General features: G+C 39.5%; 1 protein-coding gene across 2 annotated transcripts; it reads left to right on the forward strand.

Annotated features, from left to right (window-relative positions):
• The first annotated feature begins 10250 nt into the window (after nt 1-10250).
• Nucleotides 10251-99590, forward strand: SNCAIP (synuclein alpha interacting protein). Of its 2 annotated transcripts, XM_056514346.1 has the most exons (12): nt 10251-10451; nt 45838-45940; nt 55321-55393; nt 66346-67205; nt 68875-69054; nt 70610-70723; nt 77397-77522; nt 82832-83001; nt 89458-89550; nt 91952-93020; nt 94795-94862; nt 99018-99590. In XM_056514346.1, the coding sequence occupies exons 2-12, from the start codon at nt 45884-45886 to the stop codon at nt 99100-99102; spliced, it is 2895 nt and encodes a 964-aa protein (XP_056370321.1). In that variant the 5' UTR covers nt 10251-10451; nt 45838-45883; the 3' UTR covers nt 99103-99590. The 2 variants fall into 2 exon arrangements, with proteins under 2 accessions (XP_056370321.1, XP_056370322.1); XM_056514347.1 differs by lacking the exon at nt 94795-94862.
• The last annotated feature ends 44589 nt before the right edge of the window (nt 99591-144179 follow it).

Below are 144179 nucleotides of genomic sequence, written 5' to 3' on the forward strand. Positions count from 1 at the left end.
TCTTTTTTTTAACCTGTGTTTGGAAAAAAATTGTGAAGTCAGTGTGTAATCTTGACAGATTCTGAGACTGCAAATTCCACAGCTTTTATTAAATTGTGTGGCTTCAAATGGAGATGCAGGATTTTGGGACACATCAGTGTCAGATCACAATTACTCTTGTTTTGTCTGTTTTATCCTTGAAGTTCACAAATCCTTTTTAACTAAGGCACAGCTACCTCCATGATCTCCATGCTCAAACTTCCACTTACATTTTATTTTTAGCTGATACCATCCTTAAGTGGAAGAACTTACCTCAGACCCTTAGATCATGTTCTAAACTTTACTTTTTCTTGCTCTACTATCTAAAATAGACATCCAAAAAGCAATAGCTGCCAAAAAAAAAAAAAAAAAAACCAAAAAAAAAAAAAAAAAAAAAAAACCTTGGGATTTTTGGCTGGCCAGGAGACAGCCTGTTTTGGCTAATGGAGGATGACCCATGATCCTGTGACCCTTCAGGCTTCATAACTGCAAAGTACCATGCCTGGCTCAGGATAATCTCCCAAAGAGTGAGTGATGTGGTAGCCTTTGGCTGTACAAATTCTGACAGTACAGATAGAGCGTCTGACTGCGTAGGTTTTTGGGTTAAACTCTAATTTTTGGCACAGATTGCCTGAGGTGTTCAATGTGGGCTTGTCAGTCTCACAAAGGGGTGTGAGGGAAGGAAGGCTGGATAGCTTGGTCCTCATGTTGATCCAAGACCAGCTCCCAAACCATTCCAAGTGACAAAAAGGCCTTTCTAAACTATACCAGCTGGAGGGAACATCTACCAGGTTTGCAAATCCCAGTGCTGTCATGCCAGCTTCCAGTTCATGGACTGGGAGGACAAATTGTGTGTAAGAAACCACCTAGGTGCTAATACAAGGCTTCCTTGGAAATCAGGAAATTCTGTTCTGGTAGATGATGTTTCAAACCTCCTGTGATCCTCTCTTATTGCTAAGAATGTAGAAGAAGGAGATGATGTAATTTCACATCTTCATTTTCCAAGCTCCCAAGAGGGTAAGTATTCTGGATTTTTTCTCATTATGCAGGCACACCACAACAACAACCAGTATCTAGAACAATGGAGCTGCCACAAAACGCAGAGTCTGGTACTTGCATGGTGGCCTGTGAGTGCAAAACATGCTGCCAAAAGAGACTCAAATAAATCTCTCTTCTTCTGGTAAAAAAAAGAAAGAAACCTGTTTCTTTGCCATTTCAAATAACAATAATATATCAAGAGAAAAGACAAAAAAGAAAGAGAAGGAGAAACAGAAACAGCTGGAGAAAAGAGAAAAATAACTCTAGTGTAGTACACAATACTAGTAGGATAAATATAAAGAGAATAGGAATACTATGCAAGATGTGTTATCATTGGCTACTATTATCCTCCTTATGACATACTGGAGGAAGAAAATAAAAGATCAGAGTTGGAATCTTCATGGGTGTAAATCAACATCATTCTTCTTTGATTGGAATAGCTATGACAATTTAGAACAGCTGTTATTTGGCCCATATTGTTTTTCAACTTTTTTCTGGACTTATTTTTGTAAAGCACAGCAATGATCACGGGACAGAGGATGGACTGACAATAGGAACTGTGAATCCCATGGGACATGACTGCTGTTTCGAGTTTTCAAAGTCTTTTGAATGCTTAATACAATACTATTTGAATAACTAACAAAGTTTTCTTTGGCAGAAACCCTATTTGGTATCAGAACAACTAAATGATGACTTCAAATGATAATTAGCAAATTGTGTTATTGCTGGTTCATAATCGCATGTGTTGGGAAAAGTTGATTCTGTGTTATTGACTATGTGGGGAGAACTTGTATTTCAGGTTCAGAGGGTGTCCTGAGTTTAGAGGGATTTAATTTAGACTTCAGCTTGTGATTTGAAAATATGCCTTCTTCCTCATGAAGAACAGTATGTTGTTACTTAATTAGGTTTAGGTATATTTTGCCCACAGTCTTTCTCTTTTTACCAAGGGTATTTACAAAAGGTACCACAGTCTAATATGCCTTTACAATTGTGATTCTTTTATGAATTATTTGTTACAGACAAATACAATGCAATACAATAGCAACAATGGCAGAGTAGTTCAGAAAAAAAGAACATAAATTGTTTCTTCTTTAGTTCCCAATACTTTAAATAGGTATTTGTTAGATATCAAAGATGACAAAGAGGTAGGTAGTTACAACAGTGGAAGAAAACAACAGTGGAATAGAACAGAGGAGAGCTATAGGAAAATGTTCTCTGAGATAAGCCTGTTTGTAACTGCCTCAGCAGATGGTAAGAAAAGCAGGTTTTCCTGTGTTTTCCTGTGGTTCTGCTCTGCTCTGTGAGACCCTCTGGTGTTCTGCATTCTGCTCTGGGGTCCTCAGCACATCGACCTGTTGGAGTGAGTCTAGAGCAAGGCCACCAGAGTGTGGGAGTCCGGGGTGTTCCCCTGGCTTCCCTGGAGGCCTTGAGACCCCCCTGGCCAGGCTCTCAAAGACCCTGGAATGAGACCCAGCAGTCTCTGGGGCTGGATTTATGCCCCTGGAAAAATTGAGGGAAGAAATGCAAGCCACCAAAATAAGTAGAGTATAAATTAGACTGTTAGAATGTAGAAATGATAGATTTTTAGGAATGTTTCTATTAGAGGGTTTTAGCTGAGATGGAGGATTTGGGGCATGGTGTGCCTCTTCCTTCTTCTTCTTCTTCTTCTTCTTCTTCTTCTTCATGCCTTCCATATTGGAGTGCCACTTTGGCATCCTTTGATTGGACGGGGGCAAAGTTGTACAGTGTAACAAAATTGTAGTGTATTGGAAAATAATTGTAAATATTAAGTACGTAATTTAGAGTACAAAAGATAAGACTTGCCTCTGCCAGGGATGTCTGTATGTCCGGCTGAACAGATCGCTGTTAGCTGGACAAAGAACTTTTAAGATAAGAAACAATAAACGACCTTGAAACCTCTGAGAACAGCCTCCTCCAGTCTCTCCTCGGCAGCCATCGGAAAAACCCGAATCCCAGACCACCTTTATGTCCTCCGGGGGTGATCTCAAGTCTAAGGAGACACTGTGACACCAGAGGGATGATTGCAGCTGATCACAGGGATGCAGCACCTCTCCCACATGGAAAGGCTGAGAGAATTCTGTTTGTTCAGCCTGAAGGAGAGAAAGCCTCAGACCCAACTGCAGCCTTCCCTTACCTGAAGAGAGCCTGGAGGAGAGGAATGTTTTCCAAGAGCATGTATTGACAGGAGAAGGGAGAATGGTTTTAGATTGAAAGACAGCAGGTTTAGTTTAGGTTTTAGAAAGAAACTCTTTGCTCTGAGGGTGGTGAGGCATTGGTTCAGGTTGCTCAAAGCAGCTGTGGATGCCCTGTCCCTGGAAATGCTCAAGACCAGGCTGGGCAGCATGGTGGGAGTCTAGTGGGAGATGTCCCTGCCCATGGCAGAAACTAGAGGATCTTTGAGGACCCTTCAAACCCAGTCTGTTCTATGATTCTGTGATTTCACAGAAATCAGCCCAAAACCTGATTTCTTTACCTTAAGAAAAGCAGTCAGGTTAAGTCAGCTTGAAGATTCATAAGACATTTCCCCTCTTCCCAGTAGAAATGTATAGTAATATGTAAAAATCTTTAATTCTAAATGTTAATTATGGTAAAGGAAAGCAGAATTCTCATGTTTTTCCTTTGTCCACAGAACTATTTCCGTGAACAGTCTTACAGATGGAAGCTCAGGCAGACAGGTGGTTTTAGTAAGCTCTGGTAAACATAGATTTACCAAACAAGAAGTAATGTGAATGGGAATTTTTATTCCTTATGTGAATGTTCAGAAGCATCTTGTCAGCAACTGGGAAGGTGGAAACTCTCAATATCTGACCACAGTAATGATCAGATGCTACAGGTGAGCTGGCTTTCTTCCAGGTCAGAGCAGCACCTTTACTAAAGGTAGCTGTAGCCTTGTCTTGATGCTGTACACAAACTTCTGTGTAAATGCCACATTTGTTTGCTGTCATCTTGCTCCATATATTGAAACTCTGTTAATATTTTTTACCCAAAATAGTGCCTTTGATCATGACAGAAGTCTTCTGAGAGGTTGTTTAAGAAGGCATCACAATGACAGTGGTCTGTAATGGGAGTAGTGAGGCTAAAGCAGCAAATGAACCCTAAGTAAACTAAGAGGGATAAAGAACTTAGGTTTACTTTCCAATGAGTGATTTCAGGGCTAGTTTTAGTAGTCATTGTGTCAAGTTCTTTTCAGATAGATATGCAGATAGAAGTGTGTGTCTGTGTTGCCTGAGATTCAGTAAGACAAGAAAGCAGGGAGCAGCCACCTCTCTATCTGCTGAGAAACACGTTGTTTTTTTTTCTCTGTGTCCTTCAAGTTCCCTCCACAGACAGTTATTGTAGAACTCTTCAATTCAGCAGAGAGGTAACAGGCCCCAATACACTGATCAACCCCCAAAGCTGAAGCTTTTCTGCCCTAACTTTTTAATGGGAATTTGCCTTCCTTTTAGACCTTTATTAGAGTCAGCTGGTTTACAAAGTGTTTTCTCTAGAGTATTTTTTAAATCATTATTTTAGCAATTACTTAAAGACTGTTTGAAATGTCTTGCTTTGATCTAATTCAGGAAATAGAGTCTGCTGCCAAGGGATTGACAGTAAGCATGGATTTAAACTTTTTCAAAATAATGTTATTAATTGGGGCATCTTCAAAACAGTCAAATCAGTAGTGGTGTACTGGTTAAAGCTATAAAGTTTTTTATTAATTCACAGGGTTGCTGTGACCGGAATTCACTTCTGGTTCTTACAATAAGTTTATGGCAGTACAGATTTTGCTGGAGGCTCAAGTGAAACATAATATTTGGTCTTAATCCAAGTTAATGTGTTCCCCAGTCAGGATTTCCTCTAATGACTCATTCATACCCCTAATGAATTGAAAAGGATATGTGTAAATTGACATTGAACCTAAACTCCAAGGCTTTTGACTTTTTATCTTATCTCTGAATTGGCACCATACAACATCTTTATATTCTAATCACATTAAAAAAAACAACTCTTTTTCCTTGTTTTTCTTGCCTAATGAGGTCATATCAGAGAATGCATGTCATATATATAGGATGGGAGAAAAGTGGAGCATAGTTCTGGACAGCCAACCACATGTATTCCCAGCATAAAACAGTAGCTAAGTAATCCCACAAAGCTCTAATGCTGTAAGATAATGCAGAAACCAGTCAGGTTCAGCTGCTTTATGCTTCTGTGTATGCTCTCATCCTCTGAAGAGTGCAAATTCCCTCGCCCCTTAAACAGGAGCATTCCCCTAGCAAGTGATCTGGCTTCAGCATGGGAGGGAGAAGGAGCTACACCAGGACAGTTATGGAGCAGACATGAAATCCATTGCTTCAAGTTCTGTCTTGCCTTCTGGCAACTTGCTAATGTGCCCATATTCAAAGGTGGTCTTGGTATATAAAGCAGAGGAATAATGGATAGGAAAAAAGAAAAAAAAAAAAAAAAAAAAAGAAAGAGAAAAATTTAATACGATCTGTAATCTGCTGTGAGGATCACACTTGGAAGATTTCCAATTTGCCAAAATTAATTTCAGAATGAAAATCTGTCATGTCAAAGATTCACAAATTCAAAGTTGTGGGCCTGTATTACTATCAAAATATGAAGTTTTAAAAAATCCTTTATAATCTATCCAAAAAACTTTTGGAAGGGGGCTTGAAAATACATGGATGATAAGAAAACCTATAAGAATGGACAGCTTCCTATTTACATTAGGCAAAGTCAGAATCTCAAAACTCAAGCTGAATGAGAAGACGGACAAAGCATACATAATTTAACAGGGAAGCTAATGATCTATTACAATAACGTTGTTAGGAGTGTAGTAATCAAGATTAGATCACTTTCTAAAAAACATTGCCTAGTTCAACCAGGAATTGTGGGGCTTTATGCCAGAAATCAGAGTAGCTGATTATGGTAATTGTCCCTGACCTTTTGATGCAGTAATGCCATGTACTCACTTTCCAACCATACATACTGTGTTCAGTTCTTCTGCACAGCTGCGCCAAATGTGAGCAGAACCTTGGATGCCACATTGTGAAATTCTCTGTGTGATTTATCCAGCAGAATAGATCAAATAAATAAGCATTTAATAAAGCCCAGGCTTGAGTCTTCTTTCCACCCACGATGCTGCCAACTAAATGGCCTCATTGCAGAAAATATTTTTCTGCCCAATCCAGAAACAAAGCTATATGGACTGAAAGATGGTTTTGAACTAATTATTTGTGTTTTTGTATGCCTCTCTTTTCTTATGGATGAGGAACTGATCTGCATTCTTTGCAAGGCAAACTCCTGCTTTCTGAATTCTGCTGATGTCAGATCGGCCCACTGTGGGCTAACAGATCAGGTTCAGGCATTACAAGCACTGAAAACAATGCAAAAACACAGCAGAAAACCAATTGTTTTATTGCAGTCCTAGCTATGTCATCTCAATCTTCCTTCAGATGTAGCAGTTCCATGAATCTAAGATGGTCAGCTTACTCATCAGTATATGTGTGGTGCTGTTTGTCATAATCAAGGTGAAACAGTAAGTCTTTACTTCTAGCAGTCCATGAAATATTGTCATTTTCTCAATCTAACAAAATTGTGCCCATACCATTATTTGCTATAGTCTTAAGTGCTTCTAAGAATTAATTTTTTTTTCTAAATTGAGCAAAATATTTTATATATTTATTGCAGGGTAGACTGAATGTGGGAAAAATTGGGAATGACGCTTTTCGAAAGTTAGATGCATAGTTGATCTGTGATCTGTGTCCTGTTTACCTCAACTCAGAATCTGAGAGTGAAGACAGGAACAATTCACCTGATTTGGACTCATTTGAAATCAGTGCATTAATTCTGTCATGCTTTAAAAATGGTAGCTGCTTTTACTGATTCTCGAAGCTAAATGTGTTTTTAATATTTTTTTTTTTAATCTAAGCGAACATCTACATGACCCAATGAGTGCCTTGAATGACTGTGAGTCATCATGATTCATCATTTGACCGAACTAAAGGTTGTTCTTTGTTACTTCAGGAGATACCCTTATATTGTAGTTGCTAGGTTTTGCTTAATATGATCCTGTTGGTAATGTTCCTTGGTGGACATATTATACATCAGCAGTCCTGGTTACTATCTGGAAGTTCACAGGCTGCCTGTATGTACTAATTACATAAAGTCCCTAAGGTTACCAACTGTTAGAGTAACCTGTACAACACTGATTCCCAGCCTTAACACTCTGGAAAAAAAATGGCAAGGTAGTGTATGTTGCTGGGCTCATCTCTTCCAGGCTTCTGCTGCCTCCTTTCTGTTCCTGTCTACTTTTTGCTTCACAAGACAGCTGCACATATCCAGGAAAAAATACAGAGACGCCAGCATTGGTCCTGCACAGGAGTAGAAAATCTCCTGCAGGAAATGTCTCGATGGGCTTTGTGCCTTAAAATAATTTGGTCATGTCTTTATGGGCAGTGTCATCAAGCACCAAACTTTGAAATGTGTCTCAAGCTCAGATCCTAGAAGAATTTAAAAAGTAATGGAGGGTTTTGTCTTGTGTTCATTAGAGTCAATGTATGAGATCACTGATAGATGCTGTGATTGCTGCTGACTGCCACAGGCCTTTGATGTGGCCACAGATCAGTCTGCTCTCATGTGCACCCAGCCATACCCTGCAGTTGACACAAATACTGGCCTTGGCTTCACCACGTAGGAATACCGAGCCACTAAATGATCCTGGACGGACATACTAGAAAAACAACAGGCAACACATTTTTGAATCACTTTACTCCACTGGGAATATGATTATCAATTACAAGCTTTTTGCTATTCCAGCAAATGTTTGTATCAGCACGCATAGCAAGAAGAGAGCGAACGTTCTGTGATTTTATTTTAGACAAAAAAATAACCATGAGGCCATATAACTGGCAGTAAAAATCCATCCTGAAGTTCTATCAAAAACTGAAGTTGTATATTGTAATTTAAAGGTTTTTTTACAGTCATACAGCCTAATCAGCACTTCTTATTTAAACAAGATTTCAGCAGTGATTTGAGAAGTACATACACAAACAGGGTTATCAGTACTAATTGAGATGCTATTATATGTAACACATACAAAGACACTTGGCAAGCTTTTCTCTTACAAATTCTATTTGCATATGAATGGTGTTTATAGACTCTAAATTAAAATAAGATTTTTTTGGTTTTGTTTGTTTTTTTTCATCAACACTGTTTGTCAGGCTATGCTCCTGTATGACATTGTGCTCCGGAGCTGACCTGCATTCCTTTCAAACCATTTAATCACACACAGCTGACCAACATTCCTGGATAAAACCACCTAATCAAGTGTATTACAAATACCCCAAATGGTTACTAATCTCCATATATGTACAAGTGTGAAATGTGCAGTATCCAAATATCCTTTTCCTAAAAGTGAATGACATAAAAGCAGATGACCTGTCAAAGTACTCCTTTCTCCACATTCGATAGGCACAGGTGGTTAAGATAGTACTGCACCACATAGTTGGCCTTGCAAATAAATATTAGAATCCATCACTGCAATTCATATTCAAGTTTGTTTTCTACACATCTTAAAAATTTAATTTAAAAATTTAAGAAATACTGCAGCTTTCCACTTCTGGGCAAATGTATTAAATAAGCTGAAATACATGATGCTGCAGCTCCTAGATAGCTCAAGTAATGTATCACAGAGGATTGTATTTCCTTTCACATCCAAGTGGCTGGGTTCAGATGACAAGGTTCCCAAGGTTGTTACTGTCTGATGACTGTGTCTCAGGACTTAAGCAGAATTAAAATGGGGGGAGTTTAGGCACTTTCACTGGAAATCCCTACAGGAGGAACAGAGACCTACTTAGCTGGAGACTACAGTGTTTTCCCCATTTCCAGAGCAGTGCTGTCTGATGTGGGCATGCTTGTGGTACTGCTGAGTGTGCTCTGTGTGATCTGCGGGCAGTACTTTTCCAAAATGCCAAATCAGCATAAATTCACCTAAATTTCCTGTCTCTCAGGCTTTTACAGCTCTCACTCGTGAGAGTAAATGGACTTTAAGATGTGTTGTGTTGGAAAGGTAAAAGCACACAGAAGCAGGGGAAGGTGGAAAAGGATACTTTAAGAGACAAGATGGAAAATGTTCCTATGAAAAGTAAGGGGGAGACAAACCAGGCTAAATCACAAAGAGGCAAACCCAGCCAAAGGCTGGCTTTTGTGCTGTCCTCCTGCTACCGCCAGGTGCTGGCTGGCGGGGCCGTCCTGGGCTCCTCTCTGCGCCCGCAGTGTCCGGGCGCTTCTGCAGCGCTGCTCCGCCGGGAATGCGGGCCGGAGCCGAGCAGCGAGGCGTTCCAGCTTTTACAGCAGACCTAAGTGAGGAACAACAAAAAACCTACCCCCAAACCCGCCGAGTTTTATTTCAAACAGATGTGAGCGTTTCCAGGTTCGAGCGCTGCATTTCCATTATCCTGAGCGCAGCGGGAGCCGCGCGCTCGGGCTGTCCCTGTGTCCCGGTCCCGGGTCCCTGTCCCTCGGTCCTTGTGTCCCTGTCCCTGTGTCCCTGTCCGGGTTCCTCGGTCCCTGTCCCTCGGTCCTTGTGTCCCTGTCCCTGTCCCTCGGTCCTTGTGTCCCTGTCCCTCGGTCCCTGTGTCCCTATGTCCCTGTCCCTATGTCCCTGTGTCCCTATGTCCCGGTCCCGGTCCCTGTCCCTGTGTCCCTGTGTCCCGGTCCCTGTGTCCCTGTCCCTGTGTCCCTATGTCCCGGTCCCGGTGTCCCTGTGTCCCTGTCCCTATGTCCCTGTGTCCCTGTCCCTGTGTCCCTATGTCCCGGTCCCTGTCCCTGTGTCCCTATGTCCCTGTCCCTCTGTCCCTGTCCCTGTGTCCCTGTCCCTGTGTCCCTATGTCCCGGTCCCTGTGTCCCTGTCCCTGTGTCCCTGTCCCTGTGTCCCTGTGTCCCTGTCCCTGTGTCCCTGTGTCCCTGTGTCCCTGTCCCTATGTCCCAGTGTCCCTGTGTCCCTATGTGTCCCTGTGTCCCTGTCCCTGTCCCTGTCCGTGTCCGTGTCCCGCCGCGGCCGCCCCGGCCCCAGCGCGGGGTCGCGCGCAGCCCCCGCCCCGCGCCGCCGGTCACGTGGCAGCGCCCCCCGCATTGTGACGCAGCAGGGCCGGGCGGGGCCGCCCCCTCCCTCCTCTCCTTCCCTCCTTCCCTCCTTCCCTCCTTCCCTCTCCTCCTCCCGCTCCTGCCGGCCGCTGCCCGGTGGCAGGGCAGGGGCGGAGGGCGGAGCGCCGCCTGCACCCGCGGGGAGTGGCGGGGGGCGGCAGCCGAGAGGCGGCACCTGGTCCTTCCCCCGTCTCCATCCCTCGCGGCTGCCGTGGAGCGGCCGCGGCCGAGCGGAGCGCAGGGGTGAGGTGAGGAGAGCGGAGCGCAGCGGGGGCTTTGTTGCCGCCGGGGCGGCGGGAGAGGGGGCGCGGCGCCGGGCCCGGGTGCCCCGCGGTGCGGGTGGCGCTGGAGCCGCTTCCCCCCCGCCCCTGAGCGGGGCTGGCTGCGGCGGCAGCGGGAGCGGCGGCGGGGGCGAGCCCCGGCCCCGGCAGCCCGCCCCGGGGAAGCGCTTTCCGCGTGAAGTCGGGGCTGAGCGCGGCGGGTTTCGCGGGGCTGAGCCCGCCGCGGTGTCAGCCGTGCGCGGTGCGAGCCGCTGGCGCTGGCGGCCGCTGCGGAGCCCGGCGGGCACCCCCCGCAGCAGCCTCCTGTCCCGCCGGGCCAGCCGGCATCTGGAAGGAAATCAAGTAGGAGTTGCATGCTTGTAACTGTGGGGAAGCAAATGCCAAGTTGTCTGGTAGAAGCGTGCTCCAAGGCTTATGCTTGGGTCAATCCGAAATCGTGTTGTTGCAGCGGCAGGGATCAAGCCTTTTTCATTCCCGCATCAGTGCGTGCTTTATGTGAGCACATGTAATTTATGTACAGGGGAGCTCGAGGATGGGGTTCTGATGGTACCGGATACAAACCAGCGCCTAAACAGTCTCGGTCTTCATTGTCAGTGTTATCACTTCGGAGCTCTTTCAATCGCTGGCTTAAAGCCACATCTCTTACAGAGATATTAATCAGTCACAACTGTTCCTCAAAACGTCCCCTCACCCCAAAACCCACCAAAAAACTGCTAGTGCCTGTGTTTTCCATGGAAAATCTTAGCATCTAAGCCTCATTTTATGCTTCAGCATTCCAACAGCAAAAGGTAACTGAAAAGTTTAAAAAAAATTATTCTCAAGTAAATCGCTTGACTAGACTCTTTTCTGTTATTTAAATGGCTAAAGAATCATACGTTCATACAATCATAGCACTGGGAAATCAAATAATTTTATATTTTGTGCAAGTAGCACTGATCCTACAGCCAGAAATTGTGTTGAATGATGAGCATGCATTTAGCCTTGTGCAGCATGCTGTAGCAGACTTTTAATGGTGTCCTGCCCTTGCTGAATTTAGGAGTTATGTACTTCCCAGTAACCCATAAAAAACATGACCTATTGCCTTACTACCACCCATAAACATGAGTTTCTTCACCCTAAAATCCTCTGCAGCTAGCTCATGTGTGAGCTCATGGTTGGTGAACTTGGTAAGACACTTCTGTCTTCATACTGCTAAGTCTGCAAATATTCCTCATGCAATACTGGAACCATATTTTGAAGATTTAGCAGGTAAGCTGAAAAACTGGTTTCAAGAGCAGGGTTGGAGGGTCGCTCAAGAGATAGTTCAAACAGTGAAAAGCACTTTTCATCTGATCAAGACAAATAGAGTTTGACCTGTTCAGTTGTCAAAGTGAAGCTTGCCTCATCACTATAGTTACAGTATACAAAAATTGTAAATTTTCCTTCGAGTATGCCTTCATGTAAGCACAGTTAGCCCATGTGTGAAAAGGCTCCCTTTGTAAGGTGTGGTATGCTTAATTTCTGCATGATTTATGTGTCCAAGACCGACTTATGCAGACTGACCATTGTGCTTAATACAGCACTCTACCCTTGCCTTAAACTGGCAGTTCACTTATTTTTGAGGTGTTTGTGATTTCTGTCTGTGTTATTGATTCAGTGTGCTGCAGAATGCATGTGTAGCTTGTTGAAAAAGTGCGTACAGTAGGACTGCATCAGAGTACTGGCCCAGTGTAAAGTTACATCCGAATTCAAGGAGCCTCTTTAAAACAATCCTTCTTTTTCGAGCTAGCAGTGCAGTGCAGGCTACTCAAAATTCTTTTAAGTGTCAAAGTGTCATTTTGGTGTAAGCAGATAGGCAGTCTTTCAGGTAAGGAAGTTCTGTAGAAGATAGTGTCTTATATTAGGTAGAACCTGCTTGTCTTAATATTTTTTTTCTCTAATGACAGCAACATGGAAAATAAGTATGTCATGAGTTCTTTGGGGCCACCTTCTGAGTTTAGAAAGAGCTGCATGTAAAATTAGACTGCTTGGACAAGGTGACTGAAGGTACCCTTGAAGATTCAGTCCCTTCACGGAATACTGTGAATAAGAGACAGGTCATTTTTTTCATAATTTCAGAAGAACCGTGATCCCAAATATTACATTAATTACATAATTACAAATATTTTGTAACTGTTTCTTGACTGGGCATCAGCGGAGCTTGAAAAACTAGGAACTGTCCCACTTGTGCAGTTTTTCTGGCAGCTGAAATCTGTTCCCATGTGGACTCAATAGGTGCAAGAAGTCTTCATCTCACATACACTTGAGGTGGAATAACATCTGCATTGGCACAGCTCTCTTTCTCACAGTCCTCTTCCCGGATGTCTCAGACTAGACCTACTTCCACAGCAGCTCTGTCCTTGGGCACTTGTCTGATTAGAAGCAGGAAGGGGAAAGCATGATGGCCCTGCTGCAGCTGTTATAGCTTCTGTCCTCTGAAATAGAGAGCTGCCTGCCTGTGCAGGGAGATGCCAGCAGGAAAGGGGGAGCAGACAGCCAGAGGCAGCCCCATGGGGTGACTCATCTGTCACAGGAGTGACAGCAGCACAGAAGTCCTCTTGGCAGAGTGCAGGGATGGTGGCACTTGTGACACCGTTTGGTGTCATGGAGCAGTGATGCTGCACATCATGAGCACAAAGACCAGTACTTCAGCAGCCTTCGTGGGATGCAGCAAGTTATCTCTCCCATCTGATGTTTAAACATTTCAGCTGACTAGATGAGGTGTGTAGCAGAGCTTTATCTGCATCCGTATCTGTCTCTTGTGGTGTACATGAAGCTCCAGAGGCAGCCTGTGAATCATAACCAAGGAGGCAGGGAACAATTTTTTTTAAAATTTCAATTTTACTAGAATCAGTCTGCATCTCTTTTCAGGTAGATGTCAAGAGGAGAATATTGTGATCCTTCCTTACCTCAGTCAATTAAAATTAATGCCAAGTAAAATAAGGAAAGGTTTATATTTTTCATGTACAAGTCTGTAAGTAATCTATTTGCCAGTGCCTTACTGTGTGTTGCTTAGCAAATACAGTGGTTTTTTTTACAGTTGAAATGTATATGTTAATTGTCAAGATGAAAAATGTGTTAGAAAAAGCTGAGAAACATTGGATTTTGGAAGGGCAGATAGTAATTCTTTTCAACTCTTGTCCAAATAGGACCATAACTAAACTAAACTGAAGGAAATTGTGCTTAGATAATTGGCAAGAGGTCTTGGAGTAGCATTGTGTCTGTGCTCCCTCTTTTTCTGGCAGATCTGTTGTTTCTTGAAGGAGGTAGAGAAGATAGGCTTACATGGAGCAGGTGCATAGTAAACACAAGGGAATTTCTCTTTAAATGCAAATGTGGTTCTGCAATAGATTTATATGCACAGTGGAACCATTTGGAAACAAGAAGATAGAACATATGCATCAGATACTTTATTGATTTAAGACCCTGAGAGAGTTTTAAACTGAGGAGGGAAAATAATTAATTAATTTTTGTGGTCGAAATATTGTCTGCTATTTACTTGTCAAAGGTGGAACTGTGATTTCATCTTCTACAATAAAGCTCCAAGTGATTTCAGAGGTCTGGAGGTCTTAGAGTTACCAAAGAAAAGTACAGTTCAGCCATCACAGTTTGACAATTGGGGCAATCCTTCATTAGGTATGTTTCATTGTATATTAAGGAGTGTTTACAAAAGCATGTTTCCAATATGGATATGGTTGGTTTTCATTCTGTAGGGAATTACAAAGCAGCACTTGAAAGTGTATTTTTTCTTGTAAGCCGTTCCTTTTTGCTTCAATTTCCTCCTCAGTTCTTGTTTGCAGTCAAACTGCTGGCATTATTTTTGTTTATACCAGATAAAAAAGCATTGTGTTACTTATCTTTTAAACTCAATACAGTGTACTACATGACCTCTTCTTATATATAAATCCTCCCCCTTCTCCCCCCTTGTGTTTTATTGTTACAGACTCAATCTGGAGCTTTCCATTTAAAATGAAATCCTAATCAGGAACTTAGCACTTCCCTTCAACCACCCCCATTTTAACCAACTTGTTTACATCTATGACTAAAAGTCAGGCTGTGCTGCATAGCTTTCTTGGAACAGGCTGCCCAGAGAAGTTGTCTCCTTTGTGGACATGATCCTGAGTAGCCTGCTCTGGGTGAGCCTGCATTATCAGGTGATTGAATTCAGTGATCTCCAGAGGTCGCTTCCAACCCCAGCCGTTGTGAATCTGTGCATGACAGGGGCATGCATGTGATTGTGATTTGGAGCTACAGTTCTCTGTGGGTTGTTCATACATGTAGTTCTTTTGCAGGATCACACCATATGACTAGCCTCTTTTTTTTAATTTTTTTTTTTTAATTAGGAAATGCCTTTAAATTTTATGTGTATGTACATATCTCATGTTCTTTTTTTACTAAAATTTGAATGTAAATATTCTTCCTTTTGTATGCTATGCTGTCAGTTCCTGTTGAGTCACAGTAGTAAATTTATGAAGATCTCATGAGCTGCTTTTGAATGGGCTCAAGATTTTAGATATTGAAGTTGTCAGCCTGTTAAGACACTTATTTGATTATTTGTAAAAGCTGTCTCCAAGATGTTTTTAAAGGAAAACAAAAAAAAGGCGCCAAACAGAATGAAACAAAATATATCTGGGAAATACATTGCACACAGAAGCAGAAGAGTTCTAGTAAGGTAAATAAGCTGTGTCATATTCTCTGACATATTCTACTGTGCTAAGTGTAAGTGTACTCATTTCTTCTCTTGTTACATGGAAAGAGTCTTAGGGTATGTGTCCGAATTATGTTAATGTCTAGGATATTACCATTTTGCAAACTCATATGCTGAGCTCTGGATAAAGTGCAATATTTGTGCTTGTTGCTAGGACATGGCCAAAGTTATCTTGTATCTTGAGTTACAGAATGGAATCACCAGGAAAATGAGTTATACTTATATCATTAATTATTTGCTTTTCGTTAGCATTGAAACTCTGACAGGCTTGGTGCTGTGACCACTTCCCTGGGGCAGGAACCTTCATGCTCTATGTGAAGAACCTTTTCTATATCCAGTCTATACTCCTCTGACACAACTTCAGGCCATTCCCCAGGCCCTGTCCCTGTCCCCACAGAGCAGGCCTGCCCCTCCTGTTCCCTCACAAGAAGCTGTGACTGCAGTGAGGTCTCCCCTCAGTCTCCTCCAGGCTGAACAGACCAAGTGCCCTCAGCCCCTCCTCACACGGCTTCCCCTCCAAACCCTTCACACCCTCACGGCTCCTTTGGACACTCTCTGACAGCTCAGTGTCTTTGTGTTGTGGCACCCAGAGCTGCCCCAGCACTGGAGGTGAGGCTGCCCCAGCTCAGAGCAGAGCAGGACAATCCCCTCCCTTCCACATCAGGTGATGCTGTGCCTGATGCTCCTCAGGATGTGGAGTATTGTTCTTTTGTTGACAAGAACTGAGTGTAGTGCTCATGTAGGTATCAAATTGACATTTATGAGGTGGAGGAATTCTTCTGTGTGCTGGATGCACCTCAGGGTATGGTTGGGCCTTTTGACTGCCAGGGGATACTGTTGGCCCACAGTCAACTTGCTAACGATCAGAACCATCACATCCTGTTCCATGGGACCTTTCATTCCTTCTCCAGCTTTGAGTCTGCCCTTACAGCCAGGAATATCCTGTCCCTGGTGCAGAATACGACTCTTGCCCTTGTTAAGCTTCCTATGGTTGGTAATTGCCCAGCCTTATAATTTGTCAAGGTGTCTGCGGGGCATCTCTTCAATGGAGTCAGTGACTCCTCCCAGTTTAGTGGAATTTGCTGGAGTGGCTCTGTGTGATGACTGGAGGTTTTGCAGTGTTTGAGTGCTGAGATGCTCAGGTCCAGACAACTGATTGGAACACAACTGTTCATGTGTTTAGGGTTTTCACAAAGAGACAGACAGCAGCACAGAATGTTGATCCCTGCACCCAAAACTTTATGCATTTCACTAGCTTGCTTCTTCCTGTAGTAAATTAGCCTGTATGTATTCCCTGCTGCTGTGATCCAATTCCTACCAGATCTTTAATTGTCTGAGTCAACACTAGCTCTTGTGTGTCTGTATACTCTCTTGGTAAGGCAGCAAGGTATGCTGAATAGCTGCATTCCTTCTTAACTTGTCTTCTGGTTGTGATTTACCAAAATGCACACAAAATCTCCTCAGAGTGAATCATTCACTATGCAGTCAGTTTAAGAGCATGTGTGGATCCCTTTGGTCACTTGCTGGACAAATCCATCCTTAAGAGGATGTAGTGTCTGTTGTGGTTTGTAGTCACTAGAGGCTAGAGCCAGGAGAGCAGTTGTAGTGTTGCTGCCATGCAGTTGGAGGAGAGGACGTCCTGAATTCAAAGGATTTTGTCAGCTCTGGGTTTCTGCATCACAGTGAGTTCTGCCCCTGTTAGCAGCACTAATAGATAAAGGCGTTGATGTCTTGATGTTCTGAAATGACTGGCCTTGAATTAGTAGGTAACTAGTATGCCTGCTTGGGTTAGGAGTTCAGAGCCCAGTGTTGGTATGGCGTTGGAATGGAGAGGAGTGAGTGCTGTTTATGTGTCATGAAGTTGCCCCCAGCTGCCTGTGGAGTGTACAGTGTCTCTTCACTATCAGACAGTAAAGCTGGGTGAATTGCTGTCCTTGAAGGTTCAGGTTAATCTGGCCTGACTGTGAAATCCCCACAGGAAAGGCCAACAAACACATGGTACAGGAATATAAAGGAAACTCTGTAGGAGTACATAGGGAGCAGGTTGCATAGAAGGAAGAATTAGCACAATTCCAGCTAATGGAATTTAGCAAAATGGACACTCTCTCCAGCATATGTTTCTCATCAGGACCCATATGCTTTACAGTATGCTTCCAGGCTTTGCTTTTTGCAAATGCATTTTTTAGATGAACATATCTACAGTAGCACTATTTCTGGATGTGTCTACACTGCAATCAAGTAGTGTGATTGCAGGACATGCAGACAGCTCTGTAATTGCTTTGATCTGTATGTGATGTGAAGACATGCCAGCCTAGACTTAAGAGAGGGCTTTCCAAGCCTTCTGGACAGATTATTAAACCATGCTGAAGTCTGCTTTCATGTGTCTCTACTGCTATTTTTAACTGTCCTCTCTAGATTTGCCCTGTTGTGGATATGCCTACACATTCTGACATAAATTCACGACTGTGTGCCCACTTCATGCCTTCTTCAGCATTGTTGGTGGATATTCTGCATTTGGGTGTGTATCCCTTATTCTTTGTACTGAGATAGTCTGCTTTTCCATGGAGTTTAACTGACTGTTTCACTATTTAATTCTGCTCTGTAAGGAACTATAGAAAGGGCAGTAGAGTGTCAGAGAGACTTCTGGCAAATTTCCACTCCAAAAATAAATTTTTATAGTCACTGTTCCAAATTTGATTGTTAAGTTAAAAGAACCATCACATCCAGGCCATACATTTTTGCAAGTGTTAAAATTCAGATGAGAGACCAGGTTAAAGGAGGAATGTTAGAAATGAGCATTTTAAAATGTTCTGTATCAAAACATTGAATCTAGAGTACAATTATGGGGGAAGTGAGATTATATGAATGATAAGAAATATCAGCAATAGCAGTAAGGTCACTATAATATATAAAATGCAATCCAACTCTGTTAAAAGGAATTGAAATTATTTTTAAGAGAATGTGTATGTTTTTTTTCAACATTTCAAGGAAGATCTTTGTACTTCTAAGAGTTTCTTCTTTTGGATTATGGGGATTTTTTTGTTGGTTGAGGATTTTTTTTTTAACTTTATGTAATAAGAGTTATTTTTGGTTTGTCAGATAAGTTTTAAGTTACTCCATATTATTGAAAATTAAGTTATTGAACCTTCTTATTAAGGTGCTACATTGTATGAATGAATTTGGCAGCAGGTATACTTGCACATCAGATTTTAGTAATTTTTTTTAACACAGAAATTTATTTTATTTCCTCATTAAAAAACAATCAACCAACCAAAAAAAAAACCCCAAAAGCCTGCAGAAAACAGTAAAACCGATCTGTATCTAAGAATATAGTCTGAAAACATCTGTCAAGTATCTAATTCTTTTACTGTGCAATTTCCATGCTATTTAACAAAGACAAGGGAGAAAACATGGCTTAGAAGTTAGAACATAAAAGGATTAATTAGTCCAATTTTTTTTTTCATGCTACAGAAATGTTTCACATAAAAGCAGTACTGTCAGACAAAGAAGAATGCAAAATAGACTCTAACAAAGCATATGTTACTGTGACATGAGATATGCTGTAGAGGATTAAGGTGAAGCTGAGCTTTTCAGCCTGGTAGAATGCTACATCTTATTTGTCTGCCAAGAAAATATTTTGTTTCTAGATAAACGATTAAACTGAAAGAAATAAAACATTCTCTCATCTTTCATCAAACAGTTCTTTAAAAGAACTGTTTCTTAGTCCTGTCCTTGACACCTTTCTGAGGAAAAAGAACAGCCTTAGTTCACTGGATACTACACAAGAATGCAAGCTAAGCCTGGTTTCAGCCACATGTGGTCTTGAATAAATTATCTAATTCTTTTCACTTGTAAAATGAGAAGAAAATACAGTAGAGAATTGCAAATTGACATTAGCAACATCTTTTTGTAATGTGGCAGTCAAATAGTGCCTGATATTTTTATTATGAAAAGGATTAATTCTTTATGTTGAACAGCTCCAGCGCCTTCAAAATGTGAGTGTGGGACAGAGAGTGGGACATCCACCACTTCTCTGGGCAACCTGTTCCAATGCCTTACCAGTCCCACAAATTAGGATTTGTTCCTAATACCCAAACTAAACTGGCTGTTTTTTAGTTAGAAACTATTGTGCCGGTTTTATTTCCACAAGTTATGGTATAAAATGCCTCTCCAGCTTTGTTGTAGGCCTTCTTCAGGTACCAAAGGCCACAAAGAGGTCTCCTCAGAGCCTTCTCCAGGCTGAACCATCCCAATTCTCTTAGGAGACATATTCTATCCCTTTTAGCATCCTTGTGGTCCCCTTCTGGGCTTTATACAACAGGTCCTTGTCTTTCCTGTGCTGGGACCCCCGAGCTGGATGCAGGGTTCCAGGTGGGGTTTCACCAGAGCAGAGCAGAGGGACAGAATCCCCTCCCTCCCCTGCCCACACTGCTCTGGATGCAGCCCAGGACACGTTTGTCTTTCTGTCCTGTGAGTGCTCATGGCTGGGTCATGTCCAGCCTCTCACCCACCAGCACCCCCCAGTCCTTCCAGCAGGGCTGCTCTCAATGCCCTCATCCCCCAGCCTGGGCTGATGACAGGGGCTGTCCCAACACAGGTGGGCAGCACCTTGCACTTGGCCTTGTTAAACCTCATCTTGAGACTGTCTAGATTCCTTTGGATGGCTTCCCACTCTTCAGGACTGCCAGCTCCCCTATCCGCTTCATGTCATCAGTAGCCTTGCTGTGGAAATAGTTTATCATGGTGGCCAAGAACTGGCACAGGTTTCTCAGATTCTCAGAGGTGGTGGAGCATCTCTCCATCCTTGGAGGTACTCAAAGGCCACCTGGATGCAACAGGCAACAGACTCTGACTGAGGCATGGGCAAGGGATTGGACTAGATCTCCAGAACTCTTTTCCAACCTCCACTGTTTTGTGATTCTGTGAAACACTGAAAAGAAAAAAAATACAGTTATAATTCATACACACAAGGCTACAGGGAATAGCTTGTGTCTCCGGCTCTGTGATGGTAGCCTTGCACGCTGCTAAGCGCAGCCCAAAACATGGCATGGCTATCTATAGCCATGAAATATATGTGCTTTCATATTTGGGTTGTCTTCATGGAGCATTTTGGTGTTGGGTGTATGTGGTAAGTGAACTGCAGTGAGAGCCACCTCCCACTTCTGACAGTGATCTATGTAGTCTGGAGATGCGGACAGACACACAGAAGCACCTGTGTGCTCCCATGCTTCTCATTCTGGCCCTTCTGCTGTGGTTTTCTGTGGCTTCCTGCAAGCCCCTTTTTCCAGCTTCTGGATGGGGATAATAATGCTTTCTCATCCTGTAAGGCTGTGAGTGAATTGAGGAATGCTTGTAAAACACTTGGACGTTACTGATGAGCATCCATGAGAAAAGCTGCAAGGATGTCTTCCACTTGCTATAGGGCTTTGGCTGTCTAAAATTTATGCTAGTTAAATGCTGCATGGAGAAACGCAAGAAATGAAAATGCACACTTGATATTAATGAGTAGTTTGGGTGTGCTGTCTGTAAGACAGATCACCTTTTGTAAAGCATTGAAGTGCCATCCTTCAGTTAGTCTCTGCATCAAAATCAGTACATTCAAAAAAATGTGCTCACGTGTAAATTTTCTAATATAATGGTTTCTGATCTAGCGAGGTTCATTTCTTTAACATAGTTTCAATTTTTTTTTTTTTTTTTTTTTTTTTGTGATGGATTTCAGGAATCTCTGAATATTCTACCAAATTTCAGCTTAAAATAATAGTACTACTTCTGTAATTGGCATTTCTGCCACATCATCCCACACTTTATTACGGCACTAATAGCTGCACAACTGAACACTAATGATGTGTCTGCTGCCCATAACATTTTGAACAAATAATGTTGGATAGCAGTTCTCTATATAGGATAGCAGCAGAGGTGCAGATGCAGTCTGTTTCTCAAATGAGAAAATAATGACAGTTTCAGAAGACAGCATGTCTCTCAGGAATAATTTAGCTGTTTTTCACTGAATATTCCAGTTTCCATCAAACTGCAACTGAAATAAAAGGTTCTTTTTTGACAGTGGTTAAATTTACAGTAGTTTACACTGTTTAACTTTTAAGAATTTTTGCAAACATCGTAGTATATGTCTACAGAATAAGATATGAAAAATAGTGGAATTTCTCTACTGTCTTAATTTTAATTTTATCAAAAATGAAAATATTTGCATAGATGTTAGTGGTCAAGTGTCATTGCTAAGTCAGAGAAAAGCTAATGTTTACAGTAGAAATGATGAATTTTTTTTTAGTATTTTCAATATTTTTTGCTTTAAAAGTAAATACCTGTAATACATATGCATATCATATTTGTCAAGTAATCTCAAAGGAAAGTGGCTTTGTCTGAGTGACAAGGAGTGTGAGTTCAGGAGTGAGATTTTTGAATTCAAAGTTTGGTTTTTTGAGTTCAAGGTTTGGTTTTTTGAGTTTGAGGTTTGGTTCTTTTGGTCCATGGGCACCGTGTGCACAGATAGGTGCTCTGTGTGATGTGCCCTTTGTGAGGCTGGCTCACATCCCAAATTGAAGAGTAGTTCTAGTTACCCACTGCTTCCCCCCAATCCTCACTGTTAGTGGAATTCACCTTGTGTCAATGGGAGATTTGGCTTTGAAATTTGGAGTATAAGAATTTGCTAGAGGGTAGCTCTTGGGTATTCTAATCAGTTTCAGGGCACAAAAGATGGGACAGTGGAATTGACAGCCCAAAAATTTAAAAGTAGAGAATAAAAAAGGGTGTAGTTGGAAGACATAATAGGAAAGTGGTTTGAACCTTGTTGCAGGCCTCCCACAAGAGAGCAGGACAGTGCATAGACTTCACACAGATGCTGGATACACTTGGCATATTGTGACCCTTGAAGCAGAGAATCTACTTACATTGGTGTTTTCCCTTGAATTTATAATTAAAGCTCACAGGAAGCAAAAAATCATAATGGGACTGAATGCAGGACTTTGGCAGGAAAATATAAATAAGGCAGGTTCTGAATTTCTAACTTCAAATACAGCATTTGAATATTGCAAACTTAAGAGCACTGTTTGTCATTAATTCTTTGTCATTAATTCTTTTCAGGATATTTCTAGAAATAATTGAGCAGGCCACTGTGGGACTACAAGGTGCTGAAATTATACTGGACTGTTACTGAATTTAGGTTGAGTAATTCAAATGGGAAAAGGAAAGATGCAAGGAAGTGTTTGAAAAATTGCTTTTACTCATCCATGTAAAAATAATAATAATTAAAAAAGACCTCAGACCCTAACATGACCTAACAGATGCTTTCATCGTTAAAAGTATGTTAAGCAAAGATATTTTAGATTACTTGGTTTTATTGAAACAATACTTATAAATGAAATGTGTTCTTCAGTGAAAAAAAATGTGCAGCTTAGGAAGGTTTATAGGGATGATATACTGATCAAATTGTTTCCACATTTTTCTATGATCAGTACCTGCAGAAGATAAGGTGAATAAGGATGCAAGGTATTAAGAAGAGAATATGAAGTTGGGATTTGTGTAACAAAACTGCAGTATCAAATAATATAATTTAATTTAAATTATTGTACTGAGCAAAAACTTTTGAAGGATTGCTACCCCAGTTATACTGCCCCGAGTGCTGCTGCCACTAATTCAGAGAAAGAAGAGAAACCTCAGTTCATGATTTGAAACGAGAGTGCAATGAGTCACATCTGCTTTATTAGAGACGTTGACACAGAATCCTCCACCTCCCCCCAAACCAATGCATGATTTGGAAAGGCTGAGCTCTGCTATGCTTGATTTCATCCTAACGTAAGTGCTGGAGCCTACATTAGCAGTGGTAGTTGCCATAAGCCCTGTGTTGCTCTGTCTTACTTTGGGGCCAAGTATCTGGTTCCTTGTGGATGTGGTTACTAGGGTGTATTATTTTTGGATTTTTACATAAGAATGAGGCTACCAAAAGAAGGCATATTTTTTATTTCTGTAGTTCATGAACTCACAACAGCCCTGCAGATGTTCATTACTCATTACCTTTGCCAAAAGACTAGAAGTTGTGAGTGCTTTGACAGCATAGTACTTTTGAAATTGTACCTGGAATAAAAAGTTTGTAAATCAAAATATCATGCATATTTTTATGTTCCTTCTCAAGTTTATTGGGAACCATATCAAGCCATTAATTTATTTAATGTTCTGCTTATTTCTCCTAAAATGCACATTTCCAAAGTCTTGCTGAAGTAAATATGATGGCAGTGTACACACACATTTTCTTCTGTGCTGTTTCTTTACTTCAGTAAAGTTTTGTGCTGCTTTGAGGTGGTTCTAGGTGATACATGGGCTTTACACTTTCAGCCACCATTTAGGATATAGTGGTGAAATTTTCATTTTTTCTGTGTATTTCCATACAGAACATGTAGTGGTTGATGTCTTGAGAAGTGGCTTATGGTATGTGTTAAAAAAACCCTGATAGGGAATGTAGACATGCAAAGCAAGACATTATCATTATTCAAGTAGCTAATTCCTTCTTATTTGACAATGTTACTGAAAGTTAGTTACACATCTGTGTTTTCTGCGAGTACATTAGCAGTGTACTGGTTGTGCAAAATACCTCAGGACTTGGGTCTGTTGATTTCCCAGTCCTTGTTTAGCAATTCCTTCCTGAATATAAGGATATAAGCACTGGCTTTATAGTGGAATGCACTTATTTGTCACTAATAGTCTTTGAAATAATGAAGAGAGCTGAAAATAATCTTGATGTGAAATAAGACAGCATTTTATGTCTCTCAGTGTTCTAAGTAACCATGACTTGATCCATGTAAGTGTTTGGTTTGGTCTCAAATCTAGATTTAATGGAGGATTTACAGAAATGCTGAACAGCACTTGTACTTTCACATGATTGATGCAGTGTTCTATATATATTTTACAGTTCTGCATTATGAATTATTTGATGTTTAAGTATAAAAAACAGATGAAAACCTATAGCTTTAGTATTATATATGCAGAGAAGATGGATATATACCCATTCATACTCTCTGTACTTTTGATTGTTGAACCTCTACATATTAAAATGTATTATTCATTTCTGCCAACAGTCATTAGTCAGTGGAAAATAATGGGTGCAATCATTTGAAAAATGCGCATTCACAATTTGCTTGTATTCGTCTCAAAGTTCAGGCTGCAGATGTGTAACCATTCATTTTACTGTTCTTAGTGATGCGTGTAAGCCTCCTGAGGAGTCACATTTATGAACTTCCTGCATTGGCATTGGTAGAACAGATAGGTAGCATGAAATAAAATTTATTTTTGCCATAGAATTCACTGATATAAGAGGCAGTTATTAAAAAGAATCAACACTCAACTTGATTTTGTTAGTTCAGCTGCTCAATTTCCACTAGTAAAGTAATAAATTCAATTTGCAGTGGACTTTTCCTAGTAATTGCAAAGATTGTATGTATATTTTCTCCAGGGAGTCACACTGTGGAATAGCAGTGGGATTTTTTTCCTGAAATTTTGCAGGAAGTAGAGAAAAGAGTTGAGTGTCTTTTAAGATTAGTTTGTAAAGAAGGTTTTTCTGGTTAGATTTCACACTTCTAAAATGACTGAAGAACAGATTTGTTAAATTTCTGATGTTCTGCTCAGTCATAATTTTCCATGGAAAATTATGTCATACACAATCTGCAGGTCTATATGTGAATGTATTATTTTAACCTGGGTTTGGTGTTAGCATTGAATTACCAGTACTCAAAACAAATGTGTTTGAAGACTCTTTGGCTAGTTCTGCTTAAGAAAATATTTTTAAAGCTCAGAGGAAGTACAATGAACTAGTTACTAGCTGCACAATTTAAACTTGAGCTTTTGTGCATTCAGTGCTACAAAATGTATCAATGGCAGGTTTCCCACTGTTGTGCATGTTCTGTTTTATTACTGGTTGTTCCAGATTCTGCTTTTGGTCTAATTTAATGTTATTCATGGCTTGATAGGACTCTTAATTTTTTTCCCCTCTGGTTCAGTTTCTTTTCTTTTGGTTCAGTCCACTCACTGATACAATATTCTTTATGGTTTTTCACCATTCAAAAGCAAAGAAAAAAGCCCTTTCATAGACCCTGACAGAACTGCCTTTTACATGTTGCTGAGATCTTGCAGTTTCAGAGGTTGTGTTGGTTATTGGGTAGTGCAGTATGGTAACTCATAAATTCTATCCTACTAGAACCTCCATAAGAAAATATTGCACTATCAATTCATTGTTATAATTTTGACTCTTGAAACAGTTTGAAATCCAATTTTATTTTTTTTAAAGGAGGTATTTTTTCTTACTTTATTAATACTTTAAAACATGTTAAGGCTCATGGCTGTGATGGGGAAGAAAGCAAAACCCATATTTTAATTACAGGTATAGGGTAATATAGTGTTCCCTAGGGGTATTTTAGATCTCGGACTGCAACATGGAAAATACAAATTTTACCAGGACCAAGAAAAATAAGTATGCTCTTCCCATAAATGGAGAGGTTTAAACTGATTGTGATGCTTGAAAAATTACAGCACTTGGAAAATATTTTTTAAATATTTACAGATTACAGTTTTTCTTGACATCGACCTGCAGAATGGCAACATAATAAATAAACTGCTTTGAGGGAGATAGCTTCCATAAAATTCAGAAAGTGAAAAAATCTCCAATGCTGATGTTTATATCACTGTAATTCTGCAGAGTGAGCAAGGTCATTCTCTTCCTTGCTTTGTAAACTAAATTCAGTGTACATTAAAAAAGAGATAGTAATAATAGTTTTGCATCCGTCAGTCAAACCCTGGGGTGTACTTTAAGGTGCCCTGTCCTGGGTGATGGAAGTGGTGGTGGTTTGGAGTCAGCACAGCTGCTTCCAGAACTTCTACATCATTCACTACTGAAAGTGGAAAGGTAATCAGTGCTTGCTCTTTTCTAGACTCAAAGGGAGCTTTTCAAATATCTGAATTGAAAAGTAGTTACAACTTCACTTAAGTTCGTTTTTGGAGACTGATGTAGCAACTCTGGATTTCAGGTGGGTAGGTGAATCTTCTACATTAGGAGCAAATCCTGTCTTCTTCAGTGTAAATCTGAATTTTAAGTTCTAGGTGGTTGAGTGGGTATTTTATAGAATTGCTTATTATATTCAGTCCTGGTTTCTATTATATTCAGTCCTGGTTTCTATATGTAGAGAAGTATACAACAGCATATTTTCTGTCCTAGTGAGACTGCCAGCTGATTCTAAAAGATGCTACTTAGACCTGGCTTTCGTTAAGGAAAGAGACACTCTTCTCAGCATCAAAGGGTTATGCATTCCATGTTTAAAAGGTCCTGCTAGGGCTTTAAAGCATTTGTACAAGCATTAACTAACTTACAGGCAAAAGGAACGTTGCTGTGATCTTTCGGGAAAGAATGTAACTTCCTAAGTATTTTGATGGTGGGCTCTTTCGATCTATCAGTTGAGAGAGAGATTAGTGTCTTTATCACTTACAGTTCTACAGATGTGCCGATCTCTTGTGGAAACTCTTTTGTAAGCCGCTTAGTAGTTTCTTTGTGTAGCTGTCCAGCACTTTAAGGCTCTGCATACTTTTCTACAAATCCTCGAAGAATAGTACCCTACAAAATCCAAGTTTTGCTGGTCTGCACTTGTGACTCTGCTGGATCTGTGACTGTTTGAACAGCCAAAGAGGGTGAAATTCTTCATTAATGGTCAGAACTTTGAGAACTTGGCTTTGAGGGCTGGAAATAGTTTATCCAGGGTTTCAGACAGATTGGACTTTGACAGCTGCAGACAGTACACTCTTTTTTTTGTCCAGGATGGTTCTGCTGGAATTGTAAGACATTGGCTCTTATCTCCTAAGAGCATTTGTGAGAGTAACAACTGACTTTTGAATAGCAAGACTATATTTTTTCAAAGACAGATTTGCTAGATAACAGGCAACCTAAGATCATATTCATCAGTAGCAGCTAACTGCTTAACTGACATAGCAATCCGAAGTTCCTTTTCAGAATGTGGACTATGATAAATATCAGTGAATCATCTGTGTAACTGAAACACCATATGAACATCCTGGACCACATAAGGTTCATAACTTTGTCAGTATTCCAAAATTCAGTTTCTGGGATTGGCAACGCTTCTTCTGTGTAGTAGGATACACAAAGCAGGAAATCCTTGTTCCTCTTTCTCACCAGATGTAATGCCCCTTTACCTTGCAACAAGTGAATGGAAAAGATTGGAGCTTGTTTAAAAGGAATAATCTTTTAAACAGTTGCAACTGGCGCTGGTTTGCTCTAAGTAGTATTAAAGCTGTCTTCTCTTCCTGAAACTTGGAGAGATCCTGCTGGTGGCTTATTTCAGTGTATATGTGTGTGAAAAAGCGACAGTAGAAGAAGTACTCCTTTGTTGGAAAAAATGGAATAACACTTTACAATACTGCCTAGTATATATAAATTGCATTTATTCCCAGTGAAGCGACTACACTTGTACCTTGGTCACATGCCAAGACTGATGATTTGTTTTATAGATGCTGAAAATTATGTTAATAAAACTACAGATTATCATGCTACTATCCAGGAGCTCAAGTTTTCCTATGACACTATTGTTTACTGGAAAACTAAACATTCTGACGTTGATTCTAAGTTGCTTGTGTAGATTTTTGAACCAAGTCTAGCCAGTTTGTGTTTCTGCTTACTTCTCAGTTGGGATAACTAAATGCTTACTTGTAGTGGTAAGCTGCTGTTTGCCAAATACTGTCAGTTTGGGGGGTTTTTTTCCTCTATTCCCAGTTTTTACTTTTTTTCTTTTGCATCCTTCTAGAACTAGGAGTAGAAATGTTGGTTGGCATAATTTTTGAGTAAAAAAACAAGACAGTGTGGTATTTGACCCTACATTCTTTCAAATCCCTATCAATAGATAGTGCTAAAAGTAGCAGCTATTCTTGGTGGGCCCAAAAGTCATCAATAGAAAAGAGTTTGTGAGTGTAGTTCAGGTCATCCCAGTGAAGGTGGAGGACTTGAGGGGGTCTGGAAATGAAGATGATAGCTCAGTAGTGAAAGATCAGTTCTTCTCTTTATATGATAAGCAGTTTGGGCATATAACTTACATATTTTAAATTGCAGTCCTTCTCAGAGGTAATCCTAAGGTACATGTCTGTATTGTTTCTCTTGTGAAGGCTAGCAGCTAGAAACCAGCATGGGGTCTTGGTTAGGTATTAGTTAATAGTAACCAGAAATTGGAATAATCTGTTTCTGGCATGCTTTTGGCATGCTTTTTTTGTTGCTGTGACCAGAAATGGATTTGGTGTGGAGCAAAAAATGAGGGTACCACAGAGTAAAAAACTTAATTTCAAATCAGTCAATAAGTAAGTGTATCTTTGTTGCTCCCTACTGGTTTACTGCCAGGGCCTATCTGACCATCTTAGCTATTAAACATCCTAATTCACTCTGTCTGGATGACTGCGTGGTTTGGTAGGTTTGCAAATTACTACAGGTTTAGTGACGTTTGAGTAGGACATATAAAAGAAAATAAAGATGTTCTAATTTGCAAAAGTAAAATTTGCTTTAACAGTTGTGATAGGCTCATCATTATACTGTCTTGAGCGGTTTTGAATCTTTGAGGTCATTGCCCCAATTTTCGGTTATTTTGAGGCTGAATTTTGTTCATTCAGTTTTATATGCTTTAAAAGAAGGCTCTAATTAAACTGTTTCACTAAGCTGCAAACATTTCCTGTTATCCAGCTCTGATTTTTCCTACTGTTGTCACCCATGTCCGTGTATTCTGAGGTTTTTCCAGACAACAAGGCTGCTTTTTGGCTCCTTCATTTCCTTTCCATGTGTCCTTGATTAACAATGACACCCACAGAAGTAACTAGAGTCCTTTAGGCAGAGCACTTAAAAATTTGGGCTTTAAAAGAGTAACATGTAACACAGAGAAGGAAGGTCTCAATAGTTTCTGGAGAGTAGAGTCCCGGATGGAAAATAGCAGAAGTGCAAATGAAAAGTTTTTCTGTGTATTTTAGTAATTTATAGTGTGGAGTCAAAACCAAGAGATAGATTTAAACGTTAGTGGTAGAACATTTGTGGTCTGGTTTCCATGTGTAGTAGCAAGTCATAGTGGCCAACTGACATCCAGAAAGTTAAAAATACTGCTGCAGTATTTTGCATGTACTGAAGGAATGCACAGTCGTTTAAAAATTAATCTTACCATCTGTGATATTTCAGCATGGAGGACATTGGTTATAAGTTTCTGTATGTTCATTAAAGGGCTGACTTTTTTCTTTCCCTCCTGCATTTTCTGCAGCTATGTTTACAAATGTAGTCTAAGTGTGAGCATAATGCTGGTAAATCAGAACAGAGGAGCTCTAAATCAATTTAGTAAATTACATAGGTCAGAAGTGTACCACCCCCTTTCTTATCCATGCTGTCTTTTAAATGCAATTTCAAGTTGCACAAATTGTAAAGGTCAGTTTTGTTCCAGTAAGTAGAAGAGAATGAGGCTGTTCATCTGTCTGGTAAACAATTCTGGAGCAAACAACAGTTGAAAAAGAAGATGAGATGTGAGACAACATGCACAGTAGTCGTGGTAGACTTCTCATTGCTACTGATTCTGGTTTTGATAAAAATAGATAATTACAGTAGGTGATACTGTGTCACAGAGCTTTTCAGAAAGACTAATTGCTAGGTTTCTCATTTGGAATATCACTATAATTAAAAAAAAAAAAAATAAAAAAAAAGCTCAAGATACTTCTTGAATTTTTCTCTGGTTGCATTGAGAATTTTTTCCATGTCTATAATGTGGTATAATTTTCTTTAACTGAATTGCCCAGTTTGATGCAAGAGGGCAAAAACTCTGTTAAGAAGTACTGAAGAAAAAATAGTTGAGAAAACCATTCTGTCCATTTTAGATTGTGAAGAGTGAGTTACGTTTTTCAAATGGTCAAGTTTTGTAAAATTTTCATCAATGTTAGTGTTTCCCATCCAGAAATCTGTGACTTCTATATGTCCCTAATGGCTTATAGATATTTAGCTGAATGACAATTAGTAAGGGAGCTGTGTTGATCTGTTTGTGTTCTTTTTGACATATCAGTCAATAGTAATAAAAAAAAAGAAAAAAGAAGAAAGTGAGATCAATTTCAAAACCTCTTAGCAACCATGTAAAAAATAACTACTGTATTGATTTTCAAAACCTCTTAGCAACCACATACAAAATAACAACTGTATTGATTTCTCTGATAATTGCTCTGGAAGAATGGTAGGAGCTTAGTGGTACAAACGTAATGAAATGCATTTATCAATAGACTGTGTGTTGGATAGGCTTCATTAAAAGCCTGCAGTAAGACTCTGTCAATAGGGGGTCTAGTTGTAAACTTCTACAGATTCATGGTAGTGCAGAAACCATGAAAATAAGAGAGAAAACAAATATTACAGAATACCTGTTGCAAGGGGCAGACATTTGGAAGGAAAAGCAAGAGTAATGTCCTCTTCATTAATCTTGCAAGTTCCTTAAAAGGATGTGAAGCACAGTCTGCTGTACATATGTTGTAGATTTTATGTAAGAGACTCTGTGAGAAATATTTTCAGAGCCTGCTGGGATATAGTCAGGATTATGGCAATTTCCCATAAGAACATGTGTTTACCAGCTACAGCTTCCTTCTGAAGCACTATTAAAGAATTGCTTTCATGAAGGGTTGTTTTTTTTTCTATTTGAACAGGCAGAACAAACAGGATATCTTGGTCATAATGAACAGCATAATGAAATGATAAGTACAGTCTAATTGCAGCTGGTTTATGCCATGATTATGCAAACAATTGTTTTGACAGGTATTTCTGTTTCTACATATGCTAAAAAGCCTTTCAACAGCATTTGCTCTTTTTTGTTCTTATCTCTGCTAAACACTCCAATATATAAAAAGGACACTAGAATCAAAAAGCATTGAAACCCTGCCAATCTGGAAAAATGCAAAATTAGTCCTCATCTCTGCCTTGGATTTAGTTCTCAGTGTTGGATATCCTATATTGCTAGCATTATGATATCCTGTGTTTGAAATATAAATTTCCTATTATTGAGTTTCACACACATTTACAAACTAGGAAAATAATTGAAAAATAAATGCTTAGAGGAAGAAGTCATTGTTAGTATAAAATGGTCCATGCATATCTTCAGAGACCTGCTTGAAAGAATCCCATGAGTAGAGCCCTGGAAAGAAGAGCTGGAAAGCACTTTTTGATTGTAGAATTGTAGAGCGGCCTGGGTTGGGAGGGACCTTAAGGATCATGGGCTGTGGTGGGATACACCCCAGAATAATGAGGGAACTGGCAAAAGGACTTGCCAAACCACTCTCGGTCATTTAACAGCAGTCCTGTTTTAGTGGAGAAGTTCCAGCTGACTGGAAATTAGCAAATATAGTGCCCATTTACAAGAAGGGTTGGAAGGATAATCCAGGGAGCTACAGGCCTGTCAGCCTGTCACGGGTGGGAGTGGAAGCTTCAGACAAAGTTTATTAGAGAAGCTGTCCTGTTGAGTCATGAGGTGCAGAAAGGACTTCCTTGCTTTCTAAACTCCTTGTAAGAGGAGCTTGGGTGCAGCTGAATCCAGTCTTGGACCCAGACTTTCGTCTACAGTTTAAATAACTTTGTCGCACAGAATTAAAGGTGGCACATAGATGCATATATATGTGTGTGTATATATATATATATATATATATATATATATATATATATATATATGTAAAATGTATTATTTATAATGACCAATGATCAGACAAAATGTCTTAATCAGAATCAGTACACAGTATAAAAACTAAAAATACTAGTAGCATATAGTATAAGATGGTGCACAATATCAAAGGAATTATATTAAAACTAGCAAAAATAAACAAACAATTACTAAGTAGAAATTGATCTAATTCACCATACCAGTGCTTGTGCTCAGATCTGTTTCTCTCAGCCTCGAGGAGTATCTTTGAAGGGGCATTCCTGCTTTAGGGGAGAAAACTTCATATACACTGCAAGAAGGAATATGTTAGAAGAACCTAACCACAAGAGAGTGGACCGGACTTTTATAGTATAAAGTGATTGATTGCCTGTCACATGTCTCCAGTTACCTCAGTAATCAGGATATTAATTCAGGCTTTAGCATAACTCAACACCAAAAGCAGTACATGACTCCCCCTCACAATCCACTACTGATAGCCATGCAAATGGGATATTGTCCAATGGCTGAACCACATTCCAGGGCAGAGCATCCTGCGAAGCATCATAACCTTGGTCCTGGGGAAGGTTATGGAAGAGATCATCCTGAGTGCCATTGCATTGCACATGCAGGACAACCAGGGAAACAAAGCTCCTTCTGGGCCAGCTTGATTCACCTTATATGACAAAGTGACCTGCTTAGTAGGTGATGGGAAAGCTGTGGATGTCATCTATCTAGACTTCATTAAAGTGATTGTAACACTCTTCCACAGTATCCTCCTAGAAAAACTGGCTGCTCGTGGCTCAGATGGGTTTATTATTCACTGGGTAAAATCGGGCTGGATGGCTGGGCCCAGAGAGCTGGTGGCAAATGGAGCAAACCCAGTTGTCCGTTGGTCCCTAGAAGCGTTCCCCAAGGTTCAGTTTTGGGGCCAGTCCTGTTCAACATCTTTTTTGATGATCTGGACGTGGAGAGTGAGGGTAGCCTCAGTGAATTTGCAGATGGCACCAAGTTGTGTGGGCGTGTTGGTCTGCTGGAGGCTTTGTAGAGAGACCTGAACAGACTTGGTCATTGGGGTGAGGATACTGCAGGATGTTCAGCTGCAACCCCAGTACCAGATCCTGCTCTGGGATTGCAGTAACCCTGCAGAACCACAGGCTTGGGCAGAAGAGTCTTGAAAGCTGCTCATCAGAAAGGGACCTTGGGTGCTGGTTGAAGCTGGCTCAGTATGAGCCCATGAGTGCTTGTCCCCTGTACTCAGCAGTGGTGGGGCCACATCTGGAACTCAGTTCTGGGCCCCTCACTTTAAAGAGGACATGGAGGTGCTGGAGCACATCCAGTGATGGCTAAGAAGGATCTTGGAAGGTCTAGAAACGTCTTATGAACAACTCCTGAGGGAGAGGGGTTTGTTCAGCCTCAAGAAGAGGAGGAGAGAGGGGAACCTCATGGGTCAGGTAGGAGATTTTGGTAAGGTGGGGCTTGTCTCTTCTGCCATGCCTGAAGTGAGAGTATTAGAGGAAATGTCCTTAAACTGACTGGAGATTGAGCTTAGATATTAGAAATGTGTTTCCCTGTTAGCATGGCCAGGGATAGATTGCCTGGGAAGGTGGTGGACTCATCATCCCTGGAGGTGTTCAAGGGGGATCTGGATCAGGCACTGGATCATGTGGTTTAGAAATTACAGTGGCAGTGCTGGGTTGATGGTTGTACTTAATGATATTAAAGGTTTCTTCCCACCTTGCTGGTTCTATGCCCCCAGTAGGGACGGACAACTTTCGCTACCTCAGGTTCCTCACATCCAGCTAGGCCTTTGAATATTCCAGGGATGGGCATCCACCAGTTCTTTTCACAGCCTGTTCTAGTGCCTCATCAGGTTCACATTGAAGGCTTAATGTCCAGTGTAAGCCTCCTCTCTTTCAGTTTACAATCATTGCTCTTCTCCTGTCCCTAACTTATAAATAGTTCCTCTCCATTGTTCTTGTAGGCTCTCTTGAGGAGCTAGAAGGCCAGAGTAAGGTAATCCCTAAGACCTTTCTTTTCCAGGCTGAGATAGAGTGAAGAAGAGTGAGGCTCTTCTCCGTGAAGATTTTTCCAGTGTACGCTGACAGAGCAAAAGGCCATTGGCACAAAGTGAAACACATGAAATTCCATCTAACACAAGGAAATGCTTTTTTTGCTGTGAGGCTGATCAAACACTGGCCAAGGTGCCCAGGGACATTTTGGAGTGTCCATTCTTAGAGATAATCAGAAACCAGCTGGCTACAGTCCTGGATTAAAACTGCTCTACCTGACCTTGTGTGAGCAGAGGGGTTGACCTAAATTAACTCAGGCAAACTCTTTCAGCCTACGACATTTTGTGCTTTAACTTCAGCCACTCTGTTCTTCTATTTTGGGTGATAATGTTGGTCTATCTGCTAGTTATTTTTAAGGATGCATAAAGTGATTAAAAATGTCTTTTCTCACTTTTAGATTTTTTGATTTGAGAAAATGAATTTTCTCTTTTCTTAAAATTGATTTTTGTTGATGGAAAATAAATTTTTAATTGACCTTTTGCTGTTTCAGTTTCTTCATATAAATGGAGTGTATACCTCAAGTGTCCTTTCTGAAACTGTGGGAACATTTCAGTTGAGAAAATAAATTATATTTCACAGAGATGATGCTGGTCTTTTTTTGTGGGAAGTGGCCATTTCATACATGAATGACAAGAATTTCACACTTTAAATAAATTTATTTGCGACTATTTCTTATGCCTCTAGATGACAGGTTTTAAAGCTTATGTGTAGGTAATTTCAAATGGACATTATTATTTCTCTTGTAATAGAGATCTGAGAATTATTATTCTCTGCACTAAGCAGAAACACTTTGTTTTTTTAGAGTCATGCTGTCACAACAGTGTTTAATGGGAACACTGAACATCCACCCTGAGAACATACAGTAACTGAAGATAACATGACAATAAATACATATTCACAGAGCAGTATAAAGGAAGGAGCAGAAGTTCATTACCATTTAAAGACCATTTTTAAACAAGTGAGAGGAGCAGCCTCATGCTCAAGTAGGGTCAGTGGCTGACAGGAAGTAGTACTCCACAGCTTAGATACGTGTCATGAAAGCAGCAGTAGAAATAAGTAGAATTACAGGCAATTTTCCATGCTTGTCTAGTTTAATGGCCATTAACAAAAAAATGGCTGAGAATGAATAGTGCGTTGTTTCATTTAATCTCCCCTCACAGGTAGAGCCTCTTTTTTTAATATGGAAAATAACTAAATAAGGAATGAGCTTATAGACATTAATGGCTGAAGTTACTCTGTGGTGCCCCTGTGCAAATATAAAAGCATGTCACAGTGAAGAGAAGAGGATGCTGCTGCAGCATGCTCAGCAGAAGTTTACGTCTGTGTGTGGTACCTGGATAAAGCGGTGCTTTTGTTACTGGCATGGTAGGTGGCAAAGCTAGACCTGATTCCATTTTTAGTGCAAAAGTTAAAACGTTCGAAGTTGAGGTAAATCCCACCACCTGCTTTTCTTACAGTTTGTCTGGGACTACATGTGGGACAGCAGCTGTGTGTTTTACTCCAAACATAGTGTCCAGTGTGGCCACCAACCCACTCCAGCCTCTTGTCAGCAGGTCACTACCAATAGTCGAAATAAGTTGTGATAATGGAGTAGTGTTTATTCTTGCTCTGTCTTCTAGTGAAATTTTTGCCTAGTCTTTCCCTGCTTTTACACCTATATGTACATACATTATTTACAAAGGGAGGTTGTTTGATCTGATTTTGTTCTGCATATCAATAAGTCCTAAAGCATATAGAAAGAGTTAGCTGGTCTGAATTAACTGAAACAGTTGCTGTATAAGCAAGATTCCAATGAGATAAGTGTATTAATTTTGTATGACTGTGGGATATTTCATATTAAGTACAAATAACCATGTAGCACTTCAAAGGGAATAATACCATAAATTAATCAAATATAGCCAATTAAGTATTCTTGAACAGATAAGTTGACCTCTTACTTGTTTTGATCCTGTCATCAAAGTTAAGCAGACAGTGTATTAGCTTTTTTACAGTGCTTGAATCATACGCTGTGGCAGTTTTGAAATAACAGCTAATAATTTCCGACTCCTAAGGTTTCTCTTTCAAGGCTAATTGAAACAAACAACTTTCTTTTTCTAGGCCTCAGTCCAAAATACTCAAGTGCGTATTTCTGGCTGAATGGTTGGAGTCCATGTTTCTTTATGCTTGAATATTGAAGGTATATAAAACTACTGGGTGGAAAGGATGGAGTTTTTTTATAAGAAATCTGAGATGGTTTGCAGTGAGCAGATGCCTTTTCAGTTATGTTACAGTAAAAACAACTCTTCAGTTAGTCAGATCACCTGGTAGCCTGAATATTAGTTTTCTCTTGTTAGGTTGCTGTGTTATTGTGGAACTGAAAAAGTAGAATGACTTTTTTTAATATGAGGTGTAATGGTTGTTCATGAGATAGCTAAATGGACCAGAATTTTAAAAAGCAAGAAGGAGATGCTTCCAACAGCCAAACAGACACTCTTTGTGCTAAGGTGAGTGATATCTTAGTCACACAGATATCATGGCAAAACTTACTTGTATATTACTGCAGCTGCGTTGTCATCCTTAGGGTAACACTTGCAGGAAGTTATCTGAAGTGTTATTCAGCATGCTAAAAAACCCCCAACAAGCTGAGGAATTATGTCTTAATAAGCATGCTTTATCTTAAGTCTGTGAATGCTGACACACATCTTACAGATTATATAGTGTCAGTCTTTGTAGAAGTTAAATATATTGATGTTAAAATGCCTGAGGTTGTGATGAATTTTCCATTCATTTCATGGAAGTAGAAGATAGGTGAACCATACATTGTTACCTACTTCCTACTTTTGACTTCTTCAAAATCATTGAATCATGGGGATTTTGAAAGGTCATCTAGTCTAAATCCCTTGCAATGAGCAGGGAAATCTTCAACCAGATCAGGTTGCTGAGAGCCCAGTCTAACCTGACCTTGAATGTTGCAGGTATAGTTGGCAGATGACAAGTTGCCAACTTGTTCCAGTGTTTCACCACCCACATTGCAAAAAAAATTATTTTTTTATGTCCAGTTTAAACTAGCTATCTATCAATCACAATTTGTTCTATCACTACAGTCCCTACTAAAAACTTTCACATTCCCATCTTTCTTGTAAGTGTCCTCTGAAGTATTGAAAAACTGCAGTAAGGTCTCCTTGGACCCTTTTCTTCTTCAGATGGAACATCCCTGACTCTCTCGGCCTTTCCTTTTAAGAAAGTTGTTCCCTCCCTCTAGTTATTTTCATGGCCCTTGTGTAGACCCACTCCAACAGGTCCTTTCCTGTGCTGAGGACCCAGAACTCATCACACTACTTGAGCTGAAATCTCATGAGAGCAGAGTAGAGGGGCAGAATACTTTCCCTTGACCTGGTGGTCATAATGCTTTTGGTTTGGCTTTCTGGGCTGCAGAAATTGTGCACATTGTGCATTTCTCTTAAGACTCCATGGGATTGAATAATGGCATCATGGAAGTGTAAAAAATCCCAAGTCAGTAGATAACCACAAGAATCATTAAAATCCAGCTCCAGGCCCTGCACAGGACAGCCCCAAGAATCACAACAAGTGTCTGAAAGCATTGTCCAAACACCTCTTGAGCTCTTTCAGGCTTGGTGCTGTGACCACTGCCCAGGGGAGCCAGTGCCCAGCCATCCTCTGGGTGATGAACATTTTCCTGATATCCAACCTGAACCTCCCTGACAGTTTCAGGCCATTCTCCTGCATCCTGTCACTGGTCACCACAGAGGGGAGATCAGTGCCTGCCTCTCCCACTCACAACGAAACTGCAGAACTGCAGTGAGGTCTCTCCTCAGTCTCCTCCATGCTGAACAGACCAAGCAACCTCAGCCCTGCATCTCCTATGGCTTCCTTTCAAGCCCCTTCACCATCTTCATACTTCTCCTTGGACACTTTCTAATAGCTTTAGATCCTTTTTACGCTCTGGTGCCCAAAGCAGTACGCTGGTTTCAAGGTGAGGTTGCCCCAGTGCAGAGCAGAGCGGGACAGTGCCTCCCTTTATATGCACCCAGTATGGATGAACACATGTTCTCAAGGTCTGGGTATATAACCAGGAGAAGTTCAGCTATGTTTGGCCAGGAATAAAGACATTTGTTCTTATCTTAAACCAGTCCTCTATCTACATTGGCTTCATTAGGAGCAGGACTGGGCTCCGTATTTGGGACTATTCTGGGCTGTAGGTGGATTGTTTCTGTATGTCTGGAATGCAGAGTTTTTCTGGAGTCAGATTTTACAAACAGCATCTTTTGGTCTTGGAAAATTGTTCCTTGCTGAGTTCTGTCTTCCTGTCCTATCAGTGTAGCTTGTGCACTGATAGTACTTGAGTAGTGATTAAAAGCAGTGCTTTTATTTTTACTTGCCTTAGAAGTATCATGCTATTATGAATTGCTGTTGTGAACTTTTAAACTCAGGAGTATTCCTGAATAAATGCAATAAGAGATTAGGTAATCCTGGTTGCGGAATACATTCCTTTACTGAAATAAGTCACATAATTTTTCAGCTTCACTGTAACTTTTTTTTTTTTTTTTTTCTCCAATTGTTATTTAAAATTCATCTTAACTCTTTAATATGTCCTACTACTCCTATTGAGCCTTCCCTTAATTTTTTTATGTTTAAGATCTGACTTGATAGGTAATTTCAATGACAAGTTGTAGAAAAAATGTTATATTGCATAATTACTTTGGGAGATCTAGAGGGTAACAAAAATCGATTACACAGTGCAGTTTAGTGTACATTATATTATCACAAACCCTTATATGACTTAAAGATACCAACATAGTCTAACCATGTATCATGTTGCTATCTTATTTGAGTGCACAAAGTTAAGGTAGTGTGCTTGAAAAGGAAATCAGCCTCCATTTGATTTTCACTGTCGCTCTTTATATTCCTGAAATCATGTTGCTTAAAAATTTATTGATTATATCCAAGTAATTTCCCTTTAGAGATGATGAAGATAATATAAACATGAGTTAGAAGCTGGGGTCTTCTAAGAGTGCATATATGTGTGGTTTTAAATTTAAACAGTTACTCATACCTAGATGATCATGGTCCCTTCCAACTCAGCTATTCTATTCTAATGTAACTGTATGCTTCCCATGTCTTTGATGCTTTCTCCTTGACTTTCATCACCTGCAAAGGCACCATCTTTATTTAGTAAATAAAGATGTTATCTTGGGATCTTCCACAAAGTTTACGGTGTGTCCTCTTCCAGGGCCTACTCTAGCATATTTGCATTGTGTTTATATTTAATTGGATTAATCTTGCACCACAAAGCTGTGTTAATAGACAAGGATGCCAGCTATAGGAGAAGTTAGACAACTGTGGAGTGACCATGCAATCCCTGTCGCAAAGAGCGTGTAATCTTTTATAGGAAACAACACACAGCCAGGTACCAGGGAGCATAAGAAGTGATGGAATAGCTGGAGAGGTGGTAGTTTTAGCCCAGAGTATCTCTGCTAGGACCCAGCAGCTAAGATTTCTTGCCTTCTTTCAGCAGTCCAGTTCACACATCCCCTGGTTGGCAGTGCTCATGGACATACTGTACTGCTTTCTGCACATTCTGTATGAAATAGAGGTGAAAGGCCAATTTAATTTTTGGTAGAACTTAGGTGTTACAGTAGAATATAAGAATGGAAGAACTGAATTCACTTTTAGGCATTTCCTAGCTCTGACATCGCTTCCTCAACAGTAGATTTTAATTGTGTAGTGGGCTTTTCATTGCATGCTGAATAGCTTTAACGTAATGTTACACTGTTCTATTTGTTTGAAAGTGAAGAAATTTGGGGTTATGATCTTGGTATTTCTTAATGGTAGGGAATAAAAGTCAGATGCTTTCCAGATTTCAGGCATTAGCTGAAACACATACTGTGTGCTTAAATTAAAGATGTAAAGTCTTTCATTTCTGCCCACAGATCTTGTTCATCTTGAGCTACTATAGCTCCTGATGCTTAGGAAAGGACCATATGTTTATTTTGTTATCTTAGACCTATAATTGAAAAATGTAACCTTATCCCCTAATTAAAAAGCAACTGTCATAGCATTCTGGCATTTAAAGCCTAAATCTTTAATATTAACTGTGCTAAAGGAAACTTAGAAATATTTTACATCTGATTCACTTTATATTTGATTGAAAGTTTAAGTAAATCCCCAAATATTTTGTTAAAGTAGTTCTGACATGTGGAAAATAAAATCCCATGTGGCATTTAGCAGGATTTCTTAGAGTTACAACTGAAATAAAGATTTAATTGACAGCAGACCTTTTATTGTTATTTGTTCTTGGTTTTTATGTATCCATAAATAATTAAAATTTTGCATTTTCAATTATTCGTTTTATTTTGGCTCAGTAAAGGACATATTCCCTTTGCTGCCTCTTGAATTTAGCCTTTCTCATGCTACACTGAGACCGTTTTTGTCTGAGATACTGGATCAGTTTGCTTTTGAAGCTACTGAATTCACTACAGCCTTGTGGCAAAGGCATTGTTAAAAATCAGTTATGCTTTGTTGTTCCACAGTTTTGCATTAAGCAGTCAGAGCAAGAGCCTGAACCTGGTGTTTGCACACATCCTTCCTCCTGTATCACTTTCCTTATTCACTCAGTTAATTGCCTGATAGCAAATGCTCACCTGTAGGGCCTTGTTCTTGCCTATGAGCAAGGTAGTAGGGGTTATGTGATAGAGCTGATCTGACTTTTAAAGCATTCCTGCATATGGTCTACTTCATTCTCAAAAGGCACACCAGCCCCTAGGGATTGCTGATGGTGTGACTCATTGTGACTGTGTGGAAAGAAAAATCTAAGGCTTGATCTACCTTAGAAAGTAAATCTGTGAACAACTATAAGCATTACATCTGTTGGTAATATGTGCCATCAATCCAGAGTGGGTTTTTAGTGTTTGCAGAAGTTGATGGATTTTTTTCTCTGCATCTAATACTTCATTGCTACTATTATTAGAAATATTAGTATTATTCTGGAAATTACTTTTTTTGTCCCTTTTTTCCCTAACTCATCTGATTGTATGTATTGAATGTTAGCAAGAGGATTTGAGCTCAGGTGTCTAATTTTAGCTGAGAAGGAAAACAGAGGAAATCTGTTTTGAAAAAACAGTGACTGTGTTTGAAAAGGAGAAGGATGAGTTTGGTTGTAAATACTACTATCCATTGCAGTGCAATATACACAATATGTTATTATACCGATAATCCTATTTCCTATTTCCTTTTCTGTGTAGTAGTTTTTAGCTTGATTTCTCCTGGTTCACAAAATTGTAAAAAGCCACTTTTTTCCCTGAGTACATATGCGTGATGTTTATGTGGTTTTCTTCTTTTAGTTGTGAATTCTTAGAGCTGACCAGATTTATTTAACCTGTATAAAATATATATGTGTGTGCCTATGTCTCTCTGCAAGTCAAATTGCCAGACAGAAAATGCTCTTTTGGGGGTTAAAATTTTGTGGAATATTAAATTACTAGCTTCCAAAATACAGTTAGGAACATTTGTAGGTTAAATGTCAGACATTTCTGCTGACAAGCTAGAGACAGTCATCTCTATTGCTTTGATGTTGGTTCTGGAAACACATTATTCATCTCATGTCAGCCGCTGCTGAAAGTTGCAATTTTGGTTGCAATTATTTCTACCTTGAATTTGACCAATTGTGCTTATGATCCTCCTGTTCATCCTATTCAGATTGTTTCTGCTTTTGGTGGTGTGCTGGATTCAGCCATCACAAAGCTCTCAAAATAGACACAGCTCTGAGTACCAGCTTTACCATATGGTTTGGATTATGCATGGTGGAGTTCTGCTGTGTTAAATTGTACCCAAAAAGTACACCTTTTGCATAAAACTCCAAGTATAGTAATGAGAAATCTTACTTGGTCGTAATAATTGAATTGAGATGTTAAATTTTACTTTGTTAAGAAAAGAATTAAAATCTTGTAACTGAGTGAATACATTAATCTCTTGCCCTTTCTTTTCATATAACTGAACACTATTTTCAGAAGGCTTTCCATAGAGAAAATGTCTTTGTTTTAGTTATTGACTTCCTCTTCAGTCTTTGTGCATTTCATAGTCTTTAAGTTTTGAAAAGACAGAAGATAACATTTTGGGGAAGTAATGATGCAGGACTGTGGACTGACTTCATGGGTTTTGTACATCACTAGGTAGAATGAAGTCCTTTTGTCAGCTGTACATGGGTACAGCAAATTTCTTTTGCTTCAATGGCTTCTTCCAATTTGGAGTGAAACGTAAGTTTGAACAGCTGAAATCTTTCTGTTCTAAATCTTGAGATATGTGGTAACCAGGAATAATAGTTATTTTAGTAAAGTTGTGGAGGTTTTTTTTTATGGGAGTTTTTATTAATGGAGTCATTTCTTAAGTGACTAATTTAACTTTACTTTTAAAAATTATTTCAAAATTTTATTTTAAAAAATTTTAATTTAATTTTAACTGAATAAATTCAGCTTTTAGTTGAAAATAAAATCTCTATGTCACTTCTTGATTCTTCTTTACATGACATGTTTAAAGCAGCTTTATTTATCTCTTCTGTCAACTTTTAAAAATAGTGGGTGGGCAGCTTTTAATCCATTTCATTCCAGTGAAAAACTGAAACTCCTTGAAGCTTTGGTTTGTTTTCAGACTATTTCTATGTTGTGTGGTCCATATATATTGTTAATCTTTAAACTTATATTTTAATACTCATTCCTACTTCATCCATTTATCATAGTCCTTTAATTTGTGTAGGACAGTACATACAGAATCATACAATCATACAAAAATATTCTGAATTCGAAGGGGACCACAAGTATCACAGAATCCAGGTTTCTACACAGCAAGACCCAAGAGGCACACCATGTATCTGAGCGCGTTGTTCAAATAAACCTTGATCTCTGTGAGTCTTGGTGCTGTGACCATTTCCCTGGGAAACCTATGCCAGTGCCCAACCACCGTCTGGCAGCTGGCATATACAGTCAGAATCTGTCAAATACATTTGGCATAGACATTCAGCCTTCGTCATATTTCAGAAACTGATAATAATTTGGTTTGAGTTGGTCTCAGCAGTCACAGTGATAAGCTGACAGCTAGGTTCTACTTCTCTGGAGGGAGGTCACAACTCCTGCCTGCAAAACTGCTTGTTCATGGTCTCCATTCTCCACATGGTCACAGGTCCTGCAAAGACCCCGCTCTTTGGACAGCATGGACTTTCCATGGGATCACAGCCTCCTCTGGGCTTCCAGCTGCTTTGACTTGGGGTCCTCCACAGCCTCCTCCAAGAGCTGCAGGGACACAGCTGCTCAACCATGGCACCATGGGCTGCAGAGAACTTGCAGCTCTGGCACCTGGACCAGCTTGTCCCACTCTTTCACTGACCTTGGTGTCTGCACGGCTGTTGCTCTCATGTTCTCACTCTTCTGTCCTGGCTGCTGTTGCACACTAACATTTTACCTTTCCTAAATTTTTTATCCCAGACATGTCACCACCATCATTGAGGGGCTCAGCTCTGATCAGAGTGCTCTCTCTGGATCTGGCTCCATCAGACACAGCAGAAATTTCTAGCATCTTCTCTCAGAACCCAATCCTGTAACTCTCCCGCTCCCAAAACCTTGCCTTGCCAATCACTTGAACCCATGACCAGTGCACTTCACCACAATTAAGCTGTAATGTCTACCAAATAAATAAATCTTAAAAAAATATACTGACATTTTATGTTTCTGTTAAGAAAATCTGCAGTGCAGAAATTCCTAGCCTTGAATGTGTTGTGCTTTTCACAACAGCTATTTCCTTTCACTATCAGGCTTTTGTCTGATTTTAGTGGGTCCTGCCGAGAATAAACTTACCATTTGGGAATGTGCAAAATTAAAAGCTTCTGATGAGTTTCACAATAAAGACACTTCTGGTTTTACCTTTCTGTAGCCTTCTCTCTTCCCACTGCTTCACTCAAGTCTAACAGTAACAGTGAGAGAAAATTGTAGGTAGCTGAGGTTTTTCTTACATGCTACTGTCCTCCACAGTATTCCCACACAATTGCTTGGAGAGTAGAAGTAAGAAAACCCTTGGGGTGATTGAGATCAGGACAGTTTAGTAGGGAAGACAAAAGCTGTGCATGCAAGCAGAGCAAAACAAGGAATTAAGTCACCATTTCACATGGGCAGGCAAGTGTTTGGCCATCTCCAGGAGAGCAGGGCTCTATTAGTGTAACACTGACCTGGGAAGACACAAACTCCATCACTCCAAACACCCTCCTTTTCCTTTCCTCCAGCTTTCTGGGGAGATCATGATGTCATCTGCTGTGGAATATCTCATTGAGTTAGTTGGGATCATCTGTCCTGGCTGTCCCAACTCCTTTTGCACCCCCAGCCTGCTCACAGATGGGGAGGATAAGGAGCAGAAAAGTCTTTGTCCCTGTGTAATCCCTGCTCAGCAGTAATGAAAGCATCCCTGAATTATCAACTCTGTTCCAGCACAAAACCCAATCCCAGCCCCATACTATCTACTGTAAAGAAAATTAACTCCACCCCAGCCAAAACTGGATCATTCATTTAATGAGAAAATGATGCTGATAGTGTTTCAGTAGCTTGATGAGAAACAAATAATTTGCTTTTCTGTTCTATGTCAGCATAATACTGGAGTTTTGCCTACTGGTTCTCTTTAATAGCTCTAATGAATGTTCTCTCTAATAGCTTCTCAAGAACAGGTATATTAAGGTCAACGTTGTCCGTGGATAGTGTATTATTAGGGAGAATAATTATTGAGGTTTTGCTTTGTCTGACACTTACAGTAAAGCATTCTTTTCTGACCCCATATCCTACGACATTTTTAAATGCATGTGAAAGTTTCAAGGAGTGAATTTATTTAGGCCTATGCAGCTGATTTCATTAGTCATAAACATATTTCTTTGTAGTTGTTATATGAATGAATTGAGTTTGTGTCATTTTTTTCCTTAAGGTGTTTCCTTTGTTATGTAAAAGTACTGGAGGATTTAATTTTCTTCTATAATAACACCTGTCATTATCTAATGACTCACATTATTTAAAAATGCATTGTGCTTTTGTTTTTCAGCTTCTTTTAAAACACCTTCCCTTCTTACTTCTGTTTTATTTGTAGTGATGACACACACCTCCATTGTAGTTAGGATTGACAATGAGGGGTTTGTTGTCTTTGATCTTCTAATTGTTGAAGCTTAAATTTATTCAGATCTAATATTGACTTTGCCAACCATATTTCTTGCTTTGCAGGAGAATTTGCTCTTTTTTTCCTCTTGATGTAAGAAAATGGTTAATGCCCCTGATAATTAGTGCATGTGATATAATTCTGGTATTGAATTTGTTGCTGTTCTGGGGGATATGCCCTCAGAGCCTGAGGGGTGGTGTACCATTAATCTGTAAAGCACTGGCTGCATTGTGTGTTAGTCTGCTTGTAAGCAGAGATAAGGTGTGATTGTCTGTGCACAGCAGGATTCTCCGTTCTTTTCTGCCATACTGGGCAGAGGAAATCTGTGGTGACAGGAGTTGCTGTAAATGTCTCATGAGAGGGCACATGATCAACATAGCTATCGTTGCAAGGTCACAAGGGTGCTGAGCAGCTTAGGTCTTTATACCTGTGTTGAACTTCCTGAGCATCTGAGTGATGCTGAACCAAGTATTTTCTACGTCTACTTTAAGTAGCACTTAGCTGCTGTCCCAAAAAATTGAAATGTCTGCTTCACAATATACAGAGTAGAGGTGGCAAATTGTATTTATCATCTGAGATTAAGTTATGAAACACTTTAATGTTCAAGTTCGAGGTTTCAGTAATGTAGTAGCTATATGAAAACTCCTCTGTGTGATTTTGGGTCTCTAAAGACAACACATTTCTCTTTTCTTAATTAGGTTTTTATTAATGTGCTGACTCACCCAAAATGTCCATAAGAGAATAATGGAAGCCCCTGAATACCTTGATTTGGATGAAATAGATTTTAGCGATGATATATCGGTAAGTAGAACTCTTATTTTATTTGAAAAATAAATTGTTCAAATTGACATACCCTTAGATATCTAAGTCCTGATGTAAAAAGCAACACTGTTGTTAGAAGCCACACTTCTTTTTACTTCAGATAAAAGAATGTTTAGATAGGTTGAATCTAGAATAAAAATCAGATGTTTTGTAAAGAAAATCTCTCTAAAAAACTTGAAATGAAAACTTGATTCCTTCAGGTAGTAAAAATTACTTACAAAATAAATTAGCTTCATTTCTGGGTTTCTTCTGTATCATTGTGAACGAGCTATTTGTTCTGTAGTGCTAGCCTTAGACACAAAAATTTTAAGCTTACTTTTTTTTAATCTAATGTATTTCAGTTGTAAAAACACTTCTCTCACCTTTGCCCTTTTCACCAGTAGCCATTTCCTAGTACAACTCGATTTTATCAATAGGTGTGATGTGGTAGTGTACAGAAAGAGACAGACTTCAAGAGATGCATGGGCAGCAGTTATCCTTAGTGTCCCAAATAAAACAGCCCTAATTGCAAGAAAAATACTGTGTTACTGTGTTACTTTCTACATTTTTAGTGTTTTTATAGGAGGCACTGGTACTGCATATTTTTCTATTACTCATAATACTGCTTCAATTGCCAGTGTTTCTGCTTTTTGTGCAATAGAGTTGTTGATATGTTCAATGTTTGATAAAAAACAAACTTGAATACATAAATTAAATCTCGTGTAAGAGAATTTGTTAATTCAGATTTCAGATTAAAGTATGCCACCATCTCCTTCTACATGTTTCATAGTTTCATAGTTTGGGGCTTTTTTATTTTTTTATTTTTTTTTTTACAAAGGGCCTGATTTTCCCGTTAGCATTTGGGACTCTTGATTCGTTTTAAAACATTCCAGATGCTTTATTCACTGACAAATTCTTTTTGAAGAGATTTTTTTTGTACCTATTGTACTGTTGAATTTTTATTAAAGCAGAATATGGCAAATGCCCAAAATATTACACGACAATCTTGAGTGAATATGTTATTATGGGCAACTTTCTTTATATTACTGTTATATGCCAGATTATGGCCTGGTATCTGTTTCTATACTCAGTTTTGTAAAACTGTAAAACATAATAGATGTAACCTTTCCATGTCCCTCCCATTGTGGCTGTTGCTGCATACTGGTGGGTTAGGTTACACACTTTTCTGCTGAACAGCTCAGGCTGCCTGCATTAATAGGCTGTTCTTTCAGTGGATACTGAACATTAAATAAAAAATCATCACAAATGATTGAGGTAGCAGTTTTACTCCCTGGTTTAGCAGGTAAGAGGACAAAGGATTTGTTGCCAGAATGCAGATCAACAAGAGAATTCATGGTTACTCTATTCCCTACTCATATCTCATCATACACAGTTTAGAAATACCTGACCTTCATATTTTATCATTAGCCTGCTCTGGTACAAGCAGCTGCATAGCATCTCTATTCATGTTAGCCCTCTAGTTCTAATCCAGTGCAGAAAAGTGCCCAATAATAATGGTGGCAAGAAGGCTGGCAATAATGCACTTCCAAATGTTCCTCATTTAGAAAGCCACTGTATATAGTCCAGACCCTTGTCATCCATTTCAGCAAAACTGACCAAAATGTGATAATCAAAAATATAAACAGAAAGGCAGGAACTTTTTTAAAAAGGCAAATATATATGTAAGTAAGGGAAAGGTGGCGTGAGTTAGGGTTTTTATTTTATTTTCCTTTGGGCTTTTTTTGGTTGTTTTTTTTTTATGCTACATTGTACACAAGAAAAGAAAATTTCTCCAGTATCAATCCTAGAATGGTTTTGGTCAGAAGGGACCTTCAAAGACTGTTCAGTTCCAATCTCCCTGTGATAGGTAGGGATACCTTCCACTAGATCAGGTTGCTCCAAGGCTCCTTGTTATGGATTGACATTGACTGGTTACCAGGTGCCCACCAAGGCACTCTGTCACTCCTACTCCATCAAGAAGCTTGTGCTTTAAGGGGAGGGACACCACTCACCAATTAGTTTCATGGGAAAAAAAGACTCCTCTTGGCAATATTTAATCTATTGCCAATCAAACAGCACAGGATGATGACAAACAAGGACAAATCTAGAAGGACCTCTTCCCCACCCTTCCCTTTTTGCAGTCCCAATTTCACTCCTGAGTGGTTTGCCTTGCTGCCTCGATAAGCACAGGGGGATGGGGGAGGGTGGGGTTTGTATTCAGGTTAAGTACTAGTTTGAAAGCAAACCAGTGAGAGATCCCAAGTTAGGAAATTTAAGTCATAGAAAATTAAAATAAATGCCATAATACAGAAACAGTGACAGAGTCAGAATACAACCTGACACCTCGTCAGTCAGGGTAGCAGTCTAATTAAATGGTGGCTGCAGTCCTCCTGGAGTGACAGATGTGGATCTGTTGAAGCAGTAGAAGGGCTTGATCTTTCTCTGAAGATCCAGTGGTGGTTATGGAGCTCTTGTCCTCTCTGAATTCAGTGGATAAGGCTGCTGGTTGTATTCTAAACCTCAAATTATATCCAGGTAGGAATGTTTGTCTCCTTCTCCCGGGTGGAGCGTCTCACAATGGGATGATGTAATTTTATCAGTCATGCAGAGGGACTCAATGGCCCATTGACAGAAGATATCTCCCTAGAGTTATCAGGGATGAGTCATGAAGGAGATAAGGAACACTGCCCTACCTGGTTTTAACAGCTTATGAAGATGGAGATAGAATACATACTTTTGGGTCCATCTTACATTGTAACCTAAGACAGATTATCACAGTGTTCTGTTCACTCCTCATCCTCTTCATATCTGCACTAGCATGGGGTCCCACCCACTGAAGGCAGTCCTCTGAACTTCTACAGTGCGAATGCTTCCCAAATATGACAGTTCTTCATGGACTGCACCAGCAGTGCATCCTTTCCATGAGATACAATCCTTTGGGAACAGACTGCTCCAGCAATAGTCTCACACGGGGTCACAGTTCCTTCTAGAAAACCTGCTCCTATGTGATCTTCTGTCCACAGGAATTGGCTCCTGCCCGGAGCCTGCTCCAGCACTGTCTTTCCACAGGCTGCAGGTTTCTTCAGTGCACATCTACACACTCCAGTGTGAGCTCTTCTATGGGCTAAGGCTGGATACCTGCTCTACCATGGTATTCTCCTGTGACTGCAGGGAAATCTCTGCTGCAGCACCTGGAACACTGCTTTCCCCTATTTTTTATATAAGCCTCCTTTATATATTGGAATGTCATAAGAAAGTCTCCCTGCAACCTCCTGTTCTCCAGGATGAAGAATCCAGGATCTCTTCACAGAAAGGTGGTCCAGCTCCCTGGCTATTTTTATGATCTTCTTCTGGACGTAGTGAACAAGTCCATGTCTTTTTTGTCCCAACAACCCCTGAGCTGAAGGCAGTACTTCAGGGGGATTCTCCCAAGAATGAAGTCTGCAGAAGGATCACCTCCCTTACTCTGCTGGCCAGACTTTTCATGCAGCCCAGGATATGACTGACTTTTTGGTCTGCAAGCGAGCATTGATAGTTTATGTCAAATTGTTCATCCTCCACTATATCAAGTCCTTCTCTGCAGGGTTTCTCTCAGTATCATAGTCTGTATGGATAACTGGGCATTGCTCTGATAAATGGACACTTGGACACATGGATACAGGATCTTAACTTCTTGAACTTACTGATGTTCACATGGGCCCACACCACAACCCATCCCAAGCTCGCTCTGGATGGCATTCCATCCCTGCAGCAAATCAATCACTCAGCTTGGTGTCATGTGAAAACTTGCTTAGAGTGCTCCTGATCCCATCATCTGTATCCTTAACAATGATATTAAATGCTGTTTGTTGCACTATGCATCCTTGAGGGATACCTCTCGTTGAGTTTCACTTGGTGATTGAGCTGTTGATTGGAACTCATTGGACATGGACAGTTCCTTGTCCATCTATCCATCAAACCCAGTCTCTCCAAATTAGAGGCAAGGAGGTTATACTTGGATACAGTGTGCCAACGGTGTTACAGAAGCTGATGCAGAGGACGTCTGTAGCTCTCTTACTTGATTGTAGGAGGCCACTGTGTTAGTCAAGCACAATTTTCCCTTTGTGAAGCTATGCTGGCTATCTCTAATCACCTCTCTGCCATCCGTATGAATCAGCATAACTTCCAGGAGGATCTCTCCCATGCTCTTACTGGGTACTGAGGCATGGCTGACCTACTAGGAGTTCCTGGGGCCCTTCTTTTCATCTTTGTTAAAGGAGAATGTGATACTCACTTTTATCCAGTCATTTGAGACTGACTGCGATCACTGTTAAAATATTACTGAGAGTGGCTTAGCAGCTGCATCTACCAGCTCCATCAGGGTTCTGGAATGCAGATATGGTGCTTATTTTATCAACTAAGATGGTTCCATTCCTGGTCTAAATGGTATGGTATATCTGACTGCAGTTTAGACAGCAGAATGGGTTTTTGTTCACATTAAACAAAAGTAATATTCTGTCTGCAGTGACATTAAGCAACCCAGCTGAATATTTTAATTTATTTCTTCATTAATAACTGCTCACAGAAAGGAAGGAGAGAAAAAAACCTCAGGTTACGTTAAATGATAGATACATTATCAAATGTATGTTTTATGCTTTCACCTTTTTCCTATTTATCCTGATTTTGACTATAAATTTATTCCTGCTCTTAAGTTTTATGCTGTTGATATGGTTACCTGAAGGTTTCCTACCCCTTTGATTGAAATGTAGGATTTACATTGCACTGGCAAATTGAGAAAATTAAAACAATTTTATTTTTCAGTCTACAGAAATAATACAAGATAACCTCATCATAACCAGAGTTCTTCATGCTAAGATACTTGTAAACTCTTACAGATTGACTGTATAGATAATTTCCCTGATCATTCTCTTAGCTCTGTATGAATGAAAGCCAGGCTCAGTGGTGCCAGTGTGAGACTGTGCCTAATTTAAAGGTTTGTGCAATGCAAGTGCAGTAATTGAGTTCAGGTCTAAGTAAACAGCTGCTCATTCACCAGGTATTTGGAACAGCTTTAAAAATACCTTGTGAATGCTTGCCTGGCAGGGAAAACATAGACTATGCATGGTCAGGAGTATGCCCAAGCTGCTTGCCTTCCTTTTACTCAATGTAGGGCTCCTCCTGAGCCTGCTGCACCCTTCCTTGGCCACAGGAAGAGCTGGGTCACCCCCCAGGCTTACACACAGCTGGACTCTGCCTACCCAGCCACCAGTCCTGCTGGGCTCAGCATGCAGGGTCCTACATTGCTCTGCAGGCACAATCATTAGCAGCAGCTGATTGATTTATTTGCCATCCAGCTGAAGCTCGCTCTTACATCTCTGTCTTTTCTTCCTTTCTCTCATTTCAGAATGAAGCAAAATGCAGATGTCCACTAAGTTGTTCCTGGAAGTGTTAGTTTCAGACAGACATTTTGTACCCCTAACAGTACTAGTGGTGTCTGTATAAGTCCCCTTTGAAGCTAAAGGGAAGAATAACAGATCAAGTGTCTATATAAGACGCACAACACATAGCACAAGTAATCAGTGCTCCAAAGATGCTCATCACAGCTGTAAGAAGGATATTTAGTCTGGGGAGATGATATTTCCTGCATGCATCATACCAGTCTAATCTCTTTCCTTGTCTGTTTTTTTGTTTTGAAGCTGCTTAAATTGACACTACTATTGAGAAAAATCTTCCTGCCACATCAGGCCAAGTATTGTTCCCTTACTCTTTCTCAGTATAACCTGCTATTCCCAAATAAATGTCTCAGAAATATGGTGGCATTGCACAGTTAATAAGTTATTAAGAAAATGCATTGTGAAATTAATTAATAGGCTTTTAATATCAATGGAGGGTTATGTTTTCCACTATCACAAATAAACGGAAATGACACTATTTACTTGGAAACACTTGGAAAAAAATTAGCTGTAATATGGAGGAAGGTGCTTGTTTTCAGTATCAAAATGAAAACAAAGAGCTGTGCATTTAGGATCAGGACAGAGTCATTGGTGTCTTTATTTAGTCAAGATCATTGGTGGTAGTAAATGATTTGAGTTCTAATCTGCATGGGCATGGTCCTTCATGCTTTTAGGAGTGTCATGGTCATGACAACGTGTTCTGAGAGTCTCACTATACATAAATACATACAGTTTAGCACTTTGCATTTAGGATACAACAGAATGTATCCTAATTCCTAAGAATGTTGTAAAGTAATTCTTGTTTCTTAATTTACTTGGATTTTTTACTGTTTTGTATAATATTTCTCTGCTACTACTCATGATCAGTTGTTTCTTCTTCCTGATACTTTGAGAACCCAAGTGCATCTGCAAGTGGTGGACCAGTGGCACAGAGCAGAACAGCACTATTAAAGATATTTTTCCTCATGTGTGTAATTTAAAATTCATTGCATTAAAATTTTTAAACCATGTGGAATTTAAAAAGTCAGCATTGGCATTAATTCAGATTCTGTAGCACAGTGTTACATAATGAACAAATGTATTGTATTATATGGGAAATCCCATTTTTCCCTGAATTAGCAATGTCTGTTGGAAAAAGCTGGGAATATCTTGCATTTGCATGGAATACTTCCTACTGCCTCTTCACTCATTTGCTGCTGATACTGCTCTTCCATCTTACAAAGTTCTTTAGGGGCTTATTAGAATTCATTATTTCAGGTTGGACATAGGCAGGCCTTAAATGTAGAAAAGGAACCCAGACATCAAACAGTAATCAAATATTCCATTGCATGTGATATCTTAGGAACAAGCTCTTCATTTGTTATTGAATGTCACCATCAACCACAACAGACTTTAATTAAATACCCAAGATCACAGTAAGCATGGACTAACAAAGTCACATGATGTGCTGAGCTCTTTCATTGACAGTTATGCCCTTGGACATGGTCCTCAGCTCTGGCTGACGTGGTTACTCCAATGGTGAAATGTGAGAAGTGGAGTTTAATTTTGTATGGAAAAAAATTTGAAATTATTGAATGAAGAGTTGGAAGTAATTAATTTTAAGTGCTGTTGAATAAGCATTAAGTTTTAAATTCTGTTCCAAGGAAGAGTTGCAGTTTCAACTTCTTTTGATGTCCTGTGTAACCTTGAAATTTACAGTGAAAGAAAAGCTGGAAAACATTACTGTTGATTAGAACTGGAGCTAGATATGTGAGAAATCAGTTATAGTGGGAAGAGCTAGAAATTGATTGTTTTTTATGGTTGGAAAAGGTCCACTTGAAAAAGTAATTTTAGTTGCTTTCTGGACCAAAAGTTGGTTCTTTACATTTTAACCACAAAATACAGAAGGCAGAAATGTAAATTTGCAGAAGTCATTGAGAACAGAGGTAAGTGGAAGGAAATCTGTTAGTGAACTCAAATCAATATTACTAAAATGCATAACAAATTTATAAACATTCAGTAGATTTTTTGTGGTGAGATGACTAACTGAATACGTTTTAGAGCAATGTTGAAACAGAAAAAAATCTGTTGTTCCAAGAACAGAAAAAAGACAAAAAGAAAGACAGCTTTCTGGTTTTGAAGTTGCCTGACAAAACACATAGCAATAGAATGCAAAAGGCCTCTTTCTAATTGAATTACAAACTGTGTAATAGTTTAAACTGCAACAGCTGGTCCTATGAAACTACCATATTCCTTGGAGACATGCTCCTTGGATTCTTTTAAGATCCTTACTAGACCAGTTCAAGATTGCATTCTAAGTCTTTGTGCTGAAATAGCAAGATGTATAGCTTAACAGCTCAGGCTTTATTAAACAATAACTAAAGTGAGGCCCAGCACATGGGTTTGTCCATGTCTGTTTAAGTTGTATTAATTTGTCTTTAGTAGCATCCTTCTCCCTGTCTTGGCTCTGTTCTTTCTTGCTTTAGGCTGTCACATTGCAAAGCAGTCACAGCCTTATAGACAACCCCTTGTTTAATGGGGATTGGAACCACTGGGTACTTCTGGAGTGCTGCTACGCATTTTAATTAATAAGTTCAGTGTTGATCCTGGGAATACTTACGAGGGTTTCTTCTTGTGGTTTAGGTTTCTCAATACATATCTTAATTAGGTCAGCGAGGGAAAAAGGAGGGCCTGGGAGGTTTTCTATCTAGGCTTAATGAAGTAACTATAATCACTTGAGTAAAAGTCTTAAACTTGCACCAGAAAAGTTCATTACTCTGCAATTGGTCATATGAGCTTGAATTCAGATTATTTTGAAGGAGATTGCCAGCTGTGCTTTAGAAACATGTCAAACACTGAATGACAAACTGTCAGCAAAACTCAAGACAATGTATCACCATTTCTTTTTTGTGTGCAAAGTTCATATGGTTTTATATGTAGTTGTTTTGCTTCACTGGTCAACAGCACACCAACGAAAAATACCTCTTTCTTTGAAAACATATGGTGTTTATGTATTCTTAGAAAAATTTCAGTTGTGCTAATCCTAAATGCTTTTTTTCTACGTAAGTTTCCAAAATACTGTTTTTATTAGGGTCTTTTTTGTATAAGCCAATGTAATTGATATTTCATTCATAGACATAATGATTTTCATTTGTTTAAGTGGAGATTCCTGTAACATTTAAACATTTAATTAAGGAAGACTTGCTATAAAGCAACTGCATATCAGAATGTATGGTTTTATAACACTGGATCCCATGTCTTTCCAAAGGTATTCCATAGGTATATAAACTAAAAAATTTGGTTTAGTAAAGTGCCTGTGGTACCTCTGGGGATTTTTTTCCCATTTTTGAATGGTTAATGCAGTGAATAACATTCTGATTCATATCAGATGAGTTTTGTCACATCAAAATAATAATTAAAGTTTGCTTTAATGAAGACCAGGTTAGAGAAAAGAGCCTGACGTCTGATATGTGTGGGTACACACACCCCTCTCTGAAATCATACCTCTACAGTGCAGATATTCTGCATCCCTTTTACATATTGATTTGTGACAGCTTGAATTCTAATTTTTAAACATGGTAATTGTTGACGTGCAGCACCATAATCATAAGAGGTGGGCAAAGTGGGACCCGTGAAGTTTATGATGAAGCCTGAATGTAGTCTGAACTCTGATATGTCTCTCATTGTGTTGCATTGTATTTGTGCCTTTAATAATAATAACCTGCAGGAAGGAGAAATCTGAGGTTAGGAGGTGCTTTACTCCAGCTTTGAAAATCTGTTTCGTTTGTCTCAGGGTGGGAAAATAAAGCAGCGCCATCTGCTTTTCTCATGCAACATAAGAACTCCATCAGGCTGCCAGAAGCAGCCTTGTAGATTTTCATAGTGTCCATGACGCTTGAACTCCTTGAAAACCTTACTTTTTATATTTTTTAATTATTACCTCTATACATTTTTTCTCCTTTTTTGCAGTATTCTGTAACTTCTCTCAAGACCATCCCAGAATTATGTAGAAGGTGTGATTCACAAAATGAAGACAGATCAGGTATGATGCCCATTTCTGTCCACCCATTATATTCTAGCCTTTTTTTAAAATCATGTACAATTTGGCAACAATAGCTTCTTGGCAGTGTCCTGTTGTTTTGTTTTTTCTCATTTATGTACAGTGTTCTGGAAACATGAATTTCTTTTTTTCTCAACAGATGTTAGTTCATTAGAAGGAAAGAAAGTTCCAAAAAAGGATTTGGCTATATACAGATAAATGTAGGGCTTCATCTCAGCAGCTCCAAACCACAGTATGCGCAACAATTTACTTGAAAACCCGAGAAACCATTGGTGACAAGACGTAATAATGTAGGCGCCAATGAAAAAATGTTGGATACATTTACTGCCCATATGGCCACGACCAGTCTGAGGGATGATGTTTTGCCAGAGTCTGAAACTGTATCAAGGATGCTACATGATAGAAGCTACTCTAAGGCATGCTGTAATAGTTAAGATTAAAGCTGAGTTTTTTAGTTTAATAGTGTAAACTAAATGAAGAATCATGGCATATAGATGAGAAACAGCTGGAGACCTTCCCCCTGCCCCCTGACAAAAAGTGCATTCAGCATTGTTTTTCACTCTGTAAATCAGATTAATCCTCTTTTATTTTTCTCTTCCTGATGGAGGAGAAATGTATTGGTAAGAGAAGCATTTTTGTTGAGCTATGAAAAGTTTATTGTGCTTTTTGATCCCTTAATTGAACTTTTGTTAATGTTGTTTCATCAAGTAATTTTATAACAGAAATGGGAGATCTGGAATTCATGGGATGATACAAGGACAAGAACCATGCTATACTTCAGCAGCTTTTATTTCTGTATTTCCTTTCAGACTTTTAAAAATTTCTATTGTGTTTAACTTAAGTGGAAACTTTCTGATTGCTATTTCTTCTAACAGATTTATTAAAGGCCAGGTCACCACATGCCACTGTCTTTGGCATATAAGGAGAAGCAAAGCTCTCCTTAAAATGCTTTACTGCCCACACAGGGCAAAGCAGTGATTGCACAGTGTTACTTGTTACAAGCAAAAGCAGGGAAGTGTAAAGGGTGAAGACTCCTGATCCACCCCCCTCAAACTGCCCTATCTCCTTCTACCCTAGTGTCCCCCCATCCTCCCTCCCCCACCCTCCCCTCCATCCTCCCCTCCATATTCTCCTCTTCCTTCCTATCCTCCCCTATTACACCCTTCTATCCTTCCCCTGCCTCATCCCTATCCCTTTTCTTTTCTCTTCTTCCTTCCTTCTTGCTGGTTCTTCCCCCCTTCCTCATCCCTTGCATCTTGCCATCTTCCCCCTTTGTTCCATTTCCTTCCCTCTTTCTTCCTGTCTCCTTCCCTTCTTTCCCATTCTTACTCCCACTCTCCCTGATCTCTCCCTGTTTTCCTATTGTCACACCATTCCACACTATTCTTCTCCCAGTCTTCTCTCATTCCTCCTGCCTCCTTCTCTCCTTCTTTCCTCTTCTTCACCCACTTCCTCATCCTTCTGCTCCTCCTTCTTCCCTGTCATTCTCCATAGCATTGAATCCCCCGTTGCTCCCCACATGCTTCCACCAATCTCTCCCACATTCCTCCTCCCATTCTTCTTTCTTCATTTAAAATAGTAAGGATGAAATACTGGTTATGAGCTCTTGCTTTGTATTGTAGAATGCTGACAAATTACTGTGTATCTCTCTTGTTCCATGGTTGCCTCTGCAGACAGATGTTTTTTGATTACGATTTTAATTACATCAGTACTCATCTATTCCCTTGAAAAGGGGTTGACAGAAGCAAGTACAGGGATTGCTGGAAGACAATAGTAGCTCTGGGGAGTGTGCCATTGGAAGTCAATTGCAGATTTGTTAAAAGTCTTGAGTAAAAAAGAGGTCTTTACACTGATAGTATTATTAGCAAAGTGGAAACAGTCCTAAGAGCTGGGTTTTCTTGCTACTTACCGCTTACTTTTGTCAATAGGAGATAGTACTGAAATATTTTTATTTTTACTCTATTTAATCACTGAGTACTAATATAGTGTTGAACAGGAGTGTATCATTTTACATGTCTGTACAGACTTCAGTATCTCCAGTCTTGAAATATCAACAGAGCTGGATTCGTCAACATTGTGTAAGGCCCTATTTGGTAACTTTTCATAGTTGCTTTTGACAAAGTCTTTTGCCTTCACTATACAACGCATCATTAAAATAATGTTGTCAAAGTATTGATGATGTGTGCTTTTTTTTATGAAAATAGATTATAAATCTTTCATACCATAGCATAAAGCATTCATACTATTTAATTTTTGCATTCCACTGTTAATTCAAGTAGTTACAAATAAAAGAACTCAGAGATTTTACAAAGAGCTGATCCAGCTTTCTATCTCATATTGCCTTCTGCTTAGTTAGAAGTTGCATTTCTCCTTTAAAACTGAGTGTACTGTGAAAGTAGAACTATCCAAGAATTATTTTTTTAGAACTAAAAGATAAGCAAATGTTGACAATAGATAAAACATGTCATAGTCTAAAAAGCAGTTGTCTGTCAACTTCGTCTCAGGAAAATACTTAGTTCACTAAGACAATTAAGACAAAATTATGAAGAAAGTAAGATTCAACTTTACACTTGAGAAAATAATGATATAGACATAGACACAGACATACACATACACATACACATACACATACACATACACATACACATACACATACACATACACATACACATACACATACATATATATAAGCATATATATATGTATATATAAATGTATATATATGTATATATACATATATATATAGATTTACATACACACAACTGTGTTCACCAACAGGATTGCTAGAACAGATGTAAACCAAACCAGTTCCTCATTATTGGATTACTTAACTATATGGCTAATAATGTGGAAGTGCTACTATTCATTTTTTGCAGATAAGTTTGGTAAGTAGCCTTGTCCTTCCAATTTTCTTTCCCCCTTTCATGTAAACATTGAATAATAAGTTAGTATCATAAGAAAGTATTTGCTTACATTGTTTTCAAATTACTCCAAGCACTTTTAATCCTAGGCAGATACTGGTGTTTAGAAGTCAGTGAGTCTTCTCAAGCATTTCACATAATTCCTTCAGCAGATTTATTTTATTTATTTTTTTTTAAACTATTTCTGACTGTCTGTAACTTTTGCTCAAATTACTTGTTCTTTTGAAAAGGGAGATATTAGAAAGTCTGACAAATGTTTTCCCAGTTTGTAATTTTTCCTCATTGAAATGCCACTACCATCTACCTCCCTTTATTGGACAGCACTGGCTGATGGTGTGTATTGTTGGCAGGGTCCTGTTCCTGCCTCTCTCTTTTGCAAGATGTGCATGGCAGTCATGCAGCAGCACAGTCTCAGTTCTGACTCAGAATCAAAGAATCACAGAATAGATTGAGTTGGAAGGGACCCACAAGGATCATCACAGTCCAGCTCCTGGCTCTGCACAGGAGGACACCCCGAGAGCATTGTCCAAACACTTCCTGAGCTCTGTCAGGCTGATGCTGTGACAGCTTCCCTGGGAGCCTCTTCAGTGCCCAAACACCCTCTGGGTGAAGAACATTTTCCTGATATCAAACTGTCCAAGTTTAGGACAAAACTGGGGAAAAGCCTCCAAAGGAGCCCCCCAGAATAAACCCCCTCACAATTCCTCCCCCCCACTGGGCTCGGAGAGAATTTTACTCGGGGGGAAAAGTGAAAAAAACTTGTTTATTAACAAACACAAGAAAAAACACTTCCCAGCAACAGGAAAGTACAATCCCAGATGACAAAAGAAATGTTTTCACCGAAGTGAGAGACGGTCGCTGCTGGGAAGGGCGAGAAGCTTCTTGGGCAGGCTCCGGAGGCAGTCTCTGGTGTCCAGGTCCCGTCCGGAGCCGGTACAGATCTTGGAGCTGAAGGAGAGAAGGGGGAGGGGAAGGCAGCAGCCGGAGCAGAGCCGGGGCAGCAGCAGCGGGGCAGAAGCAGTGGCCGGGGTAGCTAGCAAGCGCGCAGCAAGCAGCAGCAGCAGCAGCAGCAGCAGCAGCAGCAGCAGGGCAAGCCAAGCAGCCCAGCTCCCGGGGCACCACCCCCCCGGGGGGAAAGGGCACCGGCGGCAGCTCCATGCAGACAGAGAGGTGTGGGGGCGGGAGAGGAGCAGACACAACACCAACCCAGGACACAAACTCAACCTCTCCTGACAGAGTTTCATGCCATTCTCTTGAGTCCTGTCCCTGCCCCACAGAGCAGGGATCAGTGCCTGCCCCTCCTGCTCCCTCACAAGAAGCTGTGACTGCAGTGAGGTCTCCCCTCAGTCTCCTCCAGGCTGAACAGACCAAGTGCCCTCAGCCCCTCCTCACACGGCTTCCCCTCCAAACCCTTCACACCCTCACGGCTCCTTTGGACACTCTCTGACAGCTCAGTGTCTTTGTGTTGTGGCACCCAGAGCTGCCCCAGCACTGGAGGTGAGGCTGCCCCAGCTCAGAGCAGAGCAGGACAATCCCCTCCCTTGCCCGGCTGTGATGCTGTGCCTGATGCCACCAGGACAGGCTTGTTCCTCCTGGCTGCCAGGGCACTGCTGGCTCATGTTCACCTTGTCATCAACCAGGAACCCTAGGGCACTTTCCATGGCTCTGCTCTCCAGCCTCTCATTCCCCAGTCTGTCTGCACATCCAGGGTTTCCCCACCCTAGGTGCAGAATTTGGCATATCCCCTTGTCGAATTTCATACAGTTGGTAACTGCCCAAACCTCTAATTTGTTGAAGTCTCTCTGCAGGGCTTCTCTGTCTTCAGATGGAGTAACCAGCTCTTCCTAATTCTGTATCATCTGCATCTTACTTAGTTTTCCTTCAAGTTCTGCATCCAGGTCCCTTATGACTTCTCTGAGTCCCTAGATTTAGGGAATTCTGACTCAGGAAAATTCCAAGAGATCCTTGGAGCCAAAGTGTATGTGCCAGTACCCCCAGACTACTAGAGGAAAGATACATGGTATTGGCAAAAAAACTGCAGGGAAAAGGAAAATTGTGGTTTATCCACAATAAAGCGTGATTAAGGGAAATTGTTTTTTCAACAATCATTCATGAAGATAATGATCTTTTAGGTAGCATAATAACCACTAAAGTGGACATTATTTCAGTTCTTTAGAGCAAGGTGCTAATTAACGCTAAGACTGGGTTTAAGCTCTGTACAGGCCATTTACTTAAGAGCTGTACTCAATGATCTGTGTGGATCCCTTCCAGCTCAGAATATATTCTGTGATTCTGTAATTTTTTTATCTTCAAAAATAGAAAATTAAAGAGTGTGGTTTAGAAATGGACCTAGCTAGCACATTTTTCCTGAAATGAGGTGTTCGCCAGAATGTCCACTGGTTTCCAGCACTGTTTAATACAGACTGATGAGCTGAAACAGATATCAGTCCTTTATGCTTTCATTATTAAGCATGAAATTGGTTACATCCTTTCTGGGCAAATTTTCTAAGGACACTTGAACAAATGGTTCAAGACAACTGTGTTCAGCTGAAGTGTATTCTGTTATCTGTGACAACTTTCGCTTGTCATTAAATGAATGTTTCAAGTGAAGGCAATATACTTCTCTATATCTTTATTCAAAGATTGGTAAAAACAAATTCACTTTTAATGTCCAGCTATATGTTATCCTTCTGCACTGCTTTATTCATTCCCAAAGAAATTGCCATTTGAAAAATTATTCAAAATACTAGTTTCCTAATTGAGAAAAATAAATAAATTAATGAACATAAAGTTACAGAAAATTTCCATCTCAAGATCTTGGTAGTTTTTAGTTGTATGGGAAAATAAAGTAAAATTTGATTTAGAATCAATGTTAAAAGGCATCTATTTCAAGACTTTTTCTCCAAATATCTCACAGGTAAATATGTATGGAACAGTACAATATTGATTGGATCATTCCTTGGTAGAATACTGAAGAATTTTCTTAGTAAAAAACCATTTGTGCTAGCTACATACTAGTTCTTTTCCTACCCAATTTTTGCAATCTCCCTTTTCCTTTTTGTGCCAGAATGACCTCTTCTGTTTTTTTATTAGAACTTTGATTGCTACCTTCCTTTTAAGTCCATAGGTCTGTCTATACAAGAGTAAACCAAATTTATTGATTTCAAAGTTTTCTTTGCCTTTCCTATATTCTCTACTTGAGAATAACAGCTTTTGTATTATTCTTCCTCAAGCCAAGATAAGAAAAAAAAATTCATTCACTGAGACACATAATGTTTGAATTACCTGGGAAAGGTGCACTGTTGTTTAAAAGCATTAATTATTACTTATCCTGTATACACTTTCTTTCTTCTTTATAGTGACTTGAGATTCCACTTAAATGGGAACAAAACTTCTCCATTCTTATCTGTGCAGGATTGTTTTTTAATTCAGGTTCTCATGTTTACATTAAAAAACTCTAATATGTATTCCTGGTATAGGTTATTGATACGTTAAAACTGTAAAACAGTGCCACCTTCAGTCAGAATGAATTCAGTTAAATACGAGTTTTGTGATATTAATAAAGGAGTAAATGGATATTCAGATCTGTCTCTGATTATCAGTTGATTTGCAAGAGACAACCCTTCCTCTATCATATAGAGCCCACATACTTCTGTAAGTGTTGGAGATACATTGGTGATAACAACCATGAATTTTTGGAAAGTTTCTCTAGTGTAGTCAACACCTCAGCACCTGTATACAGAGTCAGAATCACAGTGCCTTAAATGGACCTGGAATTAATGTGGGTCTTAGTTGATTCGAGTCTCTGCTGAAGGCATATCACTAGGAAGAAGCCCAGGCATTTCTTTCAGAGGACAGTAGAACTCCAAACATTTTGTATAGATTTGCTGCAGGTCCCTTCCCAATATTATATGAGCAATATGTTGAAATACTGCATTTAAAAAAATATGGGCAGTCGTCAACGCTATTCACAGACTTTCTTAAAGTAAAACATGGTATTTTCATTGTACTCAGGACAATTTAGAGGCATTTTGATGTTTGGCATTAGACTGTAAGTATAACAGAAACTACCTGTCACAACTGTCAAATTCTGTGTGTGAGGTTGTCTTGATGAGTGGAGAAAACTCAGTTTCCCTGTAGTACTATATGATGCTTCTATACCAGGTAAAACTCCACCATGCTCTAGAAATGGAAATAGTTGAAAAATACTTCAAAGTCAAAAAATGCTTCCAGCTGGTTATAGGGATCAATTTTGATTCCTGAAAATAGTATCAGATGGGGATTAAATTGAAAGAGAAGTTGCCTCCTAGTTGCCCATTTTTTGTGCTTATTTGCCCCCAGTAATTCTAGGACATCTGTCAGTAGATAAATAGATAAGAAAATCTGTAAATAAGCTTGCAGGCCTCTGGACTCATTTACATTTTGTCTTCCTCAAAAAAATACACAGAGCACAATACATTGTAAAGAACTACATCTGCAAATTTGACCCTTGCAGGTTTTCGTCAGATAAAGGGTTTTTTGTGCCAAAGAAATACTTTGACACCTCAGGTCTATCGGGCAGCTAACACTTCTTTACCGATGTGAATGAAGTCTGCAGTGTTTGTGTTCCTCGCTCTTCTTGCCTCAGTAATACAATAGTAGTCTCTTATATTAATGAATAAAAGTTTGTGAGATAATTTTGATACATACCTGGGGGAAAAAAATTTTGTCACCTTTTAGGAGTGTACCAGAATTATTAGTCAGATTGTGGAATCAAACTAGCTGCTCCACATTCTAGCCCCCTGCCTTAAACGCAGGCCATCTTTTACTGTTGTTTATAAAATAATCAAACAGTATTTATTTGACCCAGACTTTTAATGGCCCCTGTCTGAGTTCATAAGTATGGAGAGATGAGCAAGAGGCTTTTCCTCTGGAGCAACTGTTTAAGACTACTCAGTGTAACTCCTGCTGTGCTGGTGCTTTGGAGGCTCTAGGCAAGACTTGCTTTTGCTTCTAGGGGAACAAGCATCTGAAAGCAGAATGAAGGAGATTGTAGCCACGTCCTGGTCCACTCCAGGCTAGGCTTCGGTGTCATGTAGAGGGAAACTGTGCTGTAGCTGCCTAGGGACTGATGCAGCTCCCAGGGACTAAATGGCACAAAGAAGTACTATGTCTGCTAGTCTGGCTTGCTTTCGTCCCTTCAGCTGTATGGTTAAATGCTATATTCTAATCCTTTATTAAAAGCAGTGGAAATTCATCATCTTAGTTAAGTGAAGAGGGTGTTTTAAGTCAGTAAACATATCCAGTTTGGTTTTTTTTTTTCCCCTGGAAAAACAGTGTTGCAAAAAAAAAACCAAATCAATGAAAAAAACAATGAAAAAATAATGAAAAATTGAAGTACCTTACTTGGCTCTAACTTTAATGAAAGGGGAAATACATGACTTCACAATTATCCAAGGCATATTTGCAATAAACATCATTGCTTCTTCTCAGTGCCTGATTTTACAGTTTGGTCACCAGTGGTTTATGTAAATACATGTTATTAAAGTTAAAAAGTGGAGAAAGTGAAGCAACAAAATAAATGTAAGCTTAAATAAAGTGATGACAAACAAAATGTTGATGCCTTTCCCTCTGCCTAGACCCCTGTGTTGAAAGCAGTGTTTTCATAAAACTCAGACAGAATTCATTTCCATACTGAGTGCTTAATAGTTCCTGTCAGAACAAAACAGCTGGGAAACATATGGTATCCATTTCCCTGTATCACTTGGAAAAAATTTCACATGTAAATAAAACCAACATAAAAGTATAGGCCTTTGAACCTAGAATCTTATACAATACATAAATAAGTCAGTACAGTGCGTTCTTTGTATTGGCCCACTAAGTTACATGCTTTTTGATTATTATTATTTTTATTTCTTCTTCGGAAATGTTTTCTTAAGCACTTCCAAAAGTATTAATGTAATTTTCAGACATCCATAACTACTAAACCATACTAATCTTTTGCTTGGGATATCAATGTTGCACTGAAAGTGTATATATCTGTTTCCTTAGGAAGGTGTTCATGGCAAATTGTGTGTTTTGACCACAAATTAGATCCCACTGATATGCAGTTAGCACATGTTATAAATCTCCTTTGTTTAAACAGTATTCTTGACTTTTAGAGTGCATTAACTCTTAGTGTACATTGAAAGGGGCATAGTAACTGCCTAAATGCTTTTTTGGTTTTAGTGCTGTCCCTCAGCTGAAAATAGCAAAAAAGAAAATTCTTTGCCAGAATTCTGCTAATTATGAAGATCATCAATATCACCAGTTGGGACTATAGAGGAATGCGAATTAAGTGGGATTGAGTTAAAATTCAGTAGGATTAAGAGTTTGATTAACGTGAGCTCCTTCTCTCAAGTCAGATTCATTGGCCAAAGTATCCTGCAGTGCAGTGAAATAATCGTCTGTAAGGCCAGAGCTATAGGTGTGTATGTGGGTGTGGGTGTACACACGTTATACATATAAGGGATGGAAAGTTTGACAGAGAAGCCTAGCATAGAGAGGAGAAGTTCAGAAGGAACATCACACCTCAATAAGCAGGGTCAATTTTTAGATCAGAGAATCACAAAATTGTTTAGATTGGGAGTGTCCATCTAGTTCAATGACTGTGCTTACGCAGGGGCTGCTAGAGCTGGTTAATCCAGGTCTGTGTCCAGCTGAATTCTGAGTATCTTTAATGATGGATATTTCAAAAAGTCTCTGGGCAACTATGCCAGTATTTGACCAGCCACACCATTTAAAAAGTGTTATGTTCAGACAGAATTTAATGTATTTTACTTTGTGCTGGTTGCCTCTTGTCCTGTCATAGAGAAGAACATTTTTACCCCTCCTTAATGATAAGGTTCCTCCTGACCCTTTCCTTCCCCAAGCTGAGCAGTCCCAGCTCTCAGTTGATAATCATGAATTTCTAGTTCTTATAAGACAAATACGTCTTCCAGAGGAAACAGGACTTAAAAATTGAGTTGTTGTTATCGGTGCTAAATCCACTAAAAAGTTTTGACTGACTCTTTTGTTGCCCTCCCAGAAAATCATCCTACTTTTACAATGCCTCTCAGTGCAGAGCAGAGTACAAACTAACATCATTAGACAGGACGCCTATAAATGGCACTAGGCCATTATTCACAGAATGGGTCAGGTTGGGAGGGACCACAGCGGGTTATGTGGCCCAACCTCCCTGCTCAAGCAGGGCTATCCCAGGGCAATGGCACGGGATTGTGTACAAGTACAGTGAGGGAGACTCCACAGCCTCTTTGGACAATCTGTTCCAGTGCTCAGTCACCTGCACAGTGAAGAAATTCTTCCTTGTCTTCAGGTGGAACTTCCTGTGTGTCAGTTCTGCCTGTTGCCTGTCCTGCTATTGCTGAGCACTGCTGAGCAGAGCCTGGTCCATCCTCATGACACTCTCTCAAATACTCATAGATGTTGACGAGGTCCTGCCTCCATTGTCTCTTCTTAAGGCTGAGAAGGCTCAGCTCCTTCAGCCTTTCCTGGTAAGAGAGGTGGTCCTGTTCCTTAACAGTAACAGCCCTCTGGTGGGCCCACCCCCGGAGCTCCCATGTCTCTCTTGTACTGAGGAGCCCAGACCTGGACACAGCACTCCAGACGTGGCCTCATCCGGGCCAGGCAAAGGGTGAGGATCACCTCTAGATCATTGCTAGAAATGCTTTTCTTGATGCACCCAACGATACCATTGGCTTTCTTGGGTACAAGCACACATTATTGGCTCATTGACAACTTGTGTTCATGGTTAGAATTTGATTAGAACTAATTATTTGTCATCATTACATTATACATCCTTGAAGAAAGTTTATTTTAGGAATGCAAAATTCTTCTCTTGATAGACGTGCCATTAAATCTGTTTCAATATGGGTCCAGCATGTTATCATATAATTCTTGTTTCCAGTGTCTGGCTGGGTGTATCTTTAAAGCATGCTATCATGTCACATGTCAGGTAGCACTAAGTGCTAAATCAAATTCCTCTATTTTGTCTAGTTTCCAGTAGCAGCTGGAACTGTGGGGTCTCAACTCTTCTTGGAAATGCACAGAAACCAACAGGAATTGCAGATGTGTGCAATAAATTCAGACCAGTGAAGAGGGTTTCTCCATTAAAGCATCAGCCAGAAAGCTCTGAGAACAATGAAAGTGATGACCAGAAGAACCAGAAGGGAGAATACCAGAAAGGCAATGATTCTCAGTCTGCACCTCCAAATGATGACCAGAGTCCAGGAGAAGGAGAGAGCCTTAAAAGCAAAAGCACTGAGCCTGCCGTTCTGCTTGGGGAGCTGGAGCACTATGACCTGGATATGGATGAAATTTTGGACGTGCCTTATATTAAATCAAGTCAGCAACCTGTTTCTTTTACAAAGGTAGCTCCTGAGAAAAAACTTTTAAGTGTGTGTTCAAGCATGAATGGTCTGAGTGTCAAGAGCTGTCCTGCAGGGAGCACAGAGAGCTCGCCCACTGGCGGAACACAATTCTGTGTGCTCTCTCCTGTGAAAGGCGCTCAGCTGAGAAAAACGCAACCCATTGTCCTTGATCAGCACAAGCATTCAGCAGAAGAATTAGAGCTCTCCCAGCCAGTTAAGTGTAGCTCAGCCCATGAATCTGAAGCCCAAGGCAAGGGCTTCCTCAGCAGGACACTTGCTGATGCTCACGCTCACAAAGCTGAGAAGACGATGCCGAACTGCCACCGGAGGACTTTCCACCTGCAGACAGCAGTGGCAGAGAGCAAGCAGCTGGAGGAGCTGGGTATGAGCTGGAGCAGTGCAGGGGGCCCAGAAGACAGGAACGAAGAGGTGAAAAAAATGAAGAGCATCTTAAACATTGTAAAGGAAGGCCAAATATCTTTACTGGTAAGTATAATCTTTTTCGTAAGAAACATAGAATAAAAGTGATCTATGATTTGGTTTATTAAGCCAGCAAGCTGGTGAAGTTCATATTTTGGACCACTGCCCTTTTTATCTTGTAGGCTCCTTAGAAATTAGGCTTATGGACTTCCACATGGAAAGTATTAATATTTAAATAAAATATGTTGCAAAATCAGGACACTAGTTTTATGTATGCATAGCCAAAATTGCTGTTTTATGCAGTACACTGAAATGATGAAGGCAGACATTTTAACTTACAGGATCACTTAAATATCAAGTTTAAATCCTAACTGAGTTTTGCCTTTCACATTTGTAAGTCACTTTACTCAATTATTGCTGGTTTGCCACTGTTGTTGTGTAGAGGTTGATAATGAGAACAGAGGGGCTTCTGTTGTATTCTGATTATTATTCAGGAGTGTTTATGCTGTGTTGTTGCAGCAGCATTCTCAGGCAGGAGCTTTCTGTAAAGCCTCATTGGCCTCTGACCCATATGAAGGTTTTTTCAGTAAATTCTAGCACTGTGATCAGGCACTGTCAGTGATGGTTTCCAAAGTAACTGGCTGCAAGTTAGCAGCACAATGATGCAGAGCATGTGATCTCCACACAGAACAGCTGGTGAAGGCACAGTGTATGTATAAAAACTGTTTTTGTTAGATTTTTTTTTAGCTTCTCTGTTTACCAGTCTAGCTCAAGCACAAAGGCACACCATTTTAACATGGAAGCAAGAACAAAGGAAGATATTCACAACTAGACAGAGGCAGAAGAGAATATTAGATTACTCATTAAGATATTAAAGCAAGTTAAATTCATTTCAATAGAAACTGGGTGGGGGGGGAGGTGGTGGGAAGGTGGGAAGAGGACATCTTAGGTAAGAAAATGCATATTTTTTCCAAACTGGTTGAAACCCCTTCTACACTAATAGATAAATACTCTGGCAAGACTGCATAACTCTAGGAACATTGTTATTGCTACTCCTTGACTCTGTCTTCAATATTCTGTTTTTCTTTTGGAGTTTCTCAATCCAGTTGTTTTGTCTTTAGGTTAGGATTGGGCAGAAATAATGTATTACATCATGCTGGTGTAGAACTTTGAGTAAATATCCCAACAGTTTTTTTCACGTAAACAAGCTATCACATAAAAGTCTTCTGTCATTTTAAACTGTTTAAACTGCATTTTAAACGGTGCTTTATGTAAGCTACCACTTTTGTGATATGAGCAAAATTAATCTGCAATGTCTTTCAGAAGTCATGAATGTTTTCTCTTCAATTACTCATCAGTATAATGCCAAAGGGGGAAAAGAAAAAAGGAGAGAAAACTCGAAACAGAAATTATTAAAATGTGGGTATTTTTGCAGCTACCTTGTTATCAGACTAGTGCAAAGACTGAAAGGCACTTAAGATCTTGCACTGCTGCATGACAATTACATGAGAAGGAGAGAAACTTGACAATTAATCAAGCCAGTGAACATCACACTTCTGTCCTTATGCTAATAGTACCCAGATTCTATACAGTGAAGTTAAAAGCTCTGGATTTTGACTTGTAAAAGAACATGCCTATTGGGAAACCTCCTTGTGTTTGGCTTGTGTCTGGGGCTGTGAGGATAAATGTATCTTTTTATCCTGAGTTGTAGCTAACATACGCTTGTTTTTAACAGCCACATTTAGCAGCAGATAATCTGGATAAGATCCACGATGAATGTGACAACAATCTGTTGCATGTAGCAGCATCAAAGGGACATGCAGAATGCCTGCAGCATCTCACTTCTTTGATGGGTGAAGACTGTTTGAACGAACGAAACATTGAGCAGCTAACTCCAGCTGGATTAGCAATAAAGGTAACAGGCCCTTTCCCTACTGTAACCTGACATAAAGGTCATTTAGTTTCCTCCTGTGATGGCAGTAAGAAATGCATCCACCAGGATGTTATTTTTCAAGCTTTGAAAGTGAGGGGAAAAATGCCCTATGTACTACATAAACAAAGTAAAATGGATACTACACAAGATGTAATATCGACTGTATAACAATGACAATTTTTACATTGTTGTCAATGTATATGCATTAATTTTTAAATCAGTCTACTGAATCTAAAGACAGTTTGTTACATTTCAAGCAGCTTTCACTTAACTAGGATTCACTTGTTTCTTTGAGAAGCATAATTTCTAATTTTTACAAATAGCTTGTATACTCTTGTAAGATAAGTGTGATAACAAGTTTACAAAGCATAAAAGCACCTTGAGGTGAAAATTCCCGATTGTCTGAAGCAGTTAATCAAAGTTAAAATGTACATGTTGCAGAACAGCTTGTGAAAATCTGAAAAAAATTATTGTCCAAGTTTACAGGAAAGCTTATTATGTAGGAAAATATGGAAATTCAGGATGTTGCTACACTAAAATAAAAGATAGTGCAGGAAGGCTGATGATTTAACCATAGTGATTCTGGTTCTTTAGTGAGAGTAAATGTCACTCCTTTATCCTCCAAATACCTTAAGAACAAAGAAGGAAAGGGGTGAAACATTGTGCCAGAGTTTCTGTTTCTTTTGTGGTGGTTTATTGTTACTTGCTTCCTGGATAAAGTTTGGAAACTGAGAAGACTTGTAGATTCCAACCTGCAGTTTTCCGTGTTTGAAGCATCATTTCAATGACCTAGGGCCCTAGTGCAGGTGTCAGAGTTGGGTTCTTTTATTTTTCTGGGCCAAGGCGTATGATTAGAAAATTAAACTGATACCTAGTTGTACTAATGAAATACTCCAAATTCTTGGTTACAGTCTGCCAGTTTAAGGTCTTACAAAATTTTAGCAATTTTTCTTTATTGTTTTTTCAGGGTAGGTATATAATGTGTTTGTAAGCCAATAAATTCTGATACTTACCCCTTTTCTGGAAAACAGGTGCACATCCCACACATATTATACTATGGGTGCACCCTAAAGTACAATATTATGGGAGTTACAGTGATACAAAGGAAGAACAAGAAAAATAAATGTCATTGTGTCAGTGGTGAAAACCACTCTGGAAGTAAGGACCAAAAGCCAGAAGATTTAGTTAAGCCAGATCACTTAAAGGCTCTTGCAGAACTTTGCAATGGCTCAGGTCAGGTTCATCATCATTAAAAATAATGTGCTGGGGCACCCTCACTTGCAGGAGGAACTCCAGCATATTTACACACCCTTCTGTGAATGACAAAGTATTCTCAAGTATTATTGGAGGTAAAGGAGGTAATTGTTAAATAAGCTAGTCTTTCTGCAGAAAAAGACAAAAGGTGCTATTGGCTTATTCTTTAAATTCTTTATCAAACTGGAAATTTTTAATAACTCTGATAAGCTTCTTGCTCTCTAGTAGATGTGTTTAGAATGGAAACAGCTGGAATTTAGTGGATTTTTTTTTGTTTATTTAGAATGGTCAGCTGGAATGTGTTCGGTGGATGGTGAGCGAAACAGAGGCTATTGCAGAACTCAGTTGCTCAAAAGACCACCCAAGCCTTATTCATTATGCAGGTTGCTATGGCCAGGTATGACTTTCTCTTACTTTTTCAAATAGCTTACTTAGATGCTTATACAAGAATTTAAATTAAAGTATGTGCATATTTTTATGCCTTTTAGTTACAGGTGTTCTGAATTAATTGAAATATAGCAAAATCTTTCCCAACTTAATCTGTATAATTTTTTCAGCATTTTTGCTCTAAAGTTGTTTGTTTGTTCGTTTGTTTGTTTTTTGACTGATTTGGTTTTGTTTTATAAGGTTTGAATAATGGCAAGGAGAAGATTAGGCCATATTCACCATATTAGCATATTAGACCAGCCAGTATATCCCAAGAATGTCTACAGAGATCAGCTGTCATCTAGATGACTCACAGGACACATCAGAAGAGCAACAGAATTTTGCAATTTAAGAATTCATTGTATTGGCAGTGAAGTATGGTGGAACTTGAACATCATCTGTCTAGCTTTAGCCACTTTCACTGAAACCTACATACAAAAATAAGTTGTAGATTCACAGAATATTCTGGTTTGGAAAGGACCGCAAGGATCATTTAGTCCAGCTCTTAATTAAATGGCCCATATGGGGTTTGATCCCATAAGCTTGGTGTTATTAATGTCATGCTCTAGCTAATTGTAAATCAATCCTGTTTCATACCTAACGTGTCTATTGGTATAACAGTGAGACACCACTGAAGTACTGAATCTAGAGGAACATATATGCCACTTAATTACACTACATTCTCTTCCCACAATGTCCGTTTTTTCCTAAGTAGACCTTGCAGTAACCCCTCTTCAAGGGACCTTATCCAGGATCTACTGTGAAAGGAATTGTGATCAGTTATTGTTCTCTAATCTCTTTGGCAGATGGACCATTTTATCCCACAGTTTCTTCAAGAGGCAAAGATAAATCATGGAATCACAGAATCATAGACTGGTTGGGGTTGGAAGGGACCTTAAATATAATCTAGTTCCAATCCCCCAGACATTGGCAGGGACACCCCACTGATTTTGTGCTAATGGTTTTTACTCTTCTTAAGAAAATATAACCACTAAGAAAATAACTCTTTGCTGGTGTGGTTGTCTCGTTAAATGCCATACAATTATTGTGGCATATTTCTGCTGCTGACTGATTCTGTCCAAGCATGAATTTACTTGTAGGGATAGGGAAGGAGAGGAGGCAGGTTTGGAAGGCTATGGAGCTGGGAGTCTCCCTTTTCTCCTGCTGTTTCCATAGGCATACAGATGCCCTTGTTTTCATGCTGTGCAAAGACCTTCTTTTCCTACACTTTCCTTTTTTATGTAGACATTACTGGCGTGAGGTAGGACCCTGCTGGATCTACAGATTGCTGGTGTTAGCAAGTTTGCTGTAAACCCAGCACTGAGGATACAGAATATGTGAGCCAGATCAGAACAGGATTAGAGAAAAAAGTGCTTGCTACTGGGAAGAAAAAGTTTGGAAGAGAAAGTTGCATGTGAACTTGAATTCATATCTTCACTTGATTAACCTAATTTTGTCCTCATCTCTAAAGATATTTATACAAACTAAAGCCAGTGAAGTTTTGGAGTTTTTTCAGTGAGCTATGCTGTCTACTGCCAGAAACAGATCTGGCACACTTTATCTAAATTCTTTTCAAAGCAGAACGGAAGCTCTGCCACTTAAGAAACACCAGCTACAATCAGCCACCCATGAAATTTGAAAAGGTGATATATAAATTGCTGAGTTATCTGAATGCCAAAGAAAGTTCATATGTAATACCAATTATCTTTTTTTTAATAATCCATAAACAACCTTCAAACATGAAGAAATATTGAGGCTGAATGGATGCCAGACTATCTTACCCAACTGTGTTAAGAAAAAAAAGAAACTTTAAGAAATTTAAATGCTTACTTGGCACTGTTCTGGAAGCTTTAATTTATTTTACCATTACTTACATGAGAGATAATCCATGTAAACACTCGTCTTGGCAGAACTACAAGAGTAATATTTTTACAAGAAAGACCTGTTATTGAATCCTTTTCTAAGACAGTTAGTCCATCCATTGTTTCCCCAGGCATTAGACATGCATGCCATATTTTTCTTCAAGAATTACAATTTAGAATGGGCAACAGAAGGGAGTTCGTACCGAAGTTCCTATGTTAAAGGTCCTCAAACTACGATCATGGCCTGCCTCCAAGGACATGTCAGCAACATTTTATTTTTCCAATAGGAGAGGGGACCGCATAACTTAATCTGATGAAGAGAAGAAAAGCTCAAAGTCAGCCTGTAGCCTGGTCATCACAGCTCCTAGCAAGGGTTTCTTTAAGCATGAGGTTATGCAAGAGAAACCATGGTGGTTGGCTGGCCTTTTCACGCTGTGCAATAAGTCATGAGGGCATGCCCAGCTGTGCCCAGCCCAGTCACCATGTCACAGGAATGTGGTGGTGCAGTCGGAGGTGCTCATCGTCCTAGGCCTGACTTAGAGCTTCATGGGGCTGGAAAGTCTTTCCATCAGGGATGTTGTGGTAATATGGACTGCACAGGTGAGAGGCAGAGAGTGGGGAATGCCAAGGGTTTGTGGTTTTTGAATTCCAGAGAGTCTAGGGAGAATTTGGACAACCAGACTGAAGTATGGCTGAGGATAGAGAAGGGATCCTGAGCATGCCTTGATGGTGGTACAGTTCTGGAGAGCACAGTGGGAAGGAGTGTATGACATTCAGATATGCAGACACCAAACAAAACATCTGTTTTTTTACACCTCAGGATATTTGCCTTCCTGTCTATTGCCATTTTTGCAAAGGCAGTATGTTGTTTTCACTCACTCCTGTTCCTCTGCTGTGAAGGGATACTGGGAAGACCAGCTGATTTAATTAATATCAAGTGATGGGACTAGGATTGGCTGTAAAGTCAGTACTCCTCAGCATGCTAACCCTTCCTTTTGTAGGCCATGTAATGATTTAAATGGTCTATGTTAGTTGTACTTTCTTTTCCAAAAGTCATCTGATGGAACCAAAGTCAGCAGACTGTCCCAAGTTTTCCTGAAATCTTTTTATAGAGAGATTTGAATTACGGTAGGTCTAAAATATGACAAAGGGGTGTTAATAACTGCTAAAGCAAAAGGATTGTAGGTCTTAAAAGTAACAGATATACTGAATAATTTATCAGTATTTGTCAGTTCCTATTACTTAACAAAAAAGTAGTTGTTTTTCATTGTCTTGATCTGATGAATTTTCTTACTATCTTTCATTTTGTCTGAATGAATTGAAGACTATAAATCTATTCCCAAAAACATTTTTCTTGCAAATACATAATATGAGTGTTAATAAAGTGAAATGTGGCATGTTTTGGTATATGATGGCTTTGTTCTCCCTAGTTTTAAGTGGAAAACACATTTGTTTTCTTGGGGTTTTTTGGTCAAGGATAAATTTGTCGGAACACAAACTGCTTGAGTAGTACTATGACCTTGTGCCTGTGGTCACTTAGTGCACAGGTAGTCCTAAGTGCAGATGATTCAATAGAGCCACCCAGCCACTTGATTTCCTTGTTGATAAGATAAATGACTAGAAAGCATCATTTGCTCCATGCCTATTGTGATCATAAAACTGCAGAACATCCTTAATATTGTGATCCATAAAATGTTCCAAAGAAATACATCATTTCGAAGCTACAGTTGTCTTCCAATTCTGCAGATAAGTTTTCCTAAAATATTTTCCTTTTCCTTATTAAAACATAAGGGGCAGTTCAAGGGGAGCAGTATAATCCTTCTTCCTTGCTGGCCAACACCACTGGCATATTGAGAAATTGCTCTAAAGTATTTTTAAAGGGATATGTGATCTGTAGACATCTCTGGCTGTCAGCTGTGTTGGGCATTCAGCCAAGGAGAACTCAAAATACCTATGCCTTCAACCTGTAATAAGAACAAAATTGCTGCTGAAGTGAAGATAGGAAGAAGATAAGTATCAGACAGAGTAGCCGTCTGAAGTAGTAAGCAGAGACCCAGATGCTTCAATGGGAAGAATAATCCTGGAGTAGCCATAGAAGGGTCTGACAATTCCTCTCCTTTTCATTGAGATCAAAATTTCTGTGGTACTTCTGCACAAAAAATGCAGGTTTCCAGCCTTTTTAGAATTTTCTTTCTTTATTTTTATTGTTCTTTTTTCTACTTAATTACTGCTCAGAGTCCTATATGCGTTTTCAGTCCTGTTATATTTAGGTCTCCTTTAGTTTTCCACATTTATAATTTTGGGTGATTATGTACTTCTGTGTCACAGAAGCTATTGAGGTGCTGGAGGTTAAGTCTGTGGATCAGCATTTGCCTCAGCAGCATTAGAAGCTACAAAGTTCCTTTGAGCTGAAGCTCTGAGTCAGTATAACATGATAGATATCAATGCAAGATATTAAAAAATACATGTTTAAATAAAAAAGTTTTATGCTAGGAAGTAATTTAATCTTTTTGCCTTTTCAGGCAGAAAAACTGGGAAAGCAGCTGTAGTCAGCTTTAATGGATCCCACTTTTCTATGTAATCTGTAGATTTATTCTAGATTTTCAGTAACATATTCATTATGGCAAAATTAAATTTAATCTGGAGTGACATGGAAAGTTCCTGGAGAGATAAAAATTTTTTCCAAATAAACTCCCTGGAGAAAATAAGAAATCGAAAAAGCTTAGTGCACATATATAACTCTCCAGTGTTAGAAAAGAATACCCAAATAAATGTGTATTTCATCTACATACATGTCTTGGTTTGATTTGGGTTTGCCAATTCTAATATATTAAATTTCTTTTAGTGATAGGATTTAGGAGCAAAGACAAGGCAGGGTATATAGACAAAATTTATTAATAACACAGAAAAAATAAGAAATTCGGAGTAAGATTTCCAGATCATTCCCTCCTCCCCCTGCCCCCAACTTCCCTATTTCTTAACCACAACATACAGAGAACACTTCAGTTTTCCACTTAAATAATCATTTCAGTTCACTCTAGAGAGAAAAGAAAATGTTCCTTTTTTTAGTTTAGGCATAGGGGATGTCGTCACTTTCACAATTTGAATCTGCCTGAGGAAAATTTGCAAGTCGTGGAACTTCCTCCCGTCTCACAGTCCCTCCAGAGCTGTGTTATGGGTTATGCCACACACATGGGGTATTTCTTTTAAGGGCAAGCTGTTCAAAGACAGAAATTCTCTTCATCTCTTTTTCCATAAAATGTCTCTGTCCATCTTTCCAGTTTCCAGAAGAGAGAGCCCCATTCCCTTGGGGCAAAAGATCTTTTTCCTCAAGCACTTCAACCCCCCCAATGGAGTTTTCCACAATTTAAAGGAATTTCACTGTAGTCCAGTCCCCCCATAGCCCACAAAAAAAGGTTTTTCAGCCAGCTTATCCATGGCATCTCTTCAATCTCTTCCCACCTGGAAATTCAGCTCCCACTTCACTGACTTCAGTATACTCCCTGCTTTATTCCTCTCATTCAGGGGAGCTCAGGAGATCTGCAGTCTTATCTGAGCACCAGAAGGGTTAAAATTGCACGCAGAAGGTGAACGGAGCCATGCCAGGATTTTTCAGGTCACTCAGGCTGTGTAGGGGAGACTCGGCTGAGCTCTGTTCCAGCTGCATTTCTCCCAAGCTGCGTGGACAGCTGGGGGGCTTCTCCTCCCCTGGCTGCTTCCAAAACGGAGGCAGAAGGCCCCGGCTGAGCTGTGGCCCCGCTGAGGAAACTAAGATCTTATCAAAGGTTTCCCTTTCCCCTGGCCATCAAGGCCCTTAGCTGAAAGACAGGGGAGGCCTCGCTGGCTCCCCCACCCCTGCCCAGCCAGGCCGGGGCTGGGCCAGCTGTTACCTGCTTTCCCGACAGGAGTGAAAACGACCAGATTAACTTTACCAATGTGATTCATGAAAGCGAAATAACTTCTTTTAATTGGTTACCTAGGCTGTCAATTATTAAATCAGCTTTCCAATTGGTTCCTGCAGCTCACAGAGGAAGTTCTCATAGAGGAAACAGGCTGTCTGTGTCTCTGTGCTTTGTGCTCCTCCTCTCAGGTGACTTTTTATGGACAACCAGCAAAATATACACTCACACACACCAAAAAGTTTCTACTTCAGTTTTGGCTTCCAGACTTTTAGCGACAAGTGTTTGCAGTCCAAGTCTCCCCCTTGTGCCCAACATGCAGGACATAAAAATGGTCCATGAGTCAACAAATTCAGTTCTTAGGGTAGCTTTATTTTCTGGTTTTAGTTGTGTTGCTTCTTCTTTAGCACAACCACAGAGAGATGAGGAATGATTATAGATTTGAAGAATCTAATCTGCTTAGCTCTGTGATCTGAGCATAATCACGTTTTAATTTTCCAGAGGAGCTTGTGAAGTCTGTCCAAATTTTGCAACCTGATTTTCAGATTGATATGTGGGTTATTCTCCCTCAGGTTTCATCACTAACACAGAGGCATCCACAGTCTTTATGTACAATTTCTCAGAATGTGTTACAGTACTCATATTTTTCCTGTTATGTCTTTTTATGAAATAAAATATTTCAGCTTTTTTCCTTTGATGGAAAAAGAAGCCCAAAACCACCAAAAAGACAAATCAGAGTCCCATGATGCACTAAGCCTACAAAGCTAAGACTGAAACTAAGAAATTATTGGATAGAATTAGTGATAGATGACAGCACCAATATTCCTCTAGTATATTTAGTTTTTCATTATTTCTTATATTTTGTAATTTTTTTTGCCTTTAGGAGAAAATCCTTTTGTGGCTTCTTCAGTTTATGCAAGAACAAGGGATTTCACTGGATGAAGTTGACCAGGATGGAAATACTGCTGTTCACATAGCTGCTCAACATGGCTATCTAGGATGCATACAGGTAGAGTGATAGCTATAGCAGATACCTCTAAACTTCAAGCTTGAATGACAAAAAAATTATTATGGGAAATCTAAGTGGTTATAGTTATTGATACATTACAATATATCTGAAGGAAGAACTTTAAACCAGTGGGAGTCAGAAAGAAATACTGAAAAGCTCTGGGTTTTTGATTATATACTCGAGTATGCTGTTGTAAGCCTAAACTAGCTTGTATGACAAGATGAAAGCATGATTGTATTGTTTATTTATAAGCAGCTAGTGTATATGTTTTTGTGTTACAAAAGGGCAGCCAGTGCAGATATGAATACTTTTCTTATTATTCTGTTATTTTCCTTCTGTTTCTTTTTCCATTGAGTAGCTGTAGCTCTCCAACTTAGGGGAAGTATAAAAGATAGCTTTGTTGAACAATTTACACCTTGAGTAAACTACCCTTTTCGGAGTGATGCTGATTTCTAACTAATTTTCAGTGAGTCATCTTGGCCACTGAAGACAATATAGTTCTGTTTATAGAGGTGCTAAAAACGGTAATTTGTCCAGCTGAGAAGGCTTACACATCTACAGAACTTATGTGAGCCAGAATAAACCAGTTTGGATACCTCTGTCCAGTACCTGTGTTCAATGCAGACATACCAGAAAAGTAATGGAGTTGAACTGGATGGCTGGCCGTAGAGCCATAAAATCATTGAGGTTGGAAAGGACATCAGAGATCATCACATCTGGCCAAACCAGCACCACCACCATGTTAACCATTAAAGCATATCTCCAAATGTCACTTCCACACTGGTTTTTTTGTCCACTTCCAAATGGACAGATGACTCCACACTTCAGTGGTCAGTCTGTTCCAGTGCTTAACCACCCTCTCTGTGAATTTTCTTTTTCGTAATAGCTCATCTGAATCTCATCTGGGACAACTTAAGGCCACTTCCTCTCATCCTGTTAACTTTTTACCTGGGAGAAGAGGCCAATCCCTACCTGGCTCCAACCTCTTATCAGGCAATTGTAGAGAACAATGTCCCCCCCTCAGTGTCCTTTTCTCTAGGCTAAACAGCCCCACCTCCTCCAACCTCCCAGGGCTTTTACTCCAGACCCTTCCCCACCTCTGCTGCCCTTCACTGGATTTGCTCCAGCCCCTCAATGTCTTTATTGTTGTAAGGGGCCAGTAGCTGAACACAGGACTTGTGTGCCCTCACCAGTGCCAAGCAAAGGGTATGCTCGCTGCCCTGGTCCTGCTGGCCACACTATTGTGGACACAGGCCAGGATGCCCTTGGCCTTCTTGGCCGCCTGGGTACAGCTGGCTCATGTTCAGCTGCTGTCAACCAGCACCTCTAGGTCTTTTTCTGCCCTGCAGCTTTCCAGCAACTCTGCTCCAAGCCTGTTGTGCTGCTTAGGGTGGTCCAAGTGCAGCTGAATGTCCTCTAGTTGGCTAGTGATCCAGCCTGTGCAGGTCCCTGTGCAGAGCTTTCCTGCCCTCCAGCAGATCAACACTCCTGCCCAACTTGGCATGTCTGTGAATTGGCTTGATGAACTTGATCCCTTTGTCTGTGTTGTTGATTACATTAAACAGAACTGGCCCCAGCCCTGAGCCCTGGGGAGCACAACTACTGCCCAGCCACGATCTGGTTGTAAATACACTCACCACCACTCTCAGAGCTCTGCCATCCTGCCAGATTTTCACTCAGTGAGCAGTAAATCCACACCATAGGCAGCCAGATTCTCCAGAAGAATACTGTGGGAAACTGTTTCAAAGGCTTTACTAAAATTACTTCCATAGCCTTTTCCTCATCCACTAGGCAGGTCACTCACTTTGTCCTAGAATGAGATCAGGTTGTTTGAGGAGAAGCTGCCTTTCATAAACCCATGGTGTGGGTGAGATCCCCCAGTTGTCCTGTACTTGTTGCAAGTACAAGAATAGTTGTTGCACTTAGAGGATGGTCAAGATGATCTGCTCTGTGAACTTGCCTGGCACTGAGATCAGGCTGACAGGCCTGTTCTTCCCTGGATCCTTCTTCAAACCCTAGTCATACATGGGTGCCAAGTTTGGCATCGTCCAGTCACTGGCACCTGCCTGGTTGATCAGTGCTTCTGGTAAATCCTTGAAGGTGAAGCAACTTTGTGTTAATTGCAGATGTACCCTCTGTCCATCAAATTTGCTAGATCCGTTAGTCACAGGAGTGCATTACAGTGTTTGTGTTGTCGGCACTTTGAGCAAAAGCTGTTTGGAGAAGAAATAATAATAAAATTATTCCAGGAAATTGCAGAGAGGTATTTGATAAACAAACTAGTCAGAAGAACAGATAAAAGAAAAAATTGCTTCTTGGCAGAAAGGCAAGAAATAAAAATTAAAGTGATTAAGTCAAGTTAGGGAGGAAAACATGTCTAAGAAGGAACAGTAATTCTCGAAGGACTCAGATATGTATCAGTAAACATGTTATTCCTGTTACCACACATGGACCAATCCATGTCACCCTTCAGGCCACTGCAAATACAGAACATTTGTATTAGTCCAATCCTAAAAGAAATACAGAGAGTGAATTTTCACTAGCTAACCTCTTCAGAGAGCTGAGTGTGTTTGTGCACACTGTTATGTTGGATCTACATCTGCAGAGTTATTATTGTTGTTGTTATTATTATTATTATTGCTATTACAGTATTTTTATATATTTGGTCACCAAGAAGACAGAACTCTGTAAAAGCCAGTTTAAGAGTATCACATAATAAAAAAAAGAAAAACAGGTTAAGCTGAATGAATAGTCTTGAAAAGAAGACAGTCAAAGAGAACAGGACCATTTCTGCATTTTCTTACTGAGGGGGCATGTCTTTTTTCTTCAAGATGTGAGGAATGGATCCTGTGGAAACTCATACGAAAATAAAAGAAACAAACCTTCACATCCATTCTGAATCTAGTGGGTTTATTATTGTATTTTAGACAATTGCTCTGATCAGTTGGGAAAAAAAGGATAGAAGAAATGTTTATGATTATGTTAGTGGGGGGCACTGCTGTGGTAGAGGGCGTGCTTAGGGTTGCTATGGAGTGTGTGTTTAGGGTTGCTATCTCAACAGTGCCTCATCAAGATGTGCAGTGCATTTGGACGAGAAATGGGTGTAGATTGTTTTGAACAGAGTGGTGACATCTGCAGGCTGTTTTCATGGATAAAACTAAACAAAGAGACTAGCCCTGCATTCCCTGGGAAGAACAAACCTTAATAAATGGCTTAAAATTCTAAACATTATTTTAGGTAAACATGCAATTCAACAAGTGCTTTTTGTTGAAGTGAGGCCATGAGAAATAAGTCATGAAAATACCTAGTAGTGATAAAAATACACAATGTCAGTAATGTCACTTCACTAACACCTCACAGTCTTAAATGTAGTTGATATTTTGTGATGTGAAACAAAATAAGCTCTGTGCTCAATAAGCTCACAGTCTAATTTAAAATACTGTACAGTGAATAATCTTGTAAGAAGAAAGAAGTGATAAAGGAAACAGGGAAACTATGCACCTTAGTATAAAAAATGAAGAATCACAAGCTGTCAGTGATTCCCTCGTCTGTTTACTCACTGTGTTTATGAGCATATGACTCTCCTATCATGTTTCAAACTATGTGATTACTTTCTGCAAGGTCATAACCCTCCGTTGTTTTCTTTCTTGACAAATTAAGCCAAATCTATTGATATGAGATGCAGTGCAGGACATAACTTTCCTTTCTGTATGGTCTTAGCAGATCAGACAGACCACCCATTCCACTTCTCTGTCAGCAGACGTAGAGGTCTCTGTGTCTGCTGTTTGTGGTCAGCCAAGCCACTCCAACCCTCAGTGGTTTACCAGCTCTGCTTGGATAAGTCAACCAAGAGCTCAGCCATGCAATTCCTCTTCTGCATGTGTATGCATAAAGTTAACGACACTGTAGTTTCTGGCTGTACAGGATCACAAGTTTTCCTAGGGGCTGCTATCAATGTGTATCAAAGCATTGCTCAGAATATTTAGGTTCTGTTTTACCTACTCTAGTAATGCAAATAGCTCCTAACTCTGATTGTCACAAACAGATCATAAAGAGGGAGGGCTTGGTCTCAAATCTTGCTTCAGTTATTGAATGTCTTGAGGTCAGCTGGACAGAACTTTTGCACATAGAATGCTCTTTATTCGAGTCTAGGAATAACTCAAATGTCGTGCTTACAGCCTGGATGGTTCTCCAGGAGCAAGCTGGGGTTCTCTGCTGGCACTGTGAATAACAGAGGCATATACATCAGAGTATAAGATATTATTTTTCTTGAAGACTAAAAGCTGACACATATTTCAGTATGTCTTCAAAAGAAAATAGTGACTAACCAAACAAGTACAAAGCAATGAGACTTTTCTCAGCATTAAAAAGCCACAGTGACCTAACCCCTCCCAAATTTCCAGCTAGATTGATAAAGTCATTGTATAGTTCTTTATCTGCAATAAGAAATTTGTGCCTATCTGACCTAAAGTGTCTGCCCTATCTTTCATATCGAAGCCTTTCTTAGTTAAGGAGTCAGAACACTGAGACTTCCCTATTGAGTGTTTTAAGCATAAGGATTCTGCTGTGGTAGAAAATGGAGAGCTAAACAACAAAAGGAGTCAGCAAATACTGTAGCAAAGACATTACTAAAATGAGATTCTAGGGGTGTGTTGCAATATCTTGCAGTGTGGAGATCCCAAGAGCAGACCTGGTAAGCCATTACAGCTCATCACCACCTGCTATAAACTGGCTATCAATGTGTTTATGCTGCTCTGAACCCAGATGTAATCTAGAACAGATGTCCTATGTCTTCTTTTCTAGATTTGCCATATGTACAGTTGCCACAGTGTTCCGTAATGTATAGATAGGTGCTTCTGCAAAAGTTTATTTATTACGGTGGTGCAGGGGAGAATCAATAGGTGGCTAAACAAAGTCCTCTGTCTCCATTTGGTAGTCCCACTCACTGTATGAATTCTACATTCGATGCTGTATGAATGAACAAAAACCAAATTAATTTAGTAGAATTTCAAGGGGAGAGGAAATATATATATATATATAATATATAAAATGTAGTCTCTTTATAACTCTTCTGAACTGCAGCTTCTCTTCTATGTTACTGTTGCACCTGAGTCAGATTTTGTTGGTATGTGGTTTGAATTCAAAATGCAAGCAGATTTTTCAGAGACTGAATTTTAAAAATTAGTGGCTTAGACTAACATTTTTCAAGCATTTTATTCAGGAGTGCTTTTTGTCCAACTGTGCTGATCAGAAGTCACAGCAGAGATTTGAACTTACATATGTCACTGCTTCCTTTTATGTTTTTACAGACATTGGTTGAATATGGAGCAAATGTCACCATGCAAAACCATGTGGGAGAGAAACCCTCACAAAGTGCTGAGCGACACGGGCACACCATGTGTTCCCGCTACTTAGTAGTTGTGGAGACATGTATGTCACTGGCCTCTCAAGTTGTCAAGCTGACTAAGCAGCTGAAGGAGTAAGTGTGTTTCATTGTTAGCAAGAGACCCTAATTCATCTTCAGTTTATTAGCAGTTTTTATTTTCTTCTTCTTGTATATGACATTTTGAAATCACATTTCTACCTTATTTCTCCACTCTTTCCTGCTGTCAAGTGTTTGTCCCTTCAACTTTAGCAGCTCAATTTTTCAGCTGTTATTTTTGTGGCAGTTTGCTGTGAACATTCATGAAGGGAGTGACAGATGAAAAGGGTATGTATGAAGAAAGCCAGTCCCTTTTCCCTTTGCATATCTTGCAATCACATCATTACAGATCATCATTTCTGTTCATTTAAGCATGCTTTTATATACAGGTTACAGTGCTGGATGTTGATGTTGGGAGGAATAATAGAAATAATAGTTGGAAGGATTTTTTTTTTTTTTTTTTTTTTTTTTTGGTCTTGGAAAGTCAGCGAAACCTACCATGGCTACTCATAAATATCTTCTATTCTATATATCTTCATATGAACTGGTTTTAATATTTTGATATAGGTTTTTATTTACATTCGGTAAAGAGCTCATTATGTTGAATCAAATTATTCTAATTGCTTGCTTTAACTGTAGATTCAGTTACTGTGGTTTAACATGTCAGTATCCTCATAAGACTCTTAGAAACCATCAGCACTGACCTGACATTGTTCCAGCATAGATATGTGATCAAGATGTCAGCTATCACAGTCCATGCAAATGACTTCTGATAACCTCATGTTTCTAGGAGACCATGTCATTTTATGGTGATAAACGTGTACCTAGTTGTATTGGTATAAATATTGGTATACTGGTTATATTGGTATTGGTATAAATTAAATATTATGCTGGCTGGGGAGCTGCAGAGTGGCCTCAGTGAGCGCAAGTGAGGGTTTACCTTTGCTAGATAAAACTCTGCAATAGACCCACTGCAGGGCACAGCTAAGCCCTGTTGGTCATTCTTGTAGCACCTCTGTGAAAACATATCTGAAAAAGAGCAGAAGGTGCCAGAGAGGCAAAGAAAACAGAAGAGTGGCAATCATGGGGAACAGCAAGGCCAGAGGAGCTGGAGGTGCACCAAGGTGGACAAGGCACACCCCCAAGTGGTCCATGTTCTCCCATGGTAGAACAGATACATCCCTCGAAAGGGCTGCAGCCCATGGACAAGCCCAGAGACAGTGATTTCCTGATTGGGATGCAGCCTGTCAAAGACCCACTCTTGGAAACAGAAAAGGATGGGGAAAAAAGGAGCAACAGAGAGGAACTGCCACGCATGAGCCCTGACCTGTGCTGTGTGTTGGCTTACTGAGAAGGCTGGAAGTAACCTGCTGCAATGACAAGAGAGCAGGAGAGGTGTCTTGAATCAAGCCTGGGAATGGTGAAGAGGAGCTAGGTGTGCCAATGAATCTGGGAGAGAAGTTAAGCTTGGAAAAGGGTAGGATAATGTCTGTCCTTCTTTGTTTTCCAGTACCTGAACCAGTATTAAAATATTTATGCTAATTTACAATGAATTAAGTTCCTCATGTTGAATCTTTTTTGTCCATGACAGATACTGGGAAGTGATCTGTCTTTACCTTTATATTTTGTCTTTGCCATATCTTCATGCTTTTACATTTATTCTGTCAAAAATACATACACTGAACTGAGGGTCATTAGAATATTTACCATTTTCATAATTTTACAGCCTGACAATGTTCCCTGGTTATTACAGTGTACCTGGTTGTACTTGGTCCACTTGCTGAAAAATACAATCATCTGACACAAAGGAAAAAAATAAACATAGGGCATTTCCCTAGAAGACAACATTAGCATCTGACCCATATTAATATATAATGAAATATATTTTCCCCATAATTCAGCAGAAAAAAAATGTAAAACCACACACACACCAGGAAGTAGAGGTGGCAGCCACAGAATATCCATATTTCAGTTCTCTTTTGTTCTCATCCAGTACTTGATAAAAGTTTTACCTCTCATACAGAAAAAATGAGTTATTATGTGAGTCAGCAGGCTGCTTACTCCTGCAGAAATAGTCTAGTTGTGACTTTCATGACAAAAGCATTATTAAAATTTTTCCAAGTATCCCCATTGTCTCACAGACTGCATCCACAGGAAGTCATTGAAATTATTCTTATCTGGCTCCTGATGAGTTTCTTTGCTTGTTTCAGCTGGAGTTAAATCTGCTTTCCTTCAGCAGCCTATTTTTCAGGCTTCAGATTAGTTTCAGTAATAGCAGCAGCAGCCTTTTCTCCCTCTCCTACAAAGATATGTCTCTTGTGCAACCCTGTTGCAGTTTACTGAGGCAGTGAAATAATCTATTTTCTGCTTGAAGGAGCAGCTTCTGCATGGCTATTTGGGCTGAAGGCCTCAGGCTACAAGTGGTTTTGATAAATGCAATGGACCATGTTCACAGGGTCAGGAGCCAGAAGGGATGATGGAAAAAGACTCTTGCCCATTTTTGCAGTCCTCATCCTTCTGAAAAATCCAAGGATGCTACAAAGTACCTCTGTGGAGCAGCTTGTTCTCCTTTATCACAGCAGGAGAATTCACTGACTGCAGCACCTCTGAAAATCCTGAAAGCAGGTCTGAAGATCCTGAAGACATTAGACAGCAACAGATGGAAGTCAGATTTGCTGTCTGATTCTTTCAAATGTACATAATGTAGCTGTTATGTAGGAATAACTGCAACCTGGGCAGTTGGGCTGGCTTTCCTGGATTTTCACCAACTACTTCTCCCAGGGTTAATGAGCACTGTTCTAGAGAAAGAAGAGGTATGATTGTGTCCTGGTGGATTACCTGAACAGTCAGTATCAACACTGAGGGCTCTTATATGAGTCCCAGCTTTCCCTCAGCTTCCATAAGCATGAGCTGATCATGCAATCCTCTTTATTTTGAGTGCCTTATTGATGAAATAAAGGAGCACTATTCCCCCAACCACAGGAAGACTGGAATGGTTGATATTCTACAAGAAGAAAAGCAGTGCAGAAATTCTCTTAGACGAGCACTTATCAAGACGTTTATCTTCAATGATTTTAACCCAATGAAGGATGTATTATCTTCCATTCTCTTTTCATGAGTTCTTCCAGTCATCAAGCAACACAGAGAAGTTATTCCAAGCCATCATACTGTTTGGAGCCATTCCCTAACAAAAGGCACAAAATTAAAACTATAACATCACATTTTTCCAATTTTCACATCTGTCAGCTCTTTGAACCAAAGCAGCTCAGTTGACTTATACAGAGGAGCATAGAAGAATATTCAGAGCTAAGTCCCCATTCAGGGGCAAAAGCCTTTGTATTTGAACAATGGAAATTAGTGGAAATGACAAATGTTCCATCAAATCTTCACAAGAGGATTAACTGAGGGTTTTCCTCAAAAGGGAAAAAAACAATGAATTCTTTCCATAGGTAGAAAGTGACCTTCAAAGATCTGCTGTTACTGGCTTCAAAATGCAAGCTTTGCATTTCTTGCCAATTACAGAAGTTTTTTCAATCCAGAATGACTTTCTGAGCTAAACAAAATACTTAGGGCAGTCACAAAATTTTCCCATAGAGACTATACCAAATAATTTGCTTTCATATTACTTCTTGAGGTCTTCACAGGTCTTAGCTATCTTCTCTCACTGCTTTCACCTGCCCAAAAAAATCTGTAGTTGCCAGTGTAGAAAATTCCTACATGCAGTATAACTTTATTTATATTATTTGGGCTTTCCAGTCTGAAGAAACCATCCCAGAATTCATGAGAGTGCTTCCATAGACTTATTTTGCAATGCTGCCTGACAGTGGACCTGCACTTCCAGACTGTAATGTCCTACATTTATGTATGGCAAATCAATTAACAAGTGAGACACCTACTAATTCTTTTGATATGCTATCAAGCCAAAATCTCTGTCAAGGCAAAGATCAAAACAAATCATGAATCAAAAGATGAAAATCACCTAATATTCTCTGTAGTAGGTGTTTTTTGTGTTGTGTGAAAGAAATCCATGATTTTCATGGAATATTTTAGGATTAGCTGTAAATATAACTGATAAAAAAATCTCTCCAGCGGTATGCGCAACTTACTGGGGTTTTTCACTGGGTGGGGTTTTTTGGGGGGTAGAGCATGTTATATAGACATAGTAAGAAACCCAATATAAACTTTGCAATATTAGTCTCTTTTTTACTTAGTTAAGCCATTTTATGATCTACTTTGTAGCATAGTCATTCTCATATTATTAAAAAAAGAAAAAGAAGGAGAAATAAGAAAACATGCCATGAGAGATACTCCTGCAGAGCCCAGTACCTCCGCCTATTGCCTCTTCAGTTACTGAGCCCCCTGATTTCATAGGAGGTATTTGGGGTCTCCAGATGTCTAACTAGACACCAAAGGATCCTTACATGTTATTCACATTGGCTAAGATAAGATCCCCAGGACTTGGCCATCAATTATAATAAAGCAAGTATACCCTCTTACCCCTGAAGCTACAGTGATCTTGTCTCCTGAATCAGTCTGGCTTTAATACTTTGCAGTATTGCAATTCCAAGAAGTTGTGATTTGCTGTTTCCAGTGTTATCTTGGAATACATATGTGCATTTATTTATCTTTAGTGCTGGAAAGATGTGTGTGTGTCTGTGACTTATGCACTAACTAGTTAAACTGTGAAAATGGAGTAAACTTAAAGTCTTTTAACACAATAAATTATTTAACTGGAATGAGAACATTACCTCAAGAAGACATGCCAAAGATCTCCACTGAAGCTAAAGACATAAAAAACTGCTAGCTGCATTATTTAGAAAAAAAAAAAATTGAAGGAATGAAAAAAGGAAAAGAAAACAGATGAATTGCATCACAACCTGAAAGTAATTTCACTGGCTCTTATAGGAGAGTATCTGGGGAGCTGCAATATAAGCTAATGTTGACAGATGGTAGGAGTAATTTTAAAATACTCTAAGGAAGTATGTAGGCCAGAGGAAGGAAGATAGAAAGTAAAAGGAAGAAAGGATCTACATAAAGCATGGCTGTGTTGTAAAATGCAAGGCAGTATGTCGAGATCACACCTTTATTTATATTTCACCTCTCAAACTCACTTTGATATATTAAAAGCATTTGTTTTCTGCCAGCCTTGCAAGTACAACCTGTAGCCTGAAAAGTGATCTGGATTCTTTCTGGCTTCGACATTGCCAGTTGTAAGGACTTCATTTGGAACACAGCTAAATCTTTTGCTGATGGCATGTGAGCTAGGAATGTGTCCAGCTCACTGGTAGAGATCTGCCTTAGTTCTGCATATCCAACAAGGATAAAAGAACTAAAAACATATTGCTTAGACAGAAACAGAAGCAGAGCCTGGGGGAAACAGTTAAAAAGTAATTTCCCCATGGTCATTTGGTCAGGACCAGGGAATAAAAACCTCTAAATCTCTAAGTTTCTAGAATTTTTTAAATAATTCTGTCTGTGCAGTGTTTAGATGCACTGGAAATTACAGATCACTAAACACATGTTTTCTGTGGTGGTCAACAAAAAGGAGTGTTTTGATATAAGAATAGAATGTCTGGACTGTATGGAAGCATGGAAAAGACAACCTTTTTGTCTTGATCTACCATTTTTGTAAAACTGCATGAGGATTTGCAGGTTATAATGCTCAGCTGAGACCTTCCTGGTTCCTACTTCTCATAGGTATGCTGCAGGACAACAGATCTGATTAAAGGTGATAAATTGAAAATGGAGTTTGTACTGTGAATATCACTCTCATATTACTAACAATTTTACGTACTGTTGCAATTTTTTAAGTGCTGCTCTCTAAATTTATTTGAAAAGCAGTCTAGATCACAACACCACACTGAAGTGATAAGCTTGGGTGGGTGTTGCACACGGATAAGGTGGATGCAAAGCCCAGGTAGGACCTTTGGAAAAGTTGTGCCAGAAGCAGATGTGATACAGACATCAAATACCTAACTCCATCCTGCAGCTGAAGTTTGGACCAATCTTTCCAGTGGGCAGAAACTTTTCTCTGAGTTGATTAGCAAATAGAAAGGGAGGAAGCAGTTGCCTGAGCTGTTGCTCAGATCATGAGAGCCATCCACTGAACATAGGAAGTGACTGCTTAATATGTATGCTTTCCATTCTTTTCCATAAACAAGTAAGAAACAAATGACCCTAAGTTTACCATATTTTTGTGTCTGTGAGTCACTAATTTTCAATTCACTGTTACTTATGATCACACACTTGTCCTTATATGAAGTATTACAAATAATCTGACAAGTAAGTATTTCTCCGTTGTTCTTGTGCAGTGATCACAAAATGTCAGCACAGATTCAGACAGAAGTACAAGCTATGTTCTTATTTATAAGTTCTCTATTCAGTATATGAAGTACAGGTGAAGAGGACTTCTTTCTTTAATACAAAGTTGAAAGGGTAGCATCAGTTTTCCTGTAACTTACTTATGCAGTCAGTTTTACAGTTTGAGGTTAACAGTCTTCCATTTTCCTGCAGGCAGACTGTGGAACGTGTGACTTTACAGAACCAGCTCCAGCAGCTTTTAGAAGCCCAGCGGTCAGAGGGCAAGTCACTGCCCACATCCCCAAGGTAAGGTGACTGGAACTGTACTGCAGCCTGATTTGCACATTTTCATAATGTATCAGTTATCAGGAGAAGCTGGGATCTGGCTAAATAGTAGATGTGTTCTGTAAAGCAAATGTGGAGGTGCCTCGTGGACTCGAAGCCAAGCTTCTAGAATTTGACAGTGAATCATGCTGACAAATACTGGAAATTTCTGAGTATAAACTAAATAGTCCTTGCTTCCCAATAGAGAGAAAGCAAATTTTACATGGGAATGTAGTGTATTTTGAATTCGATGAACAGCAGAAGATCCTAGAAACCCTAGGAAAGATGTAAAGTTTGGTGATTTTTTGGTCTATCATACATTACTTTTAGCAGTAAGTTATAAAAAGTTACCATAAAAAACTACTTTCATATTAATAAGGCTCCTTACACTCATTAAATCTTTCACCTGCTGTAGCTTGTATAAAAAGTCAAAACTCTGGAAACTTTATGTATTGTTTACATATTCTGTCAGAAGTCACAGAAAGAAACACAAGTTTCAGACCTTAAAGAGGAAGACAGAGGACTGGATCTATCTGACACTGAGAGATCTGCAAGGAAGCAGATGAAGCAAGCATGACCACTCTGATAGCAAGCTGAAGATGATTTTGAAAGAAGTAAAGTAATGCACATGCAAATATAGTTCAGTTTATCCTTATTTTAAATCTGTTTTTCTCTCTGGAAGCCATATACAGTGCTTCTCCCTGTTTCAGAGTTGTTAGGGAGCTACATACATGTGAAACTGTAAAGCCAGCATACAAGCTGCAGCCATTGACAATCAGAGCTTTGGGTAATCGAGTATGAGCTTGTAGGGTCAGTGACTGCTTGTTGTCAATTCTCACAGAATCCTGAGCATTTTTCTGTATAAGTGCTCTATGGCCCTGAATTTCTTGTATTGGTGTTTCAGACAAGTGCAAACAGCTGCAGTTGTAGATAACAAAGACATTAGGATTGGAGATACATTTTTATAAACATATTTTGTCTAGGAAAGGGCTGCAAACTCCAAACTCCTGCCAAAATAGAAAACCACACTGGAAAAGGGGGTTTTTGCCTTTTTTAGGAATCTTTGTCTTCCCTGTGTGCCAGCTCAACAGGAACAATGAGCTGTATTCCAGCTCATTTGGTTTCTCTGATTTTTGCTGACTGATCTTTCCAAGTGATCTCTCATCCGAGTTCTGGTGTGGACCAGGACTGTTTTACTTTCAGTATCAGATGAGATCAGGTGAAAGCAGATCCCTCATCATTCATTATTCCTGTGAAAGGTTAGGCTTCAACATCATTCTAGTTAAGTGAGAAAGTCTGAAAATTACAGTCTATTTATTTTATTTCATAGTTGGCTGCTACTTTTCCTTCTAGTTGGAACTCACTTGTGAATGTTTTGGTCATCCAGAGAGGCAGTAGCAGATCTAAGAGAACATATCCCTTTTGTTAGGAATGTGCACTGTAGACAAATGCATGTTCTTCAGTGTTTAGGTTTGCCACAGGAAAAAAAAGCATAAAATTAATTGAAAATGAGGTGTTTAGTATAGGTATGTGAATTTTTTACACTGTGAGAACTATGGACTCATCAGAGCAGAGGGTGCTTGCCAGCCTTACAAGAACCTAAATTTTATCACCTTGTCCTTGCTTAGAGGAAAAGTGGTTTCAAGTAAGAACGTGAAGTGTTATTAGCTCTAGCATATGTCACAGGAAAAGAAAAGGTCTCTGCAATTTACATTCTTCACAAATCAGGCATTGTTGAAATTGCTGTTTCCTTCTGTAAAACAGTTGGAGTTCTGAATTTAATTTATTATCCTATTAGCATTAAAATACATTCATGTCACCTTTCTGTTGCTTTTCAGTATTTCATGTCTGAAAAGGTTTTGAGTGCAAATTGCACTGACTTTTTATGAGGTCTTATATGGTTGTTATTATTAATACCAGATGCAGTTTAGATTTATTAAATCATTGCTATGCAGAGAGGTGATACATTCACAGGACTTAGAATAAGCTACTTTTGTATTATGATATGACTTGGCTAGTAGGCATTTGGCCTTGTGAGGTTTTTTTGCATGTCAACTCACACAACCAGGAGTAGTTTCTCTAGAGTTTTCCTCATAAAGTCATATTTAGTGTTTGAATAGCCATTCTAAGTTTTGATTTTAAGGAGGGTCTTTCTTTTGTGAGTGAAAGTGAAGATACTCAAACTCCACATAGAACTGGAAACAGTATTACAGCCTTCTCAATGTAATCTTTGCTGTGGCATCACAGTAATGAATTCCATATGGGTAGTGATGAAAAGGATAAGTAACAATAAAGTGAGACAGACCCACGCATTGGAAATGCCAGTTTCATATTTTAGATATGCCTTAATTCTGCTGTGACATTTCCTCTTTTTCTCTTTAAGCCTGCCATCATCTCCTACTTCTGGCAAGCCCCAGTGGAAGCCATCTGAAGCAGATGAATTGTCTCCACCAAAAAGTAAATTGAACACCCAAGATGGGATTCAGATTCTTGGCAGCTTGGGAACGAGTACATCTAGTCGTGCTCGAGCTAAGATAAAAGATGAAGACTCAGATAAAATCTTGCGCCAGTTGTTGGGGAAGGAAATCTCTGAAAATGTCTGTATGCAGGAAAAGCTGACTTTGGAATTTCAGGATGCTCATGCATCCTCCAAAAACGTGAAGAAGATTTTGCCAGAGAAAAGGGAGCTGAAGTTAGCCCGTCTGAGGCAACTGATGCAGCGGTCTCTCAGTGAGTCTGATACAGATTCAGCTAATTCTGAGGACCACAAGAACACTCCTGTGAAAAGAACTGACAAACCAAGACCTCAGCCTATAGTGGAGAGTGTTGAGAGCACAGAGAGTTTGAACATGATGCTTAAGAAGCACACTTCCACAGCAGGGCGGCGCTTCCCCTTCGGTATCAGGGTCTCCAAGTCTGTGGACGGCCACAGTCCTTCCCCTACTTCGGAGAGCAGCGATCCGGATAATGAGGCCCCGTATCAGTCTGGTACAGTACCTCAGAGCCAGTTTTGTGGAGACAACTCTCCATCCAGCACAGACAGTGCCACTGCCCAGAAGGTTGCCACCAGCCCTAAGAGTGCTCTCAAGTCTCCATCTTCAAAGCGCAGAACCTCTCAAAATTTGAAACTTCGAGTAACTTTTGAGGAGCCTGTGGCGCAGGTGGAACTAGCAGAGTCAGAACTAAATGAGGAGAAGGATAAAGAGCGGAGCAAAGGACTCGTGCGGGCTGCAGCCAGCTCTGGGGAGCATGCAGGGGATCAGCTGAAAAGGCCTTTCGGAGCCTTTCGGTCCATAATGGAGACACTGAGTGGCAACCAAAATAACAACAACAACTGTCAAACAGCAAACCTCATCAAATCCTCCTCAACGCTGCCTTTTACCTCACTAGGAAGGAAGACAACAGAAAGCAAGGGAAATCCAGCAGTTGTCTCAAAAGGAAGAAACAAGCCAGTGAGTACACTGAAAGAAGGAGGGGCCTTTTTTTTCTTGTCTCATTAAGTAGTGCTTAAGTTTGACAGCTTCTTCCTTCTGCCTTTCTATTACAAAATGATGCACGCAAATATTTTATTATATTTGACCTAGAGAAAGCCCATCCACTTTTTTGTTTTGGAAGAATTTTCCAAGGAGTGGGAGTTGTTCCTTATGTATAGAGTCTCTTAGGGCATATGATTCACATATTCTGTGTTGAAATCTTTCCACAGATGTGATTCAAGTGGAAATGATGTTTGGTGTTGCAGTGAGTGACAAAATACACAATGAGAATGCCAGTCTTGAAATCATGGGTTTTCTGAGGACTAAATAGCTGAAGGTCTAGCTCTGTCCTGTCCTAGAAAGACTGATGAGGCCAACAGAATAAGAAAAATAACAAGGGAAAATTGGCAGAAATGGTCCATCCTGCTTCTGTGGGAGTTACAGCCAATCCTAGACATTGAAGGTGTCAGCAGCAAGTCTTCTTTGACCTCCTTCTCATATCACAAAATCTTCTTGTGTCAGAGCACATGGTAGGCCTGTCACAAAATATCCTGGATTCAGATCTTACCATCTCCACACTGAACAGAGTGCCTTTTCTGGGAACTCAAGGGAAAGAGGGGTGTGTGCAGTTAAAAGGCTGGTTGTCTTGTTTAAAAGAAAGGAGAAAATACTTGGAACAAATGCATCTTCCAAGATTTTAGGTCATAGGTTGGACTTGTTGATGTCAAAGGTCTTTTCCAACCTAGTTGATTCTGTGATTTTGTACTGAATAGAAGAGACAGATGTAGGAAATACTGTGGATGCAGTATGTCTGTGGAGTGAAGTGTGAGCATCTGGAGATACAATAGAGGTGAGAGGGAATGGTAGTTGATTTAATCCTCTGTGGAAGACAGGGAAGGAACTGCAGATGGAAAGACATGAGGTGAAAGAATAATTGCAAGAAGAAAAAAAAAGTAGGCCAATAGGAGGAGGAGTAGCAGTAGTGAATTATATACTGTAAAAAAGTATGACAAGGTAATGGGAGAAAAATACAGGAAAATCTTAGGCAAAGAGGAGGCAAAAGAAAGAGTGGAAAGAGAGAACTGGGAAATAGTGGGAAGTCCAGATTAGATTAGACCTGTAGTTCTATAGCAAACTGAAATTAAATGAAACTGAATGAAAAATTCAAACGAGACCTAAAAGCCTAAATTGCAGTGGGACTGCATTTTTAAAGATTACTCAGAATCACAATATGAACTATTGATTTGAGCCTTTAAAGACGTGCACCATCCAGTTGAACAGACAATCTAAGAAAGAAATATTTTTATAACACAATGGCTTTTTTTTTTTTTTATTTGATGGATGGTTCAGATTTCATAGTGACAGGGAAGAAGACAGTCTGTCTTCAAAGATGATCTGACAGGTTGCAAGACCATGAGCAGTTTTTGTAGTTCCCTAAGAAATTTTGAAGGATTGTATGACATAATTCTAACAGTGTTGATGTTGCAATGTGAAATGCTTGTTCTGTGAAAAGGCCGTGTTTGCATGTCACTGCTGCCATCATCACAACTGTGGAAAGAATAAATTTTCATACCAACCCAAAGGACCATAGCATGTATCTCTGTATCTCAAAGAGGTGACAGATTCAGGCAGAAAAAGAAATCTGTTAAAATGTTACTGTGGCTATCTGACTGCATGTTTTATTAGATTTCATGTTATGCATGTGGGAAGCTCTGTGCATGCTCTTAATTGATACGATGTTGTACTTTCTTAGGATCCTTACTTCAGCTACACCAGTCTTTCTTCTAGCACGTTGAATGAAGAACTGTGTAACTGTGCTTGGTATGTGCTTATGCATGACAATGTTTAACATCTCTATTGCCTTCTTTTCTCAAATTGTATGTGTTTGTTAACGTTGTAACTGAAGCACTGGAATCGATTCACAAGAAGGGAAGTAGTTGAAAGTCTAAATTCCTAGAAAAGCAGAAATTTATGATGGATTTCTGCTGATGTCACCATTGAACTGGCTACAGGATTTCAGTTCCAAGCAAGTACAGAAAGTATTCATGCTCATAAATCGACCAGGGTGTATAGCAGACTTTGTTTGAGTATTCTGCCTCTGTTGAATAAAATTCAAGTACCAGATGAGTGTGGAAATTAAATTTCCTCTCATGAGAAAAGCAAAAAGACCACAGTTCATCTCTAAATGGAGAGAACAGAGAACATGAAGCAGAATCCTGTACTTTAAGTGTCAGTGCACTTCTATTTTCACACATTTTTCTTACTCTCCCTTAGACTTTGAAGTTAAATACATTTTTAAAAGTCTGATTAACTCTGAATGTAGTCAAAATCCTTAATTTAATCCTGATAGAGACCATTCTTTCAGTTCCATAAAGATACATTGACAAAATGTTGACAGAACAACACTTGATAAAATGTTTATTTTATAAGCAAATGCTCTCTAAAAACGACATGTCATTTTCACTTAACTCTTAACACTCACAAATTCCTTTTTTCTTTTTCTGTTAACTGAGATGTAAAGTCAGTTTGATATTAGTTATTCTGCAGTTCAAGACCCTAAGTTACTTTCAAGTTAGTGTTTGCTAAGTATCTAATACATGGAGGAAGCGGAGGGTCCATTCACCAGTTTTCTATTGCCAGGACCTTCCCATACTTAAAAACTCAATTTCTGTAGTGGAAATGTGACTCTTGTTCAGAAGCCATTGGCACAGTGTATGTGAAACCAGAAACTGTAAGATTTCCAAGAGGTTTTCATTCTCTCCTGAAAACAAAGAGGGAAACTTCTGTGCAGAAAACTGGATAACAGCAGTTTGAGGGAGCATCAGTGGGCAGCTTCCAGTCAAAACATCCAGCTGCCTGTCCAGATCATAGGGTAATGCAAAATGATTGATCTTGCCCTTATGTTAGAGCCATCTCCCAGATGCAGGCAGTTGTAATTTGTCACTTGCCTTGTCTAACTGCTCTTGTGTGAGAAATCCCTGGCAATATAGCATTTTCCCAGAAGTGAGAGACAGGGAAAGTCTGGCTGCCGCTTCAGGGTTGTGGAGTCACTTGCTGAGAGAGTGATGGCTGGGCATGAACTCCTGGTTATCCCACAGGCACTGCTGGTCCAGGCACCATGTCCCAAATCTGCCCCCATTACCATGGACACGTGGAGAAGCAGAGAGCAGGAAACAAGGAGCAGAGTGCACAAAGGGCACAGCTTGAGGAGACTGTTACAGTACCCACAAATTAGGAAGTGGGCAAACTACGTGCCAAAGTCTGTGGCACAAGATTTCCAAATATCACGTAAAAATGGAAGCTGTATTTTGCTTTTCAGATACGAAGACACGGACCTGAAGATTCTCAGAGCTTCTAAGCTAGTCTTTGTAATGAGCTTTAGCATATGTTGTGATTTTTGAATAGCCAAATGGATGTCTGTCATTTGTCAACTACATAATGCCCAGTAGCTGTGACATTTAAATATTAAAAGAATATCACCATTCTGTGCACTGCAGGCTCCTGGACACTGTTTGAATTTTCCATGGGTAGTCTGGGGAGACTACATAATTGCCATTTCAGAACAATTTGGAATAAAAAAACAAAATTAATTTGGAAAACAGGACAGTCTTTGGTAGTTAAAACCTTTACAGATTTTTATATTGGGCAGTTATATTTCTGAACACTGTCACAAGCCCATTTTGACACTACACCCTTATAACAGGGGATTTCATTAGCATTTTCTGAAATCTGAAGTCATTATACAAAATCTGTTTTCAGGGAGATGACATTCCTGTCAACTAGTTTCCAGCACCTATTTCTTCAACTTCTGTTCTTTTGTTTTTTTTATTTTCATTACTCGAAGTGCATTAAGGCTTTGTAGTTTGCTTTTTGAAGTTGGTCACAGCTTAACAGTAGAGGACCGTGCTAACTTTTTGGTGACCTTTTTAAAATTGGTACACCCTATTTTTCTTAAAGTCTTGGGGGAATTTTTGGATGTGCAAGATGGTTTGGGATAGTTTTTCCTCTTTTGGAAGAATTAGCCAGGTTTTGCATATTGCAACTCCAGACAAATACTTGTAGTATTTTTTCCATCTTAGATGTATGCCAGTGAACAGTTCTTTCTCACAATTTAAGTCACCTGAGATCTGCATTACGTTAAAATAAGCAGTAACTCACTATATCAATATAAAACCCTATATTAGGTGCAGCTATCAACAGCAAAAATTGCTTCCTACCTGGGGGCACTCCATCATCAGAAGACTGTCAGGTAGTAAAATAGGCATGCTTCTAAAACAGCAAGTGGATCTAACCTAATACATATCCCACTGCTAGGCCTAATACTGGATAAATTACAACTTCAAATATATCCTCCAGAAAAAGAATGCTTTATGTTTAACAAAATAGTAACCATTCATACCAGTAGAGTATAACATGAATGTGAAAGAACCTTTGTCGCAGATTTACTTTGTGTCAGCTCTTGTGATCATGCATCACTGCTTGTTGTATGAGAGGATGTATTACTAGTGATGCAGGCACTAGAAGATGTTAGAAATTTAAGTTGAAATTTGGTTACTAATTAGCAATATTGGTAATACATTTCCTCCAGGTCAGGGGGCACAGTTGTAAAAGTCATGTCTGTTCAGTATCATCACATAGAGACATCTGCGTTAGCTGAAAATTTTCCTCTTTGAGGTCACATTTCAACTGTAAAGCTGCCAAAGGGGGTCTTTGGTGTGCCTAGTGAGTTTCTACTTGGGGAACTCACCCACAGGCTTTTTCAACATTGCAAGCCTAAGCCAATGCAGCAGGTAAATCTTAGCCTTAGAGGGCATCCTTTAGTTGGTTGCATGGTTAAGGCTGTGATAACAGCAATGCACGTAAAATGCCAACATGTAGATATGGCAAAGAGTTTTAAGCTCCTCTTCTACCTCCTCAGACTCAGTGCTGCAAAGTCTGTCTTGCCTGGCTTAATTCTGTGCCTTTTGCTCTTGCTTTGGGTATGTGACAACTGCAATTTAGATGAATAAAGGGGGGGTTAAAATAGAATGATCACTCATGCATTTATTAGGACCCAAAACTATGGTCCATGAGGTCAGCTTCTGTTAAACCCTGAAGTAATCACCAGGTTATCTCAGCATCCTAAGTATAAATTTCTTGGGAATAATTGTTCCTTGTGATGGTTGTAGACTGAAATAAACCTGTTCGGATTTACAGGAGTCAAGCTCAGCAATACTCAGCGAGTTAAAGGCAAACTTCTTCGTACTCACTCTTGCTCTCACTCTAGTGTCTGTCCTTTGCAGCAGCAAAGCAGCTAGTCGTGAGTGTATTGTAGGAGTTCTACTCTTCAGTAGTAATAACTAGAAGTGAGGGGGTTTGAAAATTGCCATGGACTGGATGTCTAGTCAACAAGCAGTTGGAAAGTTAATTGAAGAGAATGGGAATATTCTGGGAATTCAAAACAAGAACGTGTGAAAGGAAATGAAGAAAAGGAGTGCTACAAATATGTTGTGCTTAATTTTTATACTCTGATTGGGAAGCTGTCATTCAAATCTCCTACAGAATAGATAGATAGGTTCATTCTCTGTGATGATTATTAGTGGGGATAAGATAATTCTAGTACAGGCAGAGTCAGAAACCAATAGGTTTTGTCTAATGCTGATTGTAGTGGATCTTTCTGTCACTGTGATATTTTTCTCTAAAATACGAGGAATTTTTTTATATTCTGTGCATTATTACCAGAAAATGACAGCAGCACACTAATTAATGCTGTGATTTAAAAAGCTCCTCATAATCCCATCGGTTTGCAGTTTTGATTTCAGAATGGGAGTTATAACTCAGTAAAAATCCACAGGGTAGCACATGTCTAGAAAAATAAGTGCAGAGAGAAAGATTAATTCAGATTTTAGTACATGCAAATGGAACAAAACAAACACATTGCCAACCCCTTTATATTTTTATTATTACCACGGACTAATTTTCTCCTTTTTTTTCCAGGCATGATGACATCAACTGGAAAATCCAGAAATCTGACAGTCAAAAGAGTACTGAAGAGCCAGAGCTGCAGGAATTCTTCCTCTAAACCATGTCACGATGTCTCATTTAGTTTGAAATACCTGAAATATATCCTTTTGAAACACTTAATATGAGACAAACCCCTCACCAGCAAAACAGCAGCTCTTAGGATGCCTTAATTTGTATCAGTTAGACCATATACAAACCTTTTTTATGATATATGTGTATATGTAACTTGTTTGTAAGCTGTGCTGTGTAAAGGCATGGGTGAGCAGAAGTAACAATTTGAAAATTTTTATGACACTTGCAACCTCCAAAATGTTTGTTAGGCCACAGAACACGTTTTGTACTTTGTGTCTTGCATGGATATATTGTCATATATCTTTATTTCCCTTTGTCAACAGCATATACTATCAAATTTTCATCCAGGACTCTGCCTGCGCAGCTCCTCAGTGAGATCAAGGCAAAAGCGTTGATTTTTTTTTTTTTTAGTATGTTTTGTCTGTTGTTATTTCTATTTTTTGTAAAAAGGAAATAAAGATGATGTTAATAGGACACACTGAGTGCAGACACTTCCTATAATTCATTTCCTCTTTGGAGCATTAAGTTTTTTATTGTTCTTTTTATATAAAAAAAATCCAGTTTCTGGATTTCAGTCAATTAGTTGTGTCAAGGGTTGGTTTAATGTTTACTAGTCCTTTATCAGCTCTAAAACATGTAGAAATAAAAAGTGTACATGCAGTTTTGAGTCACCAGTTACTGCTACTTGCCAAGCATTGGCAGTGTGTTCAGCTGTGTTGAAGTTACTACAAAATCTGCTGAAACTCTAATCCACATTCTCTCAAAGCTGTCAAGATCCCTTTATTGAATGTTTTTTAACTTTTCAGAGAAAATTGATTAATTCACTTTGTTTCTGTGGTAAACTATGAGTACATTCTTCAAATGTGTCCTACAGCACAACGTCCAAAAGCAGGTTACTAGACAATCTTTACTTGTCACATTTATTTATAGCAAATATGTGTGTATATATTTGCTTTATTTTGATTATGTTGATTTATTTCCATTTGCAGACTGCCACAGTTTGCTGAGAAAGATCCAAATTCATGAGGTTTTATTTTGCTGACTGTTCTAATAGAACACAGGGAAGTCAAAGTTTGCCAAGGAAATTTTTTATTTGTCACTAAGACATTCATAGAATCATGAAGTGGTTTGGGCTGGAGAGATCATTGAGTTCCAACCTCCCTGTAGTGGGCAGGGGCATAAAAAGTATGATCTTGTGATAATTAAATTCCTGCAAATGCAGAACTAGTAACTAAAGAAATGTGGGCACATGAGGATTTTGATTAAGTGCAAGGGAGTTGCTTTCTGTGCAGTTTCTCTTGCCTTTTTTTTGTGTTTAGCTTAACTGTTGGGCTTCATTTGTGATCGGTGAGGAGAGAGAAACTTCCTAAATATGATTCATTTCTATCTATTAGATATGTCTTTTTTGCCCAGAGAAGCAGTTAGTCCCTTCCTACTTAACTACAGGGGAGCTGAGATAGTAAAGCTACTGGAATAGTTGCTTACTATTTGAATGCCTTTAATTAGGTGTGATAAATGTCATTTTTTGTGTCAGTCTTCAGAGTGATGTTACATTTGGCCACGCAGCTTGCATGGACCAAGATGGTTAAATGCTCCAGGGCCATCTCTTTGTAGGCTTTGAGTAAGCACAGGGTACTACTGGATAATACAGGGCCAACTGAGACATCAGAAAAAGAAATAAACACACAAGCAATCACAAACAAAACCAAACCAAACAAAAGACCAACAGACATATACACACAAAAAACCCACCCCAAATCCCACACAACATTAAAAAATAAAAGCCTGTACTTGCAGAAATGAAATTCAGAAATTCCTTCCACAGTTTTTATCTGCCACTTGGCAGCACTCTTATTTTTTAGCTGAAGTGATAAACCTAGCACTCTAGCTGACCTGTTTAAAGAAACAACCAAACCTCCAAAAATATCTGAGCCAGGAAGAGCAGTACCTCTAACTGGGCCTCCTGTCATCTGTGCGCATATGAAAAATCTGAAAGCAAAATGAGAAGAGACATGCTACAATTGCCAGAATGCTGGAAGAGAGCTAAAAAGGAGAGATTCTGTGTCTGGTAGAGCGGCTTAAAACAAACTGGCAATTTGCATTTTTGAGAATGTGAAGAGAGTTGACTGTGTTCATGCGAATGGCAGAGGCAGCAATCCTGCTGAGGGGTCTTGACTGACTGGAGATGTGTAAAGTCTGCCATAGTCTGTAGTACCTAGCTGAAGCAGGGGAGAAAACTGAATTTCAATGAAAGGATTTGAAGCAGACCAAGATGTAAATATATTCAAACCCCGGAAGTAAAACACTGCCTACTCTAGAGACTGAGGATATAAAAGTTATCTGCTCTCTGCAATTTAGCAATTTCCAAAGTGTGTTCTTATATTGCGTGTGGACAATCAAATTATGCTAGTATCTAGGGCAGTGCAAATTACTACATGAGATAATAGGATGCCAGGAGATGTTTGGGGTCTGTGGTTAGAGATATTCATGGTTCCTGAGTACATTGCAACAGAAAGATATTTTGAGGCAAGCTAGTGCAGGAGAGAGGCCAGCTTGATGTTAGCATGAAAAGTAGTGTCTAGAAGGCTTAAAGTGAACTCATGTTGTATAAACTGTTGATTTTATTGTTCCTAATTTGTAGCGTCTCCTACCCAGGACTCCAAAGCCTGCACATGGTACACTGTGATGTCATACACCTCAGTTAGAGAAATGCTGGGAAATGCTGATTCTGTGATACTCAGTTGGCTGATGCCCGTGTTCTTTGCATATTTGTATCCTTAGTAGCTATAAAATTCAGGTGCCATTACTCCTTCTGTTTAGTTTATAATCCTCCAAGCATATCCCTTCTGGCATGAGTGTAAGTCAGGCTTCTGCCAGCAAAGCATAAGTATTTCCCAGAGGCAGAAGAGATGATCAGGGAATTTCCACCAAACATCTTCAGAAAATATTACTTACCAAAAGCTTTTAGCAGGAACATAAATCCACTATGATTACAGCTCTTGCATAAAAGATCCTACTCCGTCCACTCAGAAATTTTTGATCAAAGAAGTCAGTGATTTACTAGTCAACCAATGTGTGTCCTAGTAAAGCTACACCTATTGGACACCACAGATATAAAGAATAAACTTCTATGATCTGTCACCCAGAAGATATCAGAATAAGCCTCTTCGTTTTTATCTTGCAGTTCTTTACTATAGGTGATAAACAGGGTGCCAGAGAGCAGTAATGAATTCCTAATTTCAGGAAATCTCTGACTCCTTTTTTGAAAAATGAAAATAATTTGCTAAGAGCCTTGTGATTTTTTCATGGTTGAGTGATTTATTTGTTTCTGGCATTTGAGACAAGCAGCATATGATACACATGCAGCATCAAACTGCAAGAACAGTGCTTTAATTTCATCATGAGAATGGTGGGCTTGCTTTGTCCTGCATTATTAGAGCAGCATTTTCATAATCCATTTATTTGCCTTTCAGTATCCAAGTTAGGATATATTGGTTTAGTAAGGTATTGATAATCAAATTAACTATAGTCAGCACAGTTGTAGGAAGTAGATGGAAGAGACTAGTTAGACAGTTTAGATTTGATATTCATTTCACAGTAGCTGTCATTCAGAAACCTTTTTGTAACATCAAGGTGGCATAAGATCAATAGCATAGCAAAATATGACTGACAGCATAACAGTAAAAAAAAAATACTTCAACATCCACTTATTTATAACAAAATGTATCAGAAATATGCTCTCTGAGAGCTGATTTGTTCCATGTTTCAACACCTACCATCAGAAGAAGTGTCAGAATATGATCATGCAACACAGTCAAAACTAAAATAAAATTGTCAGCGCATCATAAGCCAGGTATGATTTAATGGGCTAGGAATGGATCTCAAGGTGAGACAACTTTGCATGTAGACTAAGATTCACTTTCTCATACGCTTGAAATATTTCTTAGACTTTTAGAAACCTACTTGATAAAAAATCAACAGAAAGATTTTTTTAAAATGTATTCCCTGCATTTGTAGCATAAAACTGCAAGGCTTAATTGTCTATCATGAAATATTTTTTTCAGTGACATAGTAGGAATTATTTCTCAAAATATATTTCCTATTGTAAGCTCTGAAATGTCTTTCTGTACATAAGCTGTGCCCAAGTATGGGCTATTACTTAGCTTTTGTATAACTTTTTTCCTTGCATTTTTAAGGTTGGAACTAAGCAAACAGTTGTGCAGGAGAAGTACACTATATGTCCTGCAACCAAAATATCCTTCAGACAGAACTATGGTGAGCACTGCATGCCCAAGTGTAAAAGCCCAGGCAGGGTATTACCTGCAGTTCATCCTCGGCCTGTGTAGAATATCACTGCCCTATCACCTTGCATACACCAGACAGTGAGTACTGGTTGCACCCATCTTTTCTTCATTGTAATGGCCACTTAATATGTAACTCTGATATCCAAGTATCAGAGACTTCAGACAGGAGAAACCAGATATGTTCTTAATATGCCACCCAACCTCTTCCAAGTGAAGAAGGGTTCACAGCACCCATCCTCTTTACACACATTTAGTGATGCATCACCACTTTTCCAGATACTCCAGATTTTGTAGTGTGGGTGGCTTTTGTCTAACATACATGGTCAGCTGTAAATAATAGCTCTAGCCATCTGTTTCCTGGAGAACATTTCTTTGACATCTGCAGAGTCACTTCCTTTCCCACTCTAACAGTTAGGTGTTTTGCCAGTGTGCTTACTGGCAAGCAGTGTACAGGAAGGAGGAAAATAATTATTCAGGGTATATTTGGGAAACTGATAAGAAATCCTGATGCTGTTAGAACACAGAGCTAGCTTTTTATCTTTGTTTTCAGAAGGCAGTACTGCTGCAAGAAAAGAAAATCAAATGGGTCTGGAAGTGAAGGGAAAAGGCCTCAAAGGAGTTTGCCCTCTTTCCTGTTCGGACATTAACATAACCTTATGTTTTGATAGGGTATGGAAAAACTACAGCTTAGAGATAAATTCAGGGGCTTTGCAATTCAAAAAGCTGTGGCCTGGCCTTATACTTACGTGTTTGCATATACATGCAAATGTTAAGACAACAGTAACAGTTGTCAGTTAGGACTGACAGTACAGGCAGTACACAGCTAAAACAGAGGATGGAAATAATGCCCCTCGTTGGTTTTTCTACTGGGGAAGAACAAGAAGCAGTAAATATAGAACTGTAGCAAATGATGTGGAGGTCATGTGTCAGCAAAACTTTCTGCAAATAATGATAGCACTGGAAACAATAGGCAGGCATAAGATGGGAGAGAGTTATAATTAGAGGATTTTAAGAACAGGTGGGAGAAGAAACTGTCAGAAATGACATGCCAGCAAGAACCATCAGAAATGCCATGAGGCAGGCAGCTGGACTTGGATGACCTCCTGAGATCCCTTTCAGGCAGTTTTTCTTTAATGGGTCTGTGATTCTACTGTAACAGAATCATCTTTAAAGGGAAAACTGAGGTCTTCACACCTTGTGACTTGTATAGCACTGTCAAGGCAACCAACAATTTGCCAGTGATCCATGATACAGTATTTATTTTCTGAGAGCACTGGTCGGATAAGATTCATGTACAGGTTTACTAAGGAATCAAATAAGTGACTAAACTTTAAGCTTTCTTGAAATTGTCTACCTAAAAAAGACAACTTCTAAAATATTCTTCTGGTCTTTTAAGATGAAATCCTCTTGTTCAGTGCAATGTCCAGTTTTCACTGGACATCAGGAGCTATAAGCAAAGGTTTTACAGGATTCTCAGGTTTCACTGTACATGCAATAATGGCACAGGAGAGAACAGAGCCGATGTGTCCAAGCAGGCTAATGGCACCTGGGCTGCTTTCAGAGGAGCAGTGGCAGCAGGTCAAGGGGGCAATCCTGCTCCTCTCTTTGGCCCTGCTGAGGCTGTGTCCAGTTCTGGGCTCAGCACAAGAGAGACATGGAGCTCCTGGAGTGGGTTCAGCAGAGGGTTATGGAAGGGAACTGAAGCCCCTCTCATATGAGGAAAGGCTGAGGGAGTTGTTTAGCCAGGAGAGGACAGTCTGAGAGAGAGGGGTTCTTATCAGTGTCTATGGGTATCTGAAGGGAGGATGTCTGGAGGATGGACCAGGTCTCAGTGGGTGCCAAGCAATCGGACAAGGGACACTGGGCAGAAACTGGAGCACAGGAAGTTCCACCTGAACAATGTGGAAAGCTTTACTGTGAGGATGACTGAGCCTGGAACAGGCTTCTCAGAAAGGTTGTAGAGTCTCCCCTCTGGAGATACTCAGAAACATGTCTATACACAATCCTGAGTAACGTGCTCCATGAGCAGGGAGCTTGGACTAGCTGACCTTTAGCGATCCTTTCCAGACCTAAACATTCTCTGATGGCTTACAGAGTGTAATTGAACAGTCTAGCTTTAATTAAAGGGAAGAATCTTGAGAAGCAACTAAAGGGACACTTTTTGCTGAAGGGAAGTTGCCACTGCCCAAGTGAGTTAGTAGAGCAAGTGTGGAATGACCGAATGGAGATCCTAGGACTGACTGATCCTGTACTTGGCATTCTTAGATCCCTTCCCTGTTCAAACATGGATTCTGTCATTCTTTTGCTGGATACGTGTATAAAAAAGCATCTTTGATATACAGAAAAAAAAAAAGGTCCTTCTGGCAGCACAGGAAAAAGTCTTGCTATTCCAGTGATAGAGTCTTTGGCATTAAAAAGGCACACTGGTGAATTGCTCCTTAAAGCCAGAATTGCTGCTGATAATGGCATGTTCTGGGAGGAAAAGAGTATAGAAGAGTTGCATCATAGGCATTAGCTGCTTCACAAAGTATTCAGGCCTCTCAGGACCAATAGTCACTGTGATTTGCACTGCCCTAACACCTGCAAAGTGGCAGGTGGGCTGGTCCCTACAATCTATCTGCTTTACCAGTAATGGGAGCAAGGCCTGTGCAGAAAAAAGCTGCACTGTAAAAGCAGTTTTTCAGAGGGAATTATTTGTAATATGCCACTGGGTGAATTGGCCACAGGTACTACTAGCTCTTGTGGGTACCTCATTCTGCAGGGTGCTCACATGCTGCAGTGCTCAGTTTCCTGATGGTGTGAGAGAATGATTCACTGATGTTGCTTACGAACTCACTTGGCAATACACAACAGGATGCTGATTAGATCTGTGTTATTCTAGGTCCTTTATTTACCAAGTAAAAAAATAAATAAATCAGCAAATTCTTTTATTTCCTGGAGTATGTCATCTGACAGTTCACCTAGAGGAGACAATAAACTTCCTCTTACCGTGAAGATTTAAATCCCAAAAACATGTCTGAGGCAGCTGCATTTTTACGCACTACTTTCTGAGACACTTGAAAATGATAAAATCCTTTGTGTACCCCTTACAGATGTTACAGATCACAATTGCCCTTCAATTTCCTAAAATCTTAACAGAAGAAAGATATTTCCTCAAAATCTATAGCCTATAATTTCTGGATCCACTGGAAATGCATTTGCAAGAGGTATTTTTACATGCATTGCTTTTGAACTAGTACAAACAGCACTGTGGGCAAAGTGCTGACTGATCTCACCTAAAAGTCACTTGGATGTCTCAGTGTCTTGAAGGTGTTTGCCTGATGTGTTTCTGGGCATACTCTCCTAAGTCTCTGAAACTGTTTCCCTCTACAGTATGGAGTAGAAAACAGTGAAACATATTCATGAGCAACTCTAATTCTGTGGTAGAAAATTGCCATCCAGTGACATCCAGTGTCAGCACTGAGGATAATTTTTGCCAGTTTTTAGTAGAATAGCAGTATGGCTTCACAAACCTTATGATACTGAAGGTAAGTGCTTTAAAACGTACTTCAAAGCATTAAAAGAAATTAAGAACAAAGATTACTACAAAGAAATCCTATTGGAAATATGCACATTGAAAGCCTTTGCTGTTTAACAGGCTAAGCATATGCTGAAACAGACCACAGTAAAAGAAATGGGAAGAAAATCTTTTTTATGCTGTAGGAATTTAAAACCCCAGGCTTTCTCCTAGTTTGCTTTTTATTATACTTTTAAAACAAACATTTATAAGGCAGTGTTAAATAGATAAAATATTCATCTGGACATCAAATGTATATCTATGTATGTGTCAATTTAACTTGAGGTTGTGTTTGTGAAAGTCCTCTACTGGAAAAGTAGCGAATTTCCTCCTTCGGAATGTCTGGTTTTGTTGGACAAATAAATTTGTCACACAACAAACAGTAGGCATCTATAGGGGGCTGCTTCAATGCCTATTTCAGCCTTTCTCCTGGAAGACAGGAGAGACTTGCACTTCCATATGAAATTTTTAGACCAGAATCTGTATAACATGTCTGTTCTGAGCAGCCTTTAAAACAAAGACTGGACCGTATCCAGCAGAGACTAAGGAAAAGAGAGTTTGGTGTTGATTAAAACCAAAGCAGCTAAGCCACGTGGAGTTTTCCATTGCTGTCTCTTAGATAAGTGCTTGGCAGTCAAAAGGCCCCCCTCATGCTTCTCCTGTAACTGCACCTTTTGAAGCACTGGAAGCCACCCTCCTTAGGGCTATTAAGTCAGGGAGGGGAAGAGAATGAATTTGTTCTGAAAGTAAAGAAAGTGCAGAAATCGAGAAACAGGAGAAATCCATTTCTACAGAGATAGATTTTTCATTTCTACCTGGATATGGATGTGGAGAGATAGACACTCTTCTATATGTATATTTATATGTAAATGTATAGGTACACATCAGAAGAATTTAAGATGCCACACAGATATAACACAAAATATAACTTGGCAGCTACTGTTAAGGTAAAAGGTTTTCTCTGGCATTTTATGTTCTTGATCTAGAATTATGGAGCAGAACATATGTCAGTCAAACCCTGCCTATTCAGAATAACAGTAACTTCAAAGTACTGAAAGTATGTTGTGCAAGGCAATAGGGAGCTGTTTAAGAAATATTTCACATAAAAGTCTCTTTAGGAGCCACAATTCTCCTAATGATATATTTAGAACTCGATTCAACATGGCTTGGAAAGATTTTACGTACAAACTTTTTAGACGACAAGTTCAAACCATTTGTATTGGAATTCTATTTGAAACGCAGTAACTGCAAAATCATATGTCAGTAGTATAATTATCCAATTAGTAAGTATCCTAGATTATTATTTTCTGTATTCCAGACGCTTTTTTAATGCAACACTGAGTGCAGCATGCTCCAGGTTTTAAAGCATAAGTGTCTAACATTTTCTCTAGCTTCAGGCACTAAAGTATTACAGGAACATTTTTCAGCAAACTGTTGACAAATTGCAGGGACTAAGCTGTTAAGATATAAGGTCTGTGGGTAAGAATGCAGATATGTTTGCATGCAATCGTTTGTGTTTTGAGTGGCCAGTGAAGAGTGTGTGCACCATCGTGGGGATGCTGGCTGCCCTGTGGTCTTGCTGATCACCAGAGGGAGACAGAGCGTGTAACATTTTAAGATAGAGCTGAAAGTGGCAAGCAGTGCTCAAGGTAAAGGTAGCATGAGATTTTGCGAGTCTCATAATGATGAGACTTCACTGCTCTGCTCTGTTTTCTTTTGGGTGGACGCGCATATGACGGGAGACAGATGAGTAACTTCGTACCAGCACAGGACAGAATATTTCTGAATACAGGCAGACTTAGTAATCATTTTGTTTTATTCTGAGTTAATGAAATACATATGTAAACACAAACGGTTTGATGAAATCAGCACAGGAGCATATGTGTTTTTTGGGATGCTGCCTTGTTGAGAGAGAATGATAGGGGTGTTTGAGACCCATCTTCACACCAGAGAGAACCTTTTGTTGTTAAAAAGGACATATCTACAATGATATTTAATTATTTCAAAACTTCTTAATATTATGTAAATTTTGGTGGTGAGAATATTGAGAAGCACTTTCTCTTTTACAGCCACAGTTCTTGTAATTAACCTGTGTTACAAGAAGGCTGAAAAGACAGCAGAGATGATCTCTGCCTGACACCTGCAGAGCAGTGAGATCATCCTGTGGATGATGAACTCAAGCCTTTACTGTTTCATCAGCCAAAAGAATGATTTAGAAGTCTACCGTGGCTGTAGTGACTGTTGGAAAAAATCTAGCAGCCAAAAATCATGGTACTTCTCCAGGCAACAGACCAGTATGTCTCAGAGGCCTCATAATTACCTGGATGAGATGGCTTCTCACAGGTCCCATAGCTAATCAACATCCTCTGCTCTCAAGAACTTGCATTTGCTAACTGCCTATGTGGCTAAATTACTTCGTTCTGCTTTCTATCTTACTTTATTGATAGGAAAGGAAAAACTGGCAACTTAATGATTTGCAAGTAGTTGGGCTGTCAGACAGTTTTTCCCTGAAAGCCCATTCAGTGTCATTTCCCTGACATGTGTTGGAGCAAAACCATTCTGTAATGGTCAGGATAATGTGGACTCTCAAGTATTCTGTATTCCAAAACACACACAGAAAATCTATCATTTCTTCTGTGTACCACCCATGATTGTAGGAGGAATGGATTGCTTACACAGCATCACTGTAAGTTACCAGGTTAAAAAAACTCTTATCTGTTCAAACAGAGTGGTATGAAAAGTTATTTAAAGTATAGAAGAGAAGAAGGGAAGGCACTGAAGCTTCCAAAGCACAGCAAGGCAAAAAATATTTTTTTAACCAGATAGCTCATTTTTTCTGTTCAAAATAGCACTTTCATACATGGCTATGGCCTTGGCTCATTTTGGCTACTGCAACTGTTTTAAATTTAGTGTGGAAAAAGTGTCCCACATGCCAGTTCTATCAAGCATTTCGTTTATAGCACTGAAATAATGCCATTTCTTAATCAGTCAGGCCAACAGGATTACCTGGTTGTTAATTGTTTGGGTTTGACTTTACTGAAAGTTTTTCACATTTAAAAATAAGCTGAATTAGCTAAGCAGATACATACAGTTCTCTTGTTCTGTTTCCTCTCAGATATCAAGTTTTTGCTGTTTTTCACTAGCAGAATGAATTCTATATAGTGACCAGACAAAAAAAGCCAGAGATATATATATTTCTACAGGTAGGACATGCACTCACATGAGTATTACCTGTGCTGCAATTTACTCTGCTATTGCACGGTTTGCTTTAGGAAATCTCTCTTTTATTGCAAACATAAACTTAAAGCAGGGAAACAGTTTTTCAAGAAAACAAAAGCCTAGAATTACATCTATTTTGAGCACACATTTTAAGATTGCTTTAGAAAATATATACTACTATTGTTTTTATTTAATCATGTCTTTTCCTCCTTTATTTAGTCATTTACACAGTATCCATCATGATAAAATTTAACCATCTGTACTATGTCACATGAGCCAAATATTCCTTCTAATGAAGTTCCTTGGGAATATTGCCATTAATTTCCAGCTATACTGGGAATTTTTCCCAGTCTTTAAAATTAAGTAATGTCTTTCATCTCCAGAGATCTTCAGAGTTTCTCACATGCTGTGGACCTGCCCCCAGTTCTTCAAAGAATTTTCCTCCAGTGATGTGATTTAGGTTTTAGTTCAGCCCATGCGGGGTTGGGTGTGTATATATAGTGTTTTTATATCAAAAGCAAACACATTTTGTGTGAGTGCTTGAGTCTGCACATGCACAAAGGCAGGTTGTGTGTTTTAAAGAGCCATTGTTTCACTTACTGGCAGAGCGTAACACGGGAGAGGCTGACGGGAGGCAGAGGAAATATTAACTATTTTGGCTCAAGAATCAGGAAGATAGCTGAGATCCAACGAAGAAATTTGATGCTTTTTCACCATCTGCAAAAGGATTTTTCTCAGCTGGCTGGTACAGGCAGCTACAGACCAGGAGTGAGCTCATGCCTGTGTCTGTCTCATTGAGCTTCCTGCTGCAGTTGCTGGAAAGCCCATTTTCTCTCTCTGCAGCTTCAGGCAGATTTGCTAAGGAAGGACCATGGCAGCATGAAAGGGGAACATGTAAGAGCTTCCTGTGAGAGACCAAATTCCTTTTATTTGGTCCTTTGACTTCGAAAATAAGTTAGAATTCAATTGTAATAGGAAACTACTAATAACCCTTCTTCAATATCTGCGATTCTTGTTGGAATCTAAACCTCACCAGACACTAATAGTTGCTCAAATTGTACTTTACTTCTGTCTGTGTTCTTTCTCCATTCTTCTTCAAGAGAGAAGGAAGGGTTAAACCCACATCCTTACAGAGGAGTAATAGTTCTGCCCAAAAGACAAGTCACAACCAAACTATTTAATTGTAAACGTCTCACTGAAGAATTGGTACACGAATGAGACATGACTTCATCCTTTAACCTACATGCTTCACTGGTCTAGGGAACCCTGATGGGTTTGGCCCATTTTAGTCATAGTTGTCATGGGAGATCCTTAATGACTTAGTAAAGTAGCTTAAAAAAATCTCCATACAGAATCCAGCATATGGTATATTTATTGGCAAATGTTAATCCCCCTAGGAACAAGTTCTGTAGTAACAAATGATGAATTATGTGGCTTCATAAGCACTCATGTCATCAAATGCACCACTGACCTTTTTACATTTTCTGGGGGATTTTCTGCTGTGTGCAGTTTCTCTGGTTTGGAAGTGAAGCAGTTTAACACCGTGTCCTGAAGGAAACAGGTAATCAATAATTTCAGTTTTGGTTACTGTAAAAGGTAAATGAGGCCTGTGTATTTGTTGGGCAAGTAAGCAATACAGAGTTTAACAAAGCTTAAGCAGGGCCTAAGAGACAATCTGATTACTCATAGTGCAAGGACACAAAGTAGACTTCCTATACAGGAGAAAAGAAGTAAAGAGTAGGCCAAAAAGGTCAGTGTTAAAACACACTGTGTTGAACACAAAGAGTCCCAGAGTTTAAAAAAGATAAAGGGGGGAAAAATTGTTTCAAGCATGTTTTCTGAGGGAAAGAAGGAAAGAAGATAAACTGGGAAAAAAATACTTCACTCTTCTGAGCAAGTCTGTTGTGAATTTTAACAGGAGATGGCCGTAAGGTAGCCTGCAGTTAGCAACCAGCAACCAAGAGGATGAACTCTCATTGAAGTTATTCTGAGAGATTATCTGAATCTGTTACCTGGATCCTGTGATTATAATTTTGGTCCTGGGCTTGTTTGGAGGTGGAAACTCTGGAACTGTACTGAGAACAAAGAAGGCCAGGCTGAAATTACCAGATTGAGAAAGGGAGCTGAAGATCAGGATGCAGTCGTGTCTGGCCATTCCCATAACTTGAGACTAATCTGCCCACCAGAACAGCGTCTGAACCACCATTCCAGCAGAGTAAGATTGCTTCTGAAACCAGAGCACCTTTTCCAGCAGAATGGCTTTCCAAAACTTTCCAAATTTTAGGATCTGATAGAAAGAAGCAGCTGTTATCACGAGTATTTAACACATTCATCTCTGTGTGTACAGCATACCTTCAGTGCTGCAAACAGGTTCCCACTGGCTGCAGTACAGACAGAGCTTTGACAATGAATGCTTTCTTTCTCTTATTGGCCTTAGACTGTGTTAAATTCAAAACTAAACTCTTTGTTGAGCCAACTGATGAATTTGAGTTCTTCTGTTCTTGTCTTAATCACTGCGGCACTCTGCTTTACCCAGCAAGAGCTGGTATCAGGTGAGGCAGCCCCCATGGGAGAAACTGAACTTATATGTGGTAAGGTGCATCAGCTGCCAAGTGAAATTAAGGAATTCCACAGCTCCAGTGGTAGTGTAGTTGGTTTTGGTCCTGGCTTCTCCATACTGCTCTGCCCAGCAGCTGAGATGAACTAACAGGACTCTGTTGTAGTGCATGCACCCAGCTGTGGACAGACAGCTTGGACACACCGTTTATCCCCTGGGGCTGAATCTGTAGGAGTCATTTAAGTAAACATATAGTTAAATTATCTTGATTGTAAGACACTTGTGTAGTAGATACCAGCACCATTCTGAGGAATTGCTGGTATTAGTTTACCATGTGTTGTACTACATGCCACTAAAATCCATGCGAGGAATTGTTCAGTGAATAGTCAAGAGGGAAGAAGTGAATTGCTGGCTGGACCACCACTGTTTCTTTCTTTTAATGTAAATCCTGTGGGGCTTTTCTGGCTGCACCCTGCTTCCCTGTAGAAGCTGAAGAGATTGCAAGTGGTGCTGAGCTAGAAGTGCCACCTTCTCAATTTTTGTGAATACTGACCAGAAAGCCATGCACTTCTGCAGCTCCTCTCCTATCTTGTGCCTCAGGACACCCATACAGATCCACAGGGAATGCTCAACACAGATCTGTCAACCACCTCTCTTCTCCCTGTTGCTCACCCTCAAGGTACGCAGATGCTTTGTCAGCACCACAGAAACAGTCCTTGAGGTACCACTAGCCTGAGAAGTAGGAGGCAAACAAAGTAGACCAGCACAGGCACACTGGAAAACACAGTAATTTAAGCAGACTGAATTGCTTGGGGCTGGGTTTGCCAAGAGAATTTTTGAGCCATGAGAACATTTATACATGCTGGGCCTGGGCTGCCTTCTCCATCCCATCATGACTTCCAGCCCTAATTGATTGGAACTGCCAAGCCTGGCTGCCAAGCAGAATATTTTTACAATCCTGGTTCTATTTATGCACTGACAAACGCAAAACTTAGTGTCAGAAAAGAAACTGTGAAGCAGAACTGCAGAAAAAGAAAGGAATTGGCAGAGAGGACTATGAGTGATGAACAAGGCACGGAGGGGTGGTGCCACTTGTTAAGTACTGTGCCTGGTGTGAGCAAGTGCTGAGAGCACTTCTAGAAACATGCCTGTACAGGTCTCTGAAACACCCTTTGGCAAGATGTTTTATTTTGAAATGTGCACTGGCCTCTGCTGGAGATGAACTTGCTTTTCTGCTTTCAGTCTGGTTCAGAGGCAAATGACACCCAAATTTATCACCTTTATCAGAGCATTTTAAAGCATGGAACCAAATCTATTAGAAAATGAAAACCACAAAGGATCTCAGTAGAAGCAGAATGTTTTTGTTGTCTATGACAGAAAAGGAAATATGCTTTAGAAAAATAACCTCTTCTTTCTGAGGCAGCAAGGCAAACTTTTTAGCCACGGAGGAAAAGGTAGTTCTGATTTGATTTCTTCTGCTGGCCAGAAGAATTGGTGCATGTCCACTAGTTATAAAGGAATCAGCTTGGACGACCACAATTTTCTTAAGGCTGTTTTTCACACCAGTACCTGACAACTCAGGTATTTATTACAGCTGACCCAATCTAAAACATATTTTCTCTTTCATTGATACCTAAAAAAGACACAAGAATAGTAACAACTTCTCTCACAACAGTTTCTCTGCTGTTTCTGTTTATGTAGTGGCCACAAGCCTTCAGGAGCTTGTTTGTCATTCTTACAGTCAGACGGGGCTGTCTCTCCAGTTATGCTTGCTGTACTTTTATTAATGCATCAGGCTTAAATAGCACTCTTGGTAAATCCCAGAGAATATCTCGAGTACCCCCTAGGAGATAGAGAGGTGAGGGTATTCTGTAATGTGATGGGTTTTCTTTATTTGAGTTTGGATTCTGTCTGCTTTTGCTCTTTTGCTATTTGGTATGATGAACTTTCAATTCCTGTCAGTCTCTGAGCTTCCTGCAGCACTGACTGTCTGCAGCTGCTGATCAAAGAGTTAAAGTGAGAAGTGAGTGCACTTCCAATATTTGGTAAGACCTTGTCTAAACCCTTTCTGTGGGTTTCCTGGCTGTAGCCACGAGTGACGAGATGTCCGTGACTGGAAGCAGGTAAATGTATCAAAGGACAGTAACAGAGCAAGGAGGTTCAATAAGAAGCCGTGTTACTCCTTGAGTAAGTACAGCTGCCATCACAACACTGAAGGCAGACTGGCCCAGAATTGGCCCAGTGTAGTAAGATCAGTGTCCCTTCTCATGCATTAAGAGGGTGACCTGATCTTGTATGTGATCCACCAGGAGTGTTTTATAAGCAGATCTGCCATACAGCCATTTGTCACTGCAGGACTGGGAAGATGACTGCTGAATTCTGCCTCCAGTTATGAAAATTGATTGTGTATTGATCGTATGGTGTATTGACTTACTGCTAACACCATAAATAAGGCCTGTACAGCTGCCCGCTTTTCCACAGCTCAGGTGAGGGGCTGCCTACACGTGAAGAGCGCCCTGCTGTGATTTCACACCCAGGCCTCTGCAGCAGCGACAGGGGATCAAAAACGCGCGGCCATCTCCCCGCCTGAGGCGGATCCGCGGGCACAGGAGGTGGAGCTCCCTGCGGGGTGCCGGGATCGGCCCTCGGGAGCGCGGCTGTCCCGGGAAGCTGGCGTGCCCAGGCCCGGCGGCAGAGGGGGCCCGCGGCCCGCCCAGAGCCGCGGCCTGTCCCGGGAGCGCCCGAGGGCGGGGCGAGCAAATCGCGTCTCCAGCGCTGTCCCCGAGTTCAGGTGCGCTGGAAGGTCTCTGCAAAAATAAAATTAAGCTCGGCGGCCCAGGAGGCGCGTTGCCTGCGGGCAGCTGTCTTTTTCCAGGTGTCAATCCTCCTTGCCTGCAGCAGGCGCTCCGAGAAAACGCCTTTCCCCATCACCGCACTCGTGCGAGCACATCTGGCGGTGCCACCGCCTCCACTAAGGCCTGTTTGGGTCTTGCATGTTTTTTGGAATGGGCAGGCCTCAAAGACAAAATAAGAGAAATGCAGTGAGATTTTGTTGCTTCCTGTGTATCCCGGAAAACCATCCTCAAAGGGTGTAATTTTCTCACTCTTGTCTGATTTTCCAGGAAAGCAATTTGTTTGAAACCACCATAAATCGAGAGTTTGAAATGAAGACTCTCCAGAATATTTTTCCTTTGCTTATCAAGTGTATTGAATGAAAATGATAAAAAAGACACAGAAAGAGTTTTCTCTAACAAGGCAGCATTTTTAATCGTTCATAGACTCAACAGAAAGGCAGTGAAGAATTGATTTAACACTCATCACTAGAATTCATTTTATCTCTGGGTCTGATTCCACAGCACAGCATTAATGCCAGCAGGATAGTGCACAGAAGTATTCGAGAGCAAATCACTGGAACACCTAGACTTAATCATGATTACAGCCACCACTGCCAAACAGTTTGTTCTACTAATTATCTTTTCCTGAGATTTCATGTTCTCTGTGGGAATAAAAGAGGGAAGGGTTGCTGTGCATATTTCAAATTTGTTCTATTTGTATTTAATAAGCAATTATTATGTACCCAGTCAGGAAATAAAAACAATTCCTGATGCAACAGCCCCACTATCCAGAGACAAAATAGACACAGAAAGGGAAGGAAGAATGAATGGCAAATTCCCCCCAGTTTTTATTTACTTGTGGTGTTTAACATTTCCCTGGATTTCTACCTTGTGCAACCATCTCACTTTTGGGGGCTCTCTTCAGGTGCAATATATTATATTTTATTCCTCAAATGAGCCAGAAGTTTCATGGTGACCTGGAAAAGAACTTGAGTGGAAATCGTAAATTGCTTCATTTTTACCTTTTTTGAAACCATCAGGGTAATAAATAGACTGAAAAAAAACCCCAAACATATATATATATATATATATATAAAAGCACCAGGACATATAAAATCCTATTCCAATAATAATTATTTTTATGCATAAAGGAGCTAATACTGGTTTTGAGAGTTTTGAAGTAGTTGTTGGATTATTTAAAAGCTACGTATAGTGTGTGTTTCTGGAGAAGTTTTTCTCTGTAGGAAAATGTACAAGAAATGTCAACATTAGTGCACAGATGATCTTTATGGAGTACATATTTTTAAGTATAAACAAAATATCTGTTTATTTTTAAAACTTTTTTTTTGTGTTAGTAGTTTTGTTGTCTTTCTCTTTTGTGGATTAGAAAGGTTTGGGTTTTTTTGCCAAACACAGGGAGGATGGAGAGAATGATGCTGACTTTATGCTAATGATTCAAATGAAGTCCTCAAACTGTCAGAATTAGTGTTTTGTCAGCACAACCTTTGGGTAAACAGGAAAAGCCAGCCAGAAGATGACTGCTAGGGAGGTGAAAATGAGGAAAAATACAACTCAAGAGTTTGGGATCAAAGTTACCCATCATTTCCAGAGCTGTGCAACAAACCCATCTCTGGGAAGGCATGAAAAGATATCACTAAGTTGAACTTGCTTACAACCAGCTGGAGCATCAGTCTGGATATACCAATGTGCCCCTACAACACAAACTCCACCGAGATTGGGGTCTAAAACTGGGTTTGTGGCTCCTTGCAGCTGAGGAACTTTTGCAGGTCCCTTGTTTTTGCATGGTCTGCTACCTACTGTCAGCTCTTTCTGTGAGCATGTTTGTCCACCTTCCTCTCCTTAGGCGGAGGTGTCTGAGCAGTTGTGGCAGAGGTGGAGTCAGGAGGAGACAGAGCAGCCAGGGAGGAGGGGATGGACTACTTTTGGAAGAGCCATGCAAGCAGACTGCAAGCATGGAGAGTGAAAGGTTCTCTCTCTGACTGGAAAGACAACAGGTGAAAGTAAGGAAAAGCCAGAAACCTAAACCACTTACTTGCACACCTTTCTGCAGTCTTTGGGTGATGTCGTATTGCCCTCCTGCCAGCCTGGAGCCATGGAGTCATTTGGTGCACCCACGTGTCAGTGGATGGCCAAAAAGCACAAGGAGGCTGGCACTAGGCTGGCAATTATCACCCAGTGATGCTGAACACTGAACAAGTTTCTAGTGACCTTCCTGCTCAAACTTTGACTGAAACCAGACAATGTTTCTAATGCTTCTCTAAAATGGGTAAAGAAGCAAAGCACTGCTGCTCTGAGGATTCTGATAAAAGTACAGTGGTAGAGAAGGTGTGTGAATCTGACAGCCCTGAAACATCACATGAGCAGTGTTCCTCCTCCCGGCTCCATGCTCACTGCTGTTCCAGGATGTCACTTCTGTCACTTGCCCATGGGCTGAACACTGGAAATGCCATGGTGCATCTCAGTGCATATCTACCTGGAAAGAGCTAAACCTTCTTTGATATTTTATGTGTCATTCATCCATATAATCATGCTTTAGAGTTTTCACTTTTCAATGGCTCCTGGTTTTACAATAAGCCCTGATTGGGGGAAAAAAGGTTGGAGTAATAAATAAGCATGAATAGGGTGCATGAATAATGATCTGAGATCTGGTCTTTCACAGCATTCAGGGAAGCCATCCTTTTCTTGCATTATGCTGCTGAGATGCTGCTGCTAACCTGATACTATTTCTTGTCCATCTTGACTAAAAAGGTAGCATTTGATTTGGAAATAGTACATTTTTTATTTTAAATGGAATAGAAAAAAATTGATTTTAAGCCCTAATTGCATACATGTCAAATAACATGTCACATTTAAAGGCTGTTGTGGGAGCCAACTGGTGTAATTGTATATGGACAGTGTTATCTAATTTACCCTGCTTTGTATGATTTACTGGTATGTTTTGCTGTGGGTTGCATTATTTAGTTGTTTGATAATCTCTTTTCTTTCTCTTGTGATTTATGACATGGCATTTCTGCTTGTTTTATATTGGTGTGTTATTTTGTCAATCAAAATCTCTTTGTGCAACGGCAATACACCAAAAAGATAGTGGAGAACAGCCCATATAGTGTATCTAATGTTTACTTTAAACAGATTATTTATGGCAGAATATATCAGAGGAACCAATTTGCAAAGCAATGGTTGGTTATATGTGAAGAACAAATGCTGCAATCAGCACTCTATGGGTTTGCTTGTGTATGTTTTGTGGACCTGTACAGTTGTCTAAATGATTAATGGGCACAAAATGAAAACTATTTTTTTCCCCTTTGAGCCTTTGTACTTTTGCCTTCTTTTTCCTGATGGTGGAGTCATATCCTCTGTCTTTGCTGCATCACATCTCCTCCCCTTTCTAGCTTTCTCTGGGTACATTCAGGGCCTGGCTGTTGCCTTTGCCTGCTGGAAGCTGGGGAGGCTCCAAGGATTTTGTCTGGTGTGGGGCTGTGCGTCCTTTGATGAGCAAAAAGAGGATGGGATGCATCCTAAATGTTTGAGGCTGTGTGCTCCAGAGGCTGTGTCAGCAAGCCAAAGGCAAGAAGTAGAATACATTAACTGTGGTCCTTAATATCTCCTTGTGGGATGAGAATTATCAAACTTTGCAGTTCATAATATGTAATTTTAAAAGCTCTTTACTGATCACTCACTGAGCTCTTTATTTATGAGGAGGAAATGCAAGAATTTACTGAAATGAAATAAAATGAGCTTTAGACCCGTGAAACATATGATTTACTATGAACTCTCCACAAAATATGGCAGTGGAGTGACAGCAATACTAATGCTATCATACAAAATAGAAAGAGCAATCTGTAAGTTAATGCTTAAAAGTAATTTTCAATTACAGTCTTTTCCACACTGTAGTAGAACCAATTCTACTAAGACAGGCACTCATTCAGAAAATCAGCTTGAGTACTAAGCAGTTGAATGATGATGCATTGCACATGCAAGCATCCTCCTTAGATAGCTGCAGAGAGCATACAGTGTTAAATCAGTGCTGCTCAGATTTGTACCTGTATGAATTCATGACACTGTTCCCAGCAAAAGCAGAAATCAAATTGGCTTCTGAATAATCAAATTCACCCATGATATTTACCAGCTTAAGCATTAGATCTTTAACTGTGACCTCAGCTATTTGCATGATTTAGACATCAGCATGGCATAATCGGGACTTTAGATGGTTACAAAGAAAACAAAAATAAATTATATTTAGTGGGAGGGACCAAACATGCCTGAAGTAGCTTAGGAAGGTTGATTTCAAAGGGAATGTAAAAGAGTGCAAGGTTGCATGAAATGTACTTATATCTTTAATGCCTCTCACATATTTCTCATGGGGAAAAAGTGAATCTGTTTTTAGAAAGAAACCTTGCCAGGAAAAAAATAAAAGGGACCATGAGAAAGTGCAGCTCCCACCCCAGCTGTGAATTGGTATTTCCGGGTTAAGTGACCAGAGGCTTTATGGCCCTTCTCAGAATTACAGGTTTACATGCTTGCTTTCTCTGGCTTTATCTCTGCATTCACAGGCTCAGTGGATGCCAGGTATTTAACAAAAAGATGACAATTTATCCACTTGAAACCAGAAAACTTGGCTGGTCCAGATGACTTTAAAATTTACAGCATAAACAAAAGCAAGACAGAAAATAAATAAATGCTTCACATCAAAGCTGCTGTTGAGAGTATCCTTGTTATTATAAAATATCTATAAAGGGCATTTTTTAGGGAAATGAGAAGACAAGAATGGTGCTGGTGTTGATGGAGGAAATAAACAGGTGCTGTATTTTGTTATCTTTCCAGCAAAATGCAAAAATTCAAAAAATTAACTGTGGAGGCAGTTTTCAGAGTGCATATAAATCAAAGGCTTTCCTTTAATCCTTTACTAATCCCTTACTTATCTAGCCTTCTGTACATGCATTGTTAAAAAAGATACAAACAGCAAAGACACCCAGACATGCTAAAGGAGTTAAATTCCAGTATTTCAAAATGCAGAATGCCCACCACTGAAAAAGTCTTTTGACTGACTCGGGTATAGTTAGTTATTAGCATTAATAAAACATTCTCACAGTGGTTAGCAGATCACATATTTTGGAATTATTGGATCACATCTTCTTTTTAAAATTATAATAAATACAAAAGATTTTTAAAGATAATGTAATGATCACCTTTGGATTGTACCAATCTACTAGATTCTCATTGTAATCTAGGAAAAAGTAACACAAATGTAATTAGCATGCATTATTTTTTTTGTGTATTTTATGAGAGAAATTCAACCAATATATTTATCTTTTGCTAGAAAAGTACTTCTAACAGAAGAACAGAAATTGGTTCCTAAGTAACATTCCAGTCCCTTTTTTTAAATTTCGTTCAAGATGAAGGTTGTTGACAATAATATAAATTATTGAAATTGACGCTGCTTATATCTGAAGAACAGACTATTCTTGGTGATAAAGAATTTGACATTTCAGTGTTCCAGAGAGCTGCAGTATTTTTTAAGGCATACAATGCAACTGGAATTTTCAATCTTCTGTGTTTCAGACAATTCAAAAGAGATATGACTACAGAATTGAAGCACAACTTTGTTTAGTTAACTTTGTGTTTTGTTTTACTTTATAAATTACCCCAATCATCTTGATTGTAAAATTGGAGAGGAAAACCTTTCCAGATATGACTTTTATAATCAAGTGTTGTTGATTCCACATCCCTTAGTGCACATTTTAATGGCTAAATGTGAAGGATTATCAAGTCATCGAGTACAGAGTCAGTGTCTGTATTATTTAATCCTACATATTTTTCTGAAAACTCTACACCAGTGTTCATTTTGTGTATGATGGTGCTGCTGGAGGAGGTATGAAGCAAAGCTTTGAACAAAATAAACTAAAAACAAAACCCCAAACAACCAAAAATCCCAACCTAAAGAACCACAACTCTTTAGAGACTGGATAAATAGTAAGAAGCATGTTTAATACAACTAATTTATAGATGAATGTGGTGCCAGGCTAGAATACATTAACAAGGTAAGGCTGCAGGGCCTCTAGGTAAGATAATATATTGCTTTCATTAAAAAGCAATCTGCATGGACCATATCCACTAACACTGGAAACTCTGCAGCTGTCACCTTTATCAGGGGAACAAGAGCAAGCCACTACATTTTAATCACTGGAGTTTGTCAGGAACGAAAAACAGCCAGCTTCCCACAAATCAACAGACATGTATCCTGATAAGGAGAGTGAATTGGAAAAGGACAACTACACCCCACACTACACCACCTATTCTGGAGTGATCAAAGCACTGTAATTGTGGCAGATAAATCTACTGAATTAGGCTCTGGGATGAAACACCCGTCTTTTCACAAAACAAACGCAGCTTTACTTGAGTCATCTGTGACATATTTCATTTTTTAGTTTGAGCATTCCCAGTACTTGCCACAAAGGCAACAAGAAAGAAAAATAGGATGCCTGTACCCAAAATCTAGTGGCATTTCTTTCCTGGTCAGTACACAGTAATTAATATCACAACTGCTGGTCCTGGGGTATTCTTTTGCATAGCTCTGACAATAAAATTAAACATGGTTGTTTATTAATACTCATAGCCCTTGGATTTGTCATATCTGATATTCGTGAGAGCAGATACTGTTTTTATATGGTGGATAATTATTCTTCAAAGAGAAAGCACTAAGGAATTGAAAGGGACAATGCTTGGGACAAGAAGAACTTGAAAATTGTTGTAGAAGACATATTACAAGAGTCAAATTTTAACCTCTAGTGCAATTATAGTTATATGACAGTTTTATTTTAGGCACTGATAGCAGATGTGATCCCTGAAATGGATAATACAGCAAGGATTTCCTGTAATGAAAGAAGTATTAAATAAAGACTTTCATGGAAAATGTTTCTGTCCAAAAGAAATAAGAAAATCTGCTTGTTTGTGGAGGGAAGATTGTAACTTTTTAAAGCAAGGAGGGACTGATAGACAAGATTTTTTAATGTGAACAGTAAAAGGAAATTATGTTTTTAGGGAGAGTTATTTTGATTTCCAAGAGCATGGGAGTACTGATTAAAATCAGTTTGATGTGACAGAGGAGTCTTTTAAAAAAGAGTTATTCTACTACTGTGCATACAAGGCTTGGAGTGAACAAGATATATTCATTTCATAGGATTTGCAGTTCTGAGCTGCCTACCATGTACTAAGTTTGGTAGAATTGTCCTTTTCTTTGAGCTGGGATGATCCTTCCTGGCAGTCCAGATGAGAGGGTTTAGCTAAATTGTTTATTACCATTGGTACCTGAAGTGTGAGATCTTAATCAGCAGTGAGAGGGAAATAATATGAATACTGTCTCAGTAGTAAGGTACCAGTATCAGTACTAATCTTGAAAAGTACAATGCACCAAGGATCATTACTGTGATCTGTTATTTGCTTCTCATGCTACGTCTTCTTACTTATAATATTTCAGAACTTTCCAGCATTCAGAAAACATTCCAAATGAATCAATTGAATTTGCATTATTGGAACTCTCAGTTTCATGAATGAGATCCATGCTCCTGCAGGTAACAATCACCAGATATCAAAGCCACAGATGTCAGAAACTAAACTGAGTTCATAACTGGGAAAGCTACAGAGAGGCCATCCTAAGAGCTAAGTTTCAGAGGGACTGTCCTGTGGTGTATTCTCCACAGAATGTGAGGACACACATCCCATCCCTGGGAACTGGAGAGGCAGGCGGATCCAGGCACCAGCAGCTACAGACAGGCCAGCACAGAGACTCTGGGAAGCCCTGAGCAGTTCAGGGATCCATCAGAAGCCTTGGACAGGGCCAGCCTGGCTTCCCCAGGCTCTCTGGCAAGGTTTGGTCTGTGTCTGTGGGTTTGCTCCCCACTCCCAGCCATGGTGCAATAAAGCAGAATTCCACAGGGCTGCTGCAGGCCTGGCTGGCTGTCCAGGGAACAGCAAGGGCTGATCACAGCTCCCACTGCCCAGCAGTTACCTAAGGAAATCAGCCCCTGCCACTTTCTCCCTGTCTGTGTCCATGCTGAGAGCTCTGCTATACAGGCATCACCCCCAGAGAGCTTTCCCTGCCTGCTCAGCTGCCTGGGGAATCCATCAGCAAACACAGGATTTCCCGTGCTCTCACTGAGACACTTGAATCATTAGTTAATTTCAGTATCACAGTGGTTATATATGTCTTACTGTCACAGAGATGGGGGTACAAGAGTCAATTGCACAAAGCTCTCTAGGCAGCAAAGATGCACCTACCTCTGATTCCAGTTTAATTCTATAACTGACCTCAAACTATAAGAGAATGACGTTGACTAACACTTCTGGAAAATAATAGGGAATTCTGTGTGCACTTTCTAAATTCTCCACATGTTTATGTATGAGAGAGAAACAAAAAAATTAGGGCTGGATTTTTTTTTATATGCTTGAAACCTGTTGGTTATCTGAAAACCAGAAAACCAAACATGAAATTAGTTTATTCTGACGTTTCACCTCTCAGAATCAATTATTTTTATCTCCTCTGCATTTCAACAGCCCTTCTAGATGTAAAATAATATCCAGAATGGCAAGAGAATCGAGGGTTTCTTTTTGGCTATCATTTGCTTCTGGAATAAAAATGTGGGTTATCCATCATCTGGAGAGCTGCTGAAATGAAATCACCAATATTCTGTCAACTTTATGAAGGAAGTCCCATTGTCTTTCTGTTTTCTTGTACTTTACAAGAGAAGATCTGAGTATTTCATGTTGATTGCTTGATTGGCTGCACTGGGACTCTTTAAAAATACTAAAAAAATCAACAGTCTGGTACAAATCAAACACAGGCTTCTATCAATCATGAGCCTGGGGTATTATCTGAGGTTTTTACCCAGGAACATGTCATTAAAAGTTGCAGAAATTAATTGGTGCCATTGGCTGTAATGGCTTTCCTGACACAGTTTCTCAAATGTAAAGAAAAATTATGGATAAGGCAAATTCCTCATGGGATTTTTATAGATGTCTGCTTTGTTCTGTTATTGTTTATTGCAAATGTTATTACTGTGATCTATTGCCCCATCATGCTTTGTCTATACTGTTTAAACCATTTTGCAGCCCACAACACAACTGAGGGCTTCTGTCACTGACCAAGATAGCACTTATTTTTAAATTCCATGTTTTATATATTCCTACAGTGATCTCTAGGCGTTAATTCTGTGTGTTTAAAATTTCATACTTAAACAGATCTTGTTCTGATTGAATAAATGTTGCCAATGATCTGCCTAGAAGAATTGTGAATCTTGTCTCAGTGTGAGCATCTGCTGCTGCTAGTTGGTAGCTGTTCAAAGCTGCAAGAGTTACTCATTTATTTCAATTGTTGTGATTTGCATATCTACAAAGCAGGTCTGTTAGATGACAGTTTTCACTCCCTTTCTTTTAAAATTTATTACTTACAAGACTACCTTCTTGATTACAAGCTGTTTTACCCTGCGATCTAACCTTTCAGAAAGGTAAATATTTTAGGAGCAGAAAACTAAGAAATGCAGTCTATGTCTAACAGCAGTACAAAAATAGTAGTAAGTTAATTCCCCCAAATTAGATTTGAGAATCACAAAAGATTTCATACTTAATACCAGCAGGTCATCTTAATACCATCACTGAATTAAGATTATACAATTATATGCATTTCCAATCATGCAACTATATTGCATTTTCTGTTCTGGGGCTTGAGTGATCATTTAGGACTGTAAGTCTCTCTTAAAAAAAGAAAAAGCAAACAAACCAACAAACTGCTGTGAATTAAACTTTAAAGTACATTTTTCTTCATTAAACCCTCTCAGACTATTCTGTGTATAACTTATTGGACCTTTAGGTTAACATGTTCAGTGTTTTCTGTAAAATGCTAATAGGTTGTGTGTGATACACTCTGTCGATACAAACGAAACCAAATGAACACGGGCAAAAAAGGAAAATTTGTTGCTATATTACAATCCCTGCAATGTAGGGGTGTTTCCTTTTTCCTCCTTGGCCCATTATACACGTGTGGGAAGTGGTGTAAAAGGATCAGCATCATTAACCATCTGCACAGCCTTCAGTGTGTGGAACAGTGATGTTTAGCCTGTCATCTTTCAGTTTTAATCTCTTTCTGCTGTGCACATTAGCAGCCTGTCTCCTGCCCATACGTTCTGATTCTGCCTGGTGGAGCAGCGCCCCTACACTCTCCAGCTCTGGAAATGTCAGTGTGCAGCTCCCAAACACACGCTTTATCTCTTTGTCACTGTCACTTTGGTTTTGATTGGATAGCCTCTGAGCTGTGCTTTCAGAGTATTTGAATTGATTATGCTGTGCTAAAGTTGTAAATCCTTGCGGAGCCCCAGCAAGAGTTCAGTGAAAACAGAAACAATGGGCTGTGTGGTCTCATGGGATCAGTAACACAAACAGAGATTTTCTTTCATAAGGGTTTTTTGCTGTGTGCCTTCTCTGGCCACTGATAGCCTTATCCTACAAGACCAAGGTTTATGCAGTAATATGTACCAAAGGGAAGGTTTTTGGTGGCTTACTGTACATCTCATTTTAACGGCATCTTCATTGTCATAGTCAATCATCCCTCTAGCAAAACAATGACAGCAAAAGTCAAAATTAAAAAGCATTTTTATTTGGACTCTTGCTACCATTCTCAGGAAAATAAGGTCTGAATTTTAATAGCTCTGCAAGTTATGGTCTTTCTTACAAGGGTAGATCCTGCAGGGCAGCATTGTTAGGCTGAAGACGTTGATAAATCCCATTCTGTGATTCTCAGATCAAGGGGAAAGGCTTTCTCTACCCTTCTTTTGTGATTTCCAGGACTAATCCTCTACCTTCTTTTCTTCTTCATGTTTATTGTTCCATCCTTATCTCTCCCTTATGGGTCATACATCCCATATCATTTAATGACACTCTCTGGGGAATTGCTAAGAACAGCTGCATTTGGGGTTACACCATGCCTTGAGAAGATCACATCAAGTGGGACTAAGCTGGAGCTCCCAGTGACACTGTTCCCATCTGAAATTCTTTCTTTCAGGACCACAGACACCACCATCCCTTTAGCTAGGTACTTGTGGCACAACATCTTTTAACACTCAAGCAGCCAGGGTACCTGCATTTTTACAGGGTCTGGAAGTTAAAGCAGTGCTTAAGACATTTTACCTGCTCTTGTCTGATCACCTTCCAACTCCTTGTGATGTCTTAGGTGCTCATTATGAGTATGGTGCTGAAACCTTTCAGTGGAAGTGTCACACAGCATGTCAAGTGATATGATAGCTGCAGCAAAAGCTGTAAATAGGCAATATGCATTTTTATATTAAGCCAGCTAAATTAACTATTCATCACAAAATTTAGACTGATTAATATCTTGCAAAATTTTAATATACTCTTAAACATCTCACAAAAAGACTATATTTATTAGATTGCTTTCAACACTCAATTCAATATATATCCTGATGAAAGGATATATAACATGGGTGCAAGGACATCAGCTTGCTGAAGCTCAGCCATTTCCTCTGCTTCCCAATAGTAGCAACCAACAGGTCTCAGACCAGTATTTCCTAATTATACCCCGTGCACTGCTCTTCTGACAGTCATCCTTATAAAGAACAGCTATAAAAATCAGTTTGTCAATGTGCTCTGGGACTGGAGTTAGGTTTTCTTAGTGAATATGATTCCGATTTATTGAACCTGCTGATCACTTGACAAAGCCAACAGAGAGACACCTTTATTTTTATCTGGTCATCCATGAAGCCAGGCTAGGAGCCTCTGCAGCACACACAGAAAAGGGCTGTGGTGGCTCCACACACAGCAGTCTTGAGGTGATTGGAGAGAAAACCTGCTCCTACCTTCTCACTGGTGTAGTTGTGCTGTACCCAGAGTGTAGTCAGGTTCTGTTAAAGCCCTAGAGCAACAGGATCCAGACCTGGCCATTTTTCAGAAATGAGCATGGGTTTGATCCTTAGTTTGTGTAAACTGGCACAGCTGAGCCTTGCTTTTGTAAGGAATGTAGTGGCGATTTAAAACTTCTAAGAGATTGGCTTACCAAGCAATGAAAAAAGAGACATAGATCATTAAAAATATGTTGATAATAGAGTTATATATATATATTCTGCAGGCTTGTCTTTAATCTTTGAAATTTACATAATTTGCTGTCTCTGAGACAGAACATTAAGTGTTTTTGATATATTTTCAAAGGTCAGGCACAAAGTCATGCTCCTTTAGAGGCCTTATGGCTGTTTGTGTTTTTTTGATGTTTGTACCATCATGCAGACCTGATAAGTAGATGAATGACCATGATAAATGTGCATAATGAGAAAGTGATAAGAATTGCAGCATCTGACATGAGTTATGTCTCTGTTGTCCAGAAATGGAGATGCTCTACTTTTATCTTTTCTCTCTAATTTCTTAATTAGGAAGAAAGCATATTTTCCACCCAATGCATATATATTTGGCAAGGATGCTGTGTAGTAACAAGATATGTCAGCCAATGACCTTATTATAGATACTGCTCTACTCTGTTTGCTTAAAAATTTCTCTCCTCCTTGTAGAGCAGAAGACATAGGATCAAGGTTTATGCACTGATATACACCAAAAATTTCCAGACATTAAAAAAAATTTAAAAAAATTTAAAAAATCATGCCCAATCCAGCAAGTGTTTGAAAATATGTGCTCATTTTCTCACATATAAGGTCTGATTCAAGTTGCTGGGATTAGTTTAATGGGTAATGACACACAGATGTATTTTGAAAAACCTAGCAATTGAGATCAGATTCTAATCTGAGTTGCCAAGAAAGTCTGGATCCTGGAAACCTTATAAGGGCAAAATTCCCTTTAATGAGATTTCTCCAATTGATAAGCCTCTTTAGAAAAACAATCAAAATGTAGTCACTGAAACAGCTGAGCCACTGCATGTTGTTGGAGAATTAGACCTGTGGATTTTTTCAGAAAGTGCAGTCTGCATTCAAGCACCTTAACTTTTCAGAAATGAACAGGGTAGTCTGAATTAATTTATTCCTGGGATGCTTTTAAGCCAGAGATTGTTCGTTGTCTTACGTCTCTACTCTGCAAAGATTCACACATTTGCATGTGTTTTCGTGGCAAACACTTCCACATTTGTGGAAGCAGAGCTTAATGGATTGAACCTACTACTCTCAAAGTGAGTGGCAAAACTGTTCTCTTGAGTGAGGAAGATAAGATTAACAGCAATAAAGCTATACCAAGCTAAGAAATTCTGCATGCTGTGAGCTGCAAGACTGTATTGATTTCAAAACCATAGAAAGGAAAATTAAAATTAATCTCTTCTAATTATATACTGCACTGTTGTTGTAATATAGTATTTCATTCTGCCATTTAATTATTTGCATTACTTTTCTCTAATAATATGAAATTACTTGTGCTTAAAAGCTATCATGAATATATGAAAGCAACTATATGAGGTAACTGCAAAAGCATAGACCTCATAGGTTTTTTTTTGCTTGCATGAAAAGCCAGTTTATAAAATATCAGCACTACTACACGTAACAAAGAAGAGAGAAACGTTTTGTGGAGGGTGTTTATTTAGATTTCTTGGTTCCCTTTCAAGCCAAGATTTGTTTACTAGAGGCATTACAATTTAGTGAGACAAATTAGGCTAAACTTTTTATCTCTGGTGGTTTGCACATGCACTGATTAAACTAGTATTTCTTCTAAAGATTGCCTAGGAAGATAAATGAACAAGAGGAGCAATTAGAGTAAGGAAAAACTAAAGATTGGCTGACATGATTTAAGTTTACCTCTAAGGCAGTTTGTCATTTTGTCTCTATAATCTCTATCAGAATTGACTAAAACCGTAAACATAAATCATTATACTAATTTATTTCACCACACTGTGCTCTGGGAGAAGAAGATTTCATTTTTTTCAACAGACTTTTGGGGATTCAAACATTTTCAGAACTTTTTTAATGTATTATAGAAACAAGCCAGCCTAAAGCATCATTGATTAGTGTTTCAGGTTCTTAAAATCTGATTTTTTTGGTGTTAGGGCAAGAAATGTTCCTGTTACTAATGGTAAAATATCTATTAAGAATTCAGAATACATGAGCATGGATTTGATTTTTTAATTGACTGGATAAAGCTTAATACATGACAAAATATAGTGCAAGGCCATCAGTTAATACTTCACACTGGATGAGTTAGAAAGAGCCTTCTCTCCTGAGATGCATCAGAAGGAATCTGCAGGACCAGGGAATACCTTTCAGGAGGCAAACCAGTAGATGCCTGAGGACACCCTGCAGTATAAATCTCCATGAGCTGTCACAAGACCTGTTAGAGACTCTCCAAAAATAGTCCTGTATATCTTCATTAGGGACTATGCTAACAACAGTGTCCACCTGCAATTTTATTCAGATGCCACAGTAAAGCAAGGATTATATTATGTTGTTCTTGTCAAGTGAAGTATTCCTTATCAGTTACTTTAAGGAACAGATATTCCAGTGCTGTTTAAACATCTGTGTCCTGCTGCCTGTTTGTGAATAGTCTCATTTGGTCCAGTGGAGCTGCTTGCATGTGCTGATGGCAGCAGGGTTCTGCCTAAATTGTTCCTCCAGAGGAAATCTCTTCAGACATTTTTGCCTCCTTCATGCTGCACTCCCACAGACCCTGGATGCCATGGGCTGTGGGTTGCCTAATTTCACCACCTGCCAACCCTACCAAAACTGAAGAAAATGAAAGGCTCTTGCTGGCAGGAAATTAGGAGATATTTCCAAGTCTGGGAGGGCAGTCTGCAGTATGGTTAAGTATACTCTAAATATTCTGAAAGTATTTTTAAATCTGAGCTAGAGGTGGCACTTTCCTACCAGACCCTAATTAAAAAATAGCTGATTTCAAGGTGACCAGAATGTTGGGAGTTTGATTTTCTATGGATTTGTGTTTCCTGGTCACTTTATTTAGTAGTCCAAGAAGTAAAGTATTCAGCACAGTTACTACCCCTATCAGATTATTTATGGTCTCTGTCTTGGCACCTGTTTTTGTGAAACCCTAGGGAATTGAACCCAACTTCATACCACTCTTGCTGCATCCCCCATAATCCCATGCAATCAGGGGTTCAAATGCTGTTAAAGGGAATACACAGATGAACACTAACATACCTGCATGACTCCATAACACATGGAAAAAGCCAACTGAAATCCCATTCTTTCTTAAACCTGTATTTCTAGACCAGAGCTAATTAAGTTGTGTGAACAGCTCTGAGCACAAACAGAAACCTGTGGCTCTGTACAGTCAAATTTACACAGAATGCAATACCACATCAAGGGATTTTTGTTTTGTTTTGTTTTGTTTTCTGGGGTATTTTTGTTTGGTTTTTTTTAAGATTTAATTTAATATATTATTTCTTGAAAGTGTGCTTTGAGAGGATAGGTGAATTTCTTGTCTTCACACACACACACAAAACCCCTGCTGTGATGACTGCAGCTGGCTATTAAGGCTGGAACAGTAATTTACATAATTAATGGCAGTGTGTGGGAACAAGAAACCATTCCTGTCCAGAAATGCTAAAGACTTCTGAACTTCTTCAAAATAGTTCTAAAGTTGAGATAAGCAATAATGATGTAATGAACGAGGATTAGCTCCACTGCTGGCTTGACCCCAAATAAAAAGATGCAATTCCAAGGAGCAAATACTTCAGTGCTGTCTATGCAGGTGAAACAGGCTCAGTGAAAGCCAGAAAAACTCCTGCTTAGTGGTAAACTCACTCAGCCGAGGCAAAAGAGGCGAACAGTGCAGAGTCTTTCTGCCTGGAGAGGAAAGACGCGTTGGGAAAACACTCATCCCAGCTTTGGACTCCAGAGGGCAACAGTCCACAGCACGACGGGTATGTAGGTATGTGTTCACTTGAAAATAATAAAAAAAAGAAAAAAAAAAAAAAAAAAAAAAAAGAAGAAAAGAAAAGGTCGTTTTGAATAGCATCCTAGATACTACCAGAAGCATGAGGCTCATCCCAGTAGAGCCACAGCTTTGGTGGTGCAGGTCAGCCAGGGGGGCCAGAAGCACACCTGGGAACAGAGTGTGGGTCTACTTGGAAAAAAAGGACACCCTCCCTCTGAAAATAGTCAAATGGGAGTTCAGTGCCGCGTTTGAGGAAAAGCAGGATAGAAGTGAGTGAAGAGAATATAGGTCATGAAACAGGGTTGTGTAGTTTGGGTAAGTCCTGATGGGTGGTTACTAACAACTTTAAGATGAGTACAGCAAGTGTATAAAATCTTATGATTATTTATTCTAATTTTACTTTTTAATATTGCACTTTTCCCACATTAAGAAAACCTGAATTCTTTCAAGCATCATCCAGGCTGCAAAAAACTCTTGCAGAGCTTTGTTAATGCAACATAATGTTTGACTCTGAAGCATGAGCAAAAATACCTGAGTACCACTAAATTCTTTAATAATGTCATTGTTTTTTTGAAAGGTGCACTAGACAGGGCCTATGTTTTTCCAGTAAATCATTCTGACTCTGGCTGTCACTGGCAATACCAGAAAGCAACCTCAAGCTTCTCTTAGAAGGTCACTCCCATTCTGGCTTTTGCTGCATCCTGGAGCCCAGGAGTCATTTTAATTCCTCACCAAGATATTTACTGCCCATCCTGTCACTGGTGGCACTGAGCCTCTTCTCCCTTTATGCAGAGGAAATTTCCTTGTTCTATTCCAGCTCTAGGCAGAAATGAACTCACATGGGCATCAACATAAGTTTAATCATGCAATCAGCAAAGCAAAACTTAAATAGACAGAAGGTAGACAGGGGGCAAAAACCACAAGGAAACTGTAGCTGTCTATTTGCTTCCATGACTCATATTTTTTTTAAATAAGGACTATGCTGTGTTTATTTCTTCCTGCTAACACCACTTCTCTCCCTGATATCAAGGAAGGGCTATACCTGCCCGCCAAGACTCTCCTGGGAAAAAAAAGATCAGAAGAAGTAGGAAATCAGTCAGACACACATCTCACATTCAGAGAGGTGAAGGATGAAAAAGTACTTCACCACACATAGGTAGTTCTGAACACCTTTATTTTTTAATTATTTCCAAATTGGTATTGAATAAATGCTCCTGTTCCTGTAGCTGTTTGTTTACATTCTAAAAAGAACTCACTTTAATATTTTAAGGTTTTCTGTGGTTTGTCTTCCCACACTAGTTTTCAGAGTGGATTCTGTATGGGTGCATTTTTTGTAGTTTAAAGAGACAGTGAGAGTATAAGGTCTATTACCTACTTTCAATGTAAATAGCACTGTCCCAGCTGCTCAATGACCAATTTGAGGGCTATGTCTGGTTCAGGTTGAGTATGAGTAAATTTGAGACAAATCGAGGGTTGAAGGATTTTTCTTTTACTTTGGTTTACTGTTGCATTATTTTTAAAACACCTGAATTTTAGGTTGGTGTGGGGGGTTTTTTTGTTTATTTGTTTGTTTGTTTGTTTGCTTGTTTGTTTGAACCATTAACTGGAACAACAGCACAGTTTATTCCTTATTAATAAGAACAAAATTAAGATAGCATTACTGACCTGATATAAAGGGATGTTTAGGAAGGGGATTATATCTGAGATAGAAGTAAACTTCAAGTTTTACGTTTAACTGTTTGGGCTCAATGTCCATTTAAAATAGAGGGAGAAAATAATCTCTGTGTGACAATTGTGGCTAATAAATTCACAAGTCAGGCAGGGTTTATAGAAACGTGTAATATCACCCTGAACTTTACAGGTTCATAATTTACATCTAGGATACAAGCGACTTACTATTCCAAAGTTCAACACCATTCTTCCGTAATTAATTTTGTGGAGAAGATGAAACAAAGCTAGCTGGACTTCTGTAGAGCATCTGATATCCTCTAACTTGGAAAACCACCACGTAAGGTAGATGGTAGCATGAGAACTGAGGTTGGTGCTAGCTGGCTAAAAATGAGGGGGCAGCAGTTTCTTTTGAACAGAGGGGTTAAACACCTTTTCCAAGGTGAGCTTTCTGAGAAGTCACCATGGGGAGTGATATCTGTTAGCAGTCTTTGCAGCTGTCCAAGGTGTAGGGTGGAGAGGAAGCATTGGCAGAAAGGGATCTGAGTCCTGCAGGAACAACTGAATAATGGTGAGGACTACAGTGAAACAAACAAAAGGAAACTTCACAACAAAAATGGCCAGACTGATACTAGTACAGATTGATAGGTGCTGGTGCTGGTACATAGGTACTGGTAAAAAAAGATCTATTTCAGGAGAGAGAATTTGTACTTGAAAATAAGAGAGGGAGAGACATTGCAATGATCATAGATTGCAATGTAGTCCTCATGGACAAGAAGAAAAAACAATGGTAATAGAGTAGACCAGAAATACTGTATAGCAACACTGTAAAAGGCTTGTGGAGACTTCATAGGAGTGTATGATGCATATGAAATTTTAATGTCTGTTAAAGATAACTGAAGTCTGAAGTTGTTGAGAAAGTTGTTCAGGTAAAATGAGTAGATTACAAAGTCATCCCACTCTCCTCTTGCTCCTTCGATGTATCTTAGAGGTGAAGAGAGTCCCTGTTGACTCAATTTGATGTTACAAAGGGTGACTCTTTATCTGTGGATTTATGAGTGTCATTAATTTTGTAACTTTAATACTTTTCCTTTAATTTCATGCAGTGTCTCTCCTTATTGAGAGTCTTTTTTCTTTGAGGGCAAGACTTCCACAGCTTAATTCCAGCAATATGTTCCTTCTGAATGGGGAAATGCAGTACCTTCTGACTTTTGCCAGAATGATTCTTCTTGTCTTTTTTACAAGCTTAAAGTCTAAAATTTTTTATTTATAATTATAATTTTAAAATTTTTCCTTTGTGCCAATACCAATGACATAATGAACCTCAAAGTTAAATTAAGGTTCTTATGTTGTATAACAGGACAGTTTCGGGTTAGGAGTCGTAGGTGTGTTGCAGATACCTTTGGGTCAAAACAGAGCCTAGCAAGTTGAGAAAGTTACACAAAAAAAAGTATTACACCTCATCTGATGGTATGACAATGTAGTACATGTCAGGTTTTAGCTCATCAGCAAGACACCTTTTCCACAGGTTTCAAGTCCTGTGCTGTAGGATTGAATAAAAAAGAAAAAGGATTGAAGTAGCAGCTCACATGAGAATGTCTTTACCTGGCTGAGCAACTTGGCCTCTATATATTAGAAAACCCTAAAACACATAATAGTAACATTTCAGTTTTACTTAAATATTCAATTAAAGCTGCCCTGTGTTACCAGAATTTCCATTACTGCTGATGTATATTAATGTTGACACATATGAAAGCAGAAGTTTTGTTCCTAGCACAAGCTTTGTCTATAGCAAAAGCTTATTCTATTTTTTAATGCCAGAAAACCACTACTTTTCTGGCAAAAAAAGTTTCTCCCTGTATATTTTATCTCCTGAATTTTTATCTTGCCTTTCTGACCTTTTGAGACACTGCCCAATACCTTTAGGGTTGTATGCCACCCTGCACCTTATTCCTTGGAAAGAGTACCCTGTGAAAGACTGTCTCCTGTGATGGCCAGAGAATTCCTGCACCTCAACACAGCTCTCATTGTTCCTGCAGAGGGTCAATGAAAAAGCATTGCAGGAAAACTAACATGGGGCTGTATTTTAAGGTGTGATCAAACCCTCCTACACCAAAATGAGCAATGAGCTGTGTTTAAGTCCTTTTATCCATTTTCTAGGAATGATTTATATGGGTACCATACTGCACAAGTCCACACCACTCAAGTATATTTTGTTCAAATACGTCTTTTCAAACGGGGAGAAAAGGCATGACAGACAAAACATGTGGCTGTTAACATGAGCTCATCCAACTCTCAAAATGCGACGTGGCAGGCATCTCTTCACTCTCTGGGCAAATGGCACATGGTACCAGGAGACATTAGGTTTTTAAAAGTGAAGTTAAACTGATAAATTAGACCTCATTTATTGAACAGCAGTTACAGCCAATTGCCCAGGGAGTCATTTGACACCTTTGAAGACCCTGCTAACTTAATTGGTGATAGTTTGGGGGCTGAAGGAAACATTTAAGCCCGTAGCAGCAGGACACCGTGCAGCATGAAAATGGAGAAGACAAGCACTCTCACTGACAAGGGGAGTCATATATAGATTTTTGTGTCCATTGTTTTTGCTTATTTGTGTGTGTGCTTTACTCAGTCAATCAAATATAATTGACACCACTGGGTTCTGTTGTTTTGTGGATGACAGGAGCTAATGCAAGGGAAAAAAAGCTGGGAGTAAACTTCCCCCTGAAAGGATGTGTAAAGGTTTTTCCGCTGGGCTTGTGACATTTTTTGCTCAATTGTATTAATTGATGTAGTGACAAGGCAGTTGGAAAGATGATGGATACTGATCACTACACTTTTCTTTTTTTTTTTTCTTTTAAGTATCTGGGCATTAACATAAACTCTGCTTCTGTGCAAGCGGTAGGAATGCAGGCAGTAGGAATGTAAGATGAAGGTTTCAACACCTGCAGACCAAGTTTATAGGACTCAACAGCCACAGCTGAAAATTACTACAGAATGAAAAAGTTAGGTTGCTTTGGGACAGACTTTTACTCAGGAAAAGCATCTACCCATCTTGATTTTTTTCCCCTTGTGTTAGAAAATTTTGTATTTACTGTCTGCTTCCATCAGTTCAAGGGGTATATCTAACTAAAGCTAACCTGGCTCTTCCCTAGAATTAAGGCATCTCCAAACCCAGCTTGGAAACATAACTGCCTGCTGAAGTGGCTAGGGAGGTCAGTTTTTCATAGATATTCACCACAGCTGGGTGACCAGCTCCCAGCTCTGCACAGACAAGGGTAGGTGGTCCCTAGATACAAGTCACTGCAGTGCAGAAACCATCCTGAGCATTTCTGTGAGAGTGCTGACATAATCACACATACATGCATTTATTATTCTGCCTTCCAGATTTCCACAGAGGAAACTGCAGCTCCAGCACAAAGGAGATGCCCTCATGTGCATGTGACTGAGTGCAGAGCACAGAAAAAATGTGGTAACACAAGCACAGCTTTGAAGACAGGTGCTTGATCTGAGTTAACACAGACATCAATCAGTCAATTTCCTGAAGGACATCATCTCTGGAATTGACTCAGTACGTAAATTGCATAATTATAAGTACAGTTTTTCTGAAAAGACTTCTAAATCAGTTCCTTGCTTCAGGACTGCATTTAGAGGAGCTGGATAAAAAGGAAGTTTGTAAGAGTCCAGACTTCTAAAGAAGAAAGTCTGAGGCCTTGAACGAAATGTAAGTACACCTGTGAATCAACATTAGGGGGAGCATAGGCATCATCTATGAACACACAGGTTGAATAAATATTGAACCAGTCATACTCTTCCAGTTATTCATTGTCTCTGGTTATGGTTACTAGCATGACAAACACATTCTATTAATCTCCTAATTAGAAACTTGGTTTTGAATGTCCCACCACGTACTTCTTATTTAAAACCTACAGGTTAGAGGGATCACTGCCTAGAGAAAGCTGTTTCCTAAGATCTCATACAGAACCAGAAATTCATGAAGAAAATTCAGGCAAATCCAAGAAAACCAAAGATTTTTCTCACAAATACATTTTCTCATGAGTGTCCCATACATATTTCCTTTAGCAAATTGATATAGAAGACCTGTGCCAAAAGATTAAGTGATCTGAATTCACTTCCTCCTCTACCAGAGACATTGTTTATGATGGTGGCCATTTAGGGTGAGAGGCACAAAACAAGCAAAAGGAAGAATGAGGAACAGTGAGACTCAGCTCTGCTCTGAGAGGCACCTCTTTAAGCCAGACCTGTAGCCAGGTACAACCACTTTTCTTTAGGCTTCTGGGCTGGTTCTTCTCACACAATGTGTGTCAGAAATGGATCACAAAAAATGGTGCCTTGTCATGGGGTCATTATCTGCCCTTCTCTGTCTGATATGAAGCAACATTTGGTATCTGGGCTTGGGGGAGCATCACGACACCAGATCTGTACAGGACACCAGATGGGTGTGATTCCATTGACTTGCTGAAGCTGTTTTAGGACAGGTAGGTCCAGACAGCATGAACCCTGACTTTTTCTAGTAATGGCTGTGAGCACCCCTCTGAACTGTGACCACTTTGGGGTCGTGGCTTGTCTGGTTGTGCAGCAGCACAACAGCTTTACTGGTAGGCATGTAAGAATCTGCAGACTGCCTCTTTTTGCATTTAAAAACTTCAGAATTATTTTACTCCTATTTCCACAAATCCCCAGGAAAAGTACAACAAAGAAAATCCATTGTTTGCCCCTGATTTCAAGTTTCACAGTTTTCCCCTTTGGATGGCTTGGTGTGACTGATCATAATGCATAGTGTGCAATATCTGGAACAGTTGGATCTCCTGAAAAAGCAGATACCTCCAGAAAAAAATGTGTAAACATTTGCAGTTTTAATGGTAGATAACCAAATGCAGATACTAAAACAAAGTAAACTCTGTCAGTGTAGAATTATCTTCATTGTTCAGTCGAAAAGTAATAAATTCTTTCTCATTATTGCTCAATATTACATATTGATACAGCTTGCATATTTGGAAAATGGAGATTCATCAACACAACCCTGTGATCATTCAAAGTATTAGGCTGTTATAATTTCTGGCTCAGTCAGAAGCCATTAATAAGCTGCATACAATTAGACTGTATAGATGTTCACATTGTGTATTATATTGCACAAGCTGGCAGGAAGAGAAAAGCTGGCTAGAGAATAGCTGGTTAACTGGTTAGTTTGAAGAAAACCAAGTAGGTATGAAGGGAGAGCCATGAGTTTCACAGTTTATTGAAGAACAGAGTTGTCTACCTACCAGAGTAGACTCCTGATGTAAGAATTTGTGTTTGTATACCTGTGGTGGTTGGTTGGTTATTTTGTTTTCAGGGGGACTAAGGTCAAATACGATCATTAGAAGAAAGTTCCTTGATGCAACCTTAGCATAAAGAAATGAATTGCTGTTGTTGTGGATTCTTCAGCTTTGTCTATCGTAAGTGTAATACTTATAACTGTTTGTTTTTTGTTTGTTTGTTTGTTTGTTTTAATATTTTATGGACAATTACTAAAATTAGCCTGCTTTGATTGGTGGGTTAAATGAACTAGAAGGCAACACAACACTCCTCATCCAATGATGTGGTGAGGCTATAGAAAGGGCACTGAAATATTTTGTCTCCTCAGCATATCCTCCACACGCTAGGCAAAGGATCCTAGACCCCAGGCAAAGGATCTCAGGCCCCTCTTAGAGCTGCATGGGCCATGGGAGAGTGGGAATCACCAGGATCAATGGAGATGTGTTTCAGCAGTGACTGCTGATGACACTGAAGGTTCCCTGCATGCAATAAAATATGGAGATACAACTCTAAGCCTCTGGAACACAGGAGATGTGTCACACTTGAGAAGAGATTTTCCAGCTCATGTAGGAACTTGTGAATAATGAGGAAGAAAAAGTTCAATATCTTGAAAGAAGGCATAAAAGTTGGTCTCCTGATCAAACAGAAACTGCCTGGTAACACAGGCTCTGAAGTCACCTGCAGGTGCATCAGCACAGGTCTGTCAAAGACCTGTCAAGAACTTACACAGAAAGGGTGATTTGGAGATATTCAGCTGAAGGGTTTAAATAATTTCTACAATCTTGACTTTTCTTTTCCCTCTACATCACTTCCAGGTACTTCAGGGATACTTCAACTGGAGCTGACCTTAATAATTCAGAAGTTTGATCATATATGTACAAATTTATGTTTCTGTCATGTGTTCTGTCATAGTAAAAGCATGGCATAGAATCACTGGAAAAGTCTGACAGTGAATGTTTTATCCCATTTCTGTGGAAAAAGAGTCTATACAGCTCTTACAGGAACACAGAGGGGGTTGTTTTCAGACGTTCCTGAAACTGAGATATAACTTCATGCTTAGTACAAACAGTATGAAACAAATGCACAGAGTCTTCTCCCTGCAGGTGTGTTTGGGTTCCTTTCTCATTAATTCTCCCAGTGTAATTATGGGAGCTTGCAAAACATTGGCAACAAGTGTGAGCCAGTAGTCAGCAGATTTTTTTGTTTTACACTATGAAGTTGGAATACTCTTCTGTGCTGGGAAGATAGAGTTCAGTTGAGCTTGGGAGCTGTGGTTCTAGAATCTGGTATGTCTTCCTAGCAGAATGAGTTCTACTTTCAGTCAAAACCCAAGCAAAAGAAAGGCAATTATTTCTTCTTGAGGTGGTGAATTTCCTAACTTCATTACTATATTTTTTAAAAAAGTTATTCTGAAATAACTGTTTGTATGGTCATTAGTTAAGTCTGGATGAAAAAAAGGCAAGTTGAAATCATTATACTAAAAATTGTAAAGAAGAGTGAATTCACTCAAAGCAAAATGTTTCCTAAAATATGCCATAAACTCTCATTTGTGGAAACTGTGATGCTGTTAGGAGCGCTCACCTAATGCAGGGAACAGCTCATCATTCAATTCACCACACACTGAAAAAAATCCATGCATTGTTATTTATTATTCTTCTTGGTGTGTACTGATTGCTTCACAGATGACATGGGAAAATCTGCCATTTATTCATGGGCTTTTCAGTGTATGCTTCATCTGTGCCACTCTAATAGTGACAAAAAGAGAGGCTGCAGTGGATAAATCCCAGTATAAACAAATGCATGTGTGGTTCTTCATGGTAGTATTGAGGAATGCAGCCTCACGTTGCTGTCAGTCCCTTCATGCTGAAGTTTCTGATCAAAACCACTTTTTACCTCCAAACCACCAGCTGCATAATCCTTGATAGTATCCTCTGGATGCACATGATGTGTATGCCATACCAATGTGGAGACAGATGTTGGTTCACGCCAGATAACCATGAATGTATTGACAATTTTATTTCAGTTTTGCCTTATCTGTGAGTACAAGTGTGTGTTTGGTTTTTGTGCCAAGCCAGCCAGCCAGATTTGCAGGAATGGAAAGGCTGCAGTTGTGCTTCAGACAGATTTGATGAGGTTGTACTGTGTGTGGCACATGCAGAGACCAGATCCTCCATGGGCAGAGGTGAACCTGGTTGATGTGAACATGCCAAATTTACTCACAGTGTTTTGTGCTACTTCTTTAAGGTCTTCAATAATTACATTTTGTCTTAAGATACAATGTGATCCTGAGTATTGTCCACTGAAATTGTGAAAGCAAAACAAGGGTTTATGTCAAGATAGAGAAGGATGGAGCAGCTGAGCCATGTCTGCCCATTGGATCTTTAACACCTGATGTCACACCATAACCTTGTTATGGCAAGGTTGCTCAGTTTCCCATCCAAAGGTCCTAGGCTCCATTCTGTTGTAGTACTCAGTACAGGAGCTGGCTTTTAAAATATTTTAAAATATTGTTAAATATTTTAAAATATTTTTAAATATTTAAATATCACTGCTGAGATACCTCTGTTGAGCTGATCAACAACTCTATCAGCTGATCACATTCTAATAGAGTTGATCAGCAAGCAATTCTCCTTCCTGCTTCATAATTAACATCTACACAATGTCAGTTAGCTCAAATTTTTAATAAGGCTTCAAAGCATCTAGGTCTGGAGAGTATACCAAGGAAGTATATCAATATTTTAAAGGGTGGCATGTATAAAACACTATGTGCACTCGCAGAATATAATGAAAGTGTATCACTTCTGATAATGTCTTCAGTTGAGCATTCTAAGATCAGCACACCTGCAGTATAAAATTCTTTCGTTCATGGAATTTAAGTATTGAAACCCATCAAAACATTTAAAATTTCTGGGTTTTAACTCCCAGCCAAGTCAGGTGCTTGGAGATATATGCAAATAGGTTAATATGGCTTGTATGAGTGCAGGCAGCTGCCATAATTCATTGTAAAACCAAAACTTTCTTTAGAAAATAAATGAAAAATTAGCTTTTTTATAAATATCTTCACACTTTTTTGCTAAACCTACTGTAAACAAAAAAAAAAAAAAAAAAAAGTCATTTGTGCAGAAGAATGAAATGTAGTGATATCATAGAAACAGAGAAACAGAAAAACATAAAATGAAATTGAGACTTTCAGCAGGTTGTCTTATCTTTCTGTTTTACTGAAGCTGCACCAATGTTGTGTAAGTCCAAACTTTATTTAAACACCATGTTCACATGTATACTTGCATTGGCCAAGCAGGATGACTTTTTCATCTGATCTAAGGCAGCATATTGGAACAACACTGTTAATCTTTTACATCAGTGGAGAATGACGTCTGTACTACACAGCTGGCATGCTAAGGGCAAAAAAGCCAGGGTTTCCTTCAACTCACTACCTTCCTTGCCACAGCAGGAAGCAGAAATGTGGAGTACATCTGCCTTAACACAGTCATAGCTGGAAGTGTGGTATGGGAGAAATACTTGAAACAGATGTGTTTGGGGTCATGCAATACACAATATTTGCAAGGGTTCATTGGCACCTGCTCTTCACCTATCAAGTATTATCATGCTTCCATAATGGAATTAAGCTGACAGCATTCTTGCAAATGCATGAAAAACAAGCAAATCAAACTGTTGGTATGGTTACCCAAAGTTCATTTTCTCTTTATTGTCCTGCAATAATTTCTTCACCTCTTTCTATTGATCTAGAGAGGGGAAGCTTAGTACTGTGCCACAGTCACCTGCTCCTTGAGGAGAGAATAGACAAACCCAGAAAAGGAAGGGAAAGAAAAAAAAACAAAAGAGCCCTGAAGATTGACTGGGGGCCCTGGTGTATTCCTTCTTACACCAGAGCATCATTTAAGTCTGTGTTCTTCCATCTACCTTGTTTGCAGTAAATAGCTGCCCATTATGTCGGGTCAGGCAAGCGCTGTGGCGTCACAGCCCAGCAGCTGTGATCAGCCTGCCGAGCTGCAGGACAGCCCCCAGGGAGCAGCTGCATGTGTCAGCCTCTCGAGCTGTCAAGGCTCAAAGCGACAGTTTATCTCCAGCCTTTAAAACATCCCCGCAAAGTTTCCCCTGCTCCCCTTCCCCCCCGCCTCTCGTTGACAATCTGCTTGAAAGAAGACAGATGCTGGAGTAGTTTTCTTTAGACTTGTGCAATTCCACAAGGCCCAGTGCACCAAATACAATTCCACCCATCTTTTAAGAGGCCAAGTTGAGGAGGCTGACGTGTTGTTGTGGGAGCACAAGGGGTCCTTTATGCTAACACAAATATTTCCAGGTGAATTTGATGCTGTCAGTGTGCCTTCCTTATGTTCTTTGCCCACAATAAACAAACTACTTTACAGGTTCCTAGAGAAACCAAGGAGATGTGTCTGGGGTCACATTTTTCAAGACACTTTTCATCTGTATTTAGCTGAATATTTTATAGTCTTCTAAAAGAGCACAGACTTACCAATATGACACATATTTTCCCCTTGCATCACTTTAGGCTTAGAACACAATAGGGTTCTCTGCAGATTTGTTTGCATGAAAATAAGATTTATCTTGTAAACAGAACTAAATGACTTATGAGAAAATATCTTAAAATGCCAGTTTTATGTCACTGCCACCTTTGCAGGCTGATTCTATTCATGGTGCAAATCCAGAGCCATTTGTCATAGATATTATGTCCAATAGAGTATATTTTAAAAATATAGCCTCTAAAAAACCCATAAATTGTGATGTACTCTCCGTGTACTTTGTCATCCTGTAATCACAAGGAAGCACATTTTCACTCAGGGCCAACCTTTTCTGATCCTGACTGCCTTTTGTCACAAATGACAGATAATTTCTGTATTCGCTTCCTAAATTGCACCTGCACCAGGAGAAAGGAAGCCTACTCTTTCAAGATATCTTCTCTCCCCCTGCTGTTCTTACTTTCTGTCTTTTACAAACATAGCCCAGGCACTCAATATTAGAAAATCTTCCTTTGAGATCATCCTGCCCTTCCTACATAAGAAAAAAAAAGTAGTAAAAGATAAAAGTAGTGAAGAAACACTGACATCTTCCTCCCTCTCCATAATTTTTGCCATGACCAATCTCCCCAAATAGTTGCTTTTCTTCAAGTTGCAGAATTTAGTATGGGGGGAGAGATACATTTTAAACCACTGAGTTGACAGGAGAGGGAATCTAGTTTATTCTTATGCTTTCTTCATTTTTCAGACTAATCAGAGAGGGTCCTTGAGCTGTCTGCACACACAAGTAATCAAATGCTTTGGGGTTCACCTGTATATCCTCAAGGCTTGTTACTGCCAGTGGGGCACACTGAATCTTATCCAGGTGCATCACAGAATGATTTACAGGAGCACTAAACTTCACACACGTGGTCTGCACCCCACTGAACTCAGCATGCACAGCTGGAAATGAAGGAAAGGAAGCTCTGTCATCATGGTACAAGTGATTTTTCTTTTCCCATGCTATCCGCAGACTGTTAAGGTTATTTTTGACCTTAAAATTGTCATGGCTTATTTACATATTTATTGCTCTTCAAATCAAATCCTTCTGAGTGACCCCCTCTACTTTGTCTGGCTGTGTACCATCCAGTGGAGGAGCACTATGGGATCTTTCAGATCTGTAAACTAAGCCTGGATATTATGATACAGAGATACCACAATATAAGGC

The sequence above is a fragment of the Oenanthe melanoleuca genome, chromosome Z, assembly GCF_029582105.1.
Source record: "Oenanthe melanoleuca isolate GR-GAL-2019-014 chromosome Z, OMel1.0, whole genome shotgun sequence".
NCBI classification, from domain to species: domain Eukaryota; kingdom Metazoa; phylum Chordata; class Aves; order Passeriformes; family Muscicapidae; genus Oenanthe; species Oenanthe melanoleuca.

Excerpts from the sequence above, each read along its gene's own strand:
- SNCAIP (XM_056514346.1), top strand. The coding sequence starts at position 45,884 with ATGGAAGCCCCTGAATACCTTGATTTGGATGAAATAGATTTTAGCGAT. Across the intron at positions 69,055-70,609 it reads CAGCTGGATTAGCAATAAAG|AATGGTCAGCTGGAATGTGT; the intron begins GTAACAGGCCCT and ends TTGTTTATTTAG. Across the intron at positions 77,523-82,831 it reads GCTATCTAGGATGCATACAG|ACATTGGTTGAATATGGAGC; the intron begins GTAGAGTGATAG and ends ATGTTTTTACAG.